The sequence below is a fragment of the Suncus etruscus genome, chromosome 13 (genome assembly GCF_024139225.1).
Source record: "Suncus etruscus isolate mSunEtr1 chromosome 13, mSunEtr1.pri.cur, whole genome shotgun sequence".
NCBI classification, from domain to species: domain Eukaryota; kingdom Metazoa; phylum Chordata; class Mammalia; order Eulipotyphla; family Soricidae; genus Suncus; species Suncus etruscus.
In genome coordinates, this window is record NC_064860.1 from 47577745 (window position 1) to 47721923 (window position 144179).

The following is a 144179-nucleotide window of genomic DNA, read 5'->3' on the forward strand; positions in this document are numbered from 1 at the left end:
GAGTACTGCTATTTTTGTTTCCCACCCTCTCCAAAAAGAAAAAAAAAGGAAAAGGAAAGAAAATGTCTGAAAGTGAGCTGTGTAATGTTAGCAGGGTGGTGGGTTGGAGGTAGAATGCATAACTAGGACACCATCGACAAGGTGTCCTTCAATAATGGAGACAGGATAATGACAATTTGACCCTTCAGGACAAGGGGGTGCTTGATCCAACCCCCATGGACAGTGCCTGAATGTCCATGTAACCACTAAAGACCAGTAGGCACCTAGAACTGGGAAAATGGAACCCAATAAAGAGTCCAGAGAGGAAAGGGTGTCTATCTCTGGAGACACTATGGATACTGTTAGGATTCTGAGTTTCAATATGTAGAACACAACTGTTTACTTTTACATTTCTGTCTGATCTACCCTTAAATAGCCCATGGGTTTGCTTTTAAAATCAATATTTTACAGTTGTGGTGGTGGCCATTTCCTCAAGATTTCTGTGTTGTTGATTGCTGAGAACGAACATGTCTAACAATCTCAAGTCATAAGAACACTTTGAATGGACTTTGTACCATGTTTTCCCCATTCTTGTGGAGGTCCCATCATTTGTAAATGTTCATGTTACATGCATACAAAGTTTCATCCCCATCCCATCATTGTACAAGTGCTAACACCGACATTGAGACGAACTTTCTTGGCCAAAGGCAGCAGTAACAGATGGAAGATACAGATTCAATCCATGCCTTCTGGTTCCTAGACCCTCACAGTGATGCTTGCTGTGTATTTCTGTTTTTTTCTTTTGCACACTGTGTGGTCCCATCTATTGCCCACTCAACCTCAGAAGGTTGGTGTGCTTTTAATTAAGTCTTGGCCAATGCCCATCAACAGATGAACGGATAAAAAAGATGTCTGTTTATACAACACTATACTCCTCTTGCTATAAGGAAAGATGAAATCATGCCTTTTGCTACAACTTGGAAGGAACTTGTTGGTGGGAAGAATGATCAATGCTAAGTGAAATAAATGAAGAATTACACTAATACTGGACAATTTCACTCATGTGTAATAAATAAAGGAACACAATACAGATATAGAATGGTGAATAATAAAAAAAAACCCTTAGATTATGACCACAGAACTAAGGCTAACTAGCAAGGCAGGGTTGGATGAAAAGAATTCAATGAACCATGGTAGAGGGATACTGGTGGCAAGACTGAAACTAACTTTGAACCTCTAATGCAAACACTTACAACTCCTGTAAGTTACCTCAATACAAAAAAACGTTTTAAAAGTCTCTTTTGTTTATATTAAGCTTTGATCTGGTTATTAGACACTTAAAAGTAAAAAGTAGAGTTTCAACAGATAGTGGAAATCTAACTAACATTCCAGTTATTGGTTGCTTTAGGACTAAGCCACTCACTTCATGAGTCGATGACAAAATCATACCCCCACCCTTATGCTCTTGACTCCGTGATTCAGTCTTTCATGGGTTAAGGAGAGTTTGCCAAAGTTCTGTGGTATTTGAAGACTACTGGGAAAACTCAGACACTGAGGCATGGCTTAAATGGCACGAGGCTGAATCATTAAAGAGTTGGCCTCAACTAGTTCTGTTAATGGGAATACTACACATGGCCTTTTCATGTGACTCAGCTTTCCCACAGTCTAATGACCTGAGTGAGGTGTTTTACTCACAGTATCCCCCAGGGTTGCATATGCAAAGTAGGGTGGCTGGGATGGGGGTTGGGAGTGTACAAACTTTATCACCAACAGTGAGCAAGGGGCAAAATTCACATAAATCAGGGCCTGAGCAATAGTACACTAGGTAGGGCATTTGCCTTGCTCACAGCCAACCCAGGTTGGATCACCCACATCCCGTTAGTTCCCCAGAGACAGTCAAGAGTGATTCCTGAGTGTAGAGTTAGGAACAACCTTTAAGTTTTGGGGTGTGGCCCAGAAACAAACAAAAAAATTCACATAAGTCACATTCATGGTGTTGCTCACTCAGAAGCCACCCACATTAGAGGAGTGAGAAGGATTCAGATCCCACCTACCAATGGGAGTTGTGTCAAAGGGCCCCACAGCTAGAAGAGCTCTTTTTCCATAGAAACCCCAGTGGAGAACTGGGAGAAGAGCAGGTTACTGTCAAGTGAATTTTTTTGTTTGTTTGTTTGTTTTGGTTTTTGGGCCACACCCAGTGATGCTCAGGGGTTACTCCTGGCTATGCGTTCAGAAATCACTCCTAGCTTAGGGGACCACATGGGATGCTGGGGGATCGAATTGCAGTCCGTCCTAGGCTAGTGCAGGCAAGGCAGAAGCCTTACAACTTGCACTACCACTCTGGACCCTGCCAAGTAAATTTTTAAAACTCAGCTTTATGAGAGATTTAAAAAGAAGGACAAATTACAAATAGAAAACGAATGCTTTGCAACTGTGCTGGTACAACAGTAGATTTGGGAAAGTGAAAGAAATACTAAAGCATTTTGTTTAACAGGTGTCTTTCTATTATATTGGCCACATTTAGGAAATAATCTAATAGTGGTTTTTTTCCTTCCACTTTTTATCGCTTTTCTATATATATATTGGTTTTAGGGTCACACCCAGCAGTACTCAGGGATTACTCCTGGCTCTGCACTCAGAAATTATTCCTGGCAGGCTTGGGGGACCATATGGGATGCAGGGATTCGAACCACCATCCTTTTGCATTAAAGGCAAACATTCTACTTCCATGCTATCTCTCCAGCCCCCAACTTCTCCATATTCTTATATGAACATATTCAATTTTCAAAAATTAAAAAACACTACTTGAACTAAATCTCAGTTTTGAAAATTGGATATTTTCATACAAAATGTCAACATTTATTATGTTGTTGTTTTAGGGCCACACCTGGAAGTGTTCAGGGCTTACTCTTGGCTCTCTGCTTCTGGATCACTCCTGGTAGAAATAGGAAAGGAACCGTATGGTGTGCCAGGATTAAAATTTGGGTTGAATGCATGCAAGACAAGTGTCCTACCTGCTGTACTAGTGCTGCAGCCCCAAAATGTCAACATCTAACTTTTTTGGAAAACCCAGAAATTTGGTACTAGGGAAACTGTCCTGCAATCCAGAGTGGGGACCCAGGTCAGCTCTGCCTTTGGACAGAGCCAGCCTTCCGGTCCACAGCCCTACTCAACTTCTTTTATTATTACACTACTCTACTTCATTCATTATTGCAGTTGTACCCAACTGCAGCTGTTTTTTCTCATGATTCGGCCTATGTCCCTAGTACGTGATCTCACCTCTTATGTCCCGTCTCTGATTCACTCCTCTTTTCATTTTTAAAATTTTAGATTTTAAAAATTATTTTATTTAAACACCATGGGTTACAAGGTTGTTCATATACAATAATTTTTTCACCCATAGTTACAAAGTTATTCAGGATTGAGTTTCAGTCATACAATGTCCAACACCCTTCACCTGTGCACATTTCCTGTCCCCAATACCCCCAATTTCCCTTCTACCTGCCTCTAAGGCAGACATCTCTCTTCTCTTTCTCCCCTTTTAGACACTGTAGTTTAAATATTGTTGCTGAAGGAGTATCATACCTATCACTTTATCTCCTTTCAGCACCCTTTTTTGTTGTTATTTGGGGGGCCACACCGATTGATGCTCAGGGGTTACTCCTGACAATGCACTCAAAAATTGCTCCTGGCTGTGGGACCATATGAGATGTCAGGGGATTGAATCTTGGTCCGTCCTAGGTTAATGTGTGCAAGGGCAATGCCCTATTGCTTGTGCCACCGTTCTGGCCTCAGCACCCATTTATTGTCCAAAGTGATCATTTCCAACTATCACTGTCATAGTGGTCCCTTCTCTGCCCTAACTGTACTCACTCCCTTACTATTTGTGGCAAGTTTCCTACCATGGACTAGTAAATTCTATTGTTTCTGGATTTCATTACCGTACTATTTCTTTTTTTAATACCCTATGAATGAATGCAACCATTCTATGCCTACCCTCTTCATGTATGTATACACAAATTTCATAATTTCATTTTCCCTAACATCTGCTTAGTATTTCATTGTGTAGATGTATCAGTTTCTTTAATCACTCACTGTACTCATCCACTTAAGATTCCAGATTCTGGCTCTTGTGACTAGTACTGCAATGATCATAGTTGTGCAGGGGGATTTTCTGCAATGTGGTTTTGGGCCCATAGGGTGTATTCCTAGGAGTGGTGTTGCTGTGCATCCTTCTTCTTGTTGGCCCATGTGTGATTCTTTGTCAAAGCAGGAAAGCAAATGCCAGCTCACCTTTAGCAGGCAAACTTTTAGAGATTCCTCCACAGGAAAATGGGTGAGACACTTTCCAATGCCTGCACTCCACCCAGACACTTGCTCTTCACACAAACACAGACTTTGGCCTGTGCCATAAGGCAATCCTCATGTGGCTTTAGCTGCCTCCTCTCTAGAGTGTATCCTTGGCACCTATCCTAGCCACAAGTAGCCAGGCAGGCTGTCCACCTGCAGCTCTATCACAGGTCAGCTTAGTTGTCTTCTCACCATCAGATTCTCCATGGAGGGACCAGAAAGACAGTAAAGTGGGAAGGGTACTTGCCTTGCTCATGCTGACCTGGATCTGATCTTCAGCAACCAGTGATCCCTGAGCATTGCTGAGGCTGGCCCAATCCTCCCCATTCCCCCAATACATATTCCTTTGAGGAGATGCAACTCCATTTCACAGATATCCTCCTAATTTCTGATGAATGATCATGGTTCAGGCACCCTAAAAAGCCTTCTCTTCCTTAGCTCTGAGAAGAGCAGATGAAAACAAAATTTTTGGCGGTTCAGTTGAGAGTGAGGGGCCAGTCTCCCTGTACACCATCAAGTCACCCCATTCTATAGTTGTTTTCTTGTGTCTACTCTTTACTCCATAGCACTGTCTATAGTTTTATGAATATTCTTCAAAGAATCAAGTTTTTGGTGATTTCCATAAGACTTCTCTTAGGGGATCCTTAAGACTTTTCCAATCACAACTCCTTTTCCCCAGAGATAGTTTTTACACATCTCCAGGTATATAAATGATACAAATTAAACATTTTCTGAGTCAATCATTAATTTATCTTAAGATAAATATTACGTTTTGCAAAAGCTGGCTCTCTGTGTGTGACACCAGGCGGGGAAAATCCGCGAAAGTACACAGGCCCAGTGGGGCTCAGCTGTGAAAGACTGTGAGTGTGACCTGTCTATGTCTGTCTACTGTCCTCTTGCGTGAAACTCTTGCGAGTGGGGCAAAAAGAGCCTCCAGAAACCTCGCTCGCCCAGACGCCATTTTCAGGGAGGGACTTCAGAGCATAAAAACCAACCGGCTAAGCTTTGCAAAATCCGGCTCCCTGTGTGTGACACCAGGCGGGGAAAATCCGCGAAAGTACACCGGCCCAGTGGGGCTCAGCTGTGAAAGACTGTGAGTGTGACCTATCTATGTCTGTCTACTGTCCTCTTGCGTGAAACTCTTGCGAGTGGGGCAAAAAGAGGCTCAGAGGAGCACGGCCGCTCCGCTTCGCTACGCGGCCGTGCACTCTTTCTAAGGAAAGAACTCCATTGCAACAAGAAGGAAAAATCACACTAAGAACGGCGCTATATCACAGAAGCAAACATTTCTCTCTGGACTGTCTTCTCTGTTACATGCTCGGGCCTAAGATTTGACCCAGTGTGAGGCTTCATCCACGGAGGACTCCCCTCCCTTAGAGGCAAGTCAGCCCATCCAGAAAGGGAGGAGCCAGAGGAGTGTGCTGCCTACATCATATAGACAATGAATACCACTACAACACGTAGAAAAACCCACAATACAAATGTGACAATGGGGAAACAGCGCAGGCCAGCATCAGACATAGAGAATGAAGATGACAATTCTGAGGACCAGATAATGACTGAACAACTAATCAACCTCTCAGATAAGGACTTTAGACTAGCAATATGGAAGGTGCTCAACAGACTCCAAGAAACCATGGATCGAGTTGAACAGAACACTAATAAGAACCAAGAAAATATGAAGGCAGAAATGACAAAACTCCAAACTGAAATAACATGTCAACTAACAGGCCTGAAAAACTCAGTAAACGAAGTGAATGACAAAATGGATAAGCTCTGGGACAGGGTATCAGAAGCTGAGAATAGACTTGGTGCTGTGGAAGATGAGATACATAACAATTCCATACAGCAGGAGAGATTGGACAAAAAACTTAAAGCAAATGAGCAGACAATGGAAAAATTAGTCAAAGAATGGGAACAGACGAAAATAGAAGTCTATGATAAGATCAACAGAAACAACTTAAGAATCATTGGAGTCCCAGAGACCCAGGAAGAAAATTTCCAGGAAGAATCAATGGTCAAGAACATCATTAAAGAGAAACTTCCAGAGCTAAAGAATATATGTGATCAAATCCTGCATGCCCGAAGAGTACCAACCAAAAGAGACCCCAGAAAAACCACCCCAAGACACATCCTAGTCACAATGACAAATCCCACAGATAGAGACAGAATTCTGAAAACAGCAAGATCAAAAGGGGAAATCATGTTCAAGCAAGCTTCCCTGAGATTTACAGCAGACCTGTCACCAGAAACGCTCAATGCCAGAAAGCAGTGGTGGGATATTGTGACAAGACTGAATGAAATGAATGCTTCACCCAGAATACTATACCCAGCAAAACTCACTTTCCGGTTTGATGGAAGAATACATGGTTTCACAGACAAAAAACAGCTCAGAAACTTCACAGACACAAAACCAGTCTTAAGAGAAAAACTGAAAGACCTAATCTAAGACAAGACTACCCAAAAGACACACCAAATTTTGAAATAAAGATGGCGTTAAATCCCAGGACAATTCTTTCTCTCAACGTCAATGGACTAAATGCACCAGTTAAGAGACACAGAGTGGCTAAATGGATCAAAAAACTCAATCCAACCTTCTGCTGCCTACAAGAAACGCACCTGAATAGTCAGAACAAACATAGACTCAAAATAAAAGGCTGGAGAAAAGTTATCCAAGCAAACAACACCCATAAAAAAGCTGGAGTGGCCATACTAATATCAGATAATGCAAACTTTATACTCAGGAAGGTTGTAAGGGACAAAGACGGACATTTTATATTAATCAAGGGGTACGTAGAGCAGGAAGAATTCACTCTCCTAAACATATATGCACCGAATGAGGGGCCAGCAAAATATTTAATACAACTGCTGACAAATCTGAAAAATAATATCAACAACAACACAATAATTGTGGGGGACCTAAACACGGCTTTGTCAACACTGGACAGGTCAACCAGACTGAAACCCAACAAGAATATACTAGACCTGAGGAGAGAAATGGAAGAAAGAGGCCTAGTGGATATATATAGGACACTCCATCCCCAGAAACCTGGATACACATTCTTCTCCAATGTACATGGTACATTCTCCAGAATAGACTACATGCTGGCACATAAAACATAACTCCATAAGATCAAGAGGATAGAAATTTTGCAGACTACCTTCGCTGACCACAAGGCTCTGAAATTATTTGTGAACTCCAAAGGGACTCAGAAGAAACACTTTAACACCTGGAAGTTAAACAGCCTCATGCTCAATAACCAGTGGGTCCGAGATGAAATCAAGGAGGAAATAAAAAGGTTCCTGGAAACAAATGACAATAAAGACACAAACTCTCAGAACTTATGGGACACAGCAAAAGCAGTACTGAGAGGAAAATTTATAGCTTTGCAAGCACACATCAGGAAGGAAGAAGGAGCTTACCTGAGTAGCTTAATGACACAGCTAATAGAACTAGAAAATGCTCAACAAAAGGACCCAAGAACAGGAAGACAGAAGGAAATAACAAAGCTGAGAGCAGAAATCAACGAAGTGGAAACTCAAAAAACAATCCGAAAGATCAACGAAAGCAGAAGTTGGTTCTTTGAAAAAATAAACAAGATTGATAGACCACTGGCAAACCTAACAAAGAAAGAGAGAGAGAGAAACTTGATAACTCGTATCAGGAATGAAAAAGGAGAGATCACTACTGATATGACAGAGATTCAAAGGGTAATCAGAAACTACTTTGAAAAACTCTACGCCACTAAAAATGAGAACCTGGAAGAAATGGATAAATTCTTGGACTCTTATAATCTTCCACGGTTGAAGGAAGAGGATGTAGCATATCTAAACACCCCCATCACCATTGATGAAATTAAAACAGTAATCAAATGTCTGCCGAAAAACAAAAGCCCAGGTCCAGATGGATTCACTAATGAATTCTATCAAACTTTCCAAGAGGAACTACTGCCAATCTTGGCAAGACTCTTTCATGAAACTGAACAAACAGAAACACTTCCAAATAGCTTTTATGAAGCCAACATCACCTTGATACCTAAACCAGACAGAGACGCTACCAAAAAAGAAAATTACAGACCAATATCACTGATGAATGCAGATGCAAAGATCCTCAACAAAATCCTGGCAAATAGGATTCAATGCCTCGTTAAGAAGATCATCCACTACGATCAAGTAGGTTTCATCCCAGGAATGCAAGGCTGGTTTAACATCCGTAAATCTATCAACATAATACACAACATCAATAACAAGAAAAATAAAAACCACATGATCATATCAATAGATGCAGAGAAAGCATTTGATAAGGTCCAACACCCATTCTTGATCAAAACTCTCAGCAAGATGGGAATGGAGGGAACCTTTCTCAATATAGTGAAGGCCATCTACCACAAGCCAGTGGCAAATATTATCCTCAATGGAGAAAAACTGAAAGCCTTCCCTCTAAATTCTGGCACAAGACAAGGCTGTCCTCTCTCACCACTCCTATTCAACATAGCACTGGAAGTACTTGCTATAGCGATTAGGCAAGAAAAGGATATCAAGGGAATCCAGATAGGAAAGGAAGAAGTCAAGCTCTCACTGTTTGCAGATGACATGATACTCTACTTAGAAAACCCTAAAGACTCTATCAAAAAGCTTCTAGAAACAATAGACTCATATAGCAAGGTGGCAGGCTACAAAATTAACACACAAAAATCAATGGCCTTTCTATACACCAACAGTAATAAAGAAGAAATGGACATTAAGAAAACAACCCCATTCACAATAGTACCACACAAACTCAAATATCTTGGAATCAACTTGACTAAATATGTGAAGGACCTATACAAAGAAAACTATAAAACTCTGCTCCAAGAAATAAGAGAGGACACACGGAAATGGAAACACATACCCTGCTCATGGATTGGCAGGATTAACATCATCAAAATGTCAATACTCCCCAAGGCATTATACAGATTTAATGCCATCCCTCTAAAGATACCCATGACATTCTTCAAAGAAGTGGATCAGACACTTTTGAAATTCATTTGGAACAATAAACACCCTCGAATAGCTAAAGCAATCATTGGGAAAAAGAATATGGGAGGAATTACTTTTCCCAACTTTAAACTGTACTACAAAGCAACAGTTATCAAAACAGCATGGTATTGGAATAAGGATAGGTCCTCAGATCAGTGGAATAGGCTTGAATACTCAGAAAATGTTCCCCAGAGATACAACCATCTAATTTTTGATAAAGGAGCAGGAAATCCTAAATGGAGCAGGGAAAGCCTCTTCAACAAGTGGTGTTGGCACAATTGGATAGCCACTTGCAAAAAATTAAACTTAGACCCCCAGCTAACATCATGTACAAAGGTAAAATCCAAATGGATTAAAGACCTCGATATCAGCCCCAAAACCATAAGATATATAGAACAGCACATAGGCAAAACACTACAGGACATTACAGGCATCTTCAAGGAGGAAACTGCACTCTCCAAGCAAGTGAAAGCAGAGATTAACAGATGGGAATATATTAAGCTGAGAAGCTTCTGCACCTCAAAGGAAATAGTGCCCAGGATACAAGAGCCACCCACTGAGTGGGAGAAACTATTCACCCAATACCCATCAGATAAGGGGCTAATCTCCAAAATATACAAGGCACTGACAGAACTTTACAAGAAAAAAACATCTAACCCCATCAAAAAATGGGGAGAAGAAATGAACAGACACTTTGACAAAGAAGAAATACGCATGGCCAAAAGACACATGAAAAAATGTTCCACATCACTAATCATCAGGGAGATGCAAATCAAAACAACGATGAGATACCACCTCACACCCCAGAGAATGGCACACATCACAAAGAATGAGAATAAACAGTGTTGGCGGGGATGTGGAGAGAAAGGAACTCTTATCCACTGCTGGTGGGAATGCTGTCTAGTTCAACCTTTATGGAAAGCGATATGGAGATTCCTCCAAAAACTGGAAATCGAGCTCCCATACGATCCAGCTATACCACTCCTAGGAATATACCCTAGGAACACAAAAATACAATACAAAAACCCCTTCCTTACACCTATATTCATTGCAGCTCTATTTACCATAGCAAGACTCTGGAAACAACCAAGATGCCCTTCAACAGATGAATGGCTAAAGAAACTGTGGTACATATACACAATGGAATATTATGCAGCTGTCAGGAGAGATGAAGTCATGAAATTTTCCTATACATGGATGTACATGGAATCTATTATGCTGAGTGAAATAAGTCAGAGAGAGAGAGAAAAACGCAGAATGGTCTCACTCATCTATGGGTTTTAAGAAAAATGAAAGACACCCTTGTAATAATAATTTTCAGACACAAAAGAGAAAAGAGCTGGAAGTTCCAGCTCACCTCAGGAAGCTCACCACAAAGAGTGATGAGTTTAGTTAGAGAAATAACTACATTTTGAACTGTCCTAATATTGAGAATGTATGAGGGAAATGTAGAGCCTGTTTAGGGTACAGGCGGGGGTTGGGTGGGGAGGAGGGTGATTTGGGACTTGGGTGATGGGAATGTTGCACTGGTGATGGGTGGTGTTCCTTTTATGACTGAAACCCAAACACAATCATGTATGTAATCAAGGTGTTTAAATAAAAAAAAAAAATTAAAAAAAAAAAAAAAAAAAAAAGATAAATATTACAGTTGAAGAAGTCGTGATCTAGGAGAGGTTACCAAACAGTCTGCCTGGTTAAAATGATTAATTTTGTCACTATCTCAAGGTCTTACCAGGCTGTGTCTGTACTATTCATTTTTTTTTTTTGTTTGTATGGCGACTCTGCTGACAGTGTTCAGGGCTTACTCCTGGCTCTAAAATCAGGTATCACTCCTGGTGGGATTCAGGAAAGCCATATATAATGCTGGTGAAGGAATCAAGTCGAGGTCAGTGTGTGCAAGGCAAACATTTTATGCACTGCCCTTATCTCTCCAGCCCCTCGATATGTCTATGCTGACATTTTTTTTTCAACTTTAAGGCCTGGGCTGATATTTTAAGTCACTGGAGACCCATTCCACATTGTTGTTGTTGCTGCTGCTTCTGTTTGATTTGTTTGAAGTGTTTGATTGATGTTAGGTTTAGGCATTCTAGTTGGTATTATCATATAGGAAATTCTATAAAGATGCAAACATTCTATATTTGCACTGTGAAAAACAGTTGTCCTAGCTACATACAGCCACTGAGAATTTGAAATGTGACCATGAAATTAAATGTCTAGCATTATGCCATTTGTCCATTAAAATAGCCTCTTCTGGCTAAAGTGTATCTTGGAGAACGGCATCATTCTCTATAAGACTAAAATATATAACATAAAGCTCCTGGGCTTTCTGACAGAAACTTTCTAACACATCACTTAATTTGATCCCTATTACAACCATAAGCTTCCGGTTTTCTACATTTATATTTGTTTTACTTAAGTAACAAATAATGTGCAATGTCTAACCAATTAAAATTATTCATATATTTCAATTCTTGCAATCAGCCTATTGAAAATTATGATCTCTTGAAGTAATATGCCTGATATCCTATCAGTATTAATATTATAAACAAAAGTGTCTAAAGGGAAAAAAGTAAAAGAAAAAAGGTGCCAGAGAGGAAAGTTTGGGTGTTAGAGGGAAACTAGGAACATTGGTAGAGGAAAGTTGACACTGGTGGTGAGATGGTGCTGGAACGATGTCTAAACACAACTATAAATAACTTTGTAAGTCATGGTACTTTAATAAAAATGTTTAAAAATATTCATATGATAGGGCTTGTGCAACTCCATAAAGAAACTTTGATGGTGATATGTAACAGCACAATGGGTGTAGTGAAAGGTGGCAGCCCCACTGATGAGCATTTGAAATACAGGTGATGTAATTGATAGTACTTTACTTAAAGAACCAGACTGTGACTTTCTCACTGACCTCATGCACAAAAGCTGAGCATGTTCTTTAAGCAATAAGGCTCCAGGCCCTCAGCAGAAGTCTGGGTTACCCCTCGCAGTGACAGCCACATTCTTGCAAGCACTGGAAATTCTAGGAGCTCAATGGCACAAGGATAAAGTGACTGAGTGAAGGAGACACCGGCTTATCGCAGCATCTGTGGCCTGGTTTAGAAAACAAGTTGCTCTCCAGCTACAGGAGAGGTTGTGCAAGGAGGAAACATTATGTTCCCAGAAGTCAGTACTGGAGTAACCACAGGCTGTACCCATAGGTGATATAAGCACAGGAAAGTACATGCACAGAAAAAACCCTTATAGCCACATCCCAGATGCCTGTTGATGTCCATCTCCTGGAGTTTACTTCCTTATGCATGAAATATCAATGGGCTGGAATAGTCCCTAAGAGACCCTGAGGACTAAGAGGCTTAGGAAGTTGGGTCAGTGCATCAGAAAGCATGCAAACCAACAGTAGTAGTAGAGCCACAGGCCCCTGCAGTAGATTTCAGGGTGGGGTGGGGGAGAAAACTTCCCTGACCTTGGCACAGAACTGGAAATAATAGTATGTGCTGTTCCAGCTGCCTTCCAGGGCTTAAAGGTCTTACTTTTAACAGGTAGCCTAGTCACTAGCATATCAACCATTGCCCTCCCCTCTAATTACATACTGCGCTCAGACCTAAGGAGGGAAGATAAATCTTGTGTACATTAAATCTGGATTTACTTAAATCCATAGGAAAAAGAAATTATTCTTAGGAGGCAGTTTTCTTCTCCAAACTTCTAAGGGGGCAGCTTAAATACTAGAAGGGCTTAGGCCAAATGCCCAGAAAGAGCAGTTCAGACCTGAGGCCCCTAGAGGGAGCCCTTACCCAAGTGGTTTTAGGTGCCAGGAGCACCCAGGGGAAAATGCAAAAATTGCATGATGGAGGAGCTTAATTGTTGAGCATTTACTCACTTTTGGTTTGGTTTTGGGGGTCATACCCAGCAATACTCAGGGTTTATTCCTGGCTCTATGATTACTCCTGATGGGGCTTAGGGTCCATCTGAGATGCCAGGATCAAATCTAGGTTGGCTACCTGCAAGGAAAAAGCACCTTACTACATTGAATAATCTCTCCAGCCCATCAAATTTGGACTCTATTGTGGGTTTTTTTTTAATCAATAAAATATCTTCTCATAAAAAAAACTTTTTAGTTTGGCAAGCAATCTCATCACTGAATCTCCTTATGATCAGCTCTACTGGACAAAGAGGCAGGGGGGAATTAGGTATGGAAAAGAGAAGAAATTAACTTTGTCTGATTAAAAACTCTCAAGTAGAGCCAGAGAGATAGTACAGTGGGTAGAGTGTATGTTTGTCTTGCATGTAGTCGACCTGGACTCAATCCCTGACACCTCTCAGGATCCCTTGAGCAGCACCAGAATTAATTCTGTACAGTCAGTAAGGCTTAGATATTGTCAAGTGTGGTCAAAACAAAAACAAAAACAAGAAGCCTCTAAATAACTCACTGGAATACTGTTAGCTCCCCTCCAAAATCTTCAGGGGAACAAAGAAATCTTCCCTTCACTGAAGTTACCCTTCAAAAGTAGGTGTTGGCTCTGGGGACAGATGTAGAGTCATAAATGTGACAAAGGTCTATTTTCCAGGTAACCAGATCTGGTCGATTAGACCCAAATGGTTAAGTTCAATGTCTGCAGAAAGCTTAAAGCCGAAAAGTACCAAAAAGTGAGCCTCTCTCTAATCCTGATTTTTCGAAGTGAGGACTTTTCCTTCAACACCTTTCTGATCTCTGCATCCCTTTATTTTCCTGGCTGTCAGAGTATTGAGTAATTCTGATCATTAATCAGAGGCACACTTGGCTTAGCCAGGCCTGTCTTAAAATTTACATACCTACAGAGCCTGCTCTTCCAGGAAGTTCACTCCTTGAAGAGTGGAATTAATGAGTGTAGGAAAATCAGCCACCTTTTGGAGCAGACTCAATCACTGCCTCCTTCTCTCTTCTTAGCAACCTTAATCTGTACTAATCATATTTGTTCTTTAGAACCCTCATTCGTGGGAGACTGGGGCTTCCAAGCAGTTCTCAAGAGATTTAGGTGCCATTCCTGAACCTATCTGGACAACTGGGCCTGCAGTTCAATGCTAGGGCTACCCAAGGATGTGATGTTGCTCAAGCCCTGTGGTACCAGGGAGTACTTGGAGCACATGCTGGAGCAGCCATGAAGTGCCAGAGCTGGAACTCAGGTTGGGTGCATGCAGGGCATGTGCCCTCCTCATCATCTCTGTACTACCTTTCCAGAGCCTTACAGCCCAGAAAATGAGATGGATGACTGGAATCCATGTTTAATTCACTTCATAAGGTGCAGAGTGACCAGGGTAACAGAACACTCACAAAATCTGTCTCACAGAGGATAATCCAGACTGGGCCTTCCTCACCACTAGCACAATTCATTCATATCTATTTGAGCTTTTGTTTTCTTCTCAACTACATCTTACAGCCAAACATTTCTGTTAATGGTTATGTACCAGGATTTGAACATTCAAAATTCTTCGAATTTTTTCTGCTCATAAGAACATGCGAGTCAATACTCGTCACTCACAAATACGTAAGTACTTGTAATTTTCATAAACCAATACTTTGTATAAAGCATATTGTCCTTTCTAACATCCTCTGGAAGGTTGTAAACCTGGCTCACCAGGGCAAGCTTTGCAATAGTAAACAATCTGTCTTGCAGAATTTTGCATTGGACAGTTTTTTTTTTCCTTCCTATGATTTATGATGTGAATCTTCTGATTTATGATGTGAAGCTTCCCATTCAAATGTTTTCTTTTAATATGATGGTGATGACAGATAGATGGATGTAGAAACTTTTTCACTGATTTTATAGTGCCATAGATCTGTTTTCCTTATGTTCCAGATAGCTTGTGTAGAATATATACATTAACCATGCTAATTCCTTCTTAGGGGGAGAGAGTTTGAGCTACACTTCACTGTGCTCAGGCTAACTCCTGGTTCTATGCTCAGGGATCGATTTTGCTATGGTTCAGTGCTGCCAGGGACTGCAATCTACCCACTATACTTTCCTTTTGGCAACAAACAAGCTAATCTTTACACACACACACTGCCAATGAGCTTTCTCTTCTCCTACATGTGATATACCACTATCACCTGAATCATAGCTTTATCCAGCAAGTACCTTCAAAAATACCTTCCTGTTTGTTAAAATCAATTTCATCATCACAGCTACCTTGAAACAGCTCATTTCCAATTGCATCTTCCACCATAGTAAATACTAATATTTTTTTCATTTTTGTTTTGTGGGCGAATGAAACAACTAAGCACAGAAATCAACCTGAAATTAGAAATGAGAAAATTTGGCAGCAAAAAAAATTTGAACTTAAGCAAAAACGGCACTTTGTTTCTTTAGAGATTGTTGTGGGTCTGTCTGACAAACACACACAGCATAGCACCCAACTCTAGTACTCCCAAGTACAAAGAGTGAGCATACTGCACTTTGTGATGTCACGCTGCCACCTTTCCTTTTTTTTTTTTTTTTTTTTTTTTTGGTTTTTGGGCCACACCCAGCGGTGCTCAGGGGTTAGTTACTCCTGGCTATCTGCTCAGAAATAGCTCCTGGCAGGCACGGGGGACCATATGGGACATCGGGATTCGAACCAACCACCTTAGGTCCTGGATCGGCTGCTTGCAAGGCAAACACCACTGTGCTATCTCTCTGGGCCCACGCTGCCACCTTTCCCCAGAACCATCCTTATACTGATTCAGACCAAAATCTTCCCAGGTCTGATATAACTCCACTTCTCTTACCATCTGTCCTATAATCCCCACATTTATCATGCTAACATGACTGAGCATTTTCTTACATATCTTCATTGTTGGGTCTAGTCAAGGTTTATCCACCTGCAGCTGAATGGTGTGTTGGGTGGGTACTTCTCTGTTGTAAAGACAACCCTATATTATAGTACTTGGCAGCTTCCTTGATCTCTACATGCTGTTTGTCAATTCTTTATGTCCTGTCCCAACTAGTTGTTGTAACACTGGGAATTCTAAAGTGTTGTCCAAGATGTAAAGAATCACTATCCTAACACAGAAGACCCTGCTCTGGATCACCAATAATTGAGCACTGGCTCAGCTGGATTACCAGGGCCTGGCTAAAAGGTGATTATTACATGGTAGAGCTGACCCAGAAGGAAGTTTTTAAAAAGTTAGGGGCTGACACCATTTCCCTGAAAATAAGACATGTTAATAAGTCTTATTAAGCCTTATATTAATTTTATCCCAAAGATGCGTTAGGTCTGATTTTCAGGGGATGTCTTATTTTTGCATGAAGAAGAATACGGTACACATTTATTGTTAAATGAAAATAAAGGAAATGTATTATCTGTATATGGCACGGTAGTATGGTAGTTGTCAACACAAACCAGACAAGCTGTGAATCCTACAGTATCAAGAATTTATTCACCTAGAAACCAGTTTATGGTACATTTTCATTCCAAAACAGAGCCTAGAGGAGGCCTTATTTTCAGAGGCATGCCTTATATTTCACCCAGAAAGAAACCTGTAAGTAGGTCTTATTTTTGGGAAAACACAGTAATAGTCAGTAGTCCTTAGGAATCCCTACATCCCCTACCCAAGGATTGAAAATTAAGTAAATTAGGTCCAAGACTAAGTTTCCTTAAAAACTTGAGAGCTGAGATTTTTCTTTCAGACATGATAATCAGCTCATTATACCCCCTATTCCAATACCAAGATCATAATTACTACTAACCAAAAAACTTAAAATTGGAAAATTTACTTAAGTGGTGAGAAAATGAAATTAGATGTGTGAAACTAAAAGCAATTTTTGAGGCTTTAACTGTCAAAGTACTGATCTTCTGCCATGTACAGTCTTGCTACTTCTGAAAAAGCACATTCAGAAGAAAATGTCAACTAAACAATATGAACATCTGCTTTGGTTTTGGGTCATACAAGCTACAATCAAGGTTTTCTCCAAGTCTGCTTAGAGATCACTTTTGGAGGTTCTCTCCAGCCTATTGGTGGTGCTGGAGATTGAACCAATGTCAGCTATGTGTAAGGTAAACACCATCCTCATACCCTTCTACTGTCTCTCCAGCCCTGAAAGTTTGCTTAAAAAGAAACATGACCTTAGTGCATTTAGTGGTTTAATTGCACTATTAGAAAAATGTTATGAAAGATAACAATAAACAATCAATATTATATTTGTTTATTTTACAATCAGTATGCCACCTTTTACCATTATGGCTTTAAATTTTCATTCCACCCAACAAGTTTTAAAGAATAGTTTATTACATGCCTTAATAAAACATTTAAAATACTTTACAAATTCAAAATAGATGTTTCATAACTGAAAAAATTCACCTGAGAATTCATTATAACATTACCATTTGACTTTTTCCCAAGTTGTTAATGTGGTTAAATGTCCACAAGCAACCTGCCTCGTCCATATTAAATATATTCAATTCCTTATTTAAAATTGGTTAAGTGTTATAAGAAATGGCTTAAAATTTAAAGATGGAGAACCAAGATTTAGAGCCATATTGTCTAAAACATAACAATTTAACAAATTGCTTGCTAGAGCTAGAGAATTCATAATGAAAAACAATTTAATATAGTATTTTTTACTGAGTTAGACATAACAGATTTTAAAAATCATCAAGCATTGAGAAGGCCAATTAATAAAATAAGGAACAATGATCACATACACATGGAATATACAAAGTAAAAACCATCTTTCCAAAATTTCGCATGAAGGAAAAGATATACACTGTATATACATAATCCTGTCATTTGTCTTCGGCAGCCTCAAAAAAAAAAATCAACCTGAAACTATTTTTTTAGAAAAAACTTCTTTAGAAGTTAAATGTTAAAATAGGCATAGAAGTGTAATGTTATGCAATATCTAAAAAACCTGTCCAACTATGGCCAAAAGACAAATACTTTTTTTTAAAAAAAAAATCTGCCCATCCATATTACAACTTGAAAATTATGTAGGTATGAGGTAGTGTGCTTGTATTACATGCTGGTTATTAAAATTAATGCTACATCTTAAGAAACATTACACTTGGCCAATAACCAGAATATCATCAAAATAAACCCTTAATTAATGCTAGCCTTTTATATATAGAAAGAAATTTAGACCAGGTGTCTTAAAAATCATATTTAAACTCTGGAGACATCTAGGGCTTATTATAAAATAGTGGATAACCTTTCAAAGCAGTTATTTACAAAGTAGCCATTAAAGCAAAAGATCATTTGACATTAGCACATACCAAACTGATATGACAGTTGAGTATACACTGAGGTAGGGAATCAAGGATTCCATTGGCTTGTATTGATTTTACAGTTTGTAAACCAAAAAAGCTTTTATATTATTTTATATTCTGAAGTTTAAAATTACAAGTATCAAAGAAACAGCTACATGGGGCTTATATATACATATATGTACACATACATATATATACACATAAATTTATTTATAGTATAGGATGCATCATCATGAGATATTCATTTTCCCTGACAAATTCTTGAGAATTACCACTGTTTAGAAAATAAGCCCAACTCATTTTTACTTGCAATTATTAAGAAGAAAGATTATGAACTATTGAAATACACTAGCAGTATATCCCCTATCTCTCCACTTCAGAAAGTATATGCAGCATTTGAAAGTCTCCATCTGGGCCCTTTATGTTCCCGAGGTAATGCTAACTTGCTGAAGACTCCCTATTGAATTCTAGGTAGTGAATAGCTGCCTCCCATATTACCTCTCCCCCATCAGGCTCACCCAACACTCAGGATGCAAATATAGTCTTTCAGTTGTCTGATCTGATGAAACAAAGTCATTTAAATTATTCTCATCTACCCTATAAAAATTAGACATTGTGCATTTTTTTGTAAATACCAACACATGCATTTTAAGTTGTTGAAAAGGTTTCTAGCTTTGACTGTCACACTAGTCTTAACACCAGAATGGCTAAGAGCTACTGTATAATATTATGAAGGTAGATGATAAAGACTATTTTAACAGGAGTGAAGAAATGCAGAGACTAATTTTTAAAATGCCCAAGTCCAAATGTGGAGTCCTTACACACAGGAAGAGAACAAGATTAAATCTGATTTCCAATTACCAAGATCGAATTTCATCCCACTTCACGAACCTGCATGATCACCATAAGGTGCATTTTGATTTATCATAATGTTTTTCTTTCTTTTTTTTTTTTTTTAAGTAAACCATAGGACTACAAAATAGGTTAAAGAGTGAATTGCCACTCCTGATAAATGTAGGCCATTTCCTTTCTCTGTGGTCTGCTTTTCTTACATGGGTGACCTCTGGTGGGAAGGCAAGCAGTCTTACATTTTGGTAAGCTGTCCAGTATTCTAGGGTGGCTAAGATAATGCTGCAAATACATTCACTCAGGAGAGGGATGTGTCCTGATTCCTATTTCTTTTTCCATAGAAACACATGTGTCCAGAAACAGGAAGCTCATGACACAGTTGTGAAGGCAACTAAAAAAGAAAAAGCACAACACAGAAAAGAACTTTTTCCCTATATTAATGCATATTCAATTTCTGTGTTGATACTGAGAAGAGGAAGCCTCAGTCAACCCTTTTATTAATTATTCCCAGTGAAGTTTAGGGATCACAATGTAAGCCATGCAACCACTCGTTCTGGGAGAAGTTGAAGAGCAATGCTGTGTGATACTGCTGATTTAATTTTTCACACTGGAGTTCCATACTAACACTCCTGAGTAGCTGAGATCTCATCTCTGAACAGATCAGAACTCTTTTAGCACTGCCTGGGGAGAAGTGTTTTTTCCCACACCACTATACTACAAAAGAGTTATACTAATAAATTTGTGTGGGCTACTTCTGTAGTGAAAACTGTCTATAGATACTTTTAAGCTGTTATATTCTTTTTCCATAGTGTTGCAGCTTTCACTCTCATATTTATTCTGAATACTGGGAAAAGTGATTACTAAAATCACTCTTTGAAGCATGAGTTTTAAAAAAACTTGGCAACACTTTTACATGTGATTTTTCGGTATCTAGGAAGCCAAAGCTTTTCTGTATCTCGTAAAAATCAGGAAGAATTCCCTTAAAAATCAAGAAGAACTCAGAGAACTCCCTTAATAGCCAACAATTAAAAACATTGGTAAGAGACAGATGGTTATATTACACTTCTGAGACAATGTCAAAACTGTGGCAGAAAATCAGATGGTTGGAAGGAAGAGGGAGTGCAATTTTACTCATCAGTAGTACATTTATCAGTCATCTGCTGACAGAAATCGGAGATGCCACCACTGGGCCGACACTGTTCCATGAGCCCTGCTTGCTTGGTGCTGGGCGTGGGTCCAGACTCCTGACCCTGTGGGCAGCCTGACTCGCCGCTCCTGCTGGTGCTCGAATAGTGTGGGTTTGGCTCCACAGCAGCTGGCATGGCTGGAGGCTTCTCAGGTAAACTCAAAATGGATGGAAACACAAGTTCACCATCAGGAGTACTTTTCCCTTTATCAGAGATTAAAAATGAGAGCGGGCAATCTGAGGCTGAATACTTGGCAAGAATCTGTATTTGTTCTTGACTCAGAGCGGCTTCTTTGCAGACCTGCTGGCATAGTCCAGTTAAGTTTTGCTTTGTCTCACCCAGCGTAGACAAAATGTGATCTCGCTCCTTTAATAAGCTCTCCTTTTCATTTTGCTGTGAAGGTGGAAAGAAAAAAATAGGACAAAACAATTTCTGTTTATTAGAGTCAATTATATTTCTAGGGTGATCTAACACATCTACAGTCTCTCCCTTAGGATTCAGACATTTTCAAATTTTAGAAATTTCATACAGGTGCACAAGTAATTCTCTTGAAGGGCCTAAAGTAAGCACCCCATTATCAAATTACCATTACAGTTTTAAATAAAACATGTGAAAAGATCAAATAATGCCCAAGGTCGGATAAAGACTTCACACAGCCTATAATCTATTTGTGCTAAATTTTGGTCAAAGAGTGAGCAATATCCACTTGTCTAGTTTTCCAAGATCTTTGCATTTGTATGTTGCAGATAAACAATTGTGGGACTTGACACCAGAAATAATGTGAAACATAAACAACCCAGGTAAACATGAAAAGTTGAGCAGAATCCAGAGTTTAACATTTCCACGGTCAGAAAGCCAGTGGGTGACTTACTAGACTGTGAAGAACTGGGCAGCAAGGGAATTGATTTTGGCAAGTTTAGTTTGGGGAAGCTATAATCAGGAAACATTTCATCACTATGAGAAGGCTGATTAAAGTATTTTCCAAGGGGGTGTCAAACTTTCGCAGTTTCTGCCCTTCTGTTCTCCAGTACTTACTGCTGCTGCTGCTAGCACATCTTTTCCCTTGTTGTTCCTAGTCTGGCATTGTACTGCTACTGATCCAAAAAAATCTAAGAAACACTAAGTAATCTCACTGTTTATACACTGAGAGTAAACACATGTTGGAAGAAGGTCAAAGATCTTCTTGTGAAATTTATGACAATTCTTGGTTTTCTGATTGTGGGTAGGTTCGAGAAAGTTGAGCTGTCAATGATTAACAATTCTTTTCTATTTACTTATTTATTTTTGGTTTGGGGGAGGTCACACCTAGTGACAAAGGCTTTATCTGTCTCAACGCTCAGGGTTGTTGCTATTGGAGGTGCTCAATTTGAAAGGGGATCAAATTTGGGACTCCTGCATACAAAACATTCCAGCCCACTGAACTCTCTGTCTGACCACTAGATGAATTATTTCTTTCTTTTCTTTTTTTTTTTTTTTTTTTAGTTTTTGGGCCACACCGGGCGATGCTCAGGGGTTACTCCTGACTGTCTGCTCAGAAATAGCTCCTGGCAGGCACGGGGGACCATATGGGACACTGGGATTCGAACCAACCATCTTTGGTCCTGGATTAGCTGCTTGCAAGGCAAACACCGCTGTGCTATCTCTCTGGGCCCCTGAATTATTTCTTAATGATAATTTACAACTGCTATCCTTTACCACAGAGATGCTGGCACATACCAGAAGGTGGCTCACATTTGAATGTAAATTATAGCTTTGTTCAATGGGTTTTTATTGAGGGCAAACAGCACCTACTGCTGTATCTCCAGAGCAGAAAAACACTCAATGCAATCAGCATCAACTACTTTTTCCTCAAAGGCTAATCTAAATGAAAATGAAAACAAAGCTGCCAGAATAACAAATATTTCTCCTACCTCACAACAATATTTTGTAACAGACTCAATGAAACTAGAATAATACTCTTCTAAACAATGGGAAACAAACTTCCAACAGTTTTACAGTCTACAAGATTAAAGCACAAGTATGGATAGCTGAGCTTTCTTCCTCAAATCAGAACTACAACTTAATCCACAGATTATAAAGATTGCAAGTATTTTATAAGTTACATATCTTTAAAAAAGCTTCCATATGATCTTTAACTGTTCTTACTACCCTTATCCCATGAAATAAAGAACAGAACTATATACTCTTCAAGTACACCTTGTTTCAGGTGACTTACCTCTCTAGAATTAAAACCAGCAAGTAAAACCCTAGAATGTTTCCATGACTATTTCTATTAACTTAAGGTTCCCATCTGTTCTTTGCACTTAAAGCTAACTTCTACATGGTCATGTCTAGTAGTTAGCTGGGTTTTCATTTCACTTTAATTTTAAAACTCCAAGCTTGGGCCGAAGAGATAGCATGGAGGTAGGGTGTTTGCCTTGCATGCAGAAGGATGGTGGGAATCCCATATGGTGGGAACCCCTGAGCCTGTCAGGAGCGATTTCTGAGCATAGAGCCAGGAGTAACCTCTGAGCGCTGCCAGGTGTAACCCAAAACAAACAAACAAAAAACAAAACAACCCTCCAAGCTTACTACAAATAGTTCAGCTAAGCAAACATGTTCAGCTAAATAAATAAAAGTAATTCAATTTAATCACTTCATAATCTATTCATTACTTCCCTACCAATATCCTATTATTTATTTCCAAGAACATTTTGAATTTTCATATAATGCAACTACATAAATCTTATGTTTAAGTATTGTTGCTATAATCACACATCTATTAAAAATTGAGTAAAACCTGTGTTCTTCTGCCAGGTCAGTACTTTAAAACTGCAAATTTACATCTAAATCTACTTTTTACCTGCTATTGTGAAGTATTCAAATTTAGAAACTTTTGTTTGTTTTTGGGCCACACCCAATGGCACGCAGGAGTTACTCTTGACTCCGCACTCAGAAATCACTCCTAGCAAGCTCAGGGTACCTTATGGGATACTGGAGATCAAACCTGCGTCAGCCACATGCGAGGCAAATGCCTTACCCACTATACTATTGTTCTGGCCCCAGATTTAAGAATTTTTTTTTAAAAATTAACATTCCAAATATAACTCAGTACAGGTAAGAAATAGAAGAATGTAGCACAAAACAAGCCATGTTATGGTGACAATTTTTTTAAGGTTAAAGAAAACTCACAGCTAGAAAGTGGTGACTAGTAGCTCCCTGACTCAGAGTAAAATACAAATATCCCCTGAAAATATGAAGAGACCCAATTTCACTTCTAAGAGAAACAAAAATAAATGCTACCACAAGTACGAATTCTCACTTCACACCAGGAAAAAAACTAAATCTAATTACATTTTCGCTGAGTTTGCAGGCCAAAGACACATAATAAACTTCTGACAGAAGGGCAAAATACAACCCATATCTAAAAGAATTCATTATTAATAGAATTACATATGTATTCTTGATTTAACAATTCCACTATTAGAAATCTACCCTAAAGATAAGTTTTCTTAAACATTAAAACACAATGCATAATTATTCACTTCAGCTTACTACATGTCCAACAATAAAGCCTGATTCAATAGACTATACCAGAACCTTAATTTTAGGACCTTAAATAATTTATCTAATCCACCCAGACAATATAAGGACATTGTTTGTTGACATATTTCCAGAAAGTGGCATCTTTATTTTTCAAAAACGGGATAGATATTTGTTATACTCCTCCATATACTCAACTCTCAGTACTATTGCTAGCAATAGTGATGCTGGTACCAACTTCACGATGGAATCATTATTACCAATAATTCCCTTTGTGAAAAGAAAGGCAGAGGCAAAAAATAAAAAAGTTCCCATACATCACCCTATAACCAGGTTTTAAGAATACGCATATCTTAGGCACTAAATTATTGATTTCTAGAGAAAGAACAAGCCTTCTTAACCAACTTAGCTATTAAGTTGCAGTTTCTGCTGTTTTCACCTGGGAAAGGTAGCTGTGACCGGGATAAATTTAAACTTTGCAATTGGAACTGACCTCACTTCATCACTAGAATGAGGAGTAGCTGAAAAATATAGCAAAGTAGAAGGAGCCTACAGATAAAAGAAGCCACTTGGACCCCCAGATCATTCTTCACCAGAGAAAAGGAGGGATAGGGTGGAGTGAGCTTCGCCCAGCCCATCTCTCAGTGATCAGAAACCCAACCAGCTCTCTGCAGTGTGTGCCCAGAGAGGCAGGCCCAGGGCAGCCAAGTATTTGCTATTTGTCTCTGCTCTCTAGTCGCTGAAGAGAACACCTCAAATGAATTAGAACAATTAGATGTTCTCTTCCTCAGAAATTTTAAGCGACTAAATTATAATCTGGAGGAAGGAAACAATTCAACATCAGTGCTGCAGCTGCTCTTCACACTTCTGTGAGTACCCAAAAGTACTCTGTGAGTACCCTGCAGAGATGCAAGGGTGGGTAGGAGGAACGGACACAGGTGAGCTGAGACACAAGATGTTCTGGGCTCCTGAAAGTTTCCCCCATGCTTGCTCCAGGTTTCTGATGACAACTGGTTGCTCCAGTCTGCAGCTTTTCCAGAAAACAAAACTACAGCCTTATATATTTTATATATTGTCATGCCTTCATTTATAAAAACATCTGGCTTTTCTTCCACTCTTTATAACCTTAATTCACAATTTATTCTTATGTTCATCTTTTGCAATTCAGATTATATTGCATTGTCATAACATATATGATCTGGAGAGCATATATATTTATGCATATGCAAATATATATGCATAAATTTTTCTTTTTTTCTAAATTGTTGCTATTTTTTAATTACCATTCATAGCTAGGATGCTCAAAACTAAAGATTTGGCACAATCACAATTTTCAACTTTAACCAATAATGAACAAAGACAAACCATTTACGGAATGTTCTTCCTAGACAATGCTTTCCTATTTCCTAGAAAATACCACATATTTAGCTTAGCCAGCACTACCACTTGTCTTTTGGACAATACTTCCTTCTACCAACCACTAAGAGAAAAAAGAAGCATGAGTGCAAATACTTCAATTATTTAATGTCTTGAATCTGAAATACATAGTAAGACTAAATAAAATAAGGAGTCTTCTTATCTAAAGATTTTCTATTGATCTATTTTTCCTCTTAAGAAAAGAGATCCTAGTTGATGCTGTTTTAGTAGCAACAAAACTAAGCTACAAGTCTACAATTCATTTAAGCTAATAATTAGAATTTAAGTTTTTAGAGGCACCAAAGTGCTCAGACCTAGGCAACCATTAAATCATCCTAGTTCGTTAAACATTATCAACATGCTATAGTATATTATGCTAAAAATGTAGAATATGGAGCATAAGTCAATAAAATCTTCTTCTTAAAATGATATCCAACTTGTTTTCTTAAAATGACAACCAAAACTTAATCTGGATTACATAATTAGTTACTGTGATGCTGGGAGTTTATGCCATATTTATTTGATTCTTATTTATTATGATCTAGTTCTTTCTAAACGATCCACATCTCTAAAATATTCACATATATCTAAAAAAACTGTTCGATTTCTAAATTTATGTATAACTGAACTTTATCTGATTTGTAATTAAAAAGGGAGGGAGAAGTGGGAGTGGAATTTAAACAACAATCCATTGTCTACTTACCAGCTTCTCAATTTCTGATTCAAGATTTTGTATACAGTCGAGTTTTCTCTTCCGACAACGCTGTGCAGCAATTCTGTTTTTACTTCTTCTTCGAATATCATGGATGCAATCTAGTTGTTCTGGAGTCAACTTATGCATTTTCAACAATGATTGAAAATCATTTCGAGAGAGTGAAATTATTCGTTGAGCATTAAATGGCAGTTTAACCTAGAATGTCAAGCAAACATTAGTCTTGTTGGTATTAGTAATTGTCATATGTTGTAGCCCTACTTAAATTTGGGAAGAGGGAAATAAGTACATCTGTTTTCCAGAGTTTTAGACTTAAAAAACAGACCTCTATTCCCAATTTCTATATGGTGGCTTATTCTACTCTGTTTTAGAGGGTATTTAGCAAAGTGTGAATTAGATAACTTTTCTGTAAATCAAGAATATTAATACAAATAAGTGAAAAGATTTTTGTAAACTTTTTCTAAGATATAGTAATACATGATAACTAATGTTTTAATATGATTTTATTCAAACAAAAACATTATAATCTTTGTTTTATAGTGCTAGTGCTATATAATACTAATTTAATACTGTAATATTCATTTTTAAAACATTTCAAAAATGTTTATTTCCTTTCAGGAAATGGTACTTTATGTATAATGTTTTAAAAATTACTTCTCACTTAAAAACCTTATAAGTTCATATCATTTTCAGTATACTGCAATTTGAAAAAGTAGTAAATATATATTTTTGTTTTGTTTTGTTTTGGGCCACATCTGGTGATGTTCACAGGTTACTCCTGGCTATACACTCAGAAATTGCTCCTGGCTTTGAAGGAGCACATGGGATGCAGGGAATTGAATCCAGGTCTGTCCTGGGAGAGTTGCGTGCAAGGCAAACACCCTATGGCTGCACTATCAATCCAGGCCCTCCCAAAATAGTATATTTTTAAGAAACAAAACGATGGGACAGTTTATTATTTAAAATGTAAAAGGTACACTGGTCAGTCTCTCTGAAAACTAACTTGGCTTGTTATCCAACTTACAGAAATTACACAAAATGTCTATACTGTTCGGTGTTTTTTCATTTTTAACCTTCCCTGTTGTTTGAAATAAAGAATTCACAAATGTCATACAAAAATTCCATTGATACATTCTTCTTTAAAAAAAAAAAAGCATGTTATTTCATAAATCACCTCTTTTGAAAGTCAGAGTTCAAGTTTCTTTCACACTTTCAAATCTGTCATTCAACATCTATAAAATCAAAGAAAATCCCAAAGGATCAACACGTTCTTATTAGTACCCCAAATGCAAAAATCAACTATCAAATATATGTTCACAAAGAACTCTGATCAAGTTTGTTAGTTTTAGTTCCATATTCATTACATGTAATTCAAGCTGGATTAATGGCCATTAAAATAATAGCTGATGTAGCTATAGAAGGAAAGTAAGAAAAAATAATGTAACCTAGGCATCAGAAGTCACATTCCTACAACTAGTCACTGCTAAATCATTGTTATTTGACTATTCCCAGGCTGGGTATAATTATGGTAATGCACAAGTTTAAATATACATGTGTTACATTTTTCCAAGGGCTATTATATGTAATAATGGTACAATTATTAGGCTTTTCCCCCTTGGGACATGGCATTTGATTTCAATAATTAAACTCAATGTGCTAATCAACTCCATAATTTACCTAAGTACATCAAACCTGAAAATCATGAACATCATCACACTCGAGTGGTATTGATGACAAGTTTTCTAACTCAACTTCCTTCCTGAACATGTTTCCACCTTAAAGTACAAAAAATGCTGCTAACAGAGTCGACCCAACCAAAGGTGGACAAACAATGACTTAACAAAGCGGCCACTTCCTTCTCACCTCACATTCTTGTTCTCTGGCTGAATAGGATTCACTGTCTCCTTCAGTGTCCGTCTCAGAGTCTTCACCCAAGCTGATCACACAAGTATATGGGCAAGGTTCCTGCTGGGGCTCTGAAACATAACCATCGTTTCCAAGTTCCAAGTTGCTAGAACAGCCTTCCGTATTCAGCGTACTGATAAAAGGACAGGTGACAGAACTTAATGTCGTGAAAGTCCTCTGACCAGGTTCTGGGCTCTCGCTGATTCTGATCCCGAGCCAAGGACACTCAGACCGTTTCTGTGGGTAATTCTGCTCTGAACCATCTTTGGTCCCAGCAGATGATAACTGGATTTGGCACTGAGAATCGGTGCTGCAAATATCACTCCAGAAGCCTTTTGCAAGGTGTTCAGCTACCTCCCGCTCCACACTACTCCGATCACTTGAGGTAAGGTTGCTGTCTTCCCGGGGGCCAGAGTCAGATTTCAAATGCAACTCTTGGTTTTCGCCAAATAATTTCTCTTCATGAACATCTGTACCTGGCAACGGCTTTTCAGTTAACACTGTCGGATTTTGCATACCAGCAAAATTCAAGTCACCATATTGGTCATATGTGTGTAAAAGGGACAGGGTATAGAGTCCGTGAGGGTCTGCAGAAGAAGTGTGGGGTAGAGAAGTCACCTCAGTTTTCTCGGAGGAACACTGAGAAGCAGGTTCTTTCTTCTTGGGTTCTTCATGTTCCATTGACAATTTGCTTTCTTCACATTTTAAAATCACCTGCAAATCTGCACATTCCTGAATTCCTGCTAGACATTCACTCTCAGATGTTTCATTTGGCTGAACACAAGAAGTGTGACCATCTCGGACACTGGATTCCACAGGACGCACTCTGTCCGTTCCAAATGCTTTTTGGAACTTTCTGTACTTGGGGCACAAGGATGGCAGGGCCAGAGCAGCATCCTTCTCTAAGCACATGGACTCACACGTTTGACTGGCACTGTCTTGTAGAGGAAGGGACACTTTTGCATTTCCTTGGTACCTGCGAAGTTTACAGTGAGGCATCTGGTCATTTTTGTTTTCCCAAAATTCCTCCACTTCATCAATTTCCAACTCTCTCTGGCCTGAAAGTGAAAATTTGAGGTCTGTTTTTTGACAGTGCGTTGGGAAGCATTTTATTCTTGGACATTCTTGCTTGTCTGGTGCAGTGGAGTCCGAGAACTTACATTTGAGAAACTGAAAGCAGGATTCCTCGATGTCACGCACGCCTAAAAATTCTACACACTTGCACACCTCATCCACATTGTCTTTACTCAAAAACAGCTTAGCGGTATAGGCAAATTGAAGTAAAGGTTCAAATCCTTTAACTGTCACCTGTTAATATAAAAAAAAATATAAATGCATCACATAAAACCTGTAAAAAGAGGAATGAGAATGAATGAAGGAGATAATTACAAAATAGGTATTTTAATTGAGAAGAGAGAAAAATCCTCTCAGAAATGTTAGCTGAGAGATCCCAGAAATGAGTATACTTTTGTTTACTGGAATACAGTTCTCACTTTATAGATACCACTCTGAAGGCAACCTGAATGGTTTGCTAATATGAGGAAAAGACAAATATTATCACAATGTTCCCACATTAGCTAAAATAAATCCTCTATGTAATAAAAAGAATACAGTGTGCAATTCATACAGAGTATCAGGTTTCTATGGCCAGTGAGTGTTATTATCTGTATCTCAGCCAAAATTTTCTTATAAACATTTAAAGCTTTAAAATGTAATCTTAGCCCTGAGCACCATGAATGTAACCCTCTCAAAATATAAATTTAGAAAAACTGATCTAATCAAGCTGAAGAATTAGTATAGGGGTTATGGTGCTTGCACATAACAGACCCAATTTGATTACCAGCACCCCATATGAGGACCCCAAACACCTCCAAGAATACCTGAGAAGAGTCAGAAGTAAACCGTGAGCACTGTTGAGTGTGGCTCAATCAAAAAATAATCCAAGCAAATCAAACACTATTTTTACAAAGATTCAAGGACGCTATAGGTAATAGAATTCTACAGAGATGCTCATTTGCACTAAACCTATTGCCTCTACAAAGCAAGGAACCGCATTCTGGATTAAAAAGATGAAACTTGAGCAATAGCGCAGAGGTAGGATGCATATGCAAGAGGAAGACCCAAGAAAAACCCGGGTTCAATCCCTGGCATCCCATATGGTCCCCTGAGCCTACCAGGAGTAATTTCTGAGCACAGCCAGGTGTGGCCCAAAAACAAAACAATTCAAAAAGATGAAACTTATTTCAAAACCTTGAGCAGATCCTATAGATAATCATGATTTGTTGATATAACCTTTCATATGACCTTTTGAAAAATCATGAAACTTTGAATACATAAGAACTTGAAAATGGCTAACTGAAAAAATGGTGCCACCACCAAACACTTGTGACAATTTAGAGAAACTGGGTCACTTAGGTATAGTGCTTGTGGAAATGGAAAATAGTATAGACACTTCGAAAAACAATTTGGTAGTTTCTTGTAAAACTAAAATTATAACCAAAAAATATCCTAGCAATTATATTCCTAGCTTTTAACCTAGAGAAATTAAGTTCATATTCACACAAAACCTATACACAAATGTTGATAATAATTCTATTTGCATAATAGTCAAAGCTGGTATTACTTTGCTTTCCTTTGAAAGGTGAACTGTTAAATATAAATGGGTCCTTGTTATAGGCTGAACTCAGTGCAGCGGGAAGGACACTTGCTCAGGGGTCTCAAACTCAATTTACCTAGGGGCCGCAGGTGGCAACGTCAGGGTGATCCTTGAGTGCAAAGTCAGTAGTAAGCCTTGAACATTAGGGGGTGTAACTCAAACAACTAAAACAAAACAAAACAATAAAAGATTCCTCTAGGGCAGGGCCACAAAATATTGTACGGAGGGCTGCGAGTTTGAGACCTCTGCCTTACATGTAGCAGAGCCAGATTTGATCCCTGACACCCCACATAGTCCCTTCTCCAAAGCCCTGAGGAGTAAACTCTGAGTACCTCTGTGTGTGGCTCCAAAACAAATGCCAAAATGGGTCCTTTTATACTATAAAATACAACTCAGCAATTTAATGAAAGAACCAGTGATTGTTCAATAAAACCAAGATTTATAAGACTATCTTCTTGTTTAAGTAAAATAAGGTGGAGGAAGGAAAAGTGGAGAGAAGGAGGAGGTGGGAATTGGAGAAGACACATACACACATGTGCGCACTTTTCCAAAATAGAAGAGCAAGTACATATATCCCAAGCAGGGATGTGCAGGTAATGAGAAAGTGTTTTCTGAAGTTAAAGTGAAAAGTACACATCTCAGGTAGAGGCAGGCCAAAAAGATCTAGAACAGATTGACATATATTTTTTGTTTTGTTTTGGGGCCACACCCTCGAGGGGTGCTTCTGACTCTGTGCTCAGAAATTGCTCTCGGCAGCCGTGGGGGACCATCCGGGACACTGGTGATCGAACCCGGGTCCGTCCCCGGGTAGCAAGCAAGACAAACCCCCTACCACTGTGCTGTCACTCCAGCCTTTAGATTGACATATTTTTAAACAAAAAAACTTTAGAAAAAGATTATTAGCAGTTTTCAGTTTTTAGGAACCAAGACAGAAAGTTAAGACAGAGATGAAAACAAAACGAGAGTGGTTATGAAGGAGGGATCTCTAGGACTTGGATTTGTTTAGTAGACATTGTTGTGACAGATGTATGGGGGCACTTTCATGCTAGGGGCCGGAGAGATAGCATGGAGGTAAGGCGTTTGCCTTTTATGCAGGAGGTCATCAGTTGGAATCCCGGTGCCCCATTTGGTACCCCGTGCCTGCCAGGAGCAATTTCTGAGCCTGGAGCCAGGAATAACCCTTGAGCACTGCCGGGTGTGACCCAAAAACCACACAAAAAAAGAATTTCATGCTAGAAAAAAAAAAGAAAAAAAAATTTCATGCTCTTGAGGCTGGGTAGACGTAGCACAGTGGTAGGGCATTTGCCTTGGTGTGGCTGACCTGGGAGGGACCCACTTTGATTCTCAGTATCCCATATAGTTCCACAGCATGCTATGAGCAATTTCTGAGAGCAGAGACAGCACTGCTGGGTATGGCCTAAAAGCCAATCAATCAATCAATCAATCAATAAATCAATAAATAAATAAATAAATAAATAAAGCTTTTTTTAAAAAAACATTTCATACTCAGATACCTAACTAAGATCAGGAAAATGTGAAAAAGCATTAGGCTGTATTTATGTCAAGATCCTGGTCTTGATTTTATTTTTAGTTTTCTAAAATATGACCATTGGATAAACTGAAGAAAGTGTACAAAAGATGTCTACAATTTTTACTTCATATGAATTTCAGTAATCAAATCAGTGCTGTGAAATAAAATTTCAATAAAGGATAAGTTAATATAACCCAAAAAGGCCTTTAATTTGAGCTACACCATGATTTTTCACCATGATGATGATTTAAAATATTTGAAAATTTATTATTTATTCTCAAATTATAATAAATATATAGACATATACTATACATGCATCTTCCTCTTTACCAATGATTCAAACTTGACTCTATTTGAAATTGCCAGTGAGAAATTTCAAAGTAAATTCCATCAGAATAATATCACATTATTAAGTGCTACTACTTTTTCTTTTCTTAACAGAACATCTATTTGCTTCGCTTGTCATTTTTTGTGATTTTCTTAGTACTCCATCATCACTTCTGACTGCTGCATAAAACTGACTGCTGCTGATTCTCCACTGTGTGGTTATAATTTCCAATGCCAAAAAAACTGATGCTTTCATAGGTGCAGGTGTACTTAAATAAATCAAGATTTTCTACTAAGATTCAGTATAACCAAGCACTCTTCTAAGAGAGGGCTCTCTTATAGGTGGGATATTATTAAGAATCCCATAAGAATATAGTGAGAAAATAAGATTAAAAGAAAAGTCTCTATGAATAAATAACAAACCTTTATGCCATCAGTACATAGAGGAAAAAAAAGCAGATACTCTAAACACCTAACTTTCATGGGGTTCTATATGAGGAGATACAGAGGACCTTATAGAACATGGAACCTGATCATTGGTCATTTTTCAATCACAGCGATATGTACAGAGAGCAAGAATGGCACTTGTTATGGCTTCCCCATAACAATCTTTAAATATCCACTAATACTATGGTCATTTTACCAAAAATAACATAAACAGTGGCTCACATTATTTATCTTCTCAATTAAAAGCAATACACTAGCATTCAAATTTAACATGTAAAATTGAAGGGAAAAAAAGTTGTGATGTTGCAGGATCAGAAAATTGCTTCCCAAATTTTGTGACTTTTCTTCTAAACGTTATAAACATAAGCAATTGAATGAAGTTCAACTAAATTGCAATCAGCATGAGCTCCAGGAACAAGTGGGGGGTGGCTGTCACTTACCTCCTCTGGCAGAGTAATGTGAAGCTGTGCCTCAGCCTGGCCTATGACTCTAGAGTGTAAGTAGCTGCTGCATGCTGCCAGGACTGAGCGGTGAGCGCGGAAGCGCTGGCCCTCCACCAACACAGTGACATCACAAAGCACATCCTTCTTCCGCTGGTCGTCGAGACTGAGCAAGATGTTAGAGCTGTGCACTGAAGACTCATAGGCAAAAACTGAACTCACACTCAGAGACATTCTGTGTAACAAATGGTGCTGGGCAATTCAGTGAAAGCATGCTTCTAAACGTCATCAAACCTGCAAAGACACATGTGAGAGATTTCACTCAAGAGACTCGATACAATGGTGTTAAAATGCTTTTGTTGATGATATAATAATTTCATATTTAAGCAAAATCTCAGCACCAAAAAAGCAACAAAAGCCAACCAAGAGCTAATGGCTACAAAATCAAGACATAGAATTCTTGTTCCACTTTTACACAAACAACAAAATAGAAAAAAAAGAAATTGAGAAAATCCATTTGCAATCAAAAAAGGTACCTAGGGTTTGGCTAAGAATAAAGAAAAAGTAAGACCTGTTCACTGATATCTGCAAGACACTGTTCAAAAAACACAAAAAACACAATGAAATGTAAAGATTGTGTTCATTAAGTTGAAAAGCTGTAAAACAACTACACCATGTAAAGCAACATACAGATTCAATGCAATCCCTGTCAAAATTCCAACGCATAATTAATATTACTGAAAGTTGCAGATACAAAATTCTGAGAAAAACAGGATGAGCCATCAAATTCACCTACTTCAAATTCATCACAAAACTAAGATAATAAAACCAGTGTGGTATTGTTATGAATACAGCCTTGCAGATCAAAAATTCAAAGCCTGAAAACAAAGGTAAATATGAATGAGAGAAAAAATGAGTGAGAAAATGTATTACTATGAATAACAGTCAAATCACATTGGATTATATAAGACCTAGCTACCAAATCGAAACCATGAAATACATAAAAAAAACCCATAAGCATTATACACTCCACAATACTGGCTTCGGTGATGCCTACTCAATATTATTAATAATAAAATTAAAATTAAATAATACTATAATAATAAAATGTTAATAACATGATAAGAATTATACAAATAAAAATAAAGGACGCCTGCCCAGTGGGGCCCGACTGTGAAAAACTGTAAGTGCTGCCTGTGTGTGTCTGTCTACTATCCTGTTGCGTGAAACTCTTGGGAGTGGGCCGAAAAGAGGCTCCAGAAAACTCGCTCTCCCAGAGGCCAATTCAAGGGCGGGACTCCATAACGTGAAAACCGGCTAGGTTTGCAGAAGGAGGGTCCCCTGTTTGTGACATCGGGCTGGGAAAATCCACGAAACTACGCCTGCCCAGTGGGCACAACTGTGAAAAATTGTGAGTACTGCCTGTGTGTCTGCCTACTATCCTGTTGCGTGAACCTCTTGGGAGTGAGTCGAAAAGAGGCTCCAGCAGAGCACGCCGCTTCGCTACGCGGCCATGCACTCTTTCTAAGAAAAGAACACCATCGCAACAAGAACAAAAAATCACACTAAGAACTGTGCTGGATCACAAAAGCAAGCATTTCTCTCCAGACTGTCTTCTCTGCTGCGTGCTCAGGCCTAAGATTTGATCCTGTGTGAGGCTTCATCCAGAGAGGACTGCCCTCCCTTAGAGGCAAGTCGGCCCATCCAGAAAGGGCGGAGCCAGAGGAGTGTGCTGCCTGCATCATATAGCCAATGAATACCACCACAATTCGTAGAAAAACCCACAATACAAGTGTGACAATGGGAAAACAACGCAGGCCAGCATCAGACATAGAGAATGAAGATGACAATTCTGATGACCAGATAATGACCAACCAACTAATCAACCTCTCAGATAAGGTCTTTAGACTAGCAATATGGAAGATCCTCAATGAACTCGAAGAAACCATGGATCGAGTTGAACAGAACACTAATAAGAACCAAGAAAATATGAAGACAGAAATCACAAAACTCCAAACTGAAATAACATGTCAACCAACAGGCCTGAAAAAGTCAGTAAATGAAGTGAATGACAAAATGGATAAGATCTGGGACAGGGTATCAGAAGCTGAGAATAGACTTGGTGCTGTGGAAGATGAGATACATAACAATTCCATACAGCAGGAGAGATTGGAAAAAAAATTAAAGCAAATGAACAGACAATGGAAAAATAAGTCAAAGAATGGGAACAGATGAAAATAGAAGTCTATGATAAGTTCAACAGAAACAACTTAAGAATCATTGGAGTCCCAGAGACCCAGGAAGAAAATTTCCAGGAAGAATCAACGGTCAAGAACATCATTAAAGAGAAACTTCCAGAGCTAAAGAATATATGTGATCAAATCCTGCATGCTCGAAGAGTACCAACCAAAAGAGATCCCAGAAAAACCACCCCAAGATACATCCTAGTCACAATGACAAATCCCACAGATAGACAGAATTCTGAAAACTGCAAGATCAAAAGGGAAAATTATGTTCAAGCAAGCATCCTTGAGATATACAGCAGACCTGTCACCAGAAACACTCAATGCCAGAAAGCAGTGTTGGGATATTGTAACAAGACTGAATGAAATGAATGCTTCACCTAGAATACTGTACCCAGCAAAACTCACTTTCTAGTTTGACGGAAGAATACATGGTTTCACAAACAAACAACAGCTCAGAAACTTTACAGATTCAAAACCAGTCTTAAGAGAAAAACTGAAAGACCTAATTTAAGACAAGACTAACCAAAAGACACACCAAATTTTGATATAAAGATGGCATTAAATCCCAGGACAATTCTTTTTCTCGTCAATGGACTAAACGCACCAGTTAAGAGACACAGAGTGGCTAAATGGATCAAAAAACTCAATCCAACCTTCTGCTGCCTACAAGAAAAACACCTGAATAGTCAGAACAAACATAGACTCAAAATAAAATGCTGGAGGAAAATTATCCAAGCAAACAATACCCATAAAAAAGCTGGAGTGGCCATAGTAATATCAGATAATGCAAACTTTATACTCAGGAAGGTTGTAAGGGACAAAGATGGACAATTTATATTAATCAAGGGGTATGTAGAGCAGGAAGAAATAACTCTCCTAAACATACAGCACCGAATGATGGGCCAGCAACATATTTAATTCAACTGTTGACAAATCTGAAAAATAATATCAACAACAACACAATAATTGTGGGGGACCTCAACATGGCTTTGTCAACACTGGATAGGTCAACCAGACTGAAAACCAACAAGAATATACTAGACCTGAAAAGAGAAATGGAAGAAAGAGGCCTATGGATATATATAGGACACTCCATCCCCAGAAACCTGGATACACATTCTTCTCCAATGTACATGGGACATTCTCCAGGATAGGCTACATGCTGACACATAAAACATACCTCCATAATATCAAGAGGATAGAAATTTTGCAGACTACCTTCGCTGACCACAAGGCTCTGAAATTATTTGTGAATTAAAAGGGACTCAGAAGAAACACATTAACACCTGAAAGTTAAACAGCCTCATACTAAATATCCAGTGGGTCCGAGATGAAATCAAGGAGGAAATAAAAAGGTTCCTGGAAACAAATGATAATAAAGACACAAACTATCAGAACTTATGGGACACAGCAAAAGCAGTACTGAGAGGAAAATTTATAGTTTTGCAAGCACAAATCAGGAATGAAGAAGGAGCTTAATTAAGTAGCTTAATGACACAGCTAATAGAACTAGAAAACACTCAACAAAAGGACCCAAAAATAGGAAGACAGAAGGAAATAGCAAAGCTGAGAGCAGAAATCAAAACGAAGTGGAAACCCATAAAACAATTCGAAAGATCAACGAAAGCAGAAGTTGGTTCTTTGAAAAAATAAACAAGATTGATAGACCACTGGCAAACCTAACAAAGAGAGAGAGAGAGAAACTAGATAACTCATATTAGGAATGAAAAAGGAGAGATCACTACTAATATGAAAGACATTCAAAGGGTAATCAGAAACTACTTTGAGAAATGATACACCACGAAATATGAGAACGTTGAAGAAATGAGTAAATTCTTGGACTTATAATCTTTCACGGTTAAAGGAAGAGGATGTAGCATATTAAACACCCCCATCACCATTGATGAAATTAAAACGGTAATCAAAAGTCTGCCCAAAAATAAAAGCCCAGGTCCAGATGGATTCACTAATGTATTCTTTCAAACTTTCCAAGAGGAACTACTACCAATCCTGGCAAGACACTTTCATGAAATTGAACAAACGGAAACACTTCCAAATAGCTTTTATGAAGCCAAGATCACCTTGATACCTAAACCAGACAGAGATGCTATGAAAAAAGAAAATTACAGACCAATATCGCTGATTAATACAGATGCAAAGATCCTCACCAAAATTCTGGCAAATAGGATTCAATGCCTCATTAAGAAGATCATCCACTACAATCAAGTAGGTTTCATCCCAGGAATGCAATGATGGTTTAACATCTGTAAATCTATCAACATAATACACAACATAAACAACACGAAAAATAAAAACCACATGATCATATCAATAGATGCATAGAAAGCATCTGATAAGGTCCAAAACCCATTCTTGATCAAAACTCTCAGCAAGATGGGAATGGAAGAAATATTTCTCATATAGTTAAGGCCATCTACCACAAGCCAGAGGAAACTATTATTCTCAATGGAGAAAAACTAAAAGCCTTCCCTCTAAATTCTGGGATAAGACAAGGCTGTCCTCTCTAACCACTCCTATTCAACATAGTACTGGAAGTACTTGCTATAGCGATTAGGCAAGAAAAAGATATCAAGTGAATCCAGATAGGAAAGGAAGAAGTCAAGCTCTCACTGTTTGCAGATGACATGATACTCTACTTGGAAAACCCTAAAGACTCTACCAAAAAGCTTCTAAAAACAATAGACACATATAGGAAGGTGGCAGGCTACAAAATTAACACACAAAAATCAATGGCCTTTCTATACACCAATAGTAATAAGGAAGAAATGGACATTAAGAAAACAACCCCATTCACAATAGTGCCACACAAACTCAAATATCTTGGAATCAACTTGACTAAAAATGTGAAGGACCTATACAAAGAAAACTATAAAACTCTGCTCCAAGAAATAAGAGAGGACACGTGGAAATGGAAACGCATACCCTGCTCATGGATTGGCAGGATTAACATCATCAAAATGGCAATACTCCCCAAGGCATTATACAGATTTAATGCTATCCCTCTAAAGATACCCATGACATTCTTCAAAGAAGTGGATCAGGCACTTTTGAAATTCATTTGGAACAATAAGCACCCTAAAATAGCTAAAGCAATCATTGGGAAAAAGAATATGGGAGGAATTACTTTCCCCAACTGTAAACTTTACTAGAAAGCAATAGTTATCAAAACAGCATGGTATTGGAATAAGGACAGGCTCTCAGATCAGTGGAATAGGCTTGAATACTCAGAAACTTCAAGGAGGAAACTGCATCTTCAAGGAGGAAACTGCACTCTCCAAGCAAGTGAAAGCAGAGATTAACAGATGGGAATATATTAAGCTGAAAAGCTTCTGCACCTCAAAGGAAATAGTGCCCAGGATACAAGAGCCACCCACTGAGTGGGAGAAACTATTCACCCAATACCCATCAGATAAGGGGCTAATCTTCAAAATATACAAGGCACTGACAGAACTTTACAAGAAAAAAAACATCTAATCCCATCAAAATATGGGGAGAAGAAATGAACAGACACTTAGACAAAGAAGGAATACAAATGGCCAAAAGACACATTAAAAAATGCTCTACATCACTAATCATCAGGGAGATGCAAATCAAAACAAGGATGAGATACCACCTCACACCACAGAGAATGGCACACATCACAAAGAATGAGAATAAACAGTGTTGGCGGGGATGTGGAGAGAAAGGAACTCTTATCCACTGCTGGTGAGAATGCCGTGTAGTCCAACCTTTATGGAAAGAGATATGGAGACTCCTCCAAAAACTGGAAATCGAGGTCCCATACGATCCAGCTATACCACTCCTAGAATGTATCCTAGGAACACAAAAATACAATACAAAAACCCTTTCCTTACACCTATATTCAAGCTAAGGAAACTGTGGTACATATACACAATGGAATATTATGAAGCTGTCAGGAGAGATGAAGTCATGAAATTTTCCTATACATGGATGTACACGGATTCTATTACGCTGAGTGAAATGAGTCAGAGAGAGAGAGAAAAACACAGAATGGTCTCACTCATCTATGGGTTTTAAGAAAAACGAAAGACATTCTTGCAATAATAATTTTCAGCACAAAAGAGAAAAGAGCTGGAAGTTCCAGCTCACCTCAGGAAGCTCACCACAAAGAGTGATGAGTTAGAGAAATAACTACATTTTGAACTGTCCTAATATTGAGAATGTATGAGGGAAATGGAGAGCCTGTTTAGAGTACAGGCGGGGGTCGGGTGCGGAGGAGGGAGATTTGGGACATTGGTGATGGGAATGTTGCACTGGTGATGGGTGGTGTTCTTTACATGATTGAAACCCAAACACAATCATGTATGTAATCAAGGTGTTTAAATAAAATAAAAAAAATAACAAAGAAAATTAAAATAAAATAAAAATAAAGTACCACTAAAATGAAAAATTCCTACTGACTGGGAGAAATATTTACACATACCATACATCCAAAAAGCAGCTAATATCCAAGATACAAAGAGTGCAAAAAGCTTAAGAGCTGTAATTACATTTAAAAAATAGTAGGATGATTGCCTTGCACTTGGCTGACCCAGGACAGACCCAGGTTAGAGCCTGGCATCCCATGTGGTCCCTAAACTTGCCAGGAGCGATTTCTGAGAGTAAAGCCAGAGCAATCCCTGTTTGTCACCAGGTATGGCCCCAAAACCAAAATAATAATAATAATTAGGGCAGAAAAGTAGAACAGATGCTTTGGCAAAAAAGCACACAGAGGGCAAATATGCACACATGGGAGAAAAAAAAAAAGACTCAGCAGCTCTGATGATTATGGAAAAGCAAAATGAAAACATATTAATCAGGTATTAATATATCCAGTGAGAACAGTCTGTCAAAAGCCAGAACCAACAACTGCTATTAAGGACACAGAGAAAAAGAATCAAACCCGCCTACAACACTGGTGGGAAAATGCATTGGTTCTGCTCATACAGGAAACAGTTATGGAGTTTTCTCAACAGATTAAAAATAATCTACCACATGATCCAGCAATTTATCCCTAGGAATTTATCCAAAGAACATTAATCAAAAAGATATATGTACTACAATGTTTACTAAAACTGATGCAGGGGTTCTCAAACTTTTTAAACAGGGTGCCAGTTCACTGTCCCTCAGACCATTGGAGGGTCTGACTATAGTAAAAACAAAACTTATGAACGAATTCTTATGCACACTGCATATATCTTATTTTGCAATGAAGAAACGAAACAGATACAAATATAATATGTGGCCCGCGGGCCATAGTTTGAGGAGCACTGGAAGTGCCCAATGACAGATGAGTAGATGAGTAAGATACAGTATATGCACAAATGAATTATAAAGCTATATGAAAAGATGACATCTTGCCCTTTGCAACAGCATAGATAGAACGGGAAAGAGTCACACTAAGTGAATTAAGTCAGAAAGAGAAAGACAATGCTGAATGATCTCATCTCCTATGTGGGATTAACAAATGAAAGCAAGGGAATAGAGAAAGTCAAACAAAAATAAACCCTTTGATTCTAAGGGCACAACTGAGGGGGGGGAGAGAGAAAGAGGGAGAGAGGGAGAGAGAGAATATGAAAGAAAGAGAGAGAGAGAGAGAGAGAGAGAGAGAGAGAGAGAGAGAGAGGAAAAGGGGTGTCTTTTAAAGGGATAGAAAAGAGAGGGGTCCAATGATTTGAGAAAAGACTATGGTGGTTTTGTTATGGGCATGCCATGGTAATACATATTTGAAGAGACATGAATTCTAAAACATATTAGTCTTGTTAAACAAAATAACCTAAATAAAAAAAAATTGAAAAGCAGGGCTGGAAAGGCTGACTGGGGTTTGACCTCAGGCACCAAATAGCCCCTCCCCAAAAAATCTCTGGGCATAGCTGGGTATAGCCCAAACACATTCCTTTTCCCCAAAAGGTTAAAATTAGATTCTTGATAACAATTTTTAACTAATTTTTGGGGAAAGATTCATAAAGGAAAATAAACACTGATTTTTTTTAAACCAATGATCTCAGATTCTCTTAAAGTGAGATGCCTCCGATTGAGAAAACATCTACAATAAACAAACTTCAAGGACTAAGAAATCTCTGGTGACATCCCAATCCTAATTCTCTAGGCATGAGTATGTGAGGTCACCAGGGATAACTCTGGGATGGGCCTAAATGGTTCACCAGGCAAATGGTATGCCATCATTCTCTATGCCCCACTTGCCAACATCTGACAGTGGTCTGGTACTCATATAATAAAGATACGTTTCACAGAAGGTTTCCTCCAACACAAAGGAAACAATGAAAATTTGTGAGGTCACACATTTTAACAGCAAATCTATTTAAATAGCGGGCCTTATCTTATTCTGTAAAACAAAGGCAACAAGCAAAACTATTTCATCACTAAGAACATGGAACAGAAACTCTTGCTTTTGCTTTTCTCAAAATATTAAAAGATAAAATTATCCTAAAACAACATGAATTCAATTTTAAATACATACTAATATATAAAGCCTCTCTGGAGGCTTTTGATCAAATACACATTTCTGGGCAAACAAACGAATAATAAATGAATAAATAAAAGTAGTAGGTGCGTTCACGTAGCTCAGGCATTACTATTCTTACATGTTTCGTGTTATGAGGAGTCCACAAGTAGGTTAAAAGAGAAGTTCTCTTATTTTCCTTTTGGTAAGAAAGTCAATGCTGGGCACTGCACAGTTGAGTGTTCTGTCATGAGGAGATGATAGCAAAATAAGCTGGGCCCTCCTGGTCTTGTCCCTGCAACTGTCACTGTGTCTTTCAATTTGCCTCTTCAATAACATGAAGGTGCTCAAGTATACAGGAACTGAGTATTTGTTACACTTTTTAGATATGCTCTATGCCAAAAAAAATGGGCTAAAAAATATCAGACTAAACAAGACCAGAGCATATTATGAATCTGACCTCAAAGATAGGTTGCTTACCCACAAACATACACATCACTGCTATTATAAATTCTTTTCTATTATGTACTTGCTAAAGACACTTTAAGTGTTAAGTTCCCCAGAAGATATCAATGCAAATGAACTCATTATGTGTTTAAACTCTACTCAAGGTTAAGGCTCTCACCCTATCACAGGCCAATTCAGCAATCCATGTAACATGATGGAAACTTCAAATATGAGTTCTAAAACAAACTTGATTCTGGGACTTTGTGCCCAGACCAAGAGTAGGAAATAAATTCCTTCTAGTGATTGGTCTTAGTATTTAAACATATGAAATTAGGAAGAACATTCATTCAAAGGAACTGCATAACTTGGGAGTGAGGTGAACCATGCCACACTACATAGTGTGGCCCTCCAAGTTCTGAGCCAGAACTCCAAGAATCATGGTTGATGATTTACTTTACCTTCTGTTCCTGCACTTAAGTCTCTGCTGCTATTATTTTCCAGCTCCTGGCCTGGCAACCTTAATACTACTCATTTGAAATTTGTATTAATTTAATAATTTAATAACCAGATTACTTAATCATTAATAATCAAATTATTCTGAGCATAACATAGCCAAGAAAAGCAACAAAATGTGCACATCTGTGTAATACCAACATGCCAACTGAAAAGACTGACAGCACTGTTAAACAAATTTTTATGTGTTCCTGTCTCCCATTTTCCACAATGATACATTTCTTCTCCAACAGGCCACGGGAACCTCAATTCATGTATCTCCCACCATCTTCTACCAGGCACCTTCCCTATCCTAGTCACGACAAGCTGTTGGTGTCTATTCTTGGCCCCTTTAAACCTTTCTTCTCTTAACCCCCTCTTCTCAAGTATCTAAGCTCTTCCTCAACACTGGATCTTTCTCCTGGGGCTTATTCAAGTCAGGCCAGAAACTGTCTTAGAAACTAACACCTGGGGCCAGAACTATAGCACAGCCATAGGGCTTTTGCTTTGCAAGCAGCTGACCCAGGACAGGCCAAAGTTTGATCCACTTTTGATCCATGTCCTATAAGGTCCCCCAAGCTTGGAGCAATTTCTGAGCACTTAGCCAGGAGTAATCCCTAAGTGTCATCAGACGTGACCCAAAGCCCCCTCTCCCCGCCAAAAAAAAAAGGGAAATACTACCAAATACTCAATAAACTCAAAGTTGACACTAGCTAGGCACTGGGCTGAATGTATACACTGCTAATATTACTTATGGCCCACAGTGGCAATGAAATGAATGCTCTAGACAACCTCAACTTTACAGATGAGGAGATTGCTCAATCTCCAAATTCCAAGACCAATGAGATGGAGAAGAGGAATATGCACTAAATGCTTGACTCTTCCATAAAAGAAGAGGTTCACAGTAATCTAGGGATCCAAGTAGTACTAAAAGGTTATGCTTCAGAGTAAGGAAAGAAGCTTGTTTGGACGCCAGAAGATGAGCCACTTTCTTCACCACAAAGGCTCTTGGGCTCCAAGGATATCTGCAGCAAAAATAACTCTACTTATACAAAAATACTAAGTATTAGCTACTATTAATTATAATCACCTGAGTTTCATGTCATTCAAGTCCCTCTCCATTCTGATTTATCATTTTTCTATACCAAATGTTATTTCTCCCTTGCCAAAAATTCTACTATGCCTTCTACATTTCTTATAATCAATTCCTTCTCTCATTCCCCACTTTCCCCTCACCCCTCACTCCAATTCTGCATCTTTACACCTTTTCAAGTTTGGCTGCTCGAGTTTGGATCTCATGTTTTCTGATTTGTTGGTTCTGTGGTTCAGATACAGATATCCCACATCACTATGCCACCAATGTGTCTAGGCCCTGGCCAGTTCACTACACTCCCTTCCCCTCCCTTGATTTCTTTACTTGTCTCAGTTCTGTCATCTAGGGAGCAGAGCACCTTTCAGGTTTCAGCATAAATACCATAATATTACTTTGACTTATTTTCTGTCATATTTGCTTCTGAATGGCTGACTTTGTACTTTCAGTATAAAGCCATAAGTATAAAACGTACGAATCAACTATATCTTTCAAACATAGCCAAGTTGACTCTTCTGATACAGGAAAAAAAACACTGTGTTAAGTACTGAGGGGGAAAAAAAAGCCCTTAAAGTAGCAGCTCCCAAGTGCCATGGATCAAATGGGAACCCCAGCTCATCTTACAGGGAGCTGGACAACTGGCAAAAGAAGAACAAAGTCTGGTAATGATAATCATGGTTAATATAAGTGGCTTGAATGCATGAGGTCACCTAGACCTTGGACTCATTAGCATGAGGGCACTTCAGAAATTGCTCTGTCGCCAGGGAAAGGGCTCAATGACCTGGAATACAACTCTGTATACAAGAGCCCCTGGTAAAACCCAAGCATCACACCACTGGGTGTGACACAATCCCCTAGGAAAAAAAAAACTATGTTGTCAATCAATTTTACTATTTCTGAAAAATATGTAAGTGGCTGGTCAGTAAACCAGTTTTACCCATTAATACAACTAGTGACAAAAACAGGAAAGGAACAACAAAACTGGGAAAAGAAGAACTCACATTTCTTCAGAATCTGCTACAGTTAATATTTAATAAAAATGAAAAATATAGGACTGAAGGGATAGTACAGCGGGTAGGATCCTTGCCTTACACACAGATAACCTGTGATCAATCTCAGACATTCCATATTAACCCCCAAGCACTGCTGAGAGTGATCCCTAAGTATAGAGCCAGGAGTAAACCCTGGGCACCACTAGGTATGGCCCAAAACAAAGCCCCTCTCCCCAAGAAACTTACAGATCTAAAATTCTGTTAACTTATTAACAGCAAACTTCTTTTTATACAGATTTTATTGAGTTGACTATTGTTTACATGCACCAAAGTTAGATTCTCTACACTGCATCATAACTTTCTATAGTCCTGTAATACATACTGTAATTTTAATTCAAAATAAAGATAAGCTGACCTATGATGAAGTGCTGATTCATACTGTTAAACTGATAAGGGATGAATTGGCATTTTAAAGCTTCCTGCACATTCATTTGGAAATAACTTCTGCTTTCTGCTCAATATCCAATTTAAGTTTTACTACAGTTACCATTTGAAGTTGTTACTTTCAAAATATAAGATAGAAACAAAATGCTTGAATTTAACAAATCTTAAAAATTTTAAACTTCTATAGTAACTTACTCAAAAAAAAGAAACCCTTTTTAAAACTTAAGGTAAAATATACAACCATGAAGCCAGATCTACAAATGCACTATCACAAAAATTCAAAAGATACCTATGTGTGAGGATAGTCTCACGTGTAGAGAACTTCATACTACAACTTCATTTTTTTGGTCTTCAGGACTTGGTTGTTCTTTAATTTTCACTGTAGCAAAGCATATCTAATATCAAGGTCCCTTCAAAGGAAAAAGCTCTCCTCCCCTTTCTCTTCACTCAACAATGATGAATGTTCTTTATACAAGAACTCCTTGTGAGTCAATAGATGAGGTGCCATGAAAATACAAATCTAACAGCTGCCACATTTTAAAAGGGGTGAAAAACTTAGATCTGTTCAAAATAAAAGTGGAGGAAGGGACATAGAGACAGTACAGTGGACAAGGCTTGCATGCAAAGCAACCAGGGTCTACCTCTGAAAGCCATGTGTGACCCCAACCCCAGCAGGAGTGATCCCTAAGTACATAGGAGCAGGCCCAAAGCACTGGGTGTATGTGCTACCCCCCTACTCCCCAACCAAGAAAAAGAGAAAATAGATGAGTTCATGGGGAAATGAACAGAATCACTAATTAGACTGGTGCACATCTACAAATAAAAACCAATATCCAGTCAGTTCACTTCTAGTCATAATAATAATTTAATCAGTGAGAACAATTATGGCCAGAACAGTTAAGTAAACTAACTGTTGTGGCCTTTATTTAAACACTGACCTTCATCTCACCCTGTTCTTCCTCAGAACTTGCTAATGGCCATTTGAGATTTCAGCCTTTTCCTCAGTTTCCACGTACCAACACCTCCATTATGTATCCCTGTCTTTTGTCTCAACTTCAGGACTGGCTTCAAGACTGTCTAAAATTGGCCAATTCTTGCCAGCATCATCCTCTTGGACTTCCTCTTAAGTTTAAAAATGTCCTACACTAGTTCCTATCACAAGATAATCAGAACTTGAGCCTTCTTTAAAATTACATTAACCTATCTTCCATTTTTCAAGTCAACAGCAAAAAAAATCAACAATATCTAAGTCTTTAAAATCATGGTTTTCTCTGTTAGTCCCAATTTTGTAAGTTTCTTGATTAACATAAAAGTGTGGGAATTTAACATCCTGATGATGGTATAGCAATTTGTATTTAATGAAACTACACTAGTGTTATCCACCAGTGGAACCACATACTTTAACTCAATCATTTACAACTTTGTATCTGTGGAAAAAATTTATTATGAACAACTTTGTAACCACAGTGTTTAAATAAAATAATTTTAAAACATCTTAATAGGAAATCAGAAACAAAAGGTGTTTTGCTTCCCAAACCAATAAATACAACTTTGATAATTCTACGTAATAAGTGTTTTCCTTGGGAGGATATAAAGAGCACAGGAAATCCAAGCTCCAGAACCAAGAGTAACAGATTTCACTATTATAAAAACCTTACTGCAAAGAATTGAAAATATCGTAAGACTTATATTTGTTTAATATATTTTTTAATCGCTTGATTCTTTTTGTTTTGTTTTTTGGTCCACACCTGGTAGCACTCAGGAAGCACTCCTGACTCTGTTCTCAGGAATTGTTCTTGGAGGCTCAGGACCAGATGGGATACCAGGGATCAAACTAGGGTCAGCCGCATGCAAGAAAATTTGTCCTAGCAACTGTGCAATCACTCTGGCCCCACAGTTACTTGATTCGTAATAAAACTGTTACACCTCAACAGAACATGACTTATGAAAATCTGAATAAGAAATTAAAATTGGCCAAAGTAGCATCTTTAGTAATACAAATACCTTATTTTCTATCCTAGAATATGCCAATATTTACTAACCGTCAAGTATCATTTAACAAAAATTAAGCTTCATCTGATTAAAAAGCATACTCTAAATTTCAACACGGGCACATTCATAAAACCACAGTTACAATCAAGGTAGACTTTCTACATTCCTCAAATTGTACCTGTCTCTTTAAGTTCTTCTCCTAGGCCTTAGCTCTAGGCAAACAATAATTAACTTAAAATCACAGTAGATTAATGCTCACTTTCTATATAAATGGAATTGTACTTTGTGAACCCTAGTTTGCATTTCTCTCCTGCAACATAACCATAACATAACAAAAAACATAATCATGTTTTTCCATCAAATGCTTGGTTTACTTTCTGTCAAAATATAGTTCACTGTACAAGCATACTGCTATTTGTTTAACCATGTAACTGTTGATATGATCCATAATTATAATAAAGATGGATGATTCCACTGTTTCTGGTTTGAGATTTTTGTAATTAAGGTTCAATAAACCTCTGCATGGACATATGCTTCATTTCTCTTGAGCAAATAAATACCTAGGAGTGAAAAAGCTGAGTAATACAGTGTTTATATTTAATTATAAACTACCGAACAGTTTTCCAAAGCAACTGATCAGTTTCCAGTACTATCAACAGTGCATTAGGATTGAATTTGCTCCACATTCTATAACCAACCCTTTATACTGTCTTTTCCATCTTATCTACCATAAAAAATGTACAAGGTAGTTTACTAATGATATCTTTAATAATATCTGGGTATCTTTACAAAAACTTGTCAGCCATATATAATTCTTGTAGTGTCTATTCAATTCATTTATCTTTTCTTAATTGGAATTTTTGTTTGTTTGTTTCTGGGCCATACCCAGCAGCAATCAGGGGTTACTCCAGGTTGGCTTGGGGGTCCATACAATATGCCAGGGCTTTAACCTGGGACACCCACATGTAAGACAAATGCCCTACCCAATGTGCTATATTTCTTTATCCCATCCCAGATAAAAGAGCCAGAAGAATTTTTAAGATTGGGACTAATTCATCAATCTGGGAAAAATAGACCTCAAACAAATTGAGTCTCCTAAAGAATGAGTAAGGCATCTCTCCATTTACTTAAATCTTCTTTATTTCTTTATGTTTTGAGGCCACAACCACCAATGCCTGGGGGGCTTACTCTGAGTGGGACTTGGGATACCATATGAGATATGAGAGCTAGAAATTGGGTCAGCTGCACACAAGGAAAGTACCTTACCCATTGACCTATTTCCTGAAATTTTTCTTAAAATACTTTTCCTAATACATTTCAGAAAAAAAATTTCCTTCAATATTCAGAGAAATTGCTGAATATTTCATCCTTAATATGTGTTAACTGTAGGTTTTGTAAGATTTGCAACCAGTGGACATACAGAGAGAGAGAACAATGCAGTAATTACTATCCCATTTAGCATATGGTTCCTCTGAAAATGTACAAAAGCAGAAAGTGAAGAGTCTCCAAAAGTTCCTGACTGTAATTACCCAACCTACTCTACCTCTCTAAAGGTCTCCTCATTCTTCTATCACTTGCTAAATGTTTAGCCCAGATATCCCTTCAATACTACAATCAATGGCTAGATATGAGAACAGAGTGGTTATCAGAAAACACAGGGAGGAACTGAAGAACTCTTATCAGAATAGTACAAACATAGCAGTGAGCTACTGTGGAGATCACAAAGGGGAGATAGCACAGACTGCATCACAGCTTCCCTCACAATGGAGCATGATGTACTTCATGTCTCTCAGACAACTTTTATAACAAGAGTTGGTACTTTTACATTGGGAGAATCAAATGCAGTACTATACATATTGCTCTTCAGATGGTGCTTGGCATAGTAATGTATGCTTAATAATTGTTAATTTTTGAATCTGTTGCAGGAATAGCACAAAGATCAGGGGAACTGTAGGGAAGGAAATGTAGTAACACTAATTAGCTTCCCAGTTTCCAATATTGACACAGGTACAATAACATGAATACTATAATTGGTTTCCAATTTTTAGAATAGACAAATGATATAACAATTAACAAAACAGGATGTAAATGTTACTAACTTTGCCAAATTAAAATAAAATTGGCAGACTCAGAGAGAGAATAGAATTAAAAGGGGTATTTGCATATAAATTATAATGTACAGAATCAAAATATCTCAGAATAATAAGACCCCCCAAAATAAGCCAAACAAGTCTCAAAATCTCTGGAATTGTAGTTACCTCCAACAAAAATGAACTACTGTAACAAGTGGAAGTTGGTAGAAGTAAACAAAATTCACATCCACTGTAACAGAAAATCAACAGGTTCATAAATAAAGTATAAGCATAGTTAAAAAATAAACAGTAGAATTGAATAAAGATGTGTATTATCTACAAAGCAGAATTAGGGTGGGGCAAGGTATAACAGATAATCTTGCCTCATGATAATTTTTTTAAAAATCCATGAATATGTAATCCTTTGACCAGAAACAAAGCGGGGGGGGGGGGGGAGTTTAAATAACAAATAAAAAAATACAGTAAAATTCATTTAAGTCTAAACTACTGATAATTTACTTCATGCAGCTTTCTGAAAATTCTTCAACTTGAAAGAATCTGAAGGAAAAACAAACCAATCTAGAACTAAAATTTTTCATTACTTAAACAAAAACTAGGTTAGAGAAAACTTTTATACTGATGGTTGTACCAATTCAAAGAGTTTTTACAAATGTAAAGGTAGGGACCAGAGTGTTAAAACAGAGGGTTTGAAGCTTGCTTTGCATGCAGCTAACTCATGTTCTGGCATCCCATATGGTCCCGAGCCTGCCAGGAATGATTCCTGAGTGCAGAGCCAGTGGGTGGCTAAGAGGCACTGAGCACTGCAGGGTGTGACTCAAAAATGATTTTAAAGAAAAAGTAAGGGTATCTGCTAGGAAGTATAGATCCAGAAATAAGCCTTGAATACCACTGGGTATGATACCTCCCCCCAAAAAAACTTCTCTGGAGAAATGATTTGTTCAGTTTTGAAATCCGAGAGCATAGCTTCACATACTGAAGCTGATATCTACTGAACTTCAAGAAAACCACATAATAAAAACTTCATGTTTGCTTCTATTAGAATTGATAAAATTAAAGCGCAAGATTATTATGAAAAATATTGCTTGAGAAAACCAGCAAAATTGACAAACTTCTGCAATCTTACTAAAAAAAAAAAAGGAAGAAAAATAGACAACAACCCTATTAACACACAAAATATGCCATTTATAGCTCTTCTCTTAAAATATCTTTACCTTTCCATTAGCCTCTATCTACAGAACAAATCTCTGCAGCCCTGTAAAACAGAACTATAAAGAAATCATTTGTGTTATGTTATTTCCACTTTCCTCTTTTCTCTCAATTTGAGTCCACTAAAATCAGGTCCCTTCTGGTCTACTCCTTGAAAACTGTGACCTCATTAGGTCAATGACCTGACACCTTCCCATATGCCAATGGAAAGCTTTCATTCTTAAACAAATTGATCATTCCCTCTCTGAAATCCTTTCTTGTTCATCGGACTGTCATAATTCTGTGATTTCCCTAACTACCTCAATGGAAATCACTTGCCAAATTTTCTGTGACTGTATTGTTAGATCTCATCTCTCTTTTGCATATGCTCCCTAGGTGAACTCCTGGGAATCCAGAGCAGGGACAGCATCCCCAATGAGTTTACTCAACACTCTCCTACTGATATCTGTTCCAATTACACAAGATTTTCTGGAAGTTCTTGGGTTCAATATCCAGATGTATCCTCTAAATTACTCCTTGTAGACCTAATGAAGTTCACACATTTAAAATGTTTAGCTTAGGGGCCAGAGCGATGGTAAAGTAGTAGGGTGTTTGCCTTGCACACAGCTGACCCACAACAGACCACAGTTCGATCCCCCCACATCCCCTATGGTACCCAAGCCAGGAGCAATTTCTGAGCGCATTGCCAGGAGTAACCCCTGACTGTCACCGGGTGTGGCCCAAAAATAAAAAAATTAAATAAAATTTCTAGCTGTAAGCTAGACATTGGTAACTATTGTTTCTGCAATGATTTTTTTTCTGTTTTGTTAGGGGGTCACATCTAACAGTGCTCAGGGAATACTCCTAGTTCTGTCTATATGTGAAGATCATTTCCAGCAGTTTTCATAGAACCATATGGCATCATGGATAAAATTCAGCCTTCCTTCATACAAAACATGTGCTCAACTCACTGACCTACATCTTCAGAATTGCATCAAAATCTTGAGCATAAGTATGAATTAGTTTATAATCAGATATGAGTCCCAGAGCAATAATCCAGTGGGTAGGGTGTTGGCCTTGTACATGCCCAACCCAAGTTTAATCCTGGGCACCATATATCGACCCTAGAGCACTGCCAGGAGTGATCCCTGATTATTCAGAATCTGAAGCTCTACCAGGTATGGCTCCCTTCCCCCAAAATATATATATGTTAAGCAAAAATACAAACCACAAGCAACATGCTTTGGGAATTAGGAGAATAGCTCAAACTTCACAGTGGTCATCAAACTATGGCCCGTGGGCCACATATTGTATTTGTATCTGTTTTGTTTCTTCATTGCAAAATAAGATATATGCAGTGTGCATAAGAATTCGTTCATACATTTTGTTTTTACTATAGTCAGACCCTCCAATGGTCTGAGGGACAATGAACTGGCCCCCTGTTTAAAAAGACTGAGGATCCCTGGCTCAAAGGCTGGAGTATACACAAGACTCTGGGTTCAATACAAAGAACCACACAGTCCTGCAAGCAACTCTGCATTAAAACTATACTAAAATCCTAAGCTCTTCAAAGCTCAGTCAAGTTTCACAGGCAACGATGGGGGGGGGGGGTGTCCCCAAAAATTCATTAATTAGTCACTGCTTTACCCTTTATCATCTATGGGCACTGGCTTGTCACCACATAGAAAATGCATGGGTAACTCTAAAACAATAACCTTCATTGATATTGCCATAGTAATTACTAAAGAATAAATTAAATTTATAAAAATATAAATTGCTGGGGCCAGAGAGATAGCACAGTGGTAGGGCATTTGCCTGGCACACAGCTGATCTAGAGCAGACAGTGGTTCAAATCTTGGCATCCCATATGCTATCCCATGCCTGCCAGGAACGACTTCTGAGCACAGAGCCAGGAGTAATCCCTGAGTGCTACCAGGTATGACCCAAAAACAAAACAAAACAAAACAAACAGCAACAACAACCACCACCAAAAAAAAAAAATACATATATGTATATATATAAATTCCCTTTCAAAGCTCTCTGAAAAGAATAAAACACTAAATCAATAGACATTTTTATTACTATTTAATACTTTTTATTTAGAGAATTTGGGGGGAGGAAATGGAACAGCAAACTGTCTTAAAACAGCAAGCTTAATAGATTATTAAATGCAAATGGAAAAATCAATTTTAGATTATTTTAGCACCATCAGTATAATAGTATTTGAAAGAATAATGTAATACAATAAAAGATCTGGTAATAATATTGTGTGACTTTCTTTAAGTTAACTGACTTTGCATTTCAGACTCCTATAAGGAAAACATCCACTCTACTTGTGGACTGATGCTTCACACAAGATTTTTTTTTCACACAAAATTATTAAGATTATCATTTTACTGTCATTGCTATGAAACTTACCAAAAAAAAAAAAAAACATTTTGAAAGTGTCTACAAATCCAAGAAGCTATAAAATGCAAAGATTTCTAACCTTTAAGAATAAAATTATATAAAATCTCAGGGCCAGAGAGGTGGCACTAGAGGTAAGGTGTCTGCCTTGCAAGCGCTAGCCAAGGAAGGACCACAGTTCGATCCCCTGGCGTCCCATATGGTCCCCCCAAGCCAGGGGCGATTTCTGAGCGCTTAGCCAGGAGTAAACCCTGAGCATCAAATGGGTGTGGCCCAAAAAACCAAAAAAAAAAAAAAAAAAGAATAGAATTGTATAAAATCTCGACAAAGTAAAAAAAAGAATATATTAAAACTATGTAAGTCTGTTGAAGACAAGAAATTCTAATGAGGAGAGCATATGATCTCATGCCTGCTCCAGATGTGGAATTATGTCTTGAGATGATCCATAATGAAAGGCAGAAAGATCATCTCCCAGAACTCCACCAAATCTTACATTCCAATTCACATTACATGAATCATAGCAGGGGGTGCATTTGTGGTGCAAAGAAGAGCACTTTTATCAATTAATACCCAACTGTACATAGAATATTTAAGGAGCACATACTAGGCGGTATCTCACTGAAAGTTCCTTCCTTTCAGAACTACATGTCAATGTCTTACTCATGATTAAGGACCTTCAAGCATCATTTTGCTTTAAAACTGTAAAAATGATGTCCATGACTCAAAGGTTCAAATTTTGATTGTCCAGAGGAAGTGAAAACTCTAAAGCTAGATCAAGGTCAGAATGATCATGTTAACAGGAAAAAAAAAAAAAAAGAAAAGAAAACAGCCAACAAAAATAACAGAAAGCACCTTTCAGTTCCCAATCATTTTTTGTATTTAATGAAATTACAATTATTCATGATTGTCTTTCAGGCATATATTCCAATACCAATCCTTTCCCCAAGTCCACTTCACTCAATCAATGCCCCATCCCCATTGCCTTCCACTTACCAGTTTGCTCCTACAAGAGGTGTTGTATATAAATATATGCATGCATACATATGTGTATATGCATACACACATATTTTTTTTATAAATTTCTGCACTGTAGTTTACAGTACTGTTGTTATGGTTTCTTACATAATTTCACTTTTCAGCACCACTTCCTCCTCTATTTATAAGCACATACTAAATTAAAATGTTTCATTTAAAAACAATCTAATCATTGGGGCTGGAGCAATAATGCAGTGGGTAAAGTGTGTGCCTTGCCACTGCTAACCTGCTAACCTCAGAACCCCATATGATCCCCCAAGCTCAGCAGGAATGATCCCTGAGTGCAGAGCCAGGAGTAAGAACTAAGCATAGCTGAGTGTAGCCAAAAACACACAATAATATCTAATAATCTGTGATTGATACCACAGTGATCTAGCATATATACATATATGTGTAATGTTAAAATTTTCAAACCATTTTTTTTTCTGGAGTTAGATCAATAGTATTTGTTGTTAGGATGCTTGCCTTACACATGGCTGACTCAAGCTTCATCTCTGGCATCCAATATGGTACAACACACATCACCAGGTATAATTCTTGCATGCAGAGAGCCAGGAGTAATCCTGAACATGATACAAAATCAAAAATAAATAAGTAAAATAAAACTATTTCTTTTACCTAAGATTCAAATTTAGCATGCTAGATATGAACATTTACAAGCTACAGACTTTGCACACACAAAAAAAAAACCTAATACCATCTTTGAAGCATGTTGCAACAGCTTATCAGTTGTCCTCATATAGAAAAATTATTACCAGTTAAAGAATATCTTATGAATTTACAACACTGTTGATGTCTTCCTTTCACGTGATTATAAAGCACCAAACCTAGAACTGAGAAGCTACAAAAATCAAAACACCAAAGGTATTTCAAAGTGTTCTGAAAGCCAGAGCAACAGTACATAAAGAGCTTTCCTTGCATGTTGTCTACCTAGGTCTTATCCCTGGAACCATACATAGTCCTCCACACCCATCAAAGCCAAGAGTAAACCGTGTGCATCACTGGATATTGCTCCAAAAGAAGCAAACTTAAGGAGCTGGAATGGTAGCACAGTGGTAGGCAGTTCACCTTACACACAGCTGACCCAGGACAGGCACAGGTTCAATCCCCGGCATCCCATTGGGCCCCCTAAGCCAGAAGCAATTTCTGAGCACTGAGCCAGGAGTAATACCTGAGCACTGCTGGGTGTGCTGACCCCCAAAAAAGGGCAAATATAAATAAAAGTGTTCTAAAATGTCTAGGAATGCAAAATACTACAAAATATTAAAATACTACAAAAAGATTACACATACAGAGCAATATTCTGAAGTGTAAAGAGAATAGGATATGAGAAAACTCTCATAAATGGGAAAAAGAATGGGGTATGAACTAAGTCATATGAGTTACTTCCTCCTGGCTGGAGTAACTGCACAGAGAAGGAATGATGTTTTGTGTGCCCTTGCCTCAGAGTTTGGGGTTGAAAGAATCCTGCCCATTCTACTCAATAAATCAGCCATTCATTGAGAGCCACAGCAATCAGAGGTAGGTTTGTATGTCCAGTAGACAGAGCAAAAGGTCTTCTATGGATATATAAAACCAGAATCTATAGGATAAAATTGCATATTCTCCTTTCCCTGAAGTATTAAGAGAATAACCCCTGAGAGCTACCAGATGTGGCCCAAAAAACCAACCAAACAAATAAACAAACAAAAATATATATAACATTTAAATAAAACATTTATCTGATGTGATTATTAAAGTAACACTTGATGATAGTAAAGAATGGGATGAAAAATGGGGCGAGAAAGGGGTCACTTAATTCCGAAACCAAAGACATGTCTGCATGTAGAGGAAGCCAAACCAGAAATGATACTGTGGCCTTCACGGTATCATTCACCCTTTATTATCTAACAAAACTGTGCTCATTCTCTGCCCGAGGCCAGGTCTTTCTAGGGAAGCAGATCCCAGCCCAAAGCCCCAATGAATTCTGAACCACTGAAGTCAATCCCCAGGATCTCTTTTTCCCATGGCACTGACAGATTTGACAGGAATTGGTTTATGTGCACTGGTAGCTGTGAACAGAATGACACCTGTTAGGATGCTAGCTATGGAGAAAGATTTCTCTACGTGATTAAGAGACATCCTGGGAGGGATAGAAGACTCAAACTCACTTTTTTTCTAGAAACTTTGTCATACTTGTCATACAAGAGAAACCAAACTTGTCAGGGATAATATAAAACTTTGAATAAAATTTCTAACAATGTCCCACTGTTCTTATTTTTAATACACATATCCAATAATAAACACTCCATCTTCCACTACTAATATTTCTCTTTACTCTTCACAGCTAAACTTCTGTAAGACTTGTCAAAACATGCTGCTTTCTAAAGCTCTCACTGTTTGCAGATGACATGATACTCTACTTAGAAAACCCTAAAGACTCTACCAAAAAGCTACTAGAAACAATAGACTCATATAGCAAGGTGGCAGGCTACAAAATTAACACACAAAAATCAATGGCCTTTCTATACACCAATAGTAATAAGGAAGAAATGGACATTAAGAAAACAACCCCATTCACAATAGTGCCACACAAACTCAAATATCTTGGAATCAACTTGACTAAAACTGTGAAGGACCTATACAAAGAAAACTATAAAACTCTGCTCCAAGAAATAAGAGAGGACACGCGGAAATGGAAACACATACCCTGTTCATGGACTGGCAGGATTAACATCATCAAAATGGCAATACTCCCCAAGGCATTATACAGATTTAATGCGATCCCTCTAAAGATACCCATGACATTCTTCAAAGAAGTGGATTAGGCGCTCTTGAAATTCATTTGGAACAATAAGCACCCTAGAATAGCTAAAGCAATCATTGGGAAAAAGAATATGGGAGGAATTACTTTCCCCAACTTTAAACTTTACTGCAAAGCAATAGTTATCAAAACAGCATGGTATTGGAATAAGGACAGGCCCTGAGATCAGTGGAATAGGCTTGAATACTCAGAAAATGTTCCCCAGACATACAATCACCTAATTTTTGATAAAGGAGCAGGAAATCCTAAATGGAGCAGGGAAAGCCTCTTCAACAAGTGGTGTTGGCACAACTGGCTACCCACTTGCAAAAAAATTGAACTTAGACCTCCAGCTAACATCATGTACGAAGGTAAAATCCAAATGGATTAAAGACCTCGATATCAGACCCAAAACCATAAGATATATAGAACAACACATAGGCAAAACACTCCAGGACATTGAGACTACAGGTATCTTCAAGGCGGAAACTGCACTCTCCAAGCAAGAGAAAGCAGAGATTAACAGATGGGAATATATTAAGCTGAGAAGCTTCTGCACCTCAAAGGAAATAGCACCCAGGATACAAGAGCCCCTCACTGAGTGGGAAAAACTATTCACACAATACCCATCAGATAAGGGGCTAAAATCTCCAAAATATACAAGGCACTGACAGAACTTTACAAGAAAAAAACATCTAATCCCATCAATAAATGGGGAGAAGAAATGAACAGACACTTTGACAAGGAAGAAATACAAATGGCCAAGACACATGAAAAAATGTTCCACATCACTAATCATCAGGGAGATGCAAATCAAAACAACAATGAGATACCACCTCACACCACAGAGAATGGCACACATCACAAAGAATGAGAATAAACAGTGTTGGCGGGGATGTGGAGAGAAAGGAACTCTTATCCACTGCTGGTGGGAATGCCATCTAGTTCAACCTTTATGGAAAGCGATATGGAGATTCCTCCAAAAACTGGAAATGGAGCTCCCATACGAGCCAGCTATACCACTCCTAGGAATATACCCTAGGAACATAAAAATACAATACAAAAACCCCTTCCTTACACCTATATTCATTGCAGCACTATTTACCATAGCAAGACTCTGGAAGCAACCACGATGCCCTTCAACAGATGAATGGCTAAAGAAACTGTGGTATATATACACAATGGAATATTATGCAGCTGTCAGGAGAGAGGAAGTCATGAAATTTTCCTATACATGGATGTACACAGACTCTATTATGCTGAGTGAAATAAGTCAGAGAGAGAGAGAAAAATGCAGAATGGTCTCACTCATCTATGGGTTTTAAGAAAAATGAAAGACATTCTTGCAATAATAATTTTCAGAGACAAAAGAGAAAAGAGCTGGAAGTTCCAGCTCACCTCAGGAAGCTCACCACAAAGAGTGATGAGTTTGGTTAGAGAAATAACTACATTTTGAACTGTCCTAATAATGAGAATGTATGAGGGAAATGGAGAGCCTGTTTAGAGTACAGGCGGGGGTTGGGTGGGGAGGAGGGAGACTTGGGACATTGGTGATGAGAATGTTGCACTGGTGATGGATGGTGTTTTTTACATGATTGAAACCCAAACACAATCATGTATGTAATCAAGGTGTTTAAATAAAATTTAAAAAATGCTGCTTCCTCCACACCCAGCAGCGCTCAGGTTTTACTCCTCGTTCTACACTCAGAAATCACTCCTGGCAGGCTCGGGGAACTATATGAGATGCTGGAACTCGAACCACCAAGCTTCTGCATGCAAGACATGCCTTACCTCCATGATATCTCTCCACCACCCCCCTTTTTAATATCTATATCTATATCTTTTTAATATCTATATATTTTTATCACTAACTTCTGAGACTCTTAAAACTTCTGCATTCCCAATACTAAGGCTTCTTAGATGTTGAATGGTTTCAAAGCACAATGTACATGTTACAATTTAGCAGCTTTCTGTAAGACTGTAACTTTTGAAGAGCTATGTATTAGACCTTGGCATATAAATACCTAAACTGATTTATTAATAAATCAAGCAGAAACATAATATCTAGGAAAGCATGTTACACAAGAATGTGAAAATTTACTGAGCAACCTAATGGTCAAAAGTTGTTTATGTGTTGATGTGTATATTTTGGTAATGGGCAGTATGCTCAAGAAAATAAAAAAATAAAAACCTGAAATGTAGAAAACACCTATTCTCCAGTGTGCTAGGAGTTATTCAACATTCACTGTCTAGAAAAGGGGGACATACTTCCACACTGGTGTCTGAGGAGCAATGGCCAGAAAACAAAACATCTGAGCTCTCCTGCCCTGGTGAACACCACAGCTACCCAGCTCCACAGTGGCAATGCTTCCGCTTCAGGAACTGGAGGGGTCAACAACACTCCAGGCCAATGACAACAGCCATGACCTAAGAAGCAACACTGTCAGAAACCCCAAGAAATGAATCTAAAGCTTGTCTCCTACTTGTGACAGTCCTTTACCACAAAGAGGCTACTAAGGAAACACAATTGATGGTAACTACAGACTCACCTCTAACAGTACTGCCTTTGACTTCTCTAGAGGACAGCTGGAATTTAGCAAAGACCCTGACTTAGCTGGAGGGGAAAAAGGCATAGAGACCTCAGAAGTCTTTTGCTAGCATGGAAAAAAAAATTTGATCAAAAGAAACACTAACCTTTTTTCTTACTACTTCTATTTAAGTGATACATCCTATCTACAGGAAAACAGCAACTTGCATTGGAAACGTGTCTCAAAAAGAAAAAAAAAAGTAAATAAAGAGAATTAGGTGCTTTGAAAATTAAGTGTGCCCTGGGATGCTGTAATAACTGCTTTGCAATTTTTCAAGTAATATTTAAGTCAAAATACAGTGATGAAATTACTGATCTTAGTAAAAGGTACTTACTCCAAAATTACAACCTAGTAAGTTTATTAAAGACTAAAAAATCTCAATCATATATTGTTTAGGAAGCTCTGACAGATTATAACTTTCTTCAATGATTTATTTAACTTCCAAAAACTGCCAGCACAATTAGAGGAGGAATAAGACCTCAAGGATATAAAGATACTATGCCATTTCTTCAAAAAGGTCCTTCCTTAAGGGGTGTAAGGGAATCTCCCAAGTCAGTTAAAAGAGATCAGGGGAGAATACAAAGAAAAAGACTTTCCTTGACTTTGCTTCCTTGATCTATAGCTGTGGAGGTAAATAATGCTAATGACCTTGCTACAAAGGAATCTTTAAAATAATAAACCCACGATATAAAACTCTTTTTACTGTGATTCTACCTTAATGACGGACAGGAAGAGGAGTATCAACTGTTCACTATGATTCTGGATCCAACAATATAAAAAATGACAAAGTAAAAACCACCAGACAGAAGTTTGGCGTATCTGATTTATTCAAAGTCTCCTAAATAAAGCATTAAAAAAAAATGGCTTTAATCGATTTTCAAAAGAACACAATTTTCAGAGGCAAAAAAAAGATTCTCTCCAGGGCCGGGCGGTGGCGCTGGAGGTAAGGTGCCTGCCTTGCCTGCGCTAGCCTAGGACGGACCACGGTTCGATCCCCCGGCGTCCCATATGGTCCCCCAAGAAGCCAGGAGCAACTTCTGAGCGCATAGCCAGGAGTAACCCCTGAGCGTCACAGGGTGTGGCCCAAAAAACCAAAAAAAAAAAAAAAAAAAAAAGATTCTCTCCAGCAGGACCCCAGTGAGGCTTCACTGCACTTGTTCACTTGTTCTCCGACCACAAGCATCACAATGAGACTAGCAAATCTCATTCTTGGCTCTAAATTTTATATAGCAAATTTTATTATTTTATTGATATTCCCTAAATATGATCCTAAATAAAACAAAGAATTTCTTTTCTAAAGACTAAATTTCTTTTCTAAAGACTAATGCTATTAATTGGAAAGTATTGGATGCATTGGGAGATTTATTTTTAAGATTCAGCAACCCAAGAAATATTCTACTCAATTCAACTGTTAGTCAATTACAGGCAAAAAGAAGTCAAGAGAAATCTTCTATCCTGGGAGATGAATTAAAGCCAAGTTTTAAATCCAGTTGCTTCCTGAATATGACCATCAATAAAATTAAGTAGAACTCTAAATTACCAAAATTTCATTTGTAAACATAACTACTATATGTATCTATATGTAATACAGATACAAATATGTATATATAAATATATATCCAAGGTCACATAAAAATTACTCAAGGAAAAGTTTTAAGAAGCTCTGCTCCAGGAGCCAGAGTAGTGGCACAAGTGGAAAGGCCCAAGCCAGGAGGGATTTCTGAATGCATAGCCAGGAGTATACCCTGAGCATTACCAGATGTGGCCGCCAAAAAAAAAAAAAAGAAGAAGAAGAAGAAGAAGAAACCCTGCTCCATGAGAGATTTTTATTCTTTTAACACCTGTGTTACAGATGGCTACAGGAGGCACATGTAACTTGTCTACAACTTCAAAGCAGGAAGATTAACAGTTGAGCTTAAGTAGTGCAGTCCGGCATCTCTCGTTTCTGCAACTTTGCTTACTATTTTGCAGTTGGATCCAAGGGCAGACAAACAGCAGAACTGGTGACTACTTCTGTCAATTGTACATGATCAAACCCATGTTTAATCAATCACTATAAAGCCTAGTAATTCTGTCATTGCAGTGAGTAAGCCAGAAGCCCAACTCTCAGGCATGATTGTCTAAGTCTCTATTCTACCTGCACCCCCACCCCCTGCAAAGACCTGGATTCTGACAGTGTTCATATCACCTACTGTACCCAATTTCAGAGGGCTGCCTATCTGGCACATGTTTAAGTAAAATGTTCCAGAACTCATCTATCGTGTGTATCCATTTAATGCCTTAGGAAATTCGGGTTTTAGCTTTAAAATTATTTTCCCCACTAACAGAGCACTAGTTGGTAGTTCCCAAAAACCACACATCTTGAAAAAAAAAAACGAGCATTGTGAAAAGAAACTGACAACTGGTCATTTCAAAGGAATGTGCCACCATTATTCTGACATCATTTCCCAGAGAATGGTAGTGAAGAAAGCATATGATGTGGCCTTGAGGCAATAATGGAATGGTGAATACAAACCATCCCCCACGATGACTTTTAAGTTTGATTTTGTAAAAAGAAAAGGAAAGAAAAGTAGAGAAAAATATTCTCCTGATGCTGCTGCTAAACTTTGTTAACAATGTAATGACTGGGCATGTGTTAATTTTTAAAGGAAGAAGTAGCCACTAAGAGTAGACAAATATATATGGTCCACATTCTCCTTACCCTTGTTTCTACCACTTCAAACTAGGACTGTCTGCATAAAAAGCCTAAGGTCCTCCTGCAAACCCACTCCATTGGTTGTTCTCAAGAAATCTCCAACATCACCACGCCCTCCCCCCCCCCAAAAAAAAACCCCAAAGTTCACTTTGACGCCTCTGAAAGCAACAAAAGCCACAAGAAAGAAACCAATAACTGCTGTCAAGAGTCAACATCTGGGCTTCAATCAGGAGACTAGATTACCGCAAGCTGCACACCCCTGCTCCTGGGTGTGCTCTGGGCCACTGCAATCAGTTCTCTTGGGTAGTTTCCCCCCTCTCCAGAGCTCAGTGGCCACTTGCAAGCGAGTGGGGTGCACTTCGCTACTGGAGCAAAGCGGGCAAGGACCCTGAGCCCTCTGGAGCCCTCTCAGGCGCTGCTCCGTGGCTTTTTCGAGTGGAAGCATGTGATGAGTGGATCTCCACCAGCTGTTCCGAATTACCTCCCAGGCTGGGGGGAATGACTCAGCAGCCCAACTTTTTTTAAGGAGTCACCCTACCTTTACCCAACCAAGTGAACAATGGCAAATGGCATTTGACGGTGTCCTGAGTTAAACAAGACTCCTCCGCGATGCAATCACCAACCAAACCCCAAGTCAGCATCGGACCCCAAACTGACTCATCAGGAGTCCTTTTTACCGAGGCTTCACTAATCCCAAGGCAGAAGTAGCAAATGCCTTCAAGCCCAGCCCAGCCCTTGCAAACAACCAACTAGCAACGCCGAAAAAGCACAGGCCAACAATCTCTTCCCATTTCTAAGGAACCAGAGGAAGAGCCCAAAGGTTCCATCGCAGACTTGCGCTCGGGTCTCCGCCTTTTTTTTAAACCTTGAAGCAAGGCTTCAAACCCTCGGGGCTGCCCAGGGGCGTGGACACAAACAGACAGAAACACTCGGACGCAAGAGCAAAAGCATCTCCCTGGCATCCCCAAGCCCCCCATCAAGATCAGCCTCGCTATCAACATACATATATATATTATATATATATATATATATTATATATATGTATACATACAAAAACACATATATGCACAAAAACACATCCTTCCCATGGACTACCACGCTGGACCCGGACGCCGCGCTCCTTCCACGCACCGCGCTCTTTGAACACAAAGCGATGCCGAGCCGATTCCTCTTCCCCCCTAGGGCGCCCCACGCCAGTTGCAAAAGCCGGGCACCGAGGGACAAGCAAAAAAAGGCACGCGTGGCACCGGGAGCCAGCTTTGAGAGCCGGGGAAAGGGTAGGGGGGGATCCCCGCTCCAGATCGCTAGGGGCACCCCACCCCTTCTCTCTCTCCAGGGGCCGGGGAGCGAAACTCCCAACAAAGGAAAAAAGCCTGGGCTTTCCCAGCACCAACCCCAGAGCAGTGCAGCCGGCCCGGGGCCCCGCGAACTACCGAGTGCACCCCCCAGGCTTGCAACTCGTCCACCCCGCAATTATGCACGACCCCCCGACACCCCGAGAGGCAAATGGCCCCGCTAGCCATCGGGGCAGCAGCAGCAGCAACAGGAACAGCTGCGGCGCGGACAATGCATGGAACCCTGGCGGGAGTAAACTGAGAGGTCCCAGCCCGGGCTCGAACCCGGGGCCCTTTAGCTGCAGGGCGCTCCCAATGCCTACCTCCCCCCCCCCCCCCCAGGATCGCCGGCGCGCGCGGGGTAAAAAGTACCGCGCGATCCGGTAAACAACAGCGCTTGACGCTTCCCGGCCACCGTAGTCGCTCCGGGGTCCCTCGCGACCGGGGAACCGGCCTTCATAAAGAGGCTAGCGCAGCCGCCCAGTCCCTCCAAGACTCCCATCTCTATCGTCCCAGCCGGGGAAAGGCCGACGTTCGGAATGGCCGAGGCACTCACCGGAGGAGCCGAGGCGAAACGAGGCGAAGCGGCGCGGCCCGACTGACGGCAGCCCAGCGATCCTGACGGCGGCGCGGGCAGCGGTCAGGTGACTCAGGCCCTCCGCTCCGTCGCTGCCTCCGCCGCCGCCCAGCACTGGAACCACGCCCCCCTCTTGGACATGCCCCTGACCCCTTGTCCCGCCTCTCCCTCCCTCCAGGCCACGCCTCCTAGCTCTAGCTCGCCCCCTCATTCGAGGCCCGGCCCCCGCGTCCCGCCCCTTTCTCCCTCCCTCGAGGCCACGCCCCCTTGAGGTCTGCCGCTCCGCCCTCTGCGAGGCCTCGAGGTAGCGGCGTGGACTTCCGGGAGGCTCCCGGCTGGGTCCGCGCGCGCTGCCCACTTCGCCCACTCCATGGGCGCCGCCCGCCTGCTGTTGTTGATCGATATGCGAGGACCACGGCTTCTTGCTCTGCTCAGAAAAGAAAAAGCCTAAAGGAAGGAAAGGTTCCCAAGTCTTGTCCCCGACAGCCAGAATCCTCGCAGATCGCAGCTAGGCTGAGGGACTGGGCACTGCTCCCAAGTTTCTCCACAGACTGGTCCCTACAGGGTGTCGGTCTTGAAAGCGTCCTCAGAGGCGCCCAGGTTTGTGATGCGGCTGCAACGAGGGCACTTAAAGAGTTTGTAGATTTGTCGTTTCATCCCCACCTCTGAGTGTGGAAACTAGGGCGGGTGACAGGTGCCCCCTTTAGATGCTGTGACTGAAGGAAATTTAGAAGCGAAGTCGTTCTCAGCGTTCCAGAAGTGTCAGCAGGTTCTAACCTGCAGCTGAGGCCAGGTTTGCATCCTTTGGTGCTTATTTGTTCTCTCCTGCAGTTTTTGTCAGGTTTGGAAATTATGTTTCCAAGGAATTGAGTACCTTTGTAGGTCAGAGATCTGTCTCTGTCTCTCTCTGTCTCTATCTCTCCTGTCTATCTGTCTCTCCTCTCTCTCTCTCTGTCTCTCCCTCCCTTTCTCTTCCTCTTTCTTTCCCCCCTCCCTCTCTTCCTCTCTCTCCTTTCTCTTTCTTCTCCCTTCTCTCCTCTTCTCCTCCTCTTCCTCCTCCTCTTCTTTTCTCTCCCCCCTCCCGGTCTGTGCTTAGGAATTAGTCCTGGCAAACTTGTAAGGCAAACAACCCCAGGTATTATCTCTCTTGTGACTGTGTGTACACACAAGCTGTGAGACTTAGGAACCTTGAATTGCATCCAGTCTATGGAGAGAAATGACGTGTTTAAGTTGTACGGAAGTGGGTGCAAGTGATGACTCACTATGACCTAGTATCAGGAAGGGAGGTAGTGATCTCTGCATTTGGGTCTTAAATGGGAAGAATGGAGCTCCAAGGCTCAGGGAGGGAAGAGTGAATGCAACAGAGACGGGAGTTTGATGGCTATTTCAGGAATTCCAGGTTCATGGTGGGATACAAATCTTTACTAAGATACAAGAAAATACTATGGGGGTCGATCATGACAGGATTGGGGTTCTTCAAAACTTCTGCAAGTTTTTGGGGCCAGAGCGGTAGCACAGCAGTAGGGCGTTTGCTTTGCACGATGCTGATCCAGGACAGACCAAGGTTCAATTCCAATTCCCGATGTCCCATATGTTCCCCCAAGTCAGGAGTGATTTCTGAGCGTCATCAGGTGTACCCCCCACAACAACAACAAAAAAAAAAAAAACTGCAAGTTTTCAAGACTTTCATCATAAACCTCAGAAAGATACTCTTTCAACACCTTTGCAGTGCCTTTGATACTTTGTTTGAAATACATATCTCTGGGCTGACCCTTGATTCTCATTTTGTAGATCTGAGTAGGACCCAAAGATCTTCCTTCTTAATAATGATGCAGGTAGTCTTTAAACCACACCCAAGACTACTGCATTATAACATATAATAAAAGGTAGAGACAGGGCAAAAATGAAAACCGAAACTGGAGAGTGAAATAAAAGGAAAGAAACGGCTCTTACACATATGCAGTTTGGACTGTATCCCGTGGGCGGAAGGCAGTGTGAAAAGACATTTAAGTCATGTGATTGTGTTTTACAAACCAATTCTAGAGACCATTGTCCACTGAGTTTCTGTTACTTTAATGCTTTTTGACTTTAAATATTCATTCATGAGTTAAAATTATTAAGAGATGATCAAAAAGTATAAATAGGTGGAGTCCAGATAGTTAGTGCAGGGGTTTAAGACACTTGCCTGTGCACTGCATATGATCTCAAGAACCAAATTTTAAAATAAAAAAAAGACAAACATCTCAAAAAAATGGGAAAATTGCTAGTTGATTTTTTCCAAAAGTGACTATGGATTGAATCTACCAAAGCTACCTCCAGTGGGAAGATTTTTGCTGAAGCTAAAGCTACTTATTAATAACAGTACATAATTCCTGGAACATAATGGACACACAGGAATCCCCTAATGCTTAGATGATTATATAAAGTGACAAAAATAAGGTGAAAATAATGTAGTATCTAGTCTGAGATCTGGAAGAAATAAAAAAGAAGAAAAATAGAAAAAGGAGCATGACTATATTGGAACCTGAGAACTTAATGGGTCAAGGGTCAAATTAGGAACAGAAGTGCTATTTGCCTGCCAGATTTCATGACAACTGAAATATGAATGTAGTATTCAAATACAGAACAATTCTGTGCCTTCATAAAAATTAGCTTCAGAAAGGAGGTAAAGTGATATGCATGATACCCTTTCAGAAACATTGCAAACCACAGTGCCTAAAAGGAAAGGAGAAAGAAAATTTTCTGCCATAGAAGCAAGCAGGGTTAGAGAGAGGACAAGAGGGAAACTGGGGTGATTGGTGTCGGGAAATGTACACAGGTTTAGGGATTGGTTTGACATAGTATTACTCAATCATAAACTACTTTTTAACTATCTCTTGGCTATTCAGTTTAGAAATACATATACATATATAATAATAACAATAATAATATAATATCCAGCTGTAGGCTACGGTGAACTAAATAAAGATAACTAAAAAAATTTTCTTACTCTTCCTACTAAGAAAGGTGTTCATTTACCTTGTCCTTGGACCTTTTTTCTTGAGTTTTAATGGCCTGGTCATCCTAAGAAAACACCAAAAATTCCCAATTTTTTAAACATGTTCTCTCTTGGGATACTCCTCTCAGGAAAAAAAAAAAAAGCCACCATCCTCTAAATGTCCATTGTAAGACATGCGAAATGGATTTTCCAGCCATGATCCAAGAAGAGCAACTAGCTAGTAGTTGGCACCAATGTGTTGTGAGAGAGCTATCTTGACCCATCTGATCTATAAAAGAACCTTCCAGCTAAGTCCTGTCAATTCATGACTATGGATTTAAGACAGTAAGTTTGGAAATGATTATATTAAATATCTGATGGAAAAGAGAAGGCAGATAAATGTGTAAAAGAATCACCAGAGGACTTAAGAAAACTGGAAATACAATAAAATATATTAATTTTGAATGGCCACGCCCACCCCCTCCGGGTCTCTGCTGCCTCCCAAGGTAGGGAAGCCCCGCCCAGCCACGCTGGCCCGCAAACGGCCATGCCCCGCACCTCCCAGGTTTCTGCTGCCTCCCAGCACTAGCTGACAACAATAGGACAAAGCAACGAATCAGGCCACAGAAAGAGCACAGGAGGAGCCACACCTCCGCAAGCTCACCCAATAGTACCTCTAGAACCACCCTCAGGGAGGGGACCCATTCTCACACCACAGGGGATCAAAACAGGCTGAAATTGGAAGGAACAGCACTCCAAAGCACACGAATAAACACAAAGAAATATGGGTAAATCAAAGAGAACCCTAACTTTTGAAGATATGGAGACAAACCCTAACAAGTTTCCAAGTCTGCCAAAACGCACATATCCATGGGAAGGTGACCTAAAAGCAGCAATGAGGAAGGAAATGCAAGAATTAATAAAAAAAATGAAACCTTAGCTCCCGAGTATAAGAAATCTATGGATGAACAAATCAGCCAAATCAAAGAAGAAATGCTAAAGAACATGAGAGAGTCCATACAAAAAGAAGTGAAGGAATTAAAAGACAAAGTAACAAGCCTTACTAGCAGAAACACAGAGTTGGAAAAACACATTGAAGAACTCGAAGGAAAACTGCAAACAAAAAATGACCAAGAAACCAACAAAGAAATAAAAGGCAAATACTGGAAGGAAAAGTCCAGAACCTAATGAACAAGGACAAAAGAAACAATCTAAGAATCATGGGTATACCAGAAGAGGAGGAAATAGGGAAAGGGGAAGAACAAGTAGTCAGAGAGATAATAGCAGAGAACTTCCCCACCCTCTGAAAAGAAACTTCAGGGCAAATCCAGAAAGTCAAGAGAGTCCCTAATAAAATAGACCCTAATAAACCAACACCAAGACATATAGTAATCCAAATAGCAAAAAACAAAGAGAAAGAGGAACTTCTTAAAGCAATAAGAGAGAAAAAAAACCTCAAGTACAAAGGTAGGGACAAAAGAATCAAACCAGATCTCCCATTCGAAATAATTCAAGCAAGAAGACAGTGGAATGACATATTTAAATGACTGAATGAAAAAAACTTCCAAACTAGAGTCCAATACCCAGCAAAACTATCATTCATATGGGAGGACAGACTAAAAACATTCTTAAACAAGACCGAACTAGAACTATTTGTGCAAACAAAACCGATCCTAAACGACCTACTCAGAGATGAATTACACAATCCAAACCCCCAATTGTAACAAAAACCACCCTACACAACACAACTGCACAACAGTCCTCTCTCTCAATAATCTCCCTAAATGTTAATGGCCTAAACTCTCCAATTAAAAGACACATAGTAGAGAACTGGATTAGGAAAAATAAACCGGACTTCTGCTGTCTGCAAGAAACACACCTACAACTACAGGATAAGCATAGGCTTAGAATAAAAGGATGGAAAGTAATTATTCAGGCCAATGGAAAACAAAAAAGAACAGGGACAGCCATTCTTATATCAGACCAAATTACATTCAATCTCAGGAAAGTGATCAGAGACAAAGAGGGTCACTATATACTGATCAGGGGAACATTAGATCAAGAAGCACTAACCCTGGTCAATATCTATGCACCTAATGTAGAGTCAGCAAAATATGTGAGGCAACTGCTCGTAAACCTGGAGAAACACATGAAGGGAAATGTGATAATAGTAGGGGACCTCAATACTCCACTATCACCACTGGACAGATCCACCAAACAGAAAAATAGCAAAGAAATAAGAGTTCTGAATGAAAAATTAGAAGATTTAGGGCTAATAGACTTATATAGAGCCCTCCATCACCAGAAAGCAGAATACACATTCTTCTCAAGCCCACATGGAACCTTCTCCAGAATAGACAATGTCTTAGGATAAAAACACCAAACTATATAACACCACAAAGGTAAGGATCATTAGAAGTACTCTTTCAGATCACTATGTAACAGAGCTCAAAATTGAGGTCAAGAAGAAGCAATGGAGGAAAACTAATACCTGGAGATTAAACAACATGCTGCTCAACAACAGCTGGATCAAAGATCAACTCAAGGAAGAAATAAAAAGATTCCTTGAGACAAATGATAATGAAGAGACAACATGTCAAAATTTATGGGACACAGCAAAAGCAGTAATTAGGGGGAAACTCATAGCAATACAGGCCTATGTCAAGAAACAGGAAAACAACAAAACCAACAGTTTAAAAGATCACCTCAAAGAATTTCTCAACAGAGAAATCCAACCACAACCAGAAGGCAAGAAATAATAAAAACCAGAGCAGAAATAAACAACATAGAAACTAAGAAAACAATACAAAAAATCAATGAGACCAGGCGTTGGTTTTTCGAAAAAATAAACAAGATAGACAAACCACTGGCAAAACTCACCAAGAAAAAGAGGGAAAACACCCAAATCAGTAGGATCACAAATGAAAGGGGAGAGATTACAACAGAACCCCAAGAAATACAACATATCATGAGATCATATTATGAACAACTATACTCAGCTAGAATAGAGAACCCAGTAAAAATCGACAGATTCTTGGAGAAAAACCCTCTTCCAAAACTGGACAAGGAAGACCTAGAAAGCCTAAACAGACCAATCACTTCAGTGGAAATTGAAGATGTAATTAAAAAACTCCTTAAGAACAAAAGCCCAGGCCCAGATGGATTTACAGGTGAATTCAACCAAACATTCTAAGATTTACTACCACTTTTCCATAGGCTCTTCCAAACCATAGAAAAAACAGGAATCCTCCCTCATTCCTTCTATGAGACTAATATCACACTCATTCCCAAAGATGGCAAAGACACCACCAAGAAAGAAAACTACAGACCAATCTCACTAATGAACATAGATGCAAAGATACTCAACAAAATCTTAGCAAACCAAATCCAGCACTTCATCAAAAAGATCATACATCATGACAAAGTGGGATTGCAAGGTTGGTTCAACATACACAAATCAATCAACATTATACATCACATCAACAACAAGAAAGACAAAAACCACATGATCATATCAATCGATGCAGAGAAGGCGTTTGACAAAATCCAACACCCTTTCATGTAAAAGACACTCAGCAAAATAGGGTTAGAAGGAACCTTCCTCAAGATAGTTACAGCTATCTATGATAAGCCTACAGCCAACATTATACTTAATGGTGAGAAACTAGAAGCATTCCCACTAAGGTCAGGAACTAGGCAAGGCTGTCCTCTCTCTCCACTCTTATTCAGTATAACCTTAGAATTCCTAGCAATAGCAATCCGACAAGAGAAGGGAATCAAAGGAATCCAAGTTAAGAAAGAGGAACACAAACTATCTCTATTTGCAGATGATATGATGATATACATAGAAAATCCTAAAGAATCCACAACAAAACTCCTAGAAACAATTAAACAATACAGCAAAGTGGCTGGATACAAAATCAATACAAAAAAGACAGTAGTGTTTCTATATAGAAACAACGAAGTTGAGAGAGAGTGATTAAAAATACAATTCCATTCAAAATAGTATCAAAAATATCAGGTTCCTAGGAATCAACCTTATAAGGTAAGTGAAAGACCTATACCAGGGAAACTTCAAAACGCTTCAGAAAAAAATTGAAGACGATCTAAAAAATGGAAGAACATACCATGCTCATGGATAGGTAGAATTAACATAGTCAAAATACTATCCTACCCAAACTATTATATAGATTTAATGTAATCCCTATCCAAATCCAGACACCATTCTTTAAAGAAATAGAACAATCAATCACAAAATTCATCTGGAACCACAAAAGACCCAGGATAGCCAAACACATACTGAAAAACAAAAAGCTGGGAGGCATCCCCTTACCTAACTTGAAACTATACTATAAACCATAGTAATAAAAACAGCATGGTACTGGAACAGAGACAGGACCTCAGACCAGTGGGTCAGAACAGAATTCCCAGACATAAACCCCAAGATATACAGCCAACTAATATTTAGTAAAAGAGGCAAGAACCTGAAATGGAACAAAGGAAGTCTATTCAACAAATGGTGTTAGTACGAAAGTGAAGATTGACACATATACAAAAGTTAACTCAAAATGGATCAAAGACCTTGAAAGCAGACCCGAATCCATAAAGTTTATCGAGAATAAAATAGGAAGAACACTCAAAAAGGTCTTTGAGAATGGAGCACCAATGGCAAGAACGTTAGCATCAAATATAAATAAATGGGACTACATCAAACTAAAAAGTTTCTGCATGGCGAAAGAAACCCTACTTAACGCAAGAAGACAGTTAACAGAATGGGAAAAATCTTTTCACTCGACATATCAGATAAAGGGCTGATATCCAGAACATACAAAGCACTCAGAAAGCTGAGCCCTTCAAAACCAAATAAAGCCATAAAAAATGGGGAGATGAAATGAATAGACACTTCTCTGAGGAAGACAGAAGGATGGCCAACAAACACATGAAAACATGCTCACCTTCACTGATCATCAGAGAGATCCAAATCAAGACAACAATGAGATACCACCTTACACCAGTGAGGATGGCTCACATAAAAAATAATGGGAACAACCTTTGTTGGCAGGGATGCGGTATGAAAGGAACTCTCATCAACTGCTGGTGGGAATGCCCCCTAGTCCAACACCTATGGAGAACAGTCTGGAGAGTGCTCAAAGAACTCAGAATTGAGCTGCCATTTGACCCAGCAATTGCTCTCCTAGGCATATACACCCAAGTTGGAAGGACATTCATTCCAAAATACGTGTGCACCCCACTATTTATCGCAGCACTCAGTATAATAGCCAAATCTTGGAACCAACATCGATGTCCAACAACAGATGAATGGATCATTAAGATGTGGTACCTATACACAATGGAATATTACATGGCAGTCAGAAATGATACAATCACAGACTTCGCAGCAACCTGGATGGACCTAGATCATGTTATGTTAAACGAAGTAAGTCAGAAGACAAAAGATAAACACAGAATAGTAGCACTATTCTGAAGCACCTAGAACATATATTTTATACACAATTAATACCTAACAATCAAATAACAGGGTTTAACAGGGTAGAAACTCCAAACACTGTAATAGTCAACATATACTCAAGAACAGTGCCCAAAATACATGAAAAAGGAACAACACAAACTCTTGACTACACATTATACCACAAAGAAACCAGCAACACCAGAAACAGCAGCATAGAGAGAACAGGTATGTAATCAGCCTTCTACAACAAAGGCCCACAATAATCCCTTAGAGATCATATACAGGAATACAGGTATAGAACACCATGGGAAATCACTGACTGCAATGGAAACATACCATAAACTATGTTTTAATGCCTTTATTTTACTATATGTTAAATAACCTCTCAGCTTTTCTGTCCACAGGTGCCCTTGGATACAAAGGGCAGACAAACTAAGATGGCAACTCGGGATACCACACGAGATACCATACCTAGCTTGCACTACGAGATGGCCCTGAGAAAACTCTTTAACATATACTTTATCTCAAGGTTATACCTTCTTTTTGGAATTGAAGTACGTGACCAGTCAGACCACCGAAGCAGTAACTGCGATGTACAGACTTCAACTACAGGCTCTATTCATCGAACACATTCAACCAAACTAGCATTCCCTTGGTATTCTCTCCTCTCTTCTCTCTACTTTCTTTTTTATTTTTTTTTTCTATTCTTCTCTTTACTTTTTTCCTTTGCTATTCTCCCTTTCTTTCTAATGTATTTTCTCTTTTCTCCCTTCATACCCCTTCCATATACCTTCCCCTTTCTCCCCTCTGGAAATCCAATTATCCCTTCACCCCTCAATCCCATCCAGATTTCCCACCATATTAAAACTCTTCACCCTCAGTCCTTAATCTATTAGGCATCAAGATTAACCTCCTACCCCAACGAACCAGTATCCAGCACCCAGGCGAGGGGACACCCAGTCAAACCCACACCTCGTCTCCTGCAAGAAAAGACAGCCAACTCCCCTGCGGACTCATGCTGCGCGGCCCTCCCTACCAACTCCCCCTAATGTGGACTGTTTTTTGAAACCGGACCTAGGTCCAAAAGTATCCCCAATACAAGAACTCTTCCAAGACCTCCCTGCCGCAAATTTTTACCAATCTGAAGAAGGTCAAGGGGTGTGATAGAAAGATGCCTGGGAACCCACACACTACAAAAAAAAAAAAATCAAAAGACATTGGGAAAACCTGTACTTCCAACATAAGCATAAGACCTGTAATACACCACCTCTTTACCTGCTTTCACCCAAATGTAAGGTAGTTTTTTGCATCACTTTGGTTCTTTAAAAACTTCACTAACTCATTTTATTTCTTTTTTTTATTTTTATTTACTTATTTTTTTAAATGTCTGTCCTACATATACACATGTGAGCACATACATTTTTATTCCCTTTTTTTAGGTTTCTTTCTTTCTTCTTTCTTTCTTTCTTTCTTTCTTTCTTTCTTTCTTTCTTTCTTTCTTTCTTTTTCTTCTTTTTATCATTCTTGGGTATGTGACCTATTTCTCTTATCCCCTCTGTCCACCCCCAAATGCACCGACAATATAATGTAGCACCATTTCTCCCTGCAAAGGTGCACTAAAAAAGGGGAAAGCTTACATATAAAAAAGAGCTCTTATCTACTAGAGATAGGAACTCATAGCTGTTTATAATACAGGGATACCTCCTACCTTAAAAATATGTTATATGGAATCAACTTAGACCTCAGGTGATTAGATACCATTCATCCAGCCTTGAACCCTGGATCCCAGACATAGAAATGGCACAGTTCTTCACAACAGCTGCAGGAAACAAATCCCATCCGGGACAGCCTTAATACTGCGGGGTCACCAACAAGGGCCAACTCTAACATGATATCCTGACAACGACGAAAATGTGAATAACTTGACCTTAGAGCATATTAGCCTACCTTACCAGCTAACGACAAGACAAAACCAGAAGACTCGTCACCCTTTGGTAGGTCCAAAAGCCAAGATCGCGATTTACAGATGACTGGCTGCTAGAACCATGACCAGACTGTATACATCTTGGGTCCAATAAAAAAGCCCTAGTTGGGCTCGAAGAGATAGCACAGCGGTGTTTGCCTTGCAAGCAGCCTATCCAGGACCAAAGGTGGTTGGTTCGAATCCTGGTGTCCCATATGGTCCCCCGTGCCTGCCAGGAGCTATTTCTGAGCAGACAGCCAGGAGTAACCCCTGAGCACCGCTGGGTGTGACCCAAAAACCAAAAAACAAACAAAAAAAAATCCTTGTTTCTATTTAGGGCCAGCGAGGTGGCACTAGAGGTAAAGTGTCTGCATTGCAAACACTAGCCAAGCAAAGATCAAGACCATGGTTCGATCCTGGCATCTCATATGGTCCCTCCAAGCCAGGGGCAATTTCTGAGCCTTAGCCAAGAGTAACCCCTGAGCCTCAAACGGGTGTGGTCCGAAAAACCAAAAAAAAAAAAAAAAAAAAAAAAAAAGCCCTAGTTTAGGATTTGAACCATGACCTGCACAATAAACATGATCCGCAGTTCCAAAGGTCTGGCAGAGACAATTGTAATGGAATGGGGCTTCTGGAAGCACAAAAAAAGACGCTATCCTGGATGCCATCCTAGATTCAGCACAAAGACCAAGATCACCAACCACAGAAGACGGATTAAAATGACACTGAGGGAACAGAACCTCTAGAACCAAAAGGACTGACTTCATCATAAGTCCCACCTCAGGATCTGTGCAGATACTGAGACCGTCTTCTAGACACAGAGGTCTGATTGCATCACCCAGGACAGAGCAGAAGTCTTCCACACACCACAAAAGCACCACCGGGAGAGTAAATGATCCTGAACAGAGTCTAGAGTTGATCCCATGACAATATACTCCAAGGACGGAGAAACCCCATATTTCTTAGGCCAAGTGAATTCCTTTTCGAATGACCCCAATATTTACTGTGCCAGGGGAGGGGAAAAAACAAAAATACAAAAAATACAAAAAAAAATACAAAAGCACAAAACCTTGGTTATTTTTTATATATTATTTTTTATCTTCATTTATTATTATTATTATTTTTATTTACCTTTCTATTTTTGATCGATTTCTTTGTTTGGGTGTGATTATTGAAATTGTTGTCCCCAGTTATACTTATTTTTTTCTCTTCCTTTCTTTTCTTTCTTTATGTGCTATGCCATGTTCCTTATTTCAAGACTATGGCGTGTTTTGTTTTGTTTTGTTTTTGTTTGTTTTTCTTTGTTTTGTTTTTTTGTTTGTTTGTTTTTTTGTGGTGCTTCTTTTGGTACTGGTGGAGTGTTTCACCTTCTTTTTCTCCTTCATCTCTCAAATCATTGATGAGAGCCCCTAGAAGGATTCTGCCCATTTTCGGTGTATTAGACTCTTACCCCAGTTTATTACTTTTCTCTTTTTCAAACAAAACCATGCATCTTGAACTAGCTAGTCCTGCCTCCAGTTAGAGGAGGAAATAAGGGAGGCATCACACCAAACAGGTGCAAGTAGTAGGTCAGATACAGAGGGGACCACATAATCTAGCCGCCCTGGGGGTGAGGGAAGAGGAAATGGGAGGGAGGACAAAAATGGAGGTGTAGGGAGGACAATTTGGTGATGGAATCCCCCCTGATTTTATGTAAATATGTACCTAAAATAATATTGTCAACAATATGTAAGCCACTATGATCAAAATAAAAATTATATTAAAATATATATTAATTTTAAGCCTGTGTTAAAGACCCTTAATCAGATGGCATGAGGTTTTCTGCAATGCTAGATTAGTTGCTCCCCAAGTTTTCCCACTCTATTGCATATATTTTGTAGAGTTGAGAATACATTATTTTCATGAGGTAAGGCTGGAAATTCTACTGGCATATTTAATTATTTCATAATATGTATTGTATGTAACAATATGTGCTCATGTATTTATTACTATATGTAAAATAATAAACTGAGACGTCTGGGAGTTTATGTGTAACCTAATTGCTCTGCACTCAATTGGGAAGATAACAGGAAAAGATACTTGAGTTGGAGCCATAAAGATGACAGAAGATTAGAAAGCCTGGTGTGATTAATCCCTAAAGCCCTCAATAAAGTTTAATGCCTTAATCTTGAAATTGTGATATTTGTCTTGGTGCTGAGTCACAACCATACATGAAGCCTTCAGCCATCGTCACATGGTTACAATGGACAGAGGAGGAATGTACCCTGCCAGTTTTGTTATGTGTGTTTGTTGTTTTTATACCAAAGATGATAGCTTGCAGTACTTGAGACACTCAATTTTTTTTAAGATTCATTCAGGCATTAAATTATACACTTCATTTCTATAAGTTTGTTGTAAAAACAAAAGAGGTGGTAAGGGGTAAGAGGGAATGTAAAACTGATAAAATCAGAAAAGGTGTCATATTTTAACATTTTTACTTACCCTCTGCCACATACCACTTTATTCACTTAAAGCACTGGTTCTCAATAGAATCCAGTTTTGTACTATAGAACATACCAAATATTGATAGACAGTGTGTGTGTGTGTGTGTGTGTGTGTGTGTGTGTGTGTGTGTGTGGCAGGGTTTGTGGGAACGATACAAGTGGTGTCTACTGATAAGGGGTTCTGAGATTATATTAAGCATCCTAATGCACAAGAAAAACAAAGATATATGGCAAATAAGGATGCCATATTCCACATTTATAAGAATTAATTCTCTTCCACAAAATGTTCTTAATGGCAAGGCTAAGAAATTTTGACCTAGGGCCAGAGTGATAGCACAGTGGTAGGGCATTTGCCTTGCTCCTGGCCAACCCGAGGCAGACCCTGGTTTGATCCTCGGCATCCCATATGATCCCCCAAGCAGCCAGGAGTGATTTCTGAGTGCAGAGTCAGGAGTAACCCCTGAGCATCACCAGGTGTGGCCCAAAAACAAAGAAAAAAGAAATTCTGACCTAGATATACTCAATATGACAAATATGTATGTATATGTATTTACATGTATATAAAGCATGAATGGGAGCTAGAGCAAACAAGGGAGCCAGAGATAGTAAAGATAAAATAATACAAACACATACATATCACAAAACTTTGGGGGGGACACACCCACTAGTGCTTAGGGCATACTCCTAGCTCTGTACTCAGAGATCATTTCTGGTAGTCCCAGAGGACCATATGATGTGCTAGGGAATGAACCTGGATCTAACACATCCATTGCAAGTGCTCTACTCACTGTAATACTGCTCCAGTCCCACAGAAAAAATAGTTAAAACGAGTGACAAAATTATCCATAGATTCCTAATAGCCAGGTAAGATGGAAAATTTAGAAGGTAAGAATATATATCTAACTGAGAAACTGGAATGACTTAAACATAGGAAGAAATGCCAAAATACTGGAAAGTATAAAATGGGTATAAATGTGCCTCCCCCTCACTTTCCATCACAATAGCCTTTTCTCTGCACTAGTGCACCATAGTAGGAAGTCTTTGGAAATGGCTTAGGATAATTGACCTCTAGGATTTAAAACTGTAAAGTCAAACTCTTTGGGTCAGAGAAGAGTGGTATATCACCATAAAAAACAATAAAGGAAGGATCAGTTGGGGTATAGAATTTTCACCACCACTCACTCCAGATTTCTCCTTTACCATTCTATGCCCCTAAACACAGAATTCTGAAATCTGCTCCCTCACTTTTGTTTTTACTTGAATGATGAGAGGCATCAACAGAAACTCAGCTCTTTTTCTGCTCTCTTCTGGGCAATGGGTATCTGGGTTTAAATTCCTTTACCAGAGGCACCCGCTTTTGTCAAGTAACCTTTATCTGGTGCTATTGGCAAAGCAGCAATAATCTAGTGGTGGTCATATTTTCCCATAGTTAAGCCCAGAACATGCCACTAGTCCCTGGTAAGCTACCCCCCTTTCCCTTTGTATGTGATCTCATAAGCTCCCTGCCAGTTGCCTGACTAATTGACCAGATCAAGCCTTAAAGGTAGCCGGAGTGAATGTATTAATACGGTAAATTAATTCAATCCACAATAGTTTCCTGGGAACTGCAACTTCAAGTAAAATGACCTATACCCAAACAATACCTTGTCCAATATAATTTGCTTCAATATTTAAGACTATTGTTTTCTCATCAGGTTTTTTTTGTGTGTGTGTGTATGTGTGTGGTTTTGGGGTCACACCCGGCAGTGCTCAGGGGTTATTCCTGGCTCCAGGCTCAGAAATTGCTCCTGGCAGGCACAGGGGACCATATGGGATGTCGGGATTCAAACTGATGACCTACTGCATGAAAGGCAAACGCCTTACCTCCATGCTATCTCTCTGGCCCCTCATCAGGTTATTTTTAAAAATTGCTGAATAAAATGACAGCTTGAGTAATTTTTGTGTAAGTGCATAATATAACAATCAATTTGGTCTAACCTCTATGGAAATCAATATGGAGATTTCTCCTAAAAAGTAAAAAAAGAAATAGGGGCTGGAGAGACAGTCAGTATAGAAGGTAGGATATTTGCTTTGCACCCTTCACATTGTTTGTCTCTGAGCACAGAGCTAGGAAAAAGCCCTGAGTATTACCAAGGGTGACCCAATCAAAAAATAGTGAAAAGCAAACTTCTATATGATTCAATGATAGCAATTCTTGTAACTACTCCCAAAACACAAAACATTAGTTTAAAAGGATATATGTACACCTATGTTCATTGTAGCACTTAGTACTGGTATTTTAATCATTGAAATATCCAATTATGGATGATTAGGTCAAGAAGTTGTATGGGTATATATATATATATATATATATATACATATATGTGTATATATAAAAGAATATCATGCAGTTGAAAAGATGAAAGCATGAAATGTGCTGCTACATAAATAAAACTGCAGGGCATCATTCTAAGTTAAGAATAATTTCTCTCATGTTTTAGATATAAAAATATTTAATAAAGGAGCAACAAATGGCCAAAAACATCAGGAATAGAGAGTTGGTTTACAGACTGATCTTACCCTAGGAGAAAATCTATGGAAGCAGAGGGTGTCTTTTGGGTGCTGGTGAGGAAAAGCAAGCACTCAAGTTGGGGAAAGTGGAATTGGAAAGATGTGTGCATGAAACTGTTGTTAATTGTTACACAAATGATGTTACCTCATTTAATATTTTGTCAAAATTAAAAAAAAAAGACGATCAAGAAGAGATGGAGTTTGGAGGTAAATATAAGCCTTCAATGTTCAAGATCCCCTGAATTTTATCTCTAGCACTACTCAAAAATTAAAGAGAGGGAAGTTAATTAAAACATGAAGCTAAGAAACGAAGAGCCAGATGTATTTGCTTGGACGTATTTGCTTTAAGAGCCAGTGTTTTGCTCCTGGGTACTGTTATCTGCAGAATGTAAGAAAATGGGAGCCTCCAGCTCTAGTGACTTCATTCCACTAAATTTGCCATCACACATCTTCATTAGATTTCCTAGATATCATTAGACTCATTTGATTTATTTCTAATAATTTGGCACTTCATAAACGTCAATTAACAGAGATATATTTTATAGCATCAATATTTGGAACATTTAACTAGCAAAATTCTCAACATAAACTAGCTAATGTTCTTGCCTAGTGGAAAGATGAAATTCCTGCCACTGAAGGAAGCTTTGAGTGAACATCTCTGAAAGCTGGTTTGTCATTTCAGTTCTCCACATCTGCAAATTCAGAATTGCGAGTTTCACAAGCTGAAGTCCAGGCATTTCAAAGCAAAGCTCTTTGTAGCTTCAGTGTGGATCTTTAGATCAGAGATGTTGTATTCACTATTCATTTCCCCCTCTCTATGTTTCTTTTGGGCAGACATTGATAGTTACCTACCTAATGACCATATACCCTTCTTCTTTGTTTAAATATCCTTATGGAATGTGGTTAAAAATAATTCAAGACTTTTCTCAGGCTTTCTTAGCCATAACAATCTTCTTCTGGTTAACTAGATATGAGCTAATATATATTCAGTGCTACTTCTAAAAAAGTGCTTACTTTTTTGATGATTAAGCACTAAGTCAGCAGGTATGTGCTTTTGCCTGGAATCTTCCCTCCCTTGAAACTGGAGATCGTTCTTATCTTTCAACCTTGAGGATGAAAACCACAGAAGGATGACAGAGCAAAAACTCCCAAACAAACTCAGGCCCTGAATGGCTTCTTTGAACAGATAACCAGTCCTGGAGGTGGTGAGGGTGATAGGGGTGATTGACTCTTCTTATCATAGTAGAGAGAGAAAATAAAACAAAACCCTGTCTCATAAGACTCTAGAGTGATTTTATATTACCAAAGCCAAATTCAGTCTTAATTGATACCAAGTTAAGTGCTTGGACAATTCTCTAATCTTGCATCCTCATAGTATGTGAGACTAAATGAGTTTTTATGAAAATACTAAACCTAAACTTATGACCTAGATATTTATGAGCAGATTGTTGTAAAACATAGTACAGTAGTGAAGAGCAGAGGAGAAAGACCAGAAATAGATCTTAGTACAAAATTATGAAGAATATTATTATTGACTTCCTTCATCATTTCCATCACCTTTTAGATATGTTAGAGAATAGTGATACAGATAAGCCAGTAAAAATACTCCAATGAAATTCCAGGAAATGACTATTTTGAAACAGCACAGCTGCCCAAGGGGGTGGGGAAGGGAAAAAGGAAGTTAAACTCTTTCAAAACAATTTCACATATTTTAGCTCTGCAGAACCTTTGGAAGAAAGAAAAATGGAATGAAATTATCCTGACAACTGAACTCTTTCTGTTTTTTTATGTGTTTATAATGAAATAAAATGTAAAAATTGCATCATAATTAGTAGAACACAGGAATTAGACAGATTCACTGAATGTAGCCAAAATAAATAAATATGTGTTAAATCCATGCAGTGCAACTATAAAGAAAAGGAGATGTTGGATACCTTTAATCTCTTAGAAGAGGAAATAGCTTTTTAATACTATTAATTTGAGAAATTCAGTTAAGTAGAGCTCAGTATTGACATTAAGCTTAGAATTCTTAAGACAAACATTTGAACTGATTGGAACACAGCAAATTGTCTTTTGTTTAAAGATTTCCAGAAAAAATAAAAAGGACTATTTGGGAATGCTTTTTTATATTTCCATAAAGTAAGCAAGGAAAGTAAACTGTTCTACATGTAATTTCCAATTACATGGGGATATCTAGTTTGAATTCCCCCAAAACAAGCCCTAACATAACTATTCTTTACACTAAGAATGAGAAATTAAGCAGACAAACTTTTGCAAACACCATATAAGTAGATTTCAAAATAGTCAGACATCTCTATCATTTTTATTAAATCAAATCTAGGCAAATTAAACTTTGCCTCTCTTCTTGGTGACCAAAATTTCTCAGAGATAAATTCTGAAGGATATGCACATACAGAAGTTCTCTACTAAACAAAATCTGTTACCAAGGGCAGACAGACTTAGCCACATTCAATGACAACCAGAGGCTCTATAGTGCAAATGAGCTTATAAAAATATTCATGGTGAATTGGATTCAAATGCATTTTGGTAGTATGAAAAGGAAGTATCTAGAATAGGAAACCATATTTGGGAATCATGTCACTGTCTTAGAAAGGTTGAACATTTTAAATGATTTTAAAATTTAAAATTTAAAAATTTTTTAAAATTGTAATACTAAATGTTAAATAAACAGTAACATGCAGACCAAGGATAATTCAGAATTACTCCAAAGAGCTGGCATGGCTTTTAGAAATAATATTTTATATTAGTCAGTAAGATACTTATTTAATATCTTTAGGTGTTATAGTAAAAATAAGATGCTAAGAAATAAAAATTTATCATTGTTGGAATAAAAATAAAGCAAAAATGCAATAAAAATGCAAAAAACAGGGGCCATGGTAGGGTTAAGGTACTTGTTTGTATACTACAGAATCTGGGTTGATCCCACAACATCCTTTATAATCTCCTGAACACTGACAAGATGAATTCTTGAGCACAAAGCCAGGAATGAGTCTGGAACCCCAACAAATATGGTCCAAAAACAAAACTAAACTAAACAAAAAATAGCAAGAAATATAGCAGATTCTAATACATTATCTCTTGATCAAATAATATACTAAATATACATATATGTTTAAGATTTAATAATTCTCAATTTGTACATATTTTATTTCATATGATATGCCATCATCAGTAATCAAACAGAAACTTTTCACTCTTAAAATAAGAAAGCTCGGGGAAGAAATGGCTGACTGTGGGGATTGCCAGGTGGAGTGCTGATTGCTCTACCTGCGGAGTCTCCACCCTGCTGTGCTTCTTCTGAGGAAACAGAGGACCTGAAGGAAGGCCTGTCCTGTGCTTCTCTGTCTTTTCTGAATCCTTGAAGCTCTCCTCAGAGCCCTGGAAAACTAAGCCCTAAAAAACAGCATTCTGAAGCTACCCAGCAAGCGAGAGAGTAAGAAATGGCTGACTTTACAAGCCCAGAAAGGGGAAGCCGCTGAACTCTGCTGGAACTCAGATGCCAGCACCCCTATCTGCCTGTCTTCTGTGCTGTGTTCCATTTTCGGCCTGATTTCATCCTGTGTGTGGCTCATCTGCAAACTGCTCGCCTTCCCTGGAGCCTTCCCTAGAGGTGACTTTACAACCCCAGAAAGGGTGGAGCCAGAGGAGCACGGACACTCAGCTTCGCTTCCCGGCCATGCACATTTAGCCAATGAATACAACCACAACACATAGAAAAACCCACAATACAAGTGTGACAATGGGGAAAAAAATGCAGGCCAGTGTCAGACATAGAGAATGACAATGGCAACTCTGATGACTTGAACATAACCAACCAACTAGTCAGTCTCTCAGATAAGGAGTTTAGAGTCAAAATATGAAAGATGTTCAAAGAACTCAAAGAAAGTATAGAAGAGAAGACTAATAAGAATCAAGAGAATATGAAGATAGAAATCAGAAAACTCCAAATTGAAATTTCAGGTCAAATAACAGATCTGAAAAACTCAGTAGATGAATTGAAGAAAAAACATGGTTGAGCTATCCCATGGATTAACGGCAACTGAGGTTAGAATTAGTACACTGGAAGAGGAGATGAATAACAATTCCATACAGCAGAGAAATTGGAAAAAAGTCTTAAAGCAAATGATCAAACAATAGAAAAATTACTCAAAGAATGGGAAAAGATGAAAATAGAAGTCTATGATAAGCTCAACAGAAAAAACGTAAAAATCATTGGAGTCCCAGAGACCAGGAAGAAAATCTCCAGGAAGAATCAAGGGTCAAGAACATCATTAAAGAGAAACTACCAGAGCTAATTAATACATGCGATCAAATCCTGCATGCCTGAAGAGTACCAACTAAAAGAGACCCCAAAAAAACACCCCAAGACACATCCTAATCACAATGACGAATCCCACAGATAGAGACAGAATTCTGAAAGCAGCAAGATCAAAAGGGGAAATTACATTCAAGGGAACATCCTAGAGACTTACTGCAGACCTGTCACCGGAAACACTAAAGGCCAGAAGGCAGTGGTGGGACATAGTGACAAAACTCAATGAAATAAATCCTTCGCCTAGGATACTACACCCAGCAAAACTCACTTTCAGGTTTGAAGGAACAATACATGGTTTCACAGACAAACAACAGCTCAGAAACTTTACAGACACAAAACCATTCTTAAAAGAAAAACTGAACGGCCTACTTTAAGACAAGACTGACCAACAGACACAACAAACTTTGATATAAAGATGGCACTAACTCCCAGGACAATTCTTTCTCTCAATGTCAATGTAATAAATGCACCAGTTAAAAGACACAGAGTGGTGAAATGGATCAAAAACTCAATCCAACCTTCTGCTGCCTACAAGAAACACACCTGAATAGTCAGAACAAACATAGACTCAAAATAAAAGGCTGGAGGAAAATTATCCAAGCAAACAACACCCATAAAAAAAGCTGGAGTGGCCATACTAATATCAGATGATATAAACTTTATACTTAGGAAAGTTGTAAGGGACAAAGATGGACATTTTGTATTAATCAAGGGAAACATACAGCAGGAAGAAATCACTCTCCTAAACATATATGCACCGAATGAGGGGCCAGCAAAATATTTAATACAATTGTTGACAAATCTGAAAATTAATATCAATAACAACACAATAATTGTGGGAGACCTCAACACGGCTTTGTCAACACTGGATAGGTCAACCAGACTGACCCAACAAGAATATACTAGACCTGAAAAGAGAAATGGAAGAAAGAGACCTAGTAGATATATAAGGACACTCCACCCCCAGAAGCCGGGATACACATTCTTCTCTAATGTACATGGGACATCTTTAGGATAGACTACATGCTAGCACATAAAACATAGCTCCATAATATCAAGAGGATAGAAATTTTGCAGGCTACCTTTGCTGACCACAAGGCACTGAAATTAGATGTGAACTACAAAGGCACACAAAAGTAAAACTTTAATACCTTGAAGTTAAATAGCCTAATACTGAATAAATAGTGGGTCCGAGATAAAATCAAAGAGGAAATCAAAACCTTCCTAGAAACAAATGACAATGGAGACACAAACTATCAGAACCTATGGGACGCAGCAAAAGCTGTGAGAGAAAAATTTATAGCTTTGCAATCCCACATAAGGAAAGAAAAAGGGGCATACCTGAATAGCTTAAAGACGCAGCTCATAGAATTAGAAAGTACTCAACAAAAGGACCCAAAGATAGGGAGACAGAAGGAAATAACAAAGCTGAGAGCAGAAATCAATGAAGTAGAAACCTGAAAAGCAATCCAAACGATCATCGAAAGCAGAAGTTGGTTCTTTAAAAAATAAACAAGATTGATAGACTACTGGCAAAACTAACAAAGAAAGAGAGAGAGAAACTTGATAACTCGTATTAGGAATGAAAAAAGAGAGATCACTACTGATATGGTAGAGATCCAAAGGGTAATCAGAAACTACTTTGAGAAACTCTATGGCACTAAAAATGAAAATCTGGAAGAAATGGATATATTTTTGGACTCTTAAAATCTTTCACGTTGAATGAAGAAGATGTAGCATATGTAAATACACCCATCACTATTGAGGAAATTAACACAGTAATCAAATATCTGCCCAAAAACAAAATTCCAGGCCCAGATGGATTTACTAATGAATTCTTTCAAAACTTTCAAGAGGAAATTCTACCAATCCTCGCAAGACTCTTTCATGAAATCGAAAAAATAGGAACACTTCCAAATAGCTTTTATCAAGCCAACAAAACCTTAATACCTAAATGAGATAGAGATGCTACCAAAAAAGTAAATTACAGACCAATAATGCTGATGAATACAGATGCAAAGATCCTCACCAAAATCCTGGCAAATAGGATTCAATGCCTCATTAAGAAGATCATCCACTATGATCAAGTAGGTTTCATCCGAGTAATGCAAGGATGGTTTAACATCTGTAAATCTATCAACATAATACACAACATAAACAAGAAAAATAGAAATCACATAATCATATCAATAGATGCAGAGAAAGCATTTGATAAGGTCCAACACCCATTCTTGATCAAAACTCTCAGCAAGATGGGAATGGAACCTTTCTCAACATAGTTAAGGCCATCTACCACAAGCCAGAGGCAAATATTGTCCTCAATGGAGAAAAACTGAAAGCCTTCCCTCTAAATTCTGGCACAAGACAAGGCTGTCCTCTCTCACCACTCCTATTCAACATAGCACTGGAAGTACTTGCTATAGCGATTAGGCAAGAAAAAGATATCAAGGGAATCCAGATAGGAAAGGAAGAAGTCAAGCTCTCACTGTTTGCAGATGATATGATACTCTACCTAGAAAACCCTAAAGTCTCTATGAAAAATCTTCTAGAAACAATAGACTCATATAGCAAGGTGGCAGGCTACAAAATTAACACACAAAAATTAATGGCCTTTCTATACACCAATAGTAATAAGGAAGAAATGGACATTAAGAAAACAACCCCATTCACAATAGTGCCACACAAACTCAAATATCTTGTAATCAATTTGACTAAAAATGTGAAGGACCTATACAAAGAAAATTATAAAACTCTGCTCCAAGGAATAAGAGAGGACACGCGGAAATGGAAACACATACCCTGCTCCTGGATTGGCAGGATTAAGATAATCAAAATGGCAATAATCCCCAAAGCATTGTACAGATTTAATGCGATCCCTGTAAAGATACCCATGACATTCTTCAAAGAAGTGGATCAGGCACTTTTGAAATTTATTTGGAGAAATAAACACCCTAGAATAGCTAAAGCAATCATAGGAAAAATAATTTGGGAGGAATTACATTCCCCAACTTTAAATTTTACTAGAAAGCAATAGTTATCAAAACAGCATGGTATTGGAATAAAGACAGGCCCTCAGATCAGTGGAATAGGCTTGAATACTCAGAAAATGTTCCCCAGACATACAATCACCTAATTTTTGATAAAGGAGCAAGAAATCTTAAAAGGAGCAAAGAAAGCCTCTTCAACAAGTGGTGTTGGCACAACTGGCTAGCCATTTGCAAAAAAATTGAACTTAGACCCCCAGCTAATATCATGTATGAAGGTAAAATCCAAAAGGATGAAAGACCTCGATTTCAGACCCAAAACCATAAGGTATATAGAATAACACGTAGGTAAAATACTCCAGGACATTGAGACTACAGGCATCTTCAAAGAGGAAACTGCACTCTCCAAGCAAGTGAAAGCAGAGATTAACAGTTGGGAATATATTAAATTGAGAAGCTTCTGCACCTCAAAAGAAACAGTGCCCAGGATACAAGAGCCCCCCACTGAGTGGGAGAAACTATTCACCCAATACCCATCAGATAAGGGGCTAATCTCCAAAATATACAAGGCACTGACAGAACTTTACAAGGAAAAAACATCTAATCCCATCAAAAAAATGGGGAGAAGAAATGAACAGACACTTTGACAAAGAAGCTATACAAATGGCCAAAAGACACATGAAAAAATGCTCCACATCACTAATCATCAGGGAGATGCAAATCAAAACAATGATGAGATACCACCTCACACCACAGAGAATGGCACACATCACAAAGAATGAGAACAAGCAGTGTTGGCGGGGATGTGGAGAGAAAGGAACTCTTATCCACTGCTGGTGGGAATGCCATCTAGTTCAACCTTTACGGAAAGCAATATGGAGATTCCTCCAAAAACTGGAAATCGAGCTCCCATACGACCCAGCTATACCACTCCTAGTAAAATACCCTAGGAACACAAAAATACAATACAAAAATCCCTTCCTTAAACCTAAATTCATTGCAGCACTATTTACCATAGAAAGACACTGAAAACAGCCAAGATACCCTTCAACAGATGAATGGCTAAAGAAACTGTGGTATATATGCACAATAGAATATTATGCAGCTGTCAGGAGAGATGAAGTCATAACATTTTCCTATACATGGATATACATGAAATCTATTATGCTGAGTGAAATAAGTCAGAGAGAGAAAGACGCAGAATGGTCTCACTCATCTATGGGTTTTAAGAAAAATGAAAGACATTCTTGCAATAATAATTTTCAGACACAAAAGAGAAAAGAGCTGGAAGTTCCAGCTCACCTCAGGAAGCTCACCACAAACAGGGATGAGTTTAGTTAGAGAAATAACTACGTTTTGAACTATCCTAATAATGAGAATGTACGAGGGAAATAGAAAGCCTGTCTAGATTACAGGCAGGGGTTGGGTGGGGAGGAGGGAGATTTGGGACATTGGTGATGGGAATGTTGCACTGGTGATGGGTGGTATTCTTTACATGATTGAAACCCAAACACAACATGTATGTAATAAAATTGTTTAAATAAAAAAAAATGCTCGGGGCCGGAGAGATAGCATGGAGGTAAGGCTTTTGCCTCTCATGCAGACGGTTGGTAGTTCAAATCCTGGCATCCCATATGGTCCCTTGAGCCTGCCAGGAGCAATTTCTGAGCATAAAGCCAGGAGTAACCTCTGATCGCTGCCAAAAACAAACAAACAAACAAACAAACAAAAAGACAAAAACAAAAAAAAATACAAAAAAAATGTGTGGCTCTCAAAATAAAATTTCAATCGTGGTTTTGGGGCCTGAGAGATAGCACAGTGGCGTTTGCCTTGCAAGCAGCCAATCCAGGGCCTAACGTGGTTGGTTCAAATCCAGAGTCCCATATGGTCCTCGATGCCTGCAAGGAGCTATTTCTGAGCAGATAGCCAGGAGTAACCCCTGAACACTGCATGTGCCCCCCCAAAAAAAAGATAAGAAAGCTGAATTTTAAGGCCCAAAGCTAGGAAAATGTTGCCATGCAAGTTTTTGTCTTCTTAGACAAGAGTCCCTTTACTTAGGATATCATAAATAAATAATAAATAAATATACTGAATTCGTAGACTTCAATATCATTTTTTCCTATCATTAGCATGCTAGTCTCAAAACTTTCTATTGTACAATGCATGGTGACAGCTTATATGTTATGATATGTGATCATGTCTATAAAAACTTTTATCAACATTTATATAAGTTCAGGGGGATTTTTAAAACAATTTGACTATAATGATCAAAAATGGCAAAACCCTTGCCTCTGTGACATTGCTTCGGAAAGCTAACAAGTTAGAAACAGCATAGAGCAGGAACTTTCCAGAAGCTAAGCCAGACTTCCTGCTATTAATTAAATATTTGATACCGACTTGTCCAATTTATTTTGTCCAATCTCTGTCACCACAGAGATTCATATGTGAGAAATTACATGGAGCACATTAGACAATAATCAATGTAAGCTGCTTTAACAAAGAAGTTTGACTTCATGGAGGGATATTTCATGATAGTGATTCTTGGTACTGGTTCCACAACAAACTGTTTGAATGCCAGTTCTTCTTAACCAGCTTTGAGTATTTTTCTTGTCACAAATGGGAAATAGGCTATTTATTGTCAATCGAGGTTTTGTAAGTATGAAATGAGTTAATATTCAGAGAACTTGTTATAGAAGCTAAGACTATTTTCAAATTTAAGACCAAGTAAAACATTGGGAAAAAAAGCAGAAATTAAGTCCTGGTCAAACCCAAACTTACTTATTCAGAGACGAGAATACTAGCAGGAGGAAGTACTGAGGACTTAGTGATTTTCAGTTGTGTAATTAGGAAGGATGTTAATTATGCATAGACATGAAAACATTCTGAAACCCTGAAATCTCCGTTGCTAAATGAGTTGAAGCTTCTTTTTCAGAATTATGTATATATACTTATGATGTGCATCTTCTATGTCCTCAGTAAAACAAAACTATGAAAACCAATTGAAGAGTGTGTCAGGCTTATAGCAGACAAAATCAGGGGCGATTTCAGGCTCGTTATCTTTCAGGGCCTTCCTTTTTATACAACTTTTGAGCTTCTATTTGCTTTTGCTGTCAGTAACCAGTATCATTGGCTCTTATGTGTTCTCCTCTGCCTTTCTCCACCCCTATTCTACCTCACATACCAATTCAGAAATTCCTAAGCTATTGCTTCTTCTGGATAGCAATTGCTGTTGTTTGGGGACACTGCTGGGGTTGCTGATTTTATTGGAGAATCATTTCACGGAGAGGTGTTGAAGTGTGCAGTAAATAAAGAGATATAACATTGAAGATATCTTCATCATCAAACACAAGAATCTGAATCAAGTGCAACAATACATCATATATTATATATCAGGTGCAACAATAATATCATCTTAGATGGTCTTAGATAAAAAGAAACAGTGAAACAGTCCATATAAATGCTTAATATTTTTTACCCAAGAACCTGGGCAGATCCTTAAAGGAACATTAATTACTATAATTTGGTGGTTTAAGTTTCTAATTCAGCTCTGACTGATGCATGACAAGGACTCTTGGATACAATAATTATTGATCAATAATGTAAATTTAGTATTGTGGTCAGATAACATTGGGGTTGGTTTCAAAGGCATGAAAACAGAAAAAAGGAATGATTAGAACTAAAGCTTATCTCCAGAAAAAGAATGTGATAAAGAGTTAGAATTTAATGATAAAAGTTATAGAAATGAAAAGAAAGAAGTTATAGAAATGTAAGACATGCTTTTTTTGATTCCTCAAGAAAGTCTCATAGATGTGACCTGTTTGCAGTTTATTCAGAAATGTAAAATACGCAGTATTTATTTTCTATGAAAAAAGCATGTTATCTTTTGAAAGAAGGTAGAAAGAAAAAGAGTGTAAATGAGGACTTCTACATCAGGACTTCTACTCAGGATGGAATCATGATCTGATCAAGATAAAATAACAAGGACAAGATTGACCTTGCCCATGGAAAATTAATACAGGATAAAACTATGGTTTCAGAGCACTGAATCCTGTTAATATAGGACAGTAATTTCTCAGATGATGGAAGCAGATATGATGAACCTTCTGAGTGATCCAGGATTAGAAAGAACTCAGATAAGCAGAGGGGTCAGTTTGAGTTGAGGGATTGGAACTGGAGTTGGAGTTTGACCTGAGATCGAACTCAGGCCAGTCATATGCAGCATCATTCCACTATCCTATTGTTCTGGTCTCAGCTAGCTTTTTCTTAAGGCTGGGCAGAGAGGCGGGGTGAACTGGAGGAGTGCGGGGTTGCTCAGGGTTTATGCCTGACACTACACACGAATCACTCCGAGTGATTCGGAAAGCCATAAATACTACCAGAGCCAGAACCCAAGTCAGCTGGTAGACTGGTGAAATCAAATAACGCTGAAATTCATAGAGGAGAATGTTGAAGAAAGGAGGCTACATGCAGAGAAAATTCCAGCAAGCTCCAGTGTCCCTTCATAGCTTGGCGTTAGTAATGGTCATAGCATGCCTGCAAGAAAAATGCTAGTAGGTGAGGAGGAAAGAACCACCAAAAAGGAGCAGAGAATAAACCTAGTGGAGTTAATACAAAACTGATTATGGTTCAGGATACTACACATCAAAGTGGAAAATCTCATTGTTCATGAGTCATTGAGTAGAACATTATGAAAGTTCATGCCTCAACAGTGGGCAAAATAAGTCTGCCCTAGTTTCACTTACCACATCTTCAAAGCAAATCTTGACAGTCTTATTTTTTCTTTTGTAACTTCATCTTAGTAATACTCAAGAATATTAATGACATTTAAAAAAACACATCACCTGTAAAATTCACAAGTCAGGCACAAATTAAAATTGCTGGGATTACAGAAAAACAGAAAAATATGGCAATAGGTGATAAAAGGAAAGACCAATAAAAATACATGTATTTTTCTATTAACTAAACTGGTACAAATAATTAGTAATGGCTAGTAGTTATTAATGGTCATTACTAATTTAGAACCTATTCCCTACTGTTAAACCCCACTCAGGAAGGGCACACACATCAGAAAAGTGTTGCACTCCTGAAAAAGGATTATTTGCCAAAAAGGCCCGCTTAGAGCAGTCAAATCAGTTGACCCTTTGCGTGGATTGTTTGGCCATAATTCTAAAGTGGCTGTTACTATCTATTGTTACAGCCCACTCAGGAAGGGCACACACATCAGAAAAGTGTTGCACTCCTGAAAAAGGATTATTTGCCAAAAAGGCCCGCTTAGAGCAGTCAAATCAGTTGACCCTTTGCGTGGATTGTTTGGCCATAATTCTAAAGTGGCTGTTACTATCTATTGTTACAGCCCACTCAGGAAGGGCACACACATCAGAAAAGTGTTGCACTCCTGAAAAAAGAATTATTTGCCAAAAAGGCCCGCTTAGAGCAGTCAAATCAGTTGACCCTTTGCGTGGATTGCTTGGCCATAATTCTAAAGTGGCTGTTACTATCTATTGTTACAGCCCACTCAGGAAGGGCACACACATCAGAAAAGTGTTGCACTCCTGAAAAAAGAATTATTTGCCAAAAAGGCCCGCTTAGAGCAGTCAAATCAGTTGACCCTTTGCATGGATTGTTTGGCCATAATTCTAAAGTGGCTGTAACTATCTCTCTCTTTATTTTTGACCATTATTAGAAATCAGGCCTCTATAATTCTTTCTAACAAAGGAGGACAGTATAAATCCGCCAAAAGTCTCCCACTGACCAGCTCTTGTGATCTTTTTCTACGTTGGCGCCAAGATCATGTTTTTACCAAAACTTAGCTCATAGTAAAGCAATTTTCAGTTTTCCCCAAAACTCTAAAACATCTATCTCTCTTCCCACTTCCCTGAAAATTACCAGGTTTCTCCTACTTACCCAAAACAAAGCTAACCCAAAATAAAACTTCTTTTCACTTTCAGTATCGGTTCTTTAATATGCAAATTTTAGCCACCTCTTTCATTCTGTTTCCCTAATCATCTCCCACTTTCTTTGATGTCAAAAATTACACCCTGCATTCCAAACCTCAACCCTTAAAAGCTACCCAGCTCAAAAAATAAATTTGTCTTCGTCTTTCTAGACGCAAGTCCCCATGCATTCTGTGTGGTCTCATTCATTTCATATTTCATAATTTATTATTCCATATTCGCCTCTTCGCGCTCCCGCTTGACTTCCAGTGGGAAAATGAACTCACTAAGGTTATGCTTAGGAACTTTTTATCTCATCAGGATAAAACAGTCGGCAGCACCCTATTGAAAATAGGAAATTTCCTTTGCTCTGCCTGTCTGTCTTTCATGGATACCTGAAGCTCTCCTCAGAGGCCTAAGGAGCGCACCCCCCCAAAAAAAAACTGTCACCTAGAGGCCGCACCACAACATGCAGAAAAACTCACACTACAAGCATGACAATGGGGAAACCTTGCAGGCAAACACCATGCACAGAGAATGAAGACGATAGCTCGGATGACCCAAAAATATTCCAACTATCTGATTAACCTCATGGATAAGGAATTTAGAATAGAAATGTGGAAGATGTTTGTAGAACTCAAAGAAAGCATAGATCGATCTGAACAGAACACAAAGACAGAAATCAGAAAACTCCAAACTGAAATAACAGATCTGAAAAACACGCTAGCTGAACTGAAAACCTCAGTGGATGGCCTCTCCAGCAGGGTAACAGCAGCTGAGGACAGAATCGGCATGTGGAAGATGAAATGCAGAAAAACTCAACACAGCAGAAGAAATTCTAAAAGAACCTTAAGACAAACGATCAGGCAATGAAAAAAGTACTCAAGGAATGCAAGCAGATGAAAATAGAAATCTTTGATAAACTCAACAGAAACAACATAAGAATCATTGGAGTTCCAGAGGCCCAGGTAGAAGATACCCAGGAAGAATCAACTGTCAAAGACATTATCAAAGAGATACTCCCAGAGTTAAAGACTACATGCCATCAAACCCTGCATACCCAAAGAATACCAGCTAAAAGAGACCCAAAGAAAAACACCCCAAGACACATCCTCATTACAATGACAAATCTCACAGATAGAGATAGAATACTAAAAGCAGCAAGATCAAAAAGGGAAATTACATTCAAAGGAGTATCCCTAAGACAGCAGACATGTTACAAGAAACTCTCAAGGCCAGAAGACAGTGGTGGGACATTGTGATAAGACTGAATGAAATGAATGCCTCACTGAGAATACTGCACTCAGCCCGACTCACTTTCAGGTTTGAAGGAAGGATACATAGCTACGTGGATAAACAACAGCTCAGAAACTTTACAGATGAAAAACCAGCCTTAAAGGAAAAACTGACAGGTCTACTTTAAGACAAGAGAGACCAACAAACACAGCGAATTTATCCACAAAGATGACATTAAATACTATGACAATCATCTCCCTCAATGTCAATGGACTAAATTCACCAATTAAAAGACACAGAGTGGCAAAATGGGCCAAAAAGATGAATCCAACCTTCTGCTGCCTATAAAAAACACACCTGAATAGCCAGAACAAACATAGAGTCAAAATCAAAGGCTGGAGGAAAATCATCCAATCAAACAACACCCTTAAAAAAGCTGGGGTGGCCATATTAATATCTGATGACACCAACTTTATACTCAGAAAAGTGGTAAGGGACTAAGATGGACCTATGTACTAATCAAGGGATATGTGCAACAGGAAGAAATCAGACTATTAAACAAATATTCACCCAATGAGAGACCAGCAAATTATCTAATACAAGTACTGACAAATCAAAAAGAAAAAATCAATAATAACACAATAATTGTGGGAGACCTCAACATGGCCCTGTCAACACTTGGTAGGTCAACCAGACTAAAACCCAACAAAAACATACTACCCTTGAAAAGACTAATGGAAGAAAGAGGACTAGTAGATATATATAGGACACTCCACCCCAAAGAACCTGGATACACATTCTTCTTCAATGTACATAAGTCATTCTCCAGGATAGACTACATGCTGACACATAAAACATACCTTCATAAAATCAAGAGGATAGAAATCTTGCAGGCTACCTTTGCTGACCACAAGGCTCTGAAATTAGATGTAAACTACAAAGGCACACAGAAGAAAAACTTTAACAATTGGAAATTAAACAGCCTGCTACTGAACAACCAGTGGGTCCGAGATGAAATCAAAGAGGAAATCAAAACTTTTCTGGAGACAAATGATAATGAACACACAAACTGCCAGAATCTATGGGACAAAGCAAAAGCGGTCCTGAGAGGAAAATTTATAGCTTTGCAAGTACACATCAGGAAGAAAAAGTGGGCATACCTAATGACGCAGCTCATAAAATTAGAAAATGACCAACAAAAGGAACCAAAAATAAGGAGACAGAAGGAAATAACAAAGCTGATAGCAGAAATCAATGAAGTGGAAAACCAAAAAACAACAACAACAACAACAAAGAAAGATTGACTAAAGCAGAAGTTGGTTCTTTGAAAAAATAAACAAGATTGATAGACCATTGGAAAAACTCACAAAGAAAGAGAGAGAGAGAGAAATCTGATAACCCATTTTAGAAATGAAAAGGGGGAGATCACGACAGATATTGCAGAGATGCAAAGGGTAATCAGAGACTACTTTGAGAAACTTTATGCTACTAAACATGAGAATCTAGAAGAAATGAAAAATTCTTAGACACTTAAACCTTACACAGTTAAGTATGGAGGATGTAGCATATATAAACACCCCCATCACTATTGAGAAAATTGAAACTGTAATCAAACATCTGCCCAAAAAGAAAAGCCCAGGCCCAGATGGATTTACTAATGAATTCTTTCAAACCATTCAAGAGGAACTACTACCAATCCTAGCCAGACTCTTCCATGAAATTGAAAAAACGGGAACACTCCCAAACAGCTTTTATGAAGCCAACATTACCTTGCTACCTAAACCAGACAGAGATGCTGCCAAAAAAGAAAATTATAGACCAATATCCCTGATGAATGCAGAAGCAAAGATCATCAACAAAATCCTAGCAAATAGGATCCAATGCATCATCAAGAATATCATACACCACGACCAAGTAGGTTTCATCCCAGGAATGCAAGGATGGTTTAAGATCCATAAATCTATCAACATAGTACACAACATCAACAACAAGAAAAATAAAAATCACATGATCATATCAATAGATGCAGAGAAAGCATTTGATAAGGTCCAACACCATTCTTGATCAAAACTCTCAGCAAGATGGGAATGGAAGGAACCTTTCTTAATCTAGTTAAAGCCATCTACTACAAGCCAATGGCAAATATTATCCTCAATGAAGAAAAACTAAAAGCCTTCCCTCTAAATTCTGGGACAAGACAAGGCTGTCCACTCTCTCCGCTTCTTTTCAACATAGTACTGAAAGTGCTTGCTATAGCGATCAGGCAAGAAAAAGATATCAAGGGAATCCAGATAGGAAAGGAAGAAGTCAAGCTCTCACTGTTTACAGATGACATGATAGTCTACTTAGACAACTCTAAAGACTCTACCAATATGTTTCTAGAAACAATAGACTCATATAGCAAGGTGGCAGGCTACAAAATTAACACACTGAAATCAATGGCCTTTTTATACACCAATGATGATAGGGAAGAGATGGATGTCAAGAAGGCAATCCCATTCACGTTAGTGCTACACAAACTCAAATATCTTGGAGTCAACTTGACTAAAGACATGAAGGACCTATACAAAGAAAACTATAAAGCCCTGCTCCAAGAAATAAGAGAGGGCACACGGAAATGGAAACACATACCCTGCTCATGGATTGGCAGGATTAACATCATTAAAATGGCAATACTCCCCAAAGCATAAGACAGATTTAATGTGATCCCTCTAAAAATACCCATGACATTCTTCAAAGAAGTGGATCGAACACTTATGAAGTTCATTTGAAACAATAAACACCCTCGAATAGCTAACGCACTTCTAGGGAAAAGAAAAATGGGAGGCATTACTTTCCCCAACTTTAAACTGTACTACAAAGCAATAGTTATCAAAACAGCATGGTACTGGAAGTAAGACAGACCTTTAGATCAGTGGAATAGGCTTGAGTCTCAGACAATGTTCCCCAAACATACAATTGCCTAATTCTTGGCAAAGGAGCAAGAAATTCTAAGTGGAGCAGGGAAAACCTCTTCAACAAGTGGTGCTGGCAAAACTGGTTAGCCACTTGCAAAAAAGCAAACATAGACCCCCAGTTAACATCATGTATGAAGGTAAAATCCAAATGGATTAAAGACCTTGATATTAGACCTGGTAGCATAAGGTATATAGAACAACACGTAGATAAAACACTCCATGTTATTGAGACTAATGGCACCTTCAAGAAGGAAACTGCACTTTCCAAACAAGTGGAAGCAGAGATCAACAAATGGGAATATATTAAGCTGAGAAGCTTCTGCACCTCAAAAGAAATAGTACCCAGGATACAAGAGCCACCCACTGTGTGGGAGAAACTATTCACCCAATACCCATCAGATAAGTGGCTAATATCCAAATATACAGGACACTGACAACTTTAGAAGAAAAAAACGTCTAATTCCATCAAAAAATGGGAGAAGAAATGAACAGACACTTTGATAAAAATACAAATGGCCAAAGGCACATGAAAATATGCTCCTCATCACTAATCATCAGGGAGATGCAAATCAAAACAACGATGAGATACCATCTCACACCACAGAGATTGGCACACATCACAAAGAATGAGAACAATCAGTTCTGGCGGGGATGTGGGAGAGAGGAACTCTTATCCACTCCTGGTGGGAATGCCGTTTAGTCCAACCTCTATGGAAAACAATATGGAGATTCCTCCAAAATCTGGAATTTGGGCTCCCATTTGACCCAACTATTCCACTCCTAGGGATATACCCTAAGAACCCAAGAATACAATACAAAAACCCCTTCCTCACACCTATATTTATTGCAGCACTATTCACAATAGCCAGGCTCTGGAAACAACCAAGATGCCCTTCAACAGATGGATAGCTAAAGAAACTGTGGTACATATACACAATGGAATATTATGCAGCCGTCAGGAGAGATTGAAGTCATGAAATTTTCCTATATATGAATGTATATGGAATTTATCATGCTGAGTGAAATAAGTCAGAGGGAGAGAGAGAGATGCAGAATATTCTCACTCCTCTATGGGTTTTAAGAAAAATAAAAGTCACTTTTGCAACAATCCTCAGAGACAATGAGAGGAGGGCTGCAACTTCCAGCTCACTTCATGAAGCTCACCACAAAAAGTGGTGAGTGCAGTTATAGAAATAACTACACTGAGAAGTACCATAATCATGTGAATTAGTGAGAGAACTGAAAAGCCTGTCTAGAGTACAGGTAGGGGTGGGGTTGGATGAAGAGAGATTTGGGACATTGGTTGTGGGAATGTTGCACTGGTGAAGGAGGGGTGTACTTTACATGACTGAAACCTAATCACAATCATATTTGTAATCAAATGTTTAAATAAAGAAAAATATATTAAAAAACTGAAAAAAACAAACAAAAAGAAAATAGGAAATTTCCTATTAAAATAAAGACTTGATAGGAATGATATGCATACAAATAATAACATTAGTAAATACAGAAACTAAGGCCAATCCAACCTATATTCCAAATGTAATGTAAATGTAAAGATGGTAAAGAAGAGATTAAAAATTGAAAGTAAATTTTTAAAAATAATAGACTATATTTAAAAGAACAAATTCAATTTCTAGGAAATAGTCTTATATAAAAATAAGATTTAAATAAAAATCAGATTGAGTACTATAGTGAAGGGAGGAATAATAGAAATTATAGTTATAGTAGTTAACAGTAATTATTCAGTTATAGTATCTATTTTATTATTTTATAGTTATAATAGATAATAGTAACTATTCAGATTAAATAGGAAAAAATACAGCTTCGCAGTCTAATAGATGTATTTGAGTTCTGAAAAGAAGGGAGGTGACCAAATTTTTAATTTGATATTAAAAATATATGGGCCTATATAGCCAAGGAATTCAACAAACACAAGTGCACAATGCCAACATATTTAGAATGATCTGATAAGCTGAGGGAGATGGCTCACTTCAAGCACTGAGAGAAATGACTCCTAAGTATGTCCAAAAGTAGACCCCAGGTATCATCTATTAATCCTCTCCCCAAAATATACTCCTATAGCACAACCATAAAAGTTGCTTGAATAGGAAGTTAGCACCCCAAATCATAAAACATAAACAATTAATTGCTCTTCAAGAAATCATGTGCAGTTAGGGCCGGATCGATGGCACAAGAGATAATGCATTGCCTTGCCTGTGCTGGCCTAGGACGGACTGCAGTTTGATTCCCCAGTGTCCCATATGGTCCCCCAAGTCAGAAGCGATCTCTGAATGCATAGCCAGGAGTAACCCCTGAGCGTTACTGGGTATGGCCCAAAAACTAAAAATATATATATATATATATATATATATATATATATACAAATAAATAAATAATAAATAAAAATAAAAGAAATACTGTGCAGTAGAAAATGTCCATCCAATTAATAATTTTTAATTTTTCTTGGGGGGGGTTTGGGCCACACCCATTGACTCTCAGGGGTTACTCCTGGCTATGCGCTCAGAAATCGCCCCATGGCTGGGGGACCGTATGGGACACCTGGGGATCAGACCGCAGTCTATCCTAGGTTAGCCATGTGCAAGGTAAACAATTAGAATCATAAATAATCAAAGAACAAAATACAAAATTTACATCCTAAACCAAAATGTAGAATAAAAGGACCTGAATATGAATATGATGATATATATAAGTTGACACCCAGCTATTAACCCAAAACAAAGGCATTCTGCCATCTTCCTCTTTCCCTTAATTCTCTCCTTTGAAGTGCAAAAGCCCACCTTGATAGGTACTTTTTGTTTTGTTTTGTTTTGTTTTGTTTTGGGGTCACACCTGGCAACACTCAGGGTTTACTCCTGGCTCTACGCTCAGAAATCGCTCCTGGTAGGCTCAGGGGACCATATGGGATGCCAGGATTCCAACCAGCGTCCTTCTGCATGCAAGGCAAATGCCCTGCCTCCATATTATCTCTCCTCCGGCCCTGAATAGGTTCTTTTATCTCCCATTTGAACTTTCCCCTCCTAATGAATTGGAGATGGGTTAATAAAGAAAGAATGGTTTTGGCTTGACACACAGAAGCAAATTGACTCCATGATTCTTTCCTGGCTGTCTTGTTTTATTAATCCTTTGCCTTGACCCTACTTCTTCAGGCCCATTGGCCTTGAGTTGGAAAAACAGTGTCTGGGATGATCTCATAAAGTGGGGACTTTACAGATATCAAAATACTATTTATCTATCCTTATTATATTTCTGAGATTTTGGACATTCTTTTGTTTTGTTTTGTTTTTGTTTTTGGGCCACACCCGGCGGTGCTCAGGGGTTACTCCTGGCTATCTGCTCAGAAATACGGTAGCTCCTGGCAGGCACGGGGGACCATATGGGATGCCGGGATTCGATCTAACCACCTTAGGTCCTGGATCGCTGCTTGCAAGTCAAAAACCCCTGTGCTATCTCTCCGGCCCCAGATTTAGATCATTCTTTTTCAATTGCTCCACACTGACTGATGTCCCAAAGTTTCTTACAGTCACTGTATCTTCTTTGCTTACAGACCTCACACCACTTAACACCTCAATCTCTTTGTGAGTATTTCAGTCTCAGTAGTTGCTTCCCGCAGACTTCCTTGTTCTCCTGGAAGATTCGTGTGGTTTCCGCCATAAACAATGACCAAATCTTGTGCTTTGAAACTTGAATTTCAAATTTAATCTTTAGTGCCAAAGACTCACCAAACATTTAAGTTTTTTGCAGAGATTAAGAAAGTTCTGGCCTTTGAGGTTTTCAGTGTTAAAACAGGGAAGTCCTCAGCAAGCTGGAAGTTAGTTGCCCAGCTTGATGACAAATAAGCTTCCAAGTACCAGCTGAAAAATGACTCTTTGTGCCCAGTAACTTCTGTTTGACCTTTTCTATATGATTTTTTTTTTTCAGAAAGGTTGCTGGATAATGCAGTAGAAAAATGTTGGGTACTTTTTAATTTTCTGAATGATACAGGCAATGGAGTTTTACTTCAAGTCGTTAAGTATTTCAGCAATAGTATTTAGAGTAGTAGCATATTAAAACTCTAAATTAAATGGGATGATTTTGTAACGTGACTTGTGACAAGATACTTTGCTCAGAGAAAGAAACTGTATAAGACTAAATTTTTAAAATTGCAATGACTGGGGGCCGGAGAGATAGCACAATAGGACATTTGCCTTGCAAGCAGCCAAACCAGGATGAACCTGGGTTCGATTCCTGGCATTCCATATGGTCCCCCGACCTTGCCAGGAGTGATTTCTGAGTGGTTGGGTGTGGCCCAAACCCCCCCTCCAAATTGCAATGACTGGAATAATATGAATCTTCCCCTCAAAATGCAAACACAACTATATAATTAACTGCTTAGCTAATATTTATCATTGACATGGTAAGTGAGATAAAATTTACACTGGAGTCTTATTTTATATATTATATATTAAAGTTCTTTATACAATTAATTTAATATTTAATTAATACAATTAATTTAATATTTCCAGTTATTCATTTTATTAAAGTTGAAGCATTAAATTGCAGATATTAAGAGGGGATGTAGGAGTTATCCTTACAAATTTTCTTTTATGTTTTAAGCAGAGCTGTGAATCATTTCATGTTAAATCAGCAAAATAACCCACTATTATATCATTAGTGCTACTTAAAAATTCTATTTTTGAATGATGATGTTTCTGAACATAGTTCATATTAAGTGATACTTAAAAATGGAAAGTTCATGTTTTCACGTTTATGTATGTACTTTGTGTGTGCAAAGTTTGTGAGAAAGAAAAAAAGAGAAGAAATAAAGAGTAAGGGAGAGCATAACTGTTGGCTTCACAACAGAAACTTGTTCTCTGTTGTTCAGTACCTCAAACTTTAATTAATTAAATTAAATTTATTTAATGCATATATAAATTGCCTTGGGTGCCTTTTAAGCAGCAACTAATTTTAGAGTGAATTTTGGGTATTGCATGAAATTCTGCCTTTCTAAAAATTTCTCAGGTAATACTGATGCTCCCAGGAAATAATCAAATTGAAGGAAATCTATATGGTATAAAAGACATCTTCTCTGATCACTGACTTGTCTTTATTTACTATACCTTATGTTCTTAAGATGAGCTAGTTTATTTTCTTATTTGTTGATAGACCAATTCTTTATCACTCCCAGTCCCATGACGGCAGAGACCTTTTAAAAATATTTCAATTAAAAAAACTTTTTCATCTTACTTGTTCATATATTTCTAAATGATAAGTTAATCTTCCTAAAGATAAATTGTTGAAATAACATGTTTGCATAATGATATCGCAAATATGCATGTAGGTAAGCAGACACACACCCTATTACAAGCAGGTAGGGCACTGTTGATTAGGATCATGGATGAAAAACACACTCCTTAGATATAGAACATAGTACCTTTGCTTCTCTGTTCTCACCCATAATAATGAGATTAGTAATAATAAGTCACACCATAACCCAGTTGTGAGGATTGAGTCAGATACTACCTGTGACATACTTAGAAAGGAACCTGAGATCTAACAAGCAATGTATACATGGATTTATGCCTGTTAATGTTTTAAACTTAGATAGGTATCTTGATTTGCAGAGCCTCGAATATTCTTCAGAAGACAGGTACATCCTGTATTAAGATCCTGTGCTCTCTCAAGACCATGGCTTTTATGTGGTACTTATCTTTATTGTTGGAGTGCTCATTGGATATTTCATTTGGCACTTCTTTTTGTACTGTTGAGGTGTTTCACCTTCTTTTTCCCCTTTGTCTCTCAAACCGATGATGAGAGCCTCTAGAAGGACTCCGTCCATTTTTGACGTATTTGATTTTTACCCCAGTTTATCACTTTTCTCTTCTTCAAACAAAACTACATAATTGGAACTATCTAGTACCGCCTCCCAGTTAGAGGAGGAAACAAGGGAGGTACCAAGACCAAAACAGGTGTAGGACCACTAAGTATTAAGCTAGGCTGAGAGGGGACCACGTATTCTAGCAGCCCCGGGGGTGAGGGAGGAGGACATGGGAGGTAGGATGGGAATGGAGGTGTAGGGAGGATAATTCGGTGATGGGAATCCCTCTGATATTATGTTAATATGTAACTAAAATATTATTGTCAACAATATGCAAGCCACTATGATCAAAATAAAAATTATATAAAAAAAAGATCCTGTGCTCAAGACTAGATGGGTGGTTTTCACACTGTACTTATTGGACTAACTGAAAATCCTGTGTAAATCTCTAAATACAATCTCATAGGGAAAGTTGGGTTCTGCTCCCCATAGTCAGAACTGCTTAAGCAATGTAGTTCCACCTTTTTCTTTGTTGCATTGGAACATTCCAAGCAATATTCTTCAGTAAAGGATGTGTGGCTATATTAAAAAACTAACGTGAGAATCACAAGGCATGTTAATCTCCAAATCTTTTTTTTATTTAAACACCTTGATTACATACATGAATCTCCAAATCTTTATTTAGTTCTGCTATCTTACATTAGATAACACTGCTTCTGATGTACTGAAGTCTCAAGGTATATCTTCTATATTATTATTATATTACTAATATCTAATTGTTCTGCTTGGTTGAAGAAACATTTGGATGTCCATAAAATGTATATATATACTTGAATGTGTTAAAAGAATTTCTGGTTGAACTTTAATAAGACCTACTTCAAGAAGACTGAACTGATTTGAAATAGATTAAAAAGTGAAGAAATGGGCTGGGCGGTGGCACTAGAGGTAAGGTGCCTGCCTTGCCTGCGCTAGCCTTGGACGGACCGTGGTTCGATCCCCCGGCGTCCCATATGGTCCCCCAAGCCAGGAGCGACTTCTGAGCGCACAGCCAGGAGTAACCCCTGAGCGTTACCGGGTGTGGCCCAAAAAAAAAAAGTGAAGAAATAGGAACATGAGTAGCATTCACTCGGCAAAGACAAAGAACTCTGAAGAAAGTTCAAGATGAAAGGAATATTCTTTAATGGATTCTGGGAAGATAAAGGCATTGATTTTTTTTTTTAAGTCTGGCAGACTTCATTCATTTCAGCCAGTACTTATTGTCTTGTTCAATTACTTATCCCTGCTTGTCCTTCATCATAGTAAATTTCAGCTCCAACTGCCCATTAGAAGTCACCTGGGGAGCTTTCAAACAATACTTATCCTCCACTCTGTTAAAGTACAATCTTTGGAAGGAAGTCCTAGTTGATGGACATCCAGTTTGAAAAGTGCTTTGACTTATCTTTGTTTCAATGCAAAATAACCAGGCTTTCTATCCATGATCTCTTAACATGTTGACCAAAATATATTAAATGTTTCTCTTCAATAGTTGTAGACAATTTTGTTGCTGTTTGAATGTGAATTATGTTAAATAATGTGGTCAGAATATTTAATGAACAGACTTTCAATTTTGTGATTTGTATTGGCTACTTTTCAAAAAAATTGGTTTTGGGGCATGCAACAGTTGCTCAGGGGTTACTCCTGGATCCTCACTTAGGAATCACTTCTGGTGGACCTGGGGACCATCTGGGATGTTGGGAATCAATTCGAGTGGTTGTGTTCACTCTGGCTCCTCTATTGATTACTTTAATAAAAAGTTCATACTTACTTTTAGTTGGGATGAAGATGTATACATATATATTATATTTATCTATATTATATCTTGTGAAAAATTGAATTTTAGCTTATTAATCAAACTATTCAAATATAAAAACTTGTACTTTTAAAAAAAAGAAAGAGCATTTTTCTGTAAACCATTCCCCTCACATTAATTTCTATTTGGTCTCCAGAAGTATAGAAATCTGCGTAAGTGTGATGAGAGGTATAGAAAGGGGGCTCTAATATAGAGTTAACTTGGTTGAAACGCTGGCTCCACCTTTTTCTATTTCAAAAGTTTGGATGTGAACATAATTGTAATTGACTAAGCAAAGTCCTATAAATACCTGCAAAGACTATGTCTATACTACCACCAAGAACAGAACAAGCCAGTAATGCGCCTTAATCACTTTTTTATGCTCCCTGCTCTAAGCTATCTGCTCTTTTGCCTCACTTAATTGTAATGCAATTTGATGCCTCTTGTAGGAGTTTTTCTTGCTGAAAAGAAAAACATTTTTTTCCTTGCTGAAAGAAGAGTGTGATGATGATGATGATGATGATGATGATGATGATGATGATGATGATTTTGGTTTGGGGCCATACAGCTTCAGGGACCATAAGGGATGCCAGGGATCAAACCCAGGTCAGCCAGGTGCAAGTCAAATGCCTACCCACTGTGCTATCTCTTTGGCCACAAAGAACAAGATTATGAAGTGAGATAAAATGCACCAAGGCACCAGGGATTCTCCTGACCACCTTAAATGAAAGCAATGCAACAATTAAAACACATCACACAATTTAAAAATAAGCCCAATTTATAGTTGTGTATGCTTTAAATGTTCTTTGAATAAGAACTCTCACATAATAAGACCTCAAGTTGAGTGTGTTTGTACTTGCTAAGGTTGAGCTTCTCTTAGCTCTAGCTGTGTTGCTAGGATTCTTGCAGTTATAGCCTAAAATGGAAAGCATACCTTGGCCAGCTGCTGAGTACATTTTAACCTCTACTGCACTGTCTCCAGGCAAGTATGGATCTCATATTCATTCTTGTACTTGAGGTTATATCAAACCCTTTATCCCATTTCAAAATGATGTTTCCTATAGATTGAAGTTACTGTGTCTAAGATAATATAAAATATAAAAATCTGCAATATAAAAAATTTTCTCATTTAGTTCATGGTTTTCCCCCAAAGACAAAATTATAGTTTGTTTTTGGGGGCATTTGTTTGGGGGAAACAGCCAGTAATGCTTAAGAATCACTCCTGATATTGCTTGGGAGACCATCTGGGAGCATGTGCAAAGGATTGAACCTAGGTTGGTCCATGCAAGACAAAAGCCTTACTTCTAATATCACTCAGATTCCAAAATCTGTATTTTTAAGAAACATCTGTTCAAACATTTGAATGTTCAGGCATCTCATTGTCACCTAAGTATAATTATCTCACTAATTTACCTCTAACACTAACTGCAGTCCTGTTTTTATTCTCTTGTTTTAATTAATCCACATTCATTCATTTAATTATGAAATCTCATAATAAGGAGAGTACTTTCTCTGAGAGTGTTTAGTGTTTTACATTCTTTGTGTCAAAGATACCTTAGATAGAGCATATAATTAATAATGAAACAACACTCCTTTTATACAAACAAGAAAATTTGGGGGGGGGTAGAGTGATTCCTAAGTGCAAAGCCAAGAGCAACCCTTGAACAATACACCAAGTGTGACAAAAAAAAAAAAAGCCCCTTTCAAGTTCCTACCCTCTTCATTTCCCTCAACTTCCTTAATTTTTAAATAATTTTATTTTCTCATAGGTATGACTGTTAATGGCAGGTTTTCACCCATAAAATAATCCTGCACTGCACTCTCTCCCAAAGTATCTGCTTCCCTCCACCAGTATTCTTGTCCCATTCTGTTCCCCCAACTCCACCACCATTAACTCCCTCCTCACCACACACCATGTAAACTTCCTACTGCTTTTACTGACTTTGGACATTTTTATTCTTCTACTATGTTTCTTTACGTCTCACATCTGAGAGATCATTCTGTGTCTATTCCTGACTAACTTCACTCAGCATTAATCCTTTTAGATTTTAGATCCTTTTTAGATCCATCCACCTAGCAACAGATTGCATGATTTATTTATTTTTCTTATAGCCACATAGTATTCCATTGCATATATGTACCATAGTTTCCTTATCCAGTCATCTTTTTTTTTGGCAATTAATACTCAGCAAAGGAGCAAAAAATATAAACCAAAGTAAGCAAAACCTTTCAACAAATAACATTAGGAAAACTGTGAATCATATGCTCAAAAATAAACGGAGACATCTTTTTAATACCATGTACAAAAGCCAAATCAAAATGGACTAAAGAACTTCAGTATCAAACCTGAATCCATAAGTTATACTGAAGAAACATAGGAAAAGTCCTTCATGATATTCTATCTAAAAGTACCTTCTATGAAGAAACATAGGTAACATCATGATTTTTTGAATCTAAAAGTATCTATATGACCTTGCTAATGAAAATAAAATAAGCTAATAATAATAAATAAAATTAAATTAAAAAATGCAAGATTACACATTCTCTCTTCTTTCCACTGCCAGCAAGCTTTCCTCTTTGCCCACTCCTCAACAAATCATCTAATTTCTGGGCTACATGAATGAGAACTATTAGTTTCAACCATCATTGCTGAAGTAGAAGCTTCCTTCCAGATTTCTTCTATGTCTTTGATGTTTCATTTTGAGAAATCTCTATATTATTCTCTGCTCAATTTCTGATCAACACCTTGAATGAAGTTTTCATGATCTATCAGAGAACGGGTTACCATGTCTCATAGGAGGTAGTCTTCAAGGGTAGAATGGACAAAACTGAGGGGATATTGGCTCTAAATGCAGCTTTTAGTTAAAGAACTTTATCATGCATTCCTTTCATCAAGATTGTTGACTAAAAATTTAGCCCACACTAGATCAAGTGCTGTCAAATATATTAAGGCTTAGTGATGATGTGAAAAATTATCTCATAATTAGGTTACATATAGTAATGGATGTCTATAATATGGGTGTCAGTAATTTACAGCTAAAATAATCTGTAACATTTCTGTAAGAATATAATATTTTATAAGTTCTTGTAAATGCTCTTCCATAGCCAAGAGCCATCTCATAATATTTCTGTTAACGATGCACCACCGTGATCTCTGTGTGTTGCTTAAGCATGTGGTAGGCTGAGCCATCTAGGTTTGTGTAATTAAACAGTGGGATGTTTGCACAATAATGAAATCACCTAACAATGCATTTCTCAGAACAGATCTCCCCCATTAAATATCGCAGGGCATAGAGCTGAGTCAACAATTCCTAACTGACTTTGTCAAAAGCTGTGCCTTGCACTTCGAACTTACCAGATGAAAGTTTAGTGGAGAAGGAAGAGGAAGAGAAAGAAAAAAGAAGGAAGAGGCAGAGGAAGAAGAAAACAAAGAAGACAAAGACTAATAGAACAAAAAAAATAGAAAAGTAGAAAAGAAAAAGAATAAAAGAAAAATGAAGGACATAGGAAAGAAGGAAGAAGAAAAGAAGATGAAAAAGATAAAAAAGAAGAAAAAGAAGATAGTTAATATGAGATGAAACTATCATATACACTTATTATCCTTACATCTATATTTTTGTTTTCATGTTTCTGAGTCACACTTAGTGGTGCTTGGTACTTAGGAGACAATGAAGTGCTGGGTAGGCAGGGGTCCTCAAACTTTTTAAACAGGGGGTCAGTTCACTGTCCTTCAGACTGTTGGAGGGCCAGATTATAGTAAAAACAAAAATTATGAACAAATTTCTATGCACACTGCATATATCTTATTTAGAAGTGAAGAAACAAAATGGGAATAAATACAATATGTGGCCCGCGGGCTGTAGTTTGAAGACCCTTAAAGGGGCTATCACATATAAAAGATGTGCTCAGCCCTTCCTTGATCCCTGTTCACATCAATTCTCTCTTTGAATAATCTGACCAGATGTTTACTATTATTATATCCAAATTTTACCTGCTAAGAAACAGGTAAAATTACTTTATATAGATGATACAGCTGAAGTATAGGACTCATATCTAAACCCACTTAACTCCAGCTTCTAGCAGGGGTCCTCAAACTTTTTAAACAGGGGGCCAGTTCACTGTCCTTCAGACTGTTGGAGGGCCAGATTATAGTAAAAACAAAAATTATGAACAAATTTCTATGCACATTGCATATATCTTATTTAGAAGTGAAGAAACAAAATGGGAATAAATACAGTATTGGCCCGCGGGCCGTAGTTTGAGGACCATCGTGAGTCACTGGACCCAAGCCACTTCTTCCAGACACTGTCTTTATCTGTTCACTTATAAAAATATTTGAGTGTCTACTGCAAAAGTTGGGGTCCCTACTCTTATGAGACAATTCAAGAGTTTGAAAATAATTTTCACTAGAAATAGGACCTGGGAAGAGGAGGACAAAGAGTGTCTAACCCCACTCAGAAGACCTTCCAAAACACTGCTAGTGTAAAAGTATGTCTAAACTGAATCTCAAAAATGGTTAATTAATGGGAATAAAAGAGGCAAAAGGAATCTATGAATTCAGGGTGAGTTTCACAGGAGAGGATAGCAGGTGCAAGGAGCAGGAGGGAGAAGGATAATTCCATAACTATGACATTGACAGTATCATCAGAATAAGACTTGGTGATGGTACAGGGAGGAGTTGGAAGAAAAGGCTGCAGTCAGACCTTGCTTTCCTAATCAATGCGGTCTTGAAAGGTACTATACACATATAATGAGATTTTGTCTTTGGACAAAGATAGCTTCTTCAGTGTGTAAAAAAACTATAAAATGAAGAAGTCCAGGACAAGCAAGATAAAACAGGAGGGTGATCTACTCATGGAGACAAGAGATTATAATTCCCCAAGCCAAGTTAAGAGTGGCGGAAGGAGCAAGATATAGGAAAATATTATCATCTTCACAGATAAAAGAATGATACACAAAAATCAGAACAAATAGCATATCTATGATGATTAATATATACAACATGATGTTTCAGAAAAATCAAAATAAAAAATCGATATTTAATAGTATGAGTAAACCCTGCAGAAGATAAATAAGGCAGAAATCCTCAAGAATGCATTAAGTTGTAGTTACTGTAAATAATCATGTCCCACAGGAAATCTCAAGGGATAAGTTTTTCCTGTCAGTGATAAAGCAAAGGAAATCTTAACAAAAACAAACAAGAAAGGATTGCACAATTAGATATAATTTAAAAAAAAAAGAGAGATGATTGATTGAAGGTATGCAGCAGGCAAAATCACGTAGGCATAGCCTCCAGGAATTGGAAATAGAGGATGAACAGATGCCAAGAGACTGCACCCAAATTCCAACTCCTCATATTACATGAATTTTCTTCCACCTTTCCTTGCCTCATTTCAGCAGAAAACAGGATCCCTCTCATCAATCATGAGCATGTACCAGGTTTGTTCATCCTCTATTAAATGTGTTTCTTCATAAGCCTTCTCAAACTTTTTATTTTAAATATTAAATTAGTTACATTGCTTTGGGGTGACCCACTTTTGGTGAATACCACATAGTGTCACTTTATGTAAACATGATTATGTTGCCTCAAAATAGATCAAGTTTTCAACCTTTATCCAATGTGACCCATAATCTTTCTTTGTATTAGTGAAATTACTAATTTTTATTTTATTTTAAATTACTTTCTTTGTATTAGTGAGGCAAATACCATTATGAAAGGATCATTGACAGGTTGTTTCCTTTGAAAAATCCAAGCAGCTCTGATTTTTGTGTGCTTTACAATAAAAGTCATCAGGTATTTTTAAAAGAATTGAGGGACATTGGTGGCAGGAAATGTGCACTGGTGAAGGCTGTTGGACATTGTATGACTGAAACTCAATCATGAACAACTTTGTAATTATGTACCTCATGTTAATTAAATTAAAATTTTAATTTAAAGAGAATAGATTAAGTCCCTGAAAACTATAATACACATGCAGTACTACTAACTTTTTGAACAGAGCTAGGTGGTAGAGGGAAATGATAGTGGGTTGTATAGTCAGACAAATCCTGCAATCTTCATTTTTGTAACTTATAAACTTCATAGCTTTGGTCAAATTTTTCAACCTCCCAAACCATTTATGTCTTTCTCTGAATGAAAAAAACAGTAGAACTTGTTTAATGTAATTTTTATGAATATTAATTAGTAGGGGTAAAAAGTCTGACATGGTTCTTTCTATAAGCAATTATAAATTATAGCCATTGTTGAATTATTATTTTTAAATTATTGATAATTCAAACAGGCAGCCAAGTTTTAAAGTTTTATTATTTTGGTTTCTGCAGGGGATGGATTCCATGACTTTCACAGAGTGAAACTTCACAGAAACTTAAGATATTTTTATGAAATGATGTGGTCTATGCATCTGACCTATGCATGGCTATCCAGGTATTATGCATATTATGTAAAAAATGCTATGTAAATAGTTGTCATATTGTGCCATTTAGGGAATCTAAAATTTTTGTATATATTTAATACATATGTAACAATCTAAGGTATAACTACATAATAAGAATTCATGGATTAGATCCCATTGATGAAGTTTTAAAGAACAACATTCTCATGTCAGAATACATACAGAACATGTTTAATTGGTTGTAGGTGAAGTTTAAGCTCTGAGAGTTTGAAAAATGACCTCATGGTATCCTAAGGTATTAACTCTAAGATCTCAGAACCAAAACATTAGTTGGTAGTAATTAATGATAGGGCTGAGCAAGAGGTAAAGCTTTGTCCAGCAGCCCTAATGATAATTTCTGCCTAACATGGTAGAAGCAGTGGGTGTATACCTGTCACATGGGAGGTGGTGTTCGTTGGTCAATAGGGACCAAAGACACTACTGATTGGTAAGTTTGGCCAGGGGCAGTGTTGGCTGAACAGTGTTAGCAGAGGCACTTTGGGTAATAACTAGAGAAACGTTTGTTTGTCTCCTACCCATGCATCATATAATGAAAACAATCTCAACTCTCCCTTTCAGCTGGTATATACACCAGAGGGAAGAAAAAGTTAAAGAAGAGAGGACATATAAAAAGAGGACATAGTTTCATTTCTTCTCCCAAGCAAAAAAGAAATAGATAATAAAATAAATAAAAATAAATAAGAGCTTGGGGGAAAGGATAAATTACATGGATTTGACATTATAAAATGAATAAGCCTAATTTTCACCTATGGTCCAGATTATCTACTACTGTACACTCTTACAGCTCGAGTTCAGAGACATCAAAGAACAACCATTTGATACGCTTTCTTCTGTGCGTCAAAAATTCACAAGAGTAGAGCAAGATCTTGCTTCACAAGATCTGCATCCTCAGCTGGAAATAGCGGAATAATAAAGGCTGGAATGATCTGAAGACTTTTTGCAAACATATCTGTCCCAGAAGGATTGAATGACTTAGTACTGTAATAGATATACCTGAGGTTCCTCACTGCATGGAAGCTTCAGATAACCGTGCTTATTCCCTGGTCTAGGATTTCCAATACAACTCTCTTCTGGTATTCTGTGACTAAAAGTCACATAGCATTAATTCTGTGACTCTCTGATGATCAACCCAAATCCCAGGTTCACTCAAATTAAAAAATTGGGAGGGTTAGTGAGATAGTGCAGAGGGTAAGGTATTTGTCTTGCAGCTGTTTGACTGGGGTTGGATCTCTGACAGGGCATATGGTCTTCAGAGAATCACCAGGCGTGATCCCTGAGTGCAGAGAGAGGAGTAAGCCCTGATCACAGTAAGTTGTGGACCAAAAAGAAAACAAACAAAAAGATGAAAGAATTTTTCTTTTAGCGAAAACAAAAATTAGTCCTCTTAATGGCAGGAGAAGTTCAGTGAATTTGCAAAAACCTGACTCACTCTGACTTAATAACTAGAAATACAAGTTAACAAATCTGGCCAACATGACACTAACTGACAGGATGCAGACAGGAAGAAGTGATAAGAAAGTCAAATTCGAACTGAAAGCAGTTATTGAAGTAGAAATTTTGTGTTTGTACCATATCACACTGAAAACCCTCAAGAAATTCTTCACAATAATATATACCACATCTAGGAAGACCAAAATCTGTATATATTTGTGAAGCCAAAACAAACCCCTCCAAGTTTTAAATGAAGATTTAAAAAGAACATTTTGAATTTAGTATCTTTCAAAGTTCAAATAGAAATGAGATATTATCTAAAGTTGTACACATATATCTTCAATATATTTATATATTATATACATATGATATATAATATATTATATCACATAATATAATGTAATATATATTATATATAAAGGAGATTCAGTGAGGTTTTTTCATAAATATTGCTCAATGTACTCTATCACATTAGTATAAATTAGCCAACTTCGCCAATATTAAAATATAAAGTCCAAGACAGTAAATGTTTCTTTTTGCCCATAATCACAAAATGAAAGGTATGCAAACTTCATACTTTAGCATAAGGCCCAATGCACCTATGGCTACTGAAGATCAATGGATATCTTCTGCAATAAACTCTCTGGTTCGAAGTCCTTTTCAAACAATCATTTTCATCTGGAAAGATGGAGAAGGTGAGTGCATGCACTCTCTCACTAGTTGTAGCTATCTGTGGCATTCCATCCTAGAGAGATAATGGCCCTGAGTCATACTGGCACTTGTTTTGAACATAGTCCACAGGCATTGTGAGCAGATGGGCTGTTGAAGCACGGAGCTTCTTTCCTGTCTCCCACAGGTGAGTATTAGTCACCTTTTATCGTAAATCACAACCATTGCATTGGGACTAGAAGAACCCTTGACATCTACTAGATCCTGTGTCAGTACTTTCTGTCAAATGGACGTAAGATTAATACCTATAGATAAAGTTATACTTTTCTAAAAATTGGTATTAATGAATAAGAAAGATGTTAGAATGCCTGTGAGATAAGAAGTTCAATATGAATTATTATTTTTAACAAAGGACAAAGTTACGGACATATAGATGTTGGCTAAAATGGGGCTTGCGTAGAAGCAAAAGTTAGTGTTTTTTCATCTGATACTATACTATGTGGTCATCAGTTGCACTGTTGGACATCAAAGGATCACTGAATATAATTTGTAGTTTTACTTGATAACATAAAATACTCAGGTAGACATTACAAGAAATGCCCAAAAAAAGAAGAAAAAAATTTTTTTTGATTTTTATTTTGACCATATTGGCTTACATACCTTTCACAGGAGTATTTTAGGTACATATTAACAATGAATCAGGGAATACCCATCACCAAATTTGTCCTCACTCCCCCCCCCCCTTTCCCTTCCCGCAATCCATATCTCCCACCATCGCCCCCTGGGCTACTAGAGTAAGTGGTCCCCTCTGTGTCTAACTTACTATTAGTGATCATATATCTGTTTGGTCCTGGTACCCTCCCTTGTTTCCCCCTCTATTTGAGAGGCGGAGCTAGATAGTTTGAGCTATGTGGTTTTGTTTGAAGGAAAGAAAAGCAATAGAATGGGGTAAAACAAAAAATCAAATAAGCTGAAAATGGGCGGAGTCCTTCTAAAGGCTTTCAACCTCAGTTTGAGAGAAGACAGGAAAAAGAAATTGAAACACCTCAACAATACAGAAAGAAATATCAAATAAAATATCTAGTGAGCACTACAGCAATAAAGACAAGTACCACACAATAGTCTCGGTCCTGAAAACAAACCATGCTGGAGTGCAAAAAGAAAGATAAAGATAAAATAAAATAAAATGAAATAAAATAAAATAAAATAAAATAATAAAATAAAATAAAATAAAATTGGAGACATCAACTTCAATATCTACACCAAAATAAAGAAGTCAAAAATATCAATCAATCAAAAAATATATATGTGGATAAAAAGATTATTTTGTGCTTTTTTTTTCTTTTTCCTTTGCACAGGCACAGTAACTATTGGGGACATTATAGAGGGAATTTCCTTGGCCTAGGAGATACAGGGTTTCTCCACCCTTGAAGTATACTGTCATGGGATTAACTATAGGCTCCTTGCATGATCATTTACTCTCCCCTCGGTGCTTTTGTGGTGTATGGAAGACTTCTGCTTCCTCATGGATGGTAAAATCAGACCTCTGTATCCTGTATCTAGAGATCTTGGTGTCTGTACAACTCAAGGAACTCATCAAGCTTATGATGAAGTGTTTCTTTGTGGTTCTAGCAGTTCTGCTTCTTCAGCGTTGTTTTAATCTATCTTCTGTAGTTGGTGGTCTTGGTCATTATGCTGCTCCTAGGATGGAGCCTGGGATAGAGTCTTTAGTTATGTTTCCGGAAGACCCGTTCAGTTGCGATTGTCTCAGTCAGACCTCTGGAATTGGAGATCTTGTTTGTTGAACAGATTGTAGACCAAAACCTAGGCTAGAGCTTGTTGTTGTTGTTGGTCCCGGAATGCATACTGTCTAGAATTTAACATTTACTTCTGACACCACGCAATCTAGAGTAATCATCTCAAAGGCCAGCAACAAGTTTAGTGGTAAAATTTTCAATTTTCTGTTAAAATTTCACACACAAAAAAAATAAGGTTCAATCATGGTAATTCATCATTCTTGAAGTAAAATCTGGTGTAATCAAATAAAATATAATCATCATAATTGTTTATAAAAATGTTTATCAAATAAGTTAAAAATAAGCAAGGACACCCTGTATTTAAACATAAGTGATTAGTTTTAAAATACATTTTATAAAATTAAGTTTTCTATGTGTATGTAATAATGAAAGAAAAACAAAAATCAAATTGGAGCAAAACCAAAATATATAACCAGAAATTAATAGTGAATGTTCAGTTCAAATACCAAAAATAGTATTTTAACTTCATGTAAGAAGGCATAAAATGTAGAGTAGATCAAATGTTTGTGTGTAGAATAATTTCAACAATAATTATCAATTCAATCTTTAAAAATATTTTAAAGGAATAAGACCTTGTGAGAGATTTAACAAAACTATATAAACTTTATCAGGATGATTAAATATATCAGCATAACCAAAACATGATATTTAAAAATAGAACGATATAGCATTTATTTGATCAATATTAAGACACATGTAACCTCATGAATGAAAACATTTTGTGCAGGACTGGTGTATTAGTTAACTGTTGTTTCATAACTAATGTCTCCTAAGCATGCTGACTTAGGAAACATAAGCATATAGTTCTTGTGGGTCTGTAGTCTGAATGCGGTTTAGCCAGTTTCTCTGACTCTGAGTGTCTCACAAAGTTATAATCAAAATATCATCTAGTACTAGAGTCATCACAAGTCTCAACTGGTGATGAACTTGCTTCCAGACTCGCTCATTTTGCTGCTGGAAGAATTTGAGTTCTTACAGGAAATTGGACTAATGGCCTCACTTTTTCACAATCTGCTGACTGGTGACTTTCATGCTAGTGTTCTTTTCTTTATGCAGCTCACAACATGATGGGTGACTTCATCAAAAGAATGAAATGTGATGGAGAGAGAGAGAGAAAGAGAGACAGAGAGAGAGAGAGAGAAAGAGAGAGAGAGAGAAGTTAATCTGTAGAGAAGTTAATCTGATTACCAATAGGAACATCTCCACTTCTTCAGTATCTTGGCCTATTTCCAAAAAGGGGATTACAGAAAGGTTTGATCCTAGCAAACAATATGATAAAAATCTTACCAATATTTATACTACTATTAGACAGGCAATTCATTGAAAGAAAATGAAGAATGTGTAAGATCTGAGAGATAGTACATAGGGTAAGGCCTTGTGCTGCCAATCCGAGTTCTATCTGTAACATCCTTCTGTATTTTTCCCTGGGCACCTCCCTGAGTAATTCCTCAAAGGCAGGCCCAATGTCAGTCTGAGCACTTCTGGGTGTGACCCAGAAACAACAGCAGAAAAAAAAAAGAGTATGAAATTGGGCTCAGATTCCTTTTAGAATTTAGCATTGAGCAAATTCATTTCATATTCATGGTAACAAAATGTAAGATTACCAAATTATTGCTCTGTCAGATTACATTGTAATCTCCAAAAAACAAACTAGTCATCTGAAAAACATAATGCTTACCTCTTCATACAAAAATAAAATTCTTGGTGAATCAAAAAAATTGAAAATACTAATAGATATTATAAACATACATAGGTTGTATTTGATTAAAGAACCATGATGTATGCAATTATTGACAGTTGAATTTTAGGTAAATAATATTTCAACTCCAATCTCAGCACCTGTGTCAACATCCATCTACAGTGCTATCATAAATCTGCCTATCCCCATTTTTTACCCTCCAACCCCACTCCTTGCCCCTATTTTGGCAGGCACATTATAAAGTGCAGTAATTATAATTTAGATCTCATGATTTCAGGGGTGTTGAGTTTGTGCTTTTGATATATAGCTATACCACTGTCCCACATCCCCAATAGAACCAAAACCCAGGCTACTGTTTACCCATTATTTCCCATTCTCATGTTCTTCCTTTTTACCCAGATTTCTTTTTTGTTGTTGTTGTTCTTCTCTTCCCAAGGCTTTGGGGTCAAGGGTAATCTACACAACTTTCTTTTACTGTATTACATTTCCCCATTCAGTCACTTAACTACAGGTAAGTGAGATCATCCGGTGTCTATTTCTCCATCTGGCTTAATTCACTCAACATGATATCTTCCTATTCCAACCAAATCGTAGCAAATTGCATGATTTCATTGTTCCTTACAGTTGTATTATATTCCAATATGTAGCTGTACCACATCTTCATAATCCATTCATCTATCTTTGGATACCTAGGTTGACTTCACATTCTTAGCTAAGTACAGCAATGGTATGCACACAATTTTTTGAATAAATATTTTAAAGTCCTTGGGATATATTCCCCAAAGTGAAATTGTGTGGTACATCAACTCTAAGTTTACTGAGGATTCTTTATATCATTTTATAACATACCCACCAGAAGTGGATGAATGTTTCTTTTTGACCCCATCCCCACCAGCAGGCAGGGGGTAGAGGAGGTTGATTGGGGAATGGGGATGATGGATTCTGGGAGCATTGGTGATGGAATTTGACACTGGTGATGGAATTGGTATTAAAATATTATATGTCTAAAATTCAACTATTGATAACATTGTAAACCACCGTTCTTAAATTTAAAAAACAATTTAAAGAAGAGAGTCAGACACTGAATAATCTTTCTCTTATGTGGGAGGGAGGCAATAGAAATTGAGAACCAGTTTTTAATTAGGAGTAATATCACTCTCACAGGGCTTCAGAATACTGACATATGGTGGAGGAAAGATGATATGCTGGTAGAGGGTGTAGTGTTGGGACATTTTTGCATGAAACCTTGCCATTATCAATATTGTAAAGAATGGTGCCTAAAATAAATAAATTAAATATATATATTTTCAGATGCCTAAAAATTCATGGACAGATGCTTTATACCTTCAAAAGCAATTAATTCTGAAACCACAAAATAGTACAAGTGTTAAGGTGCTTGTCTTGTTTGTGGCCAACCCTGATTCAATTCCTGGTACCACACATGGTCCTCTGATAGGAGTGATCCTTGAGCACACCTGAGTCCTGTCAGATGTGGCCCCAAAAATAATAAAAAAAAGTATTTAATTCTAAGGAAAAAAGGGACAGAGAAAATTGGGGAGGGGGTAACAGAGAATAGGAGACTTTATATTTTTTATTTATTTTCTACTACTCATAGACAAAAGCGATCTAAAAATTACTTTAGCAAAAAACTGATTTTATTATTTTACCAGAAATGCAATAATAGCATAAAATATCATGATATGTTATTAAATCATAACAAAACTGAATATTTGATGTTATTACAAAAATATATAATTTAAAACCAGGCAATGGTTGGGTAAGACAGATAGTACAGTCAGAAGAACACTTACTTACATAGTAAGAGGGGTTGATTTCTGGGACCACATATGCTTCCCCATATGGTTCTTCTCTGGGTGATCTCTGACCACAGAGGCAGAAGTAAGCCCTGAAGACTCCTGGATGTGGCCCAGGAGCCAATAAGCATATTGTAATGATATTTTACTTTCAAATATTTATGAGAATATAGTATTTTTAAAGGAAAAGGGAATATTCTAGAATGATGGTTTCAAATTTTCAGAGTAGAACGATTTTCAAGTGACTTCTATGGAGACCTTCATTACATGTGTAATGAATACATTTAAATAATTTCTGCATAAATACTGTATATTTAAATTGAAAATAGAGGTCAGAGTGCAGTGTGTAAGGTACTTACCTTGCCTTGAATATGTCCAACTGATCTGGGGTTCATTCTCTGGCATAGTCCCTTGAACACCATCAGGAGTGGCATGACACCCCCAAATAAATTAAATTAATAATAGCTAGAAACATCCAGTATAATAATCTATTAAAATATATCTAATCTAATAACATAAAACTATAGAAAAAGTAGGCTTGCACTTCAAATCCATGTTCTCCCTCGACCACATAGCTTGCTTGCTTGTCTCTGTCTCTTTATTTGATTTTTGGAGAAGACCTTTATCTCTCTGAACATATATACCTCTATTATCTCCTCCCTTCTTTCTAAGTTAAGTTTATAAAAACTCATTTGCTTAATAACAAAAAACCTCATATTGAATTGTAGATATGATTAGTACTTTTTAAAGTCACATTCTGATGTCTTAGATATACTTTTCATTGAAGCAATAATACAATCATTACGAACCATTTGAGACTAGAAGTGATGACTTAAACATAAAAATAAAAAGCCATTCTAATTGTAACTTTAGTTGAATATGGAGTTTTAGTTTTAAACTACTTAAGGGGCCAGAGTGGTGGCACAAGCAGTAGGGTGTTTGCCTTGCATGCACTGACCTAGGATGGACCTTGGTGCGATCCCCAGTGCCCCATATGGTCTCCTAAGCCAGGAGCTATTTCTGAACACATAGCCAGCACAAACCACTGAGCACCACTGGGTGTGCCCCCCCCAAAAAAGTTACATAAAACCTATCAGACATGAAGAGAAAGATATAAAATATGAGTTTGGGGAAAAATCCACGAAACTACGCCTGCCCAGTGAGGCCCTACAGTGAAAAATTGTGAGTGCTGCCTGTGTGTGTCTATTATCCTGTTGCATGAACCTCTTGGGAGTGGGCCAAAAAGAGGCTCCAGCAGAGCACTGCCGCTCTGCTTCCCTAGGCGGCCATGTGCTCTTTCTGAGAAAAGAACAGCATCGCAACAGGAAGAAAAAATTACACTAAGAAATGTGATGGATCACTGAAGCCCAGCATTTCTCTCCGAACTGTCTTCTCTGCTGTTTCCTCGGGCCTAAGATTTGATCCTGTGTGAGGCTTCATCCACAGAGGACTCCCCTCCCTTGGAGGCAAGTCGAACCATCCAGAAAGGGCGGAGCCAGTGGAGTGTGCTGCCTGCATCATATAGCCAATGAATACCACCACAACTCATAGAAAATCCCACAATACAAGTGTGACAATGGGGAAACAATGCAGACAGCATCAAACATAGAGAATAAAGATGACAATTCTGATGACCAGATAATGACCAACCAACTAATCAACCTCTCAGATAAGAACTTTAGACTAGCAATATGGAAGATGCTCAACAAACGCAAAGAAACCATGGATCGAGTTAAACAGAACACTAACAAGAACCAAGAAAATATGAAGACAGAAATCACAAAACGCCAAACTAAAATAACATGTAAACTAACAGGCCTGAAAAAGTCAGTAAACAAAGTGAATGACAAAATAGATAAGCTCCGGGATAGGGTATCAGAAGCTGAGAATAGACTTGGTGCTGTGGAAGATGAGATACATAACAATTCCATACAGAAGGAGAGATTGGAAAAAAAACTTAAAGCAAATGAACAGAGAGTGGAAAAATTAGTCAAAGAATGGAGACAGATGAAAATAGAAGTCTATGATAAGCTCAACAGAACAACTTAAGAATCATTGGAGTCCCAGAGACCCAGGAAGAAGATTTCCAGGAAGAATCAACGGTCAAGAACATCATTAAAGAGTAACTTCCAGAGCTAAAGAATATATGTGATCAAATCCTGCATGCTCGAAGAGTACCAACCAAAAGAGACCCAGAAAAACTACCCCAAGACACAACCTAGTCACAATGACGAATCCCACAGATAGAGACAGAATTCTGAAAACAGCAAGATCAAAAGGGGAAATTACATTCAAGTGAGCATGCTTGAGATTTACAGCAGACCTGTCACCAGAAACACTCAATGCCAGAAAGCAGTGGTGGGATATTGTGACAAGACTGAATGAAATGAATGCTTCACCTAGAATACTGTACCCAGCAAAACTCACTTTCTGGTTTGTCGGAAGAATACATGGTTTCACAGAAAAAAAAATACAAAAACAATAAACAGCGAATAAACTTTACAGACTCAAAACCAGTCTTAAGAAAAAATCTGAAAGACCTAATTTAAGACAAGACTAACCAAAAAACTTCACCAAATTTCAATATAAAGATGGCAGTAAATCGCAGGACAATTCTTTCTCTCAACGTCAATGGACTAAATGCACCAGTTAGGAGACATAGAGTGGCGAAATGGATCAAAAAACTCAATCCAACCTTCTGCTGCCTACAAGAAACTCACCTGAATAGTCAGAACAAACATAGACTCAAAATAAAAGGCTGGAGAAAAATTATCCAAGCAAACAACACCCATAAAAAAGCTGGAGTGGGCATACTAATATCAGATAATGCAAACTTTATACTTGGGAAGGTTGTAAGGGACAAAGATGGATATTTTGTATTAATCAAGGGGTATGTAGAGCAGAAAGAAATCACTCTCCTAAACATATATGCACCGAATGAGGGGCCAGCAAAATATTATATACAATTGTTGACAAATCTGAAAATTAATATCAATAACAACACAATAATTGTGGGGGACCTCAACATGGCTTTGTCAACACTGGATAGGTTAACCAGACTGAAATTCAACAAGAATATACTAGATCTGAGGAGAGAAATGGAAGAAAGAGGCCTAGTGGGTATATATATACCCACTGCTTCCCCAGAAACCTGGATACACATTCTTCTCCAATGTACATGGGACATTCTCCAGGATAGACTACATGCTGGCACATAAAACATACCTCCATAATATCAACAGGATAAAAATTTAGCAGACTACCTTCACTGACCAAAAGGGTCTGAAATTATTTGTGAATTCCAAAGGGACTCAGAAGAAAAACTTTAACACCTGGAAGTTAAACAGCCTCATACTGAATAACCAGTGGGTCCGAGATGAAATCAAGGAGGAAATCAAAAGGTTCCTGGAAACAAATGACAATAAAGACACAAACTATCAGAACTTATGGGACACAGCAAAAGCAGTACTGAGAGGAAAATTTATAGCTTTGCAAGCACAAATCAGGAAGGAAGAAAGAGCTTACCTGAGTAGCTTAATGACACAGCTAATAGAACTAGAAAGTGCTCTACAAAAGGACCCAAAAATAGGGAAACAAAAGGAAATAACAAAGCTGAGAGCAGAAATCAACAAAGTGGAAACCCAAAAAACAATCTGAAAGATCAACAAAAGCAGAAGTTGGTTCTTTGAAAAAATAAACAAGATTGATAGACCACTGGCAAACCTAATAAAGAAAGAGAAAGAGAAACTTGATAACTTGTATTAGGAATGAAAAAGGAGAGATCACTACTGTTATGACAGAGATTCAAAGGGTAATCAGAAACTACTTTGAGAAAATCTACGCCACTAAAAATGAGAACCTGGAAGAAATGGATACATTCTTGGACTCTTATAATCTTCCACGGTTGAAAGAAGAGGATGTAGCATATTAAACACCCCCATCACCATTGATGAAATTAAAACGGTAATCAAATGTCTGCCCAAAAACAAAAGCCCAGGCCCAGATGGATTCACTAATAAATTCTTTCAAACTTTCCAAGAGGAACTACTACCAATCCTGGCAAGACTCTTTCATGAAATTGAACAAATGGAAACACTTCCAAATAGCTTTTATAAAGCCAACATCACCTTGATACCTAAATCATACAGAGATGCTATGAAAAAAGAAAATTACAGACCAATATTGCTAATGAATGCAGATGCAAAGATCCTCAACAAAATCCTGGCAAATAGAATTCAATGCCTCATTAAGAAAATCATCCACTATGATCAAGTAGGTTTCATCCCAGGAATGCAAGGATGGTTTAACATCCATAAATCTATCAACATAATACACAACATCAACAACAAGAAAAATAAAAACCACATGATCATATCAATAGATGCATAGAAAGCATTTGATAAGTTCTGACACCCATACTTGATCAAAATTCTCAGCAAGATGGGAATGGAAGAAACCTTTCTCAATATAGTTAAGGCCATCTACCACATGCCAGTGGCAAATATTATCCTCAATGGAGAAAAACTAAAAGCCTTCCCTCTAAATTCTGGCACAAGACAAGGCTGTCCTCTCTCACCACTCCTATTCAACATAGCACTGGAAGTACTCGCTATAGTGATTAGGCAAGAAATAGATATCAAGGGAATCCAGATAGGAAAGGAAGAAGTCAAGCTCTCGCTGTTTGCAGATGACATGATACTCTACTTGGAAAACCCTAAAGACTACCAAAAAGCTTCTATAAACAATAAACTTATATAGCAATGTGGCAGGCTACAAAATTAACACACAAAAATCTATACATCAATAGTAATAAGGAAGAAATGGAGATTAAGAAAACAACCCCATTCACAATAGTGCCACACAAACTCAAATATCTTGGAGTCAACTTGACTAAAAATGTGAAGGACCTATACAAAGAAAACTATAAAACTCTGCTCCAAGAAATAAGAGAGGACATGCGGAAATGGAACACATACCCTGCTCATGGATTGGAAGGATTAACATCATCAAAATGGCAATACTCCCCAAGGCATTATGCAGATTTAATGAGATCCCTCTAAAGATATCTATGACATTCTTCAAAGAAGTGGATCAGGCACTTTTGAAATTCGTTTGGAACAATAAACACCCTAGAATAGCTAAAGCAATCATTGGGAAAAAGAATATGTGAGGAATTACTTTTCCCAACTTTAAACTTTACTACAAAGCAATAGTAATCAAAACCGCATGGTATTGGAATAAGGACAGGACCTCAGATCAGTGGAATAGGCTTGAATACTCAGAGAATGTTCCCAGACACATAATCACCTAATTTTTGATAAAGGAGCAGGAAATCCTTAATGGAGCAGGGAAAGCCTCTTCAACAAGTGGTGTTGGCACAACTGGATAGCCACTTGCAAAAATTGAACTTAGACCTGCAGCTAACATCATGTACAAAGGGAAAATCCAAATGGATGAAAGACTTCGATGTCAGACCCAAAACCATAAGATATATAGAACAACACGTAGGCAAAACACTCCAGGACATTGAGACTACAGGCATCTTCAAGGAGGAAATCGTACTCTCCAAGCAAGTGAAAGCAGAGATTAACAGATGGGAATATATTAAACTCAGAAGCTTCTGCACCTCAAAGGAAATAGTGCCCAGGATACAAGAGCCACCCACTGAGTGGGAGAAACTATTCACCCGATACCCATCAGATAAGGGGCTAACACTGACAGAACTTTACAAGAAAAAAACATCTAATCCCATCAATAAATGGGGAGAAGAAATGAACAGACACTTTGACAAAGAAACAATACAAATGGCCAAAAGACACATGAAAAAATGCTCCACATCACTAATCATCAGGGAGATGCAAATCAAAACAACGATGAGATACCACCTCACACCACAGAGAATGGCACACATCACAAAAAATGAGAATAAACAGTGTTGGTGTGGAGAGAAAGGAACTCTTATCCACTGCTGGTAGGAATGCCACCTAGTTCAACCTTTATGGAAAGCGATATGGAGATTCCTCCAAAAAGTGGAAATGGAGCTCCCATACGAGCCAGCTATACCACTCCTAGGAATATACCCTAGGAACACAAAAATTCAATACAAAAACCCCTTCCTTACACCTATATTCATTGCAGCACTATTTACCATAGCAAGACTCTGGAAGCAACCAAGACGCCCTTCAATAGACGAGTGGCTAAAGAAACTGTGGGACATGTACACAATGGAATATTATGCAGCTGTCAGGAGAGAGGAAGTCATGAAATTTTCCTATACATGGATGTACACAGACTCTATTATGCTGAGTGAAATAAGTCAGAGAGAGAGAGAAAAACGCAGAATGGTCTCACTCATCTATGGGTTTTAAGAAAAATGAAAGACATTCTTGCAATAATAATTTTCAGAGACAAAAGAGAAAAGAGCTGGAAGTTCCAGCTCACCTCAGGAAGCTCACCACAAAGAGTGATGAGTTTGGTTAGAGAAATAACTACATTTTGAACTGTCCTAATAATGAGAATGTATGAGGGAAATGGAAAGCCTGTCTAGATTACTGGCGGGGGTCGGGTGGGGAGGAGGGATATTTGGGACATTGGTGATTGGAATGTTGCACTGGTGATGGGTGGTATTCTTTACATGACTGAAACCCAAACATAATTATGTATGTAATCAAGGTGTTTAAAAAATATATATATATAAAATAAAAAATAAAAAAATAAAATGTAAAAAAATAAATTGAAATAGATTATAATTTTCATAAAGTATAGGTAGTTAAATTATAGTATTATTTGGATATATAATGTAAAGAGAAAATGAAATAAAAATTGAGTTAGATATTTGTTCATCACATCAGTTGAATTATGAATGTAAACAAAAATCTTAGAGACAATGCAAAATAAAATATGTTTCAACTTGCAAAAAAAATGAAATATGAGTTTGGATGGAGCCACAAATTTCTGAAATCTAGGACTATTCTTGTACTATTCTTGTACCAGGAATCTTAGTAACACTGACTCCACCCACCCATAACGCTTTACAGAATATAAGTCATGTTATAAATATTCTATTTCTCATCTGTGACTAAACTAAATATCAGAACATTTGCTATATAATATAACTTTTAAAGGAAAGTTAGACAATTTTCTGCTTGGAAGAAGAAATGAAATTATCCCCAAAAAGCACTTGCAAACAATGTTGAAAATGGGGAAATAAGTCCTTCCTCTTGTGAATGATGATTCAATGTTACTGGCTCTACCAGTGAGTAAATAGAAAATAGAAAATAGGGAGCTTAATATCTGGTAATGTCAAAAAGTTAAGTCACATTCTCTGACTACCTCCATGAGAAGTTTATATGACCAAATGGCAAAACCTCTATTAGGAAAATGTAGCCATTTAATGGCAGTCTATTTTGTTGACAGTTTTTTTCTTTGCCAACAATTATATTGTAAATATAGAAATAGCTTTTTAGGTACTACATGCAAGAATAATGGTTAAATTATTTGATTTTTATTATCAGGAAGTATTTAGTGATAAAGAAATGAAATGGATTAAATGAATCAGATTTTTTTTTTGCTTAGAAACAGTGAAATACACAGAGGCCAAATCTCAATTCATTGCTGCCTTTTCACACTTCATTATCAAAAGATAATTTCTTTCACTAATGAATTCTTTCAAATCTTTATTTTTTAAATTTTTTCTTAAACATTATGATTTACAAAGTTCTTCATAGTTGGGTATCAGTCATACAATGTTTTAGAACCAACCCCACTAATAGTGTAGACCTCCCTCCACCAATGTTCCCAGAATCCAACCCGTGCCACCAACCACCTGTCCCAGCCTGCCAGCATAATAGGCCAGTCTATTATTTTGGTTGTTAAATTTTGAGTCTTATGATTTCATTGTTGTTGACTCTGGCATAGATATTTAGTTCTGTCCTTTTTAACACCACTAATGCAGCTGAGACCTCTTGGACCCTGTCACCCATCCTTTCATATTTGTTTCTTCTCCTCTCTATACTTTGGGACCTAGTATATTCTCAACAACCCCCATTTAAACCATTGTGTTTCTTCATGCAGTTATTCTAAATACCATGTATAAATGATGTTATATATTTATCCTTCATCTGGCTTATGTCATTTAACATAATATCTTCCAGTTTATTTTTAAATGTCTTTATTTTAAACACCATAATTTACAGAGTTGCTCATATTACAGTTACTTCTGACATTCAATATTCTAACACCAATCCCACCACCAGTATAACATTCCCTCTAACCCTGTCACAAGTTTCCCAACCTCCCCGAGACTGACCCTTGGCAGATACAATTTATTTGCTTAATGTTGGTTGATACAACTAAATTGAAATAAAATTATAAAGAAAAAAACTTCACTGAAAGGAAAATTTGTGAAAAGTTTCATATCTCTCAATGGGGTTAGTATGTCATTGTCTGAAGGGCTACTAAGTTGTTTATTACTAGTTGAACAATCTCTTATTGGCTTTGTTTGTTGGGTTTATATGGTTTCTAGAATAATTTCACATCGAGTTTGGTGTATTCCTATTGGGAAGTCAGTATAAAAGTTATGGGAGTGGGGCCCGAGCGGAGGCGCAACGGTAAGGCGTTTGCCTTACACGTGTCTGACCTAAGACAGACCGTGGTTCGATTCCCCCCCCCCCCCGCATCCCATATGGTCCCCCAAGCCAGGAGCGATTTCTGAGTGCAGAGCCAATAGTAACCCCTGAGTGTCTCAGGATGTGGCCCAAAAACCAAAAGCCAAACAAAAAATTATGGGAGTGTTGCATGGCTGCATAAGCGACCACATGGTCCAGGACTTTGGCGATCTGAGGAGCTGGGCTGATGAGCTCCTACGGCGACAGAAGTAGTTCATGGGAAATGGCTGCTGAGATGCAGAGGATAAGGAGAGAGTCAGCACGTCGTGGCTCTGGCGATGTCAGCTTTGTAAAGGTTTTTAAGTATGAAAGATATTCATGCCATTCTTAAATCAAGAAATGGTTCCTATTTTCACTTGTATAATCAGCTTGAAATGTAAACTTTAAGCTGCGATATGAATATAACTTCTGCTCCCCAATCTTAAAAAAAAAAACAGCCACACCCGCCAATGCTAAGTGCTTGGGCCTACTTCTAGTGTACAGAGCCCAGTACTCTGTGGGTCTTGCAGACCACACCCAGATAAGTTCTGGGCGGCTACCATGCTGGGATTTAAACTCAGAGGCTCACACATGGGTTATATAACTTGAACTCTCTCCCTGGGCACCGTTTTATATACATATATTCACATTATTATTTTAAATAAACTTAATTTTTAGAGCGATTTTCCATTCATCATAAATCAGGAAGAAAATGCAGAGATTTTTCCGATTTAACACATATCTACAGAGCCTCCCCTATGAACTATATCCCCTCTACAAAGTGAACACTGGGAAGTGGGTTTGGTTTCACATCTGACTGTGCTTAGTTTTCCTGGTTCTTTGTTCCAGGATCATTCTTCACAGTGATCAGGGGACCATATGGTACAGGGGATTGAACACAGATCAGTTAGGTGTAAAGTAACTGTACTACCTACTGTGCTCTCTTGCTCAGGCCCATCCAAAGTGTATTATTTTCACAGTTTGATCCTATACATTGGCATAATCACCTATCAAGTTTGCTTGGTGTTACATGGTCTAGGGTTTGGACAAATACAGAGTGAAATGTATGTGGCTTTAAAGAATTATATAGTGTAGTCTCACTTTCCTAGAAGTCCTCTATTCTCCATCTTTTTCTCCTTCTTCCAGTTCCTGGAATCAGTGACCTTTTTAATGACTCCAGAGTTTTTCATTTTCCAGGATTCATAAAATTGAAATCATAGGGGGGCTGGAGAGATAGCACAGTGGCATTTGCCTTGCAAGCAGCCGACCCAGGACCTAAGGTGGTTGGTTTGAATCCCAGTGTCCCATATGGTCCCCTGTACCTGCCAGGAACTATTTCTGAGCAGTTAGCCAGGAGTAAACCTTGAGCACCGCCGGGGGTGCCCCCCCCAAAAAAAAATTGAAATCATACAGTACACAGCTCAGCTCAGATCTTCAGGTCAGAGTCTTAATAATAGATATTTACATTTGCTTTGTAAGTTTGGGTAACTTATGAGTTTTGGATGTTTTGACATTAAATAATATTTCATTGTCTACATGTATATATGTAACTGGTCACCTACTGGTGGACATCTTAGTTTATTCCAGATCTTTTACATTCTTGCCTTATACACAGCTCCCTTGATTTCAATCGTCCTCTGAGTCTAGCTAGGAGTCATCCCTGAACATAGAGCTAAGAATAAATTTTAAAGCAGCCAGGTGTGGTCCCAAATCAGACCTTATCAAATATAAATAAAGCTACTATAAACATTCATGTGTAGGTTTTTATTTGGATACACTTTCATATCCTTAGTTAAATATAAACGAGTATGATTGGTGGATCATATGAAAGGAGTGTGTCCTTTTTAATCTGTTTATTTTAATGAAGTAAAAAGATTCTCATTAAGACATGTGACAGTGGGTCAGAGAGAGGGAAGGGGCTATTTCCCTTGCCCAGCACCCACTATGGTCCCCTGAACCCATCTAAGAGTGCTCCCTGAGCACAGAGCCAGAAGGAAGCCATAAATGCTGCTGAGTACAGACACCAACAAAAATAAAATCAAACAAAATCCAAATACACAGAAAGGAATTTGGCAGAAGGGGAGTTGAAGGAGACAATGAGCAAGAGAACCACAAAGTAAAGGAAGAGAAGTAGTGTAGTTGAAACTCATACCAGCTTCTCTAGAGTATGTTTCATTTTGTAAGAAAGCAGCATACTATTATCCCCAATGGCTGTACATGTTTGCAATCCCATTAGCAATGAAACAATGGTCCTGTTGTCTCTCATCCTCTTTATTTTTTGGTTTATTAATGTTTGGAAGTTTTGCCATTTCAAAAGATGAAAAGTAGTATCTCATTATTGTCTTGGATTGCTCCATTTTTCCTGATGACATGAAGAAGCACATCTCTTCATAGACTTATGTGCCTGAGATGAAGTGTGAATTCCTTTGATTAAGTGTACTATCAAGTCTTATTTTTGGAACAGAAAAATATTATTCAGAGACACAGTCAAGTATTTTTTTGCCTAAGAATTTCCAGGAGTAGTCAACCTTAAATTTTGCAAGTCTGTCGCAGGGAGTGATTATTTTTCTCTTGAAAAGTATGAAAAATTTATTAAACAGGCAAGTGGTTTGAAATATAAAAATTTGAGTTCCCAATTCTATTAGTTTTGAAAGCTTTGAACAAGAAACAAATTACTTGATTTCAGTGTTTAAAATCAGCATATTGAAGAATGCCATTGCAGTCCACGATTCTCATTGGACATCAATACATAAAAATTAAGTAAGTTGTAGTTGAAAAGATAGTAGAGTGGGTAGGGCATTTGCCTTGCATGTGGCCAACCTATATTCTTTCCTCCACATTCCATATGGCTTGCAGAGCACTGCCAGGAGTGATTCTGAGTGCAGAGCCAGGAGTAATTTCTGGGCACCACCATGTGTGGTTCCAAAACAAACAAAAATTAAGCCAGGATATTTACTTATTATTAATTTTTGGTTTTGGGGTCTCACCCGACAGCCCTCAGGGGTTACTCTTGGCTCTACATTCAGAAATCACTCCTAGTAGGCTCAGGGGACCATATGGGATGCTGGGATTCGAACCACTGTCCTTCTGCATGCAAGGCAAAACTCCATGCTATTTCTCCGGCCCCTGAATACTTATTAACATTGAGACTTATCCTAACAAATCTAAGGTTGAAATCATAAATACATACACTCTGCTTTATGTTCCTTTCTAAGATCTTTCCTCTCAATATCTAAACACTTTAGCATATTCAAGATAATGCCTTTTTATAAACCCAGAAGATAAAAATTTCTCTATAGCCAAGCTTTCTAATAGTCAGAAATCTTCAACTCACTACCCAGCAATTAGGTCTTAATAGATATTTACTGGAATGCATTAAAAATATAGTCTGCACACAGATCAATGGAACTGAATTAAAAGCCCACAAAGAAAAGTACACAAATACAGATAATGAATTTAAATCAGTGGTGCCAATAGCCTACTTTGGGACAAGGAAAGTCTCTACAGTAAATGATGTCAGTAAAACCAGACAACCATATGCACAAAGATGACTAGGCCAATACTTAACGGTAGACACCAAAATTAATTCAAGATGGATTAAAACTTAGATGAATGACAAAACATACAGAAGAAAGTAGATGATGTGTTCTTTCATATCAGTCTTACAGATGTGTTTTGAGATTTGACTATAAGCTAGTAGAAAGCTTTTACAGTCATAAAAATGTATATTGAAACATCATACTGAATGGAGGAAGATTTTTGCATATTATAAAACTGATAGGGAGTTGGCATTCAAAATAAGCAAAAATCCTCACAAAACTCATCAATGTAAAGAACAAACCATGTTTTTCTTTTCTTTTTTTTTTTTTGGACCACACTCAGAAACACTCAGGAGTTACTCCTGGCTCTGTTTTCAGGAATAACTCCTGGCAGACACAGGGGATATAAAAGATGCTGGGGATAGAATCTGGATCTGCTTTGTGCAAGGCAAATGCTTTCTCCTCTCTACTATCACTTGGGACTCAGAACAACCCAATTTTGAAAAAAATGGACAGAAGATATGAATATATTCTTCTCCAAAAAATGTTATACAGATGGTCAACAAGGATGCTGATGATCTTTAATTATTATGGAAATGCATATTGACACACAATAATATAGCACTTCACATTTATATAAATTATCCAAAATATGGGGAACAACCAGAGTTATAGAGAATTGAAGAGAGGAGAACACATACTTAGTTGAAATGTAAATTGATGCGGTCAGTAGGCAAAGCAGCATGGAGATTCCTCCGGAAATTAAAAATAGAAATCCTGCACGACCCAGTTATCACACTTTTGAGTATTAAGCAAAGAAATATATACAACATTATTAATTCAAATAGTGATATATTCCATTTTGTTTATTTCAGCACTATTTAAAATAGCTAAGAGTTGGAAGCAACCTAAGTGCCCATTGCTCTGTGAGTGAATAAAAATTTTACACACACACATTATTTACCTATAAAAAAAGACAAATCCTGTCAACTGCAAGAAATGGATGAACTCAGTATATTTATGCTTAGTGAAATAAGTCAGATGATGAAATACAATCATAATATAATTTTATTCATATAAAACCATCAAATAAATATATGTAGTATATATATTCTCAATTGAACTTGAACTATCATAAATGCAAATTTTAATTAGACAGATATAATGAATTTTAATAAGTTTTGTTTTGTTTTGTTTTTGAACCACACCTGGCAGTGCAAAGGGCTTATTTCTGGCTCTGTGCTTAGGGACCACTCCTGAAGGGGTTCAGGGGATAATATGGGGTGCTGAGGATTGTACCTGGGTCAGTCACATGCAAGGCAGCTCTACACGCTGTGCTATCCCTCCAACCTTGAAATAATTTTATGAACATTCATTGAACATTTTTAAAAATCATTTGTAAACACATCATATATTTGTAAAATAATCACTCAGATATATAAGTAAATTAATATCTAAAGAAAATCTTGATAAATTATTATAAAATAATTTCTTGGATTGCTATTTTTTTGGTTTGGGGCCACAGTCAATGCTCAGGGGTTACTCCTGGCTCTGTACTCAGGAATTACTTTTGGCAGGGTCTGGGGGAACCATATGGGATGTCAGGGATTGATCCCAGCTCAGCCAAATGAAAGGCCTTCTGTACTACTCTTTAAGCCTCTGTGCTTGCTTTTCTAAAACAAATTTTTATTGGGAGAGTAGGGAAGCGATGGCACAGCGTTAAGGCCTTTGCCTTGCATGAGGCCAACCTCAGAAAGTCACCGGTTTGATTTCCTTCACCCCATATGGTCCCCTGAGCCTGACAGGAGGAAGCCAGCCTCCTGTTAGTGTGTGGCCCAAAAACCTAAATAAATAAATAATAAATTTAAAAATAATTTATTGAGACCATTGTGAATTACAAGTCTTTCGTAGTTGTACTTCAGGCATATAGTGACAATGAATCGACCACCAGTGTCGATCTTCCTCTACCAGAGTTCCCAGCAAGCATCCTGTACCTCCACCCTTAGCCCAGGGTCTACTAATGTAACAGGTCCATTTTGTGTTTAGCTTGGTTTAGTTTGGCCTCTTGATTCTATTGTCATTGACTTTGGTTTGGGTATTTAGTTCTGACCATTTTTTTCCTACCCAATGTACCTGAGACCACTTGGCCCTTAGGCCTCATCCACTTTTCAGTGCTTGCTTTGAACAGTTGTCTGACAGTATAAAAAATATTATAAGGGATTCATAGAATGATTCTATGAATCTTCACTAAAAGCTGTAAGTTCAGGCAAATGATATTAACTTTGGTTTTCTTACCTATTCAATAGCCATGGCATAATGATACTATGTGGAGAGTGGAGAAAACACATACAACCATTGTATAATTCAAACACTAACCCTAGTGTCCAAAGAAATGTGGATCATTTGTTCCAGCTGGCTTTAGGCTCTGAGAAACAGTTCCAGAATGGCATAAAACCACTGAAAGTGGATGTGGATGTGGTTTCCGTGGTGAGTTTGAAGAGAGTAGGCATAGAGAGAGTTTAAAATTTAGTAAAATTTATCTAACCAAATTCAGCTACAAGGTGAAAGTGTGCAATTTTTTAGGAATTTAAAAAAATAAAAAAGAAGACCATTCATAGTAACAACATATAGTTAGTGCATATGGCTGTCTTGGGTTGCTTACACAAATGTATACCTAAAATGAGTTCACCCTGTGAGCTGCCAGGTTGACACCCGCCTGGAGCAGGTCTGAGCTGTTTTTAGGGGCATGGCTCGGGCAAGCTGTTGAGAAAAAAAAATGTGGCCTAGTGTGCAGAGGCTTCCCGACATAGTTAACTAGGGTTGATGGTCCAGTTTCCAGGGCTACCAAAAATTACAGAGAAGACTCATGTGGGGTCTGGACTTGCGCAGCTCTGTGATTATTTCCTGACAGGGAGATGCTTGCCAAGATGAGTGCATGCAGAAGCTGACTGACTCTAGAGACTGGCGAATCAGAAGCAGGGTCTCAGTTTCCTGAGTTTTCATCTTGTGTACTCCCCAACTAGACTCTGAAAAAGAGTAAATAAACCATGACTGCTTGAATCATTGTACTATAAAATAATGTTTTCATCTTTCTGCTGGAGAGAATCTACAGGCAGTCATCATACTTTGACATAAACTTGGCGCTGTGTACAAAATTGGCCCCAGTTTTCTTTAGGGAGGGATTCCTAAGTTAATTTTACTTAATTTATAAGACATCCATGAGAAAGTTTCCAACAAATGATGTTAAAATATATATGCACAAGGATGTCATTAGATGTATTTAAATATTCTGTCTCTTCTTGAATGTATAACAAAATTGATTTACATTTTCCAACCATAAGAATATTAGAATTCCGGGGGCCGGGCGGTGGCGCTGGAGGTAAGGTGCCTGCCTTGCCTGCGCTAGCCTAGGACGGACCGCGGTTCGATCCCCCAGTGTCCCATATGGTCCCCCAAGAAGCCAGGAGCAACTTCTGAGCGCATAGCCAGGAGTAACCCCTGAGAGTCAGAGGGTGTGGCCCAAAAACCAAAAAAAAAAAAAAAAAAAGAATATTAGAATTCCATGTGGTCATGAGTTCTGGAAGCCATTGTTCTTGAATCACCATCCTTAACTTAATAACAAATAATCATTAAAAGTCACAAAATCTAAAATTTATCTTCTCTCCCCAACAAAGTCAATTTTCATTCTTTCAAAAAATAGCTAATTTAGAAGAGTCACCCAATGATCCAACATTTTTTAATTGATGAAACATGAAAAATTATTGTCAAAAAGACATTCATTGCCTTAAAGGCATAATCAATACTGGCAGAGATGGGGAGAAATGAGGAAAGAAATGGGACCCCTACCTCTTCCTATATTCAAAGACACATGAGTATCTTTCCATGAGTGGAACTATATACAAATAGAAATATGGAGTTTTAGAAATATTTCAGCTCCTCGTTTTTAAGAGAGGAAATCTCTCAGGGAAGTGTTTTGGTTCATTGTCAGGAAGCCCTTTGTGACTGATATAAAAACTTAAAATAAATTTCTGTTCTTTTTTCAAAAAACCAGGACTCCATTGCTGAAATTTAACATACTCAATAGTGTCCTAGAGGAAACTCTCCATTCCACTTTTTCTGTTAATATCATCCAATTTTGTTTTCAAATCTTGAGATCTTGTTTCATAAGATTTAAAACAAGAGAAATGCTTGAATGATTGGAAAGTGGTTACTTCCTCATGCTGATGGTAAAGGTGAAGAAATGTAAGATAAATATCATCTTCAACACTTCATTGTTTAGATTTTCAAAAACATATTTTATTTTTCAAATACAGTATTATGTGATTGAGCTGGAGGCTGAAGAAAAAGAACAGAGAGTTTGGTGCTTGCCTTGGACACAATTGACCCTCTGGGTTTGATCCTCTGCAGCACATATGGTTGGTTCCTCAAGTTCTGCGATGAGTGATTACTTAACTCAGAGCCATGAATAAATAAGCCCTGGACACAGCGGGGCATACCCCCAAACAAACAAAAATGTGTTCTGTTTTATTTCCCCTATTATTTACAAACTTGGGGGCTAGTCTATATAGTTTTACTAGAGTATTTTTTTCAGATTAATAATTAGGTTCATCACTTTCAATCCCAAGCAAATCCACTTGATCTTAATTTCCCAGGAGCGTTGTTATTTTAAAACATAATACATATAACTCAGGTTTACTTTCTACTTTCTGATTTTCTAAACACTTTCTAGAAAGAAGACTGAAGTTGAAGAGTAGAAAATATTATTTCTTAAGGAATGCAATTGAGGGCCTGCAGTAATAATACAGTGGGAGGGCATTTACCTTGCACGCGGCCAGCCTGAATTCAATCCTTGTCATACCATATGATCCCCTAAGCCTATCAGGAGTGATGCCTGAGTGCAAAGCTAAGAGTTATCCCTGAGCACCATCAGGTGTAGATCCTTTCCAAGAAAAAAAGAAATGCAATTAATAGAATAATATAAGCTGATTTATGTAAGCTTTTCAACTATGTTTAGGGATCACTCCAGGAGGTTCTGAAGAAATTATATGTGGTGCTGGGTGTTGAATAGGGATTAGTCGCATCTAAGACAATGGGTTTAGTGCTTGAAATATTTCTCCAACACCTGAAACCCTGACACTTTAAAACTATTTAGTCTTTAAAAATTGGAAGCTCTTTTTTCAGAATGTTGATACAAACACTAGCAAGTGACTGCCCTAGGGTAGGGATACAAATCTGTTTTATTCATCTGGATTTTCCAAACTTGAAAATGTGTATGGCACATAGGAGGAATTCAGTAACTCTTTTTAAATGAGAATTTTAAAAATACTGTTATTTTAAAATTTTAATAAATATTTAAATATATAATATATATGAAGTGTACATGTATGTAATTGGAAAGAGGATTAACTTGACTTGGCTGAAAGCAATTCATTTGAATATTGAACACACAAAATCCCCAGTGCCTCTTGCTCAAGGACATTTTGCATAATGAGAATCTCCCTGACCATTTTAGTTATCTGGGAATTACATCAAGGATGTCAGCTTAGTCAAGATACATCAACTACTTATCTTAGAAATTCATCATCTTCCATATGTCTAAAGAAATACTGCACATTCTGAGGGAGTCACAATTCATAGTTTCATGATATAATCTATGTAATCGCAGCACTTAAAATAATGTCTTCTTGCTTTGGGTTAGGTCTTGCCATTTTCAATGCCCTGAGTATTTTTGCAGTGAGGATATAAACAGTGAAGAGAAAATACATAATTACACAAAGTGCTAGAATGTTTCTGCTTAAAAATAACCTCATTATAAATGTGTTCTTGTTGATAAACTTACATTGTACAACCCTAATTCTAAAAAATGGTTCATCTCTTTGGCAGAGTGAAAGAAAAGTACTAAGAAATGCAATGATTCATAGAGATACTAAGCAACTGGAAAATATTGAGAATTAAGATGAGACAGAGCAATGAAACTTTGGGTTTCTATGGTACCCATAATGACTGCTGTGAATTTAGAAGTGAATGTACCTGCCTGTAGAAAATTTTTTTCTGTAGAAAAAAATTAGAGTGAGGAGGGTAGGAATTATAATGTAAGAAGGAATCTTGAAACAAAGCAGTGTGTGAATGATAAAGAACTACTTTTGGAGGCCTGGGCAGGAAATACAAATAACTTGGTAAAAATACCAACCAACCAAGAACAAAAAACTCTAGTCAGAAGAGACCAGAGTAAAGAATGTAATTGTTGGAGCCAGAATTATAGTAGGGCAGGGAAGGGCATTTGCCTCACATAGAGCAATCTAGGGTTCAATCCTCAGCACCCCAGAAGTGAGCCAGCCAGGAGTGATTTCTGAGTGCAGAGCATGGAGTAAGTCCCAAGTACTGCAGGGTATGACCTCACAACAAACAAACAAACAAGCAATTAATGTGATTGCTATATCATCTTGAAAGAGTTGTAATACTATAAGACAGGGCATGTTTCTACTGACAAGATATAATGCACTGTTCACAAGAGTGGCCATGAACTAGGTCAGCCTCGAAGGAATAGGACACAACATGGTTTATAAGTTTGACCCAGTACAACTCATTTCTTGGAACCCATTATGAGTTTATTTTTTCTTCCTTCCAAGACTAGGGAATAAACACACAGGTTCAGGGCTATTAGAGTGTCACTCAACAGAATGTCCTGTTGGCTTCCAATTCTGCAACTGCTTTCTTGGCCCTACCTTTTAATTTGTTTACTTATGGGCTATTTGACAACTCTTCTTCTAAGCCAATGCCCTTGGGGGGTGCAATTACAAATACTTTAAAACTCAGTGTGTGTGTGTGTGTGTGTGTGTGTGTGTGTGTGTGTGTGTGTGTGTGTGTGTGTGTGTGTTTAAATCAATTGAAAGCATTTAAAAATATCTATCAAAGCCAAGAGCAACCAAAGTCCTAAGCACCTGGATAGGCCCACAGGGATTTACAGGGCTTAAAAACTCAGTCTTTCGAGAAGCAGTATGGAGAGGAGGAGAAATGGAAGATTCAGAAAATGAGCTGCGTGGCAGGGAAGCGAGCAGAGGGGATTTGTTCCTAGAATGCAGTGGCCTAATCCAGGAAGGATACTGCAGAGCCTGGGAAGGTGACCTCAGCCATGGCTGTGGGAACTACGCCCCAAATTGTGTCTCACTCTGCTTGGTGGTGGGGCCTGGGCCTCAGGAAGACAGCTCACAATGAAATGACTGGTGCAATCAGAGATGATTTTTACAGCCTCTGGAATGAATTATTCTTCAGAAGATTAGTAGAAAAGAGGATTCACTCTTTGGCTAGACGAATGTCAGTGGATGACTCACTCCCTGGGACTTACAAGTCTGGGAAAGGATGAATAGCAGGAATCCACAGAAGTAAAATCTCAATGGAAGCAAAACAAGGATTGTCCATGAATGATATTCTTTCCCAGAGCTGCCAACACTGGAAAGATGGATAAAGCCAGTTTCCCCTACCAGATTAGCACTCTGCCTGGCACCAGGCCCAGATGAACGACCCTAAAGACCTCCTCAAAGATTAAGAAAACAAGACCACACACACACACACACACACACACACACACACACACACACACACACACACACACACACACATTCACAAAATAAGACAGTAAAGCATGAGAATCTGGGGGATTCAACCTTGCACTCTGAAAGCCCTGTCTGTCCTTCACAGGTAGCATTTATTGTTTAGGACCAGTAAACACAGGAAGAAGGGTAAAAATGTTCAGTTGCCTAGTTATGCTAATCTAGTCTAGCTAGGCCTTTACATAACAAAGGAGCCTGGAGTAGCCAACACAAAAGTCTCTGTCTTTTCCTGGAGAGGGAGCAGGTAAGACTGACTACCAGACCCCCAACAATAGGGGGTTCTGATAATTAGTAATTAAGAGGTCCCTGAATCGCCTTTTCACCTTCTCTCCTCAGACTATCATCTTTCTAGCTAAGAATCTTTATTTCCTGGATGTCTGTATATCCAACAGTACCCTTTGTTTCAGACAAGGAAACCAAAAGCAGGTAAGGAGTCCGAAAGAAGTGGCATATCCCATCCAAGGCAGCACACAGCCAGTGAAATAGGGGTAGAGGCAGGGAATGAAGAACCAATTTTCCACCAATTGGTAAAAAGCCCTTCCTTAATTACCACACAGACCGTGCTCTGTAGTAAATGAAAGGGCTCTGCAGGAAGCCTTCATTTCCCATCTAGACCAGTAGCCTCAAGGTGTAACTACAACAAGAAGGGTTTATAAGTCACTATTGCTAGAGGAGGAGAGATGAGAATGGGAGCCAGAAGGTGGATCTAACCACCCTGACATGCAAACTATGGGAAATTTATTTCTGATAATTCTGCAGATTGACCACATTGCCCATGGATTTAATAATAATAATAATAATAATAATAATAATAATGAGAATTCCATGAATCATACGTAAAATACATTGTATTGTCTGGGGTTCTGGATAGGGAAGGCAAGTGGGTGGAGTGGAAGGGTCCCAGAAGAGGAAGGAAGATGAGGAAAGTGTTTAACAAAAATGCACCCTGACAAATAATGAAAACAAAGAACTCGGCGGGGGTGGGAGGCAGCTATATAAAGGTTTTGATGAGAACTAGAGCAAAGGTCTCCTTGAAAAGAATTGCAGGTAGACTGCAAATTGTGTGAAGACATTAAGACCTTCGAACATTACAGAACATGCAAATTTCTTGATATTTTTTGCTTTCGTTTCCTTTCCAATCAGATCTCCAATCAGCAGAATATAGTGCCTTAGACCAGAGGCAGACCTCTTCAACCATCAGGAAAATAAATCAACTTCATTCTACAAATAATGTCAGGCTCCAGGGAAAGATGTCCCTTTTCCCTTGTCACTTGGTGGCATTTGGGCTTCTCGCAAAGATCAACTTCTCAGGAAAATAAGTGCTTCTCTTGCACTGGCTGGATTTGTTTAATCATTTCCTTTGATGGTCTCTCTTGGTGTTTCTTTGCTGCTCTGGATAGATTATGACAAATGTTACTCTTTTCATAAACCACACAAATAACTATGACCTAAAATTAGCTTCAGGGCTTACTGATCTGTAGCAAAACTCAAACAACATGTGAGTTCAAGGGTTTCAAAGAGTCACAGAGGCCTCTGCATGCTTCTGAAAATGAATTTTCTCATCTGTCTGTCTCATAGGAACTAACTTGTTTGCAAGTTAAAACAGAATGAGAAACTATATTAGCAATATAATTTCCTACAAGCTAAACTTTTTCCTTTGCAGAAAAAGCCAAACCAGACACAAGAGGCCACTTAAACCTAGACTCATTTTAGAAGCAAATTCCTGTGATTCCTCCTGCCATCACTTGCTGTCTCCAGTCCAGACCACGAACGCTTTCATCAAAGAAATCATAACTCCTTTCCAAAAGGAAAGATAGTAAGTTTTTGGATGCTAAATTTCTCACATAACAAAGCATTTGATAAAGTAAAATTGGTAGGAGGGTTGATAAGAGAATGGGAATGTGATCTTTTTAGGGAGCAATACTTCAACACAACTAGGGGGCACAAAGTATGGCTCACACACACATCTAAAATTCTTTTCTAGTCTGCAGTTTCAAAACCACCCTTCCCAAGACAGTGAACAATCTGGTGTCAAATAAACCAAATTTGGCCAGTTGAAGTTTCATTTCCTTCCACTCAAGAAATAATGATGACACCACAAAAGTAGCTACTTTAAAAGAAAAACACTACATTCCCCAGGTTATTTCCGATTACCTCATGGGAAACAGTAGATTAGATATGTGTCAAAAACCCTTTAACAAAAATAAATAAGTAAATTGTTAAAGGCCAGGAGTCAGAGAAATAGTACAGCAGGTAAAGGATTTACCTAGTACAACAGCCAACTCTGGTTCAAAACTTAGCACCACAGATGATTCCCTAAAACACCACCAGGAGTGATCCCAAGAAGATAGTCCAACATCAACAGGTATAGTCCCCAAACTATATATAAATGCAATCAATAAAAATACACATTAATATTTTAAAAATTATAAAAATATTTAATTACCTGAACATTTAGGAAAATCCCTGGAACCAGTTGGAGTTAGGCCACAAATTCAATTCCCATTACAACCCTATAAGCCAAATTCAACCTCTGAAGTTCTGCTGTTTGGGATTTCCCAGGCAACAGAGAGAAAGAAAATCTACTATCTCTGTTACATCTTAACTAAATTTTAGTATCATAATCTTGTGTTAGACCAGCAGCTGTCAAAACACTAGTAAAGAAAAGGGAAGGGGAGTGAATATTTTTAAATGCTTGGGCAGATGGAAAGAATAGAACTATTGAACTAACTCTTAGTTTTCTTCATTTTTTTTTCCCCTCACCTATAGCTTTAGTTAGCTATAGGCTGGGTGAATCATGTTCCCTTCTTTAAAATTCAGGTGCAGGTGCTGATGGACATGGAAATTATTATGCTGAGTGAAATGAGTCAGAGGGAGAGGAAAAAAAAATATATATATAGACTAATCTTACTCATGTGTGGGATATAAGAAAACTAAATGGCAGTATGGTAATAATATCAGAAACCATATTGATGAGTGTCAGGAGGAGCAGTCCATGGTAAGAAGCTTAGCTTGCCACAAAGAGTGGTGAGTGCTGTTAGAGTAGAGCAGGGTCCACTATGCACTATAACAATAATAGTTGGAAATGATCACTCTCGACAAGAAATGGGATAAAGTGACATGCATAACACTCCCTCATTAACAATAGAGCAAACAACAGTTGAGAGAGAAAGACAGAGAGAGAGACAGAGAGAGAGAGACAGACAGAGAGAGAGACAGACAGACAGACAGAGAGAGAGAGAGAGAGAGAGAGAGAGAAACAAATTGCCTACCCGACTGGTGGCAGAAAATGTGCTCTGGTGAAAATAGTGTACTATTCTATGACTGAAACTCAAATATGAATAATTTTGTAAGCACAGTGCTTAAATAAATAATTTACTTAAAAAGTAAAAAATAAATAAAATTCAGTTGCTAAGGCCCTAAGGCCTGATCTTTTGGATAGCATTGTTTTTGAATATGCAGCTGCTAAAGATATGAGGTCAAGTGAAAGCTTTCAAGCATCTTCATCTATTCTCACAGCTGCCCTTGTCTCTTGTTTGTTTTTTTCTGAAAGGAGATTCAGACATGCAGAGTGAAAATCCTGTGAAAATACAGAAAAAAAAAGGTAATTTATCAACCCAGGAGAGAGGCCTTAGGAGAAACCAACATTTCTGCCCTCTTGATCTCAGACTTCTAACCTTCAAAACTGAGAAGAAGATCATTTCTAGCAGTCACCTCCCTAATCACTGTACTTTCTTATAGCAGCCCTAGCAAACTCAAAAAGTATATAAACTCTTCAGCATTTTAAAAACATATTCACATACTAAAATTAAAACTGAAAATTTATTACTAAGAATTAATTTAATCCAGGGGCTGGAGTGGTGGCATGGAGTGGTAAGGCATCTGCCTTGCTGACACTAGCCTAGGACTGACCATGGTTCCATCCTCCAGCTTCTCATATGGGTCCCCAAGCCAGGAGCTATTTCTGAGAGCATAGCCAGAAATAACCCTGAGCATCACCGGGTGTGGCCCAAAAACCAAAACAAAAAAACATTAATTCAATCCAAATAATTCAATATCATCTGATTCCCATATTTAAGGTTTTGTTTTAAGATCCATAAGGTCATTACTGAACAACAAAATGACAAAATTCTGAAAGACTGAACTATTAAATCTGTTAGCTAGAGAAAAATAGGTCACAGTAGTATGTTTCTAAATCTTCTAAATTTTTTTAAAGCTCTGTCTTTTACCTCCTCATTAATTAAAATCTTGAGCCACACCATCCCATATATAAACTTTTAGCAAGGCCATCTCCCAAGAGATGTCCCACAGTTAAAACTAACTCCAATCACAGTTGTAGCTTGATAATTTATAATAAGGAACTTATCTTAAAATTGACCTTGTGATGTGCCCCCCCCCAAACTTTTCCACTGGCCAAGCTAAGAATGGTATTTTCTGAAAACAATAAATGTTAAGAAGAATGAGCAATCACTGGGTAAAAGGAGTTAACCTCCCTATTTCCAATAACCCAAGCTTAAGTTTTTAAATTTGACACTAAAATTTAAAGGTCCCTAAACTAGTTGTTGAGAGAGGTAACATGGAGTTATCTCCCTTCTTCTATTTCCTTACATGCTACAAGTAAAAGACATCTTTGCTTTGAACATCTCCCCAGGTCTATCAGGAGCTCTCACACTTCAAGTGACATTGTGCTCCTTACCAAACCCATAACACTTGATACAACCTTGTGGACATCAATCTTTAAATCAATGATTGTTGTTTCCACTTTGCAGCTATGACACATACAGTCTTACCAGGCCAACGAACTTGTTGGAGTTGTGCAATTGGAAAAGGGAAGGACAGAGATGTGAACATAGACAGTCTGAGTCATTAAGTTGTGCTTTTAACAATCATGGGACACTACCTTGCCAAACAGGAAGAAAAGAGGCAATGATAATATTCTGAGTTTTTGTAGGTGTAAGAAAACTGGTGTCACTGCAGAAACAGAGATCAAATAAAGGGAAAGGCAAAGCATGAGATATTGGAGTCATTAACTCCAATGGTTATGCTAACCCAGAAGTGGGAGAACTAGGACCCGGCTTATACCAGGAGCTGAGGCACTCTCATTTAGGCATAAGACATAAAAACAGAACAGGAGCATGATAATGATTTCACTTAAATAGTACAGCAATTAAAATGAGAATGAGGAAGGGATAGCTGAAAAACCCAAGAAAGAATGCTGTGAGAAAACAAGTGTTCCAGGGACAAAATCCTAATCAGGATAAGATGATGGATGTTCTGAACAGCAGGATGCTGGTTTGTGGTTGTTAGCAGACTGCAATGTATTGCATTGAACTATTATGGGGGAAGACAATTGGTCTGACTTAACTTTTCATTAATGAAGCACTTGAGTCACTAACAAAAATAGATCATTTCAAAGACAGTTAGATAGTCATGGGCCAGAGAAGTAGTAAAGAAACTTGACTTGAGTTTAGTCAGTTCTGGTTTAATCCCTGCACAATATGGCTCCTTGAGAATTGCCAGGAATAACCATGAG

General features: G+C 38.0%; 1 protein-coding gene across 1 annotated transcript; it reads right to left on the reverse strand.

The window, feature by feature from the left end:
• Positions 1–19811: 19811 nt before the first annotated feature.
• On the reverse strand, positions 19812–64537 carry BACH1 (BTB domain and CNC homolog 1). Its single transcript, XM_049785766.1, has 5 exons — positions 64415–64537; positions 33554–33847; positions 28111–29460; positions 26239–26445; positions 19812–20990 (listed from the first exon to the last, which is right to left on the reverse strand). The coding sequence occupies exons 2-5, from the start codon at positions 33785–33787 to the stop codon at positions 20538–20540; spliced, it is 2244 nt and encodes a 747-aa protein (XP_049641723.1). The 5' UTR covers positions 33788–33847; positions 64415–64537; the 3' UTR covers positions 19812–20537.
• Between the last annotated feature and the right edge of the window lie 79642 nt (positions 64538–144179).

Bases quoted from the DNA above. Each gene is read 5' to 3' on its own strand.
- BACH1 (XM_049785766.1), bottom strand. From the start codon at position 33,787: ATGTCTCTGAGTGTGAGTTCAGTTTTTGCCTATGAGTCTTCAGTGCAC. The intron at 29,461-33,553 runs GTAAGTGACAGC...TTATATTAACAG, and splicing joins ACATTACTCTGCCAGAGGAG to GTGACAGTTAAAGGATTTGA. The intron at 20,991-26,238 runs GTAAGTAGACAA...CCACCTTCACAG, and splicing joins AATCAGAAATTGAGAAGCTG to CAAAATGAAAAGGAGAGCTT.